Below are 144179 nucleotides of genomic sequence, written 5' to 3'. Positions count from 1 at the left end.
GCTACTACACTGCCGTAGGGCCTACACATTATTATTATTATTATTACCATTATTCTTTCCTTTCTCAGACGTTATGTCTGGATAAAAATGGAAAGTCACGCGGACCTTGATCAAGCGCGTCTTCCTTTTAAGTGTACGGTATATGTTACATTGCATTTAGGAACTTTCGGGTAATTGAACATGTATCAATAATTACAGATTTCTGCAGTTGTATATATACATTTGGATGTAGCTGTATTGCGTTGATGTACTGGTGGATATTGTGTGGCATGACTCCAGTAGTTGATAGTATAATTGGTATAATGTCAACTTTATCCTGATGCCACATGTCCTTGACTTCCTCAGCCAGTTGGATGTATTTTTCAATTTTTTCTCCTGTTTTCTTCTGTATATGTGTTGTATTGGGTATGGATATTTCGATTAGTTGTGTTATTTTCTTCTTTTTATTGGTGAGTATGATGTCAGGTTTGTTATGTGGTGTTTTTTTATCTGTTATAATGGTTCTGTTCCAGTATAGTTTGTATTCATCATTCTCCAGTACATTTTGTGGTGCATACTTGTAGGTGGAAACATGTTGTTTCATTAGTTTATGTTGTATGGCAAGTTGTTGATGTCTGCTTATTGTACATCCGCTTGTAATGTGATCTACTGTTTCTATTTGTTGTTTGCGAAGTCTGCATTTATCTGTTGTGGTATTGGGATCTTTAATAATATGCTTGCTGTAATATCTGGTGTTTATTGTTTGATCCTGTATTGCAATCATGAATCCTTCCATCTCACTGTATATATTGCCTTTTCTTAGCCATGTGTTGGATGTGTCGTGATCGATGTGTGGCTGTGTTAGATGATACGGGTGCTTGCCATGTAGTGTTTTCTTTTTCCAATTTACTTTCTTCGTATCTGTTGATGTTATGTGATCTAAAGGGTTGTAAAAGTGGTGTAGCCAAAGTATTTATATAAGTGATTGCTTTGTGTATTTTGCTACTTTCTGCTTGTTCTAGAAAGAATTTTCTTAAATTGTCTACCTGTCCATAATGTAGGATTTTTATATCGATAAATCCCCTTCCTCCTTCCTTTCTGCTTAATGTGAATCTTTTTCTTGCTGAAAGTATGTGATGTATTCTATATTTGTGGCATTGTGATCATGTAAGTGTATTGAGTGCTTCTACGTCTGTGGTACTCCATTTCACTACTCCAAATGAGTAGGTCAATATTGGTATAGCATAAGTATTTATAGCTTTTGTCTTGTTTCTTGCTGTCAATTCTGTTTTCAGTATTTTTGTTAGTCTTTGTCTATATTTTTCTTTTAGTTCTTCTTTAATATTTCTATTATCTACTCCTATTTTTTGTCTGTATCCTAGATATTTATAAGCATCTGTTTTTTCCATCGCTTCTATGGAGTCACTGTGGTTATTCAATGTGTAATCTTCTTGTTTAGTGTGTTTTCCCTTGACTATGCTATTTTTCTTACATTTGTCTGTTCCAAACACCATATTTATATCATTGATGAATACTTCTGTTATCTTTAGTAATTGGTTGAGTTGTTGATTTGTTGCTGCCAGTAGTTTTAGATCATCCATGTATAGCAAATGTGTGATTTTGTGTGGGTATGTTCCAGTAATATTATATCCATAATTTGTATTATTTAGCATGTTGGATAGTGGGTTCAGAGCAAGACAGAACCAGAGAGGACTTAATGAGTCTTCTTGGTATATTCCACGCTTAATCTGTATTGGCTGTGATGTGATATTATATGAATTTGTTTGGATATTAAGTGTGGTTTTCCAGTTTTTCATTACTAGGAACTGTATCAATTTAGGATCTACTTTGTATATTTCCAAGATCTGTAGTAACCATGAGTGGGGTACACTATCAAAAGCTTTTTGGTAATCAATGTAGCGTAGTGTAGCGACCTTTGTTTGGTTTTAGCTTGATATGTCACCTCTGTATCTATTATCAGTTGCTCTTTACATCCTCGTGCTCCTTTGCAGGTGCCTTTTTGTTCTTCATTTATAATTTTGTTCTGTGTTGTATGTGTCATTAATTTCTGTGTAATGACTGAAGTTAATATTTTGTAGATTGTTGGTAGGCATGTTATGGGGCGATATTTAGCTGGGTTTGCTGTGTCTGCTTGATCTTTAGGTTTCAGATAGGTTATTCCATGTGTAAGTGTATCAGGGAATGTGTATGGGTCTGCAATGTAACTGTTAAATAATTTAGTTAGATGTGAATGTGTTGAGGTGAACTTCTTTAGCCAGAAATTTGCTTTTTTATCATTTCCAGGGACTTTACAATTGTGCGTATGGTTAATTGCTAGGGTGACTTCATGTTGCAAAATTATCACTTCAGGCATTTGTGGTATCATCTTGTATGAGTCTGTTTCTGCTTGTATCCACCGTGCATGCCTTTTATGTTGTACCCGGTTTGACCATATGTTGCTCCAGAAGTGTTCCATGTCTGTTATGTTTGGGGGATTGTCTATTTTAATGTGTGTGTTATCTATTGTTTGGTAAAATTTCTTTTGGTTTGTGTTGAATGTTTGGTTTTGTTTCCTCCTATTTTCACTTTTTTTGTATCTTCTAAGTCGTTTGGCCAATGCTTGTAATTTCTGATTCTTTAAATCTAATTGCTCTATCGCTTCTTGTTGTGAGATTTTACCTAACCTTTTTCATTTTTTTGTCTGATATTTCATTTCTTATAAATTGTGTTAGCTGTCCGAGGTCTTTTCTAAGCTTTTCTATTCTGATCTGTAGCCTGTGTTGCCATGCTGGTTTTGTGGGTTTCTTCAGTGTGTTGGTTGGTTCTGATCTCTGCCTAGTGTGTATATTTAGTGTAGTGAGTGCTCCTACATAAACCAGTAGTTGTAACTCTTCCATCTTCTGTGTGTTGGTTGGTTCTGGGTTCTGATCTCTGCCTAGTGTGTATATTTAGTGTAGTGAGTGCTCCTACATAAACCAGTAGTTGTAACTCTTCCATAGTTGTGTTTTCATTTATTTTGTTGTGTATGATTGTGTTGATAGTTGTTATTGTTGTTTCGACTTGTGGGTTATTTGGTGGTCTATGCAAGAATGGTCTAATGTCTGTATTTGTGTCTTTGTATTCTATATATGTCAGCTGAAATTTCTCTTCTATATCTAACATGTGTGTCACTTTGTGTTCTATTTGTGCTTGTTCTGGTGGCTGTCTTAAGATTTCGTTTTCCTCTGATAGTTTAATTGATGTGTGTTGGTCTTTGTTTGTTTGCTCTGGGATGTTCGAGTCCATTACTGTATTTTCTTCTTCTTCTAATTGCACATTATTTTGTTCCAGTATTTGTTGTACTTGTTGTTTGATGTTTTCTAATTCTGACTGGGGTATCCTGTTATTTTTTATTATTACACGGATCTGATCAGCTAGTCGTTGTTCTGTTAAAAATTTTAATTCCGGGTATCTGGTAATAAATGTTGTGTATACTTGTGATCTGTATCCAGTTGTGTTGGTTCCTAAGTTTGTTGCTTGGTAATAACAGAACATGAGGTGTCGATTAACTTCATCTGACCATCTCATCCTCTGTCTTTGTTTTCCTTCTAGGGTAGTTGCAGGAAGCATATCCTGCAAAACACCTCTATTTGGATTTAAATCATTTTCCAGTTGGCTAGCAGTGTTGTTAGCATTGTGGGCGGGCATAGGGTTCGAGCGTCGTCCCCGACCATGACGGCGCTTGTCCGAGGCTCCTTTAGTTCTGTCCTGAACCAAGTAATCACACTAAAAGGGGGGTTAGCCCTATTGGTGGTTTGTTCTTTTCGCCGCCTTTTACGACTGGCAGAACATACTGGAGGCCTATTCTTTTCCCGTGCCTCCACGGGGTTAATTGTTATTATTATTATTATTATTATTATTATTACTTTTATTATTTGAGTCAGTGGTTCGACACAAAGGTTTGGCCGTCTGAATCTTGAAATTTCTGCCATTTCCGAACTAATGAGTCCAGCATTCAAATGATTAAGTACAGTGCCACACATTTTAACGGAGTCTATTTTAAAGGAGGGATCGCAGTGTGAGTGAGTAAGTGTCGCCAGGGGTAGGGGTGCTGCAAACGAAGCATCTTTTGTGACAAGTGCCTATTCTCAGTGCGGATACTTACTTTTTCTCTGAGGAGGACTTGAAGGTAGCAATTGCGATGCACTGAGAATTGTTTCATCATTCTATATCATTCGGCAAGACGGAGTGATAATTCGGCAATAGCAGGAACTAATATGGTCACGTGACTTGGTAAAGAAAATGGGAAGGTACAATCAGTCCTATTAAAGTGGTGCGCGTTGTTACATGTAAGTCACAGTGCGACCATGGAAGGTGAGCGCGGAAACTGTCCTCGAGGGCAACCGCGATTAAATTTGTTGAACAGAGGGGATTTATCAGACCGGCGGAGAAAGTGACGGAACGTACTGTCAAAATGTTAAAGTTGACCCAGAGGATGGTTTGCAAATTGCGGAGGGAGCACGATTAATATCTTTAAGAATGGAGATGAGTATACTCGTACAAACTTGAGTGCTTCCTAAACTGCCATTGCCTCCGCTGTAAAAGCTGAAGCGCTTTTAGGCAACTTGATGGCTTTGCTGACTTTGGGTGCGACGGTACAGAGAAGCACATCCAGTACACTCCTCATGAGGAGTTTTGGAGCTCTCTCCGTACATAAGAGGAAACATCCTGACTGACTGACTGGTCATCGCTCAGCCCAAACAGCTCACAACAGGAACATGAAATTTGGGGAGGGTGTTGAGCTTCTACTGTAGACACCGTTTAATGGGAGCGGTAGGTGCCTATGCTGCCCTTGTTAAAATCACTAAGTTTGATGAACATTTATGAATAAACTACCAAATAGAAAAATTTGAATTCTTTTTTACATATAGAGTGGTTTAGTATTGCAATTATGACAGAGGTATTTTGGAGTATCTTTTCTAGTTTCCTTCCAATTATTTTTTTTATTAATGACCCAAATTTTTTTACAAATAATTGCTTTATAATTAAACTGAAATGAAACTACTGAACATATTGCCAAATGGCTGTGTTACAATGTAAGTTTGACCACTAGGGGTGCTGTATAAAAATTTCATCTCTCTAGCGCGAGTGGATTTTGAGAAAATGTTCCTTATATTCGAAAAATTCTAATTTACGGGAAATGGCTATCAAAGTTTCTCAATACATTCCTGCACTATAGGATGGATTATCAACGTCTTCTTCTTCATCCTCCAAAAACTTCCTCTTCTGTCTTCTTTTCTGGCCTGTTGTTCCATCATACTTCATATGTCTTTCTCTTCTTTCTGCTCCTCTTATCCTTTCTCTGTCAATATTTCTTAGTGCTCCTACAGTCTTCACCCCAGCTGTAAATCCTAATGCCTTCAGAACTTCACACTGTTCCCTTAGTTGTAGCTTGCTATTGCATCATAAATGCCAAAGTGCAGTGTTTTTATGCTTACAAACACCCTTTTAGGAATCACTTTCCAAATCAAATTGTTTACGCTCTCATTAGGATTCTGCGTCTTTCCGTGTAGACATTTGTGTAACCATTCTGGCTGTGCTAAGTCAAGAAAAATTGGTTTTATTGTTCCCTCCTGATTCTTGTACATACTGCATATTACCCGCTTTACACAACAAGTATAATACAACCAACAACAGGCGCAACACTGAACTAATTCGAAACCGTAAACAGCAAAGAGACGATGTTCCGCACTCTTATTCATTGTAGTAGCGCAACTTGGTATTAGTGTTAATTTTCTTTTCCCTACGTTCTTCCTCTTCTTATATACACGGTTACTAAAATGTGGCATCGTAACCAGAACAACGCTTTACACAAGAAGTATAATACTACCAAAAACAGGCGCAACACTGAACTAATTCGAAATGGTAAACAGCAAAGAGACGATGTTCCGCGCTCTTAGCGCTTCATTTGTCACAGAAAACAATGTAGCCAACCCTTGCACACTCGCTGTATGCGTAACATAAGGCGCTGTATGCGTAACAGGCCGAGAAAATCCCAAGCAGTTCGCCAGGAAGTCACGAGAGGGTGTTAGATGCATTCAGCGGCCGCCCATTTCCTCTGCAGGCGTGGGGGAAAATGGTAATAACTCTACTTCTAGGGCGAGTAGAACAATAATTCAAAGTTTACATTAAAGAGGAATGTTCCAATTAATTTTCGGTAGCAAAAAAAAAAAATCGTAATTTTTTGGATTTGACCGCCTCCGGCTCCCCTTAAGTAAGGAGTTTTTAGGTATCAAGGACCAGTTACAACAGTTCTTGCCCAGCTTGGTTCAGGAGAGAATACAATGGCTTTACTACGCTTTCCAACCGAATCAGCGCATGCGTCCATTTCAAAGGGCTGCAACGTCATACTGGTAAGTGGGCTAATATTGCCAAGTTCTCTGTAAATATGACTATTTTGTAATTTCCGAGTTTGTTGCTCATTCTATTTTTGCCTCCTCGCTATGTTTTCATGATAATTTGTATTGTGTGCTTGATAATGGCGCAACGCCGGAAGTGAAATTACGGAAGAAAAACTTTCGTAGTCATAGTAGGAAATTTACACTGATCAGCCAGATCAATATGACCACTGCCCACCGCGGTGTTGGATGCCCCCTGGTTTCGTCGCGGCCACATGATGTGGTAACAAATGAATGTAAGCGAAGCAGACGCGGGTGGGGGATCACTCTAATGAAGATATAGGCTGAAAGTGGGGAAATCCATTGAGACCAGTGACGCAGCGCCTGTGAACGAGTATCTCGAAACCGGCGAAGCTGGTCGAGCGTTCAGGTACTACTGTCGTGAGCATCTAGGTAAAGAGGTGGGAAGACAGTGAAACTACCACAAGGCGCTAAATGGTTGGACGTCCACGACTCTTGACAGAACGTGGGGTTAGGAACCTTGCCTGGCCATTACACTACACTACGAGGTGCATTCAAGTTCTAAGGCCTCCGATTATTTTTCTAATTAACTACTCACCCGAAATCGATGAAACTGGCGTTACCTCTCGACGTAATCGCCCTGCAGACGTACATATTTTTCACAACGCTGATGCCATGATACCATGGCAGTGGTGGAGGCTTCTTTAGGAGTCTGTTTTGACCACTGGAAAATCGCTGAGGCAATAGCAGCACGGCTGGTGAATGTGCGGCCACGGAGAGTGTCTTTCATTGTTGGAAAAAGCTAAAAGTCACTAGGAGCCAGGTCAGGTGAGTAGGGAGAATGAGGAATCACTTCAAAGTTGTTATCACGAAGAAACTGTTGCGTAATGTTAGCTCGATGTGCAGGTGCGTTGTCTTGGTGAAACAGCACACGCGTAGCCCTTCCCAGACGTTTTTGTTGCAGTGCAGGAAGGAATTTGTTCTTCAAAACATTTTTGTAGGATGCACCTGTTACCGTAGTGCCCTTTGGAACGCAATGGGTAAGGATTACGCCCTCGCTGTCCCAGAACATGGACACCATCATTGTTTCAGCACTGGCGGTTACCCGAAATTTTTTTGGTGGCGGTGAATCTGTGTGCTTCCATTGAGCTGACTGGCACTTTGTTTCTGGATTGAAAAATGGCATCCATGTCTCATCCATTGTCACAACCGACGAAAGGAAAGTCCCATTCATGCTGTCGTTGCGCGTCAACATTGCTTGGCAACATGCCACACGGGCAGCCATGTGGTCGTCCGTCAGCATTCGTGGCACCCACCTGGATGACACTTTTCGCATTTTCAGGTCGTCATGCAGGATTGTGTGCACAGAACCCACAGAAATGCCAACTCTGGAGGCGATCTGATCAACAGTCATTCGGCGATCCCCCAAAACAATTCTCTCCACTCTCTCGATCATGTTGTCAGACCGGCTTGTGCGAGCCCGAGGTTGTTTCGGTTTGTTGTCACACGATGTTCTGCCTTCATTAAACTGTTGCACCCATGAATGCTCTTTCGACACATCCATAACTCCATCACCACATGTCTCCTTCAACTGTCAATGAATTTCAATTGGTTTCACACCACGCAAATTCAGAAAACGAATGATTGCACGCTGTTCAAGTAAGGAAAACGTCGCCATTTTAAGTATTTAAAACAGTTCTCATTCTCGCCGCTGGTGGTAAAATTTCATCTGCCGTACGGTGCTGCCATCTCTGGGACGTATTGACAATGAACGCGGCCTCATTTTAATACAATGCGCATGTTTCTATCTCTTTCCATTCCGGAGAAAAAAAATCGGAGGCGTTAGAACTTGAATGCACCTCGCACTGGCCATTAAAATTGGTACACCACGAAGATGACGTGCTATAGACCCGAAATTTAACCGACAGGAAGAAGATGCTGTGATATGCAAATGATTAGCTTTTCAGAGCATTCGCACTAAGTTGGCGCCGGTGGCGACACCTACAACGTGCTGACATGAGGAAAGTTTCCAACTGATTTCTCATACACAAACAGCAGTCGACCGACGTTGCCTGGTGAAACGTTGTTGTGATGCCTCGTGTAAGGAGGAGAAATGCTTAGCACACGTTTCCGACTTTGATAAAGGTCGGATTGTAGCCTATCGCGATTTCGGTTTATCGTATCGCGACACTGCTGGTCGCGTTGGTCGAGATCCAATGACTGTTAGCAGAATATGGAATCGGTGGGTTCAGGAGGGTAATACGGAACGGCGTGCTGGATCCCAACGGCCTCGTATCACTAGCAGTCGAGATGACAGGCATCTTATCTGCACGGCTGCAACGGATTGTGCAGCCACGTCTCGATCCCTGAGTCAACAGATGGGGACGTTTGCAAGACAACAACCATCTGCACGAACAGTTAGACGACGTTTCCAGCAGCATGGACTATCAGCTCGGAAGCCATGGCTGCGGTTACCCTCTACCCTTCATTCGATCCCAGCGAAACCCTACATTTCGGCAGGATAATGCACGACCGTATGTTGCAGGTCCTGTACGGGCCTTTCTGGATACAGAAAATGTTCGATTGCTGCCCTGGCCAGAAAATTCTCCAGATCTCTCACCAATTAAAAACGTCTGGTCAATGCTGGCCGAGCAACTGGCGCGTCACAATACGCCAGTCACTACTCTTGATGAACTGTGGTATCGTGTTGAAGCTGCATGGGCAGCTGTAACTCCACGCGCCATCCAAGCTCTGTTTGACTCAATGCCCAGGCGTATCAAGGCCGCTATTACGGCCAGAGGTGGTTGTTCTGAGTACTGATTTCTCAGGATCTATGCACCCAAATTGCGTGAAAATGTAATCACAAGTCAGTTCTAGTATAACATATTTGTCCAACGAATACCCGTTTATCATCTGCATTTCTTGTTCGTGTAGCAATTTTAATGGCAGGTAGCGTAGAACAGAAGGTGATTTGTAGCACCTCTACCGAAAGAGCACAATACTGGTGCACGCACAAATGTTTCGGGCCGTTCATCGCAAACTGAAGAACATGGAGCTCCAGAGCAGACCCTCCCCCCCACGTCTGACATTGAAATAAGTGTCCAAGGAATAGAAAAGCAACTGGTATCACTCAACAGAGGAAAGTCCACTGGACCTGACGGGATACCAATTCGATTCTACACAGAGTACGCGAAGGAACTTGCCCCCCTTCTAACAGCCGTGTACCGCAAGTCTCTAGAGGAACGGAAGGTTCCAAATGATTGGAAAAGAGCACAGGTAGTCCCAGTCTTCAAGAAGGGTCGTCGAGCAGATGCGCAGAACTATAGACCTATATCTCTGACGTCGATCTGTTGTAGAATTTTAGAACATGTTTTTTGCTCGAGTTTCATGTCGTTTTTGGAAACCCAGAATCTACTATGTAGGAATCAACATGGATTCCGGAAACAGCGATCGTGTGAGACCCAACTCGCTTTATTTGTTCATGAGACCCAGAAAATATTAGATACAGGCTTCCAGGTAGATGCTATTTTCCTTGACTTCCGGAAGGCGTTCGATACAGTTCCGCACTGTCGCCTGATAAACAAAGTAAGAGCCTACGGAATATCAGATCAGCTGTGTGGCTGGATTGAAGAGTTTTTAGCAAACAGAACACAGCATGTTGTTATCAATGGAGAGACGTCTACAGACATTAAAGTAACCTCTGGCGTGCCACAGGGGAGTGTTATGGGACCATTGCTTTTCATAATATATATAAATGACCTAGTAGATAGTGTCGGAAGTTCCATGCGACTTTTCGCAGATGATGCTGTAATATACAGATAAGTTGCAGCATTAGAAAATTGTAGCGAAATGCAGGAAGATCTGCAGCGGATAGGCACTTGGTGCAGGGAGTGGCAACTGACCCTTAACGTAGACAAATGTAATGTATTGCGAATACATAGAAAGAAGGATCCTTTATTGTATGATTATATGATAGCAGAACAAACACTGGTAGCAGTTACTTCTGTAAAATATCTGGGAGTATGCGTGCGGAACGATTTGAAGTGGAATGATCATATAAAATTAATTGTTGTTAAGGCGGGTACCAGGTTGAGATTCATTGGGAGAGTCCTTAGAAAATGTAGTCCATCAACAAATGAGGTGCTTACAAAACACTCGTTCGACCTATACTTGAGTATTGCGCATCAGTGTGGGATCCGTACCAGATCGGGTTGACAGAGGAGATAGAGAAGATCCAAAGAAGAGCGGCGCGTTTCGTCACAGGGTTATTTGGTAAGCGTGATAGCGTTACGGAGATATTTAACAAACTCAAGTGGCAGACTCTGCAAGAGAGGCGCTCTGCATTGCGGTGTAGCTTGCTCGCCAGGTTTCGAGAGGGTGCGTTTCTGGATGAGGTATCGAATATATTGCTTCCCCCTACTTATACCTCCCGAGGAGATCACGAATGTAAAATTAGAGAGATTAGAGCGCGCACGGAGGCTTTCAGACAGTCGTTCTTCCCGCGAACCATACGCGACTGGAACAGGAAAGGGAGGTAATGACAGTGGCACGTAAAGTGCCCTCCGCCACACACCGTTGGGTGGCTTGCAGAGTATAAATGTAGATGTAGATGTAGATGTCTTCACATGTTGACCCAACGACATCCTCAAATACGATTGCATTATGCATTATTCACAAGCGCCGTCATCGAGGTGGGCGGCGGCTCGAAACGTGCAGCGCGCCACCGACGCAGGCTCGTGGGAGCGGTAGTATACCACGGGAGACATTCTCCTGCGTTTGCAGGGGACCTGTGGTAGTAATCGAAGTCACGCTGACAGCTGCGAACCACCTGCATCCCTTCCTGCTTGATGTCTTCCCCGACGGCGATGTCAATTTTCAGCAGTATAAATGTCCGTGTCTCGTGGCCGGAACCTTGCTACAGTGATTTGAGGAGAATTATAGCAAACTCACGTTGATATAAGCTTTAGAGTAAACTCACGTTGATATCTCGGCGACCAAATTCGTCTAATGAAAATCCTATGGAACCCATAGGATCGGGGCGCCATCATCGTGTACGCAAACCAGCGGCCCGTTATTTACACGATTTATATGAACTGCGCGTAGCCAACTAATGCCACATACCTCCATAAACCTACCAACAAACAGTAGGATCCCTGATACGCAAAATAAGTGATGTAGCGGATGATCAAAAAGTCACTATAAATTTGAAAACTGAATAAATCACGGAATAATGTAGATAGAGAGGTGCAAATTGACACACATGCTTGGAATGTCATGGGGTTTTATTAGAACCACAAAAATACAAAAGTTCAAAAAATGTCCGACAGATGGCGCTTCATCTGATCAGAATAGCAATAATTAGCATAACAAAGTAAGACAAAGCAAAGATGATGTTCTTTACAGGTCTATCGTCTAAACAACCCGTGGCTTCGAACTTCGAAATCATCCTCACCACAACTGCATTTGTCAACGGACCTTTACACGTTCGAATCCCCTTCCTATGGTGATAGGATCGTAACTCTGAACTATCACATTCCCCATTCTGATAATACAGCTTCACTAAAAGCGCCTTTTCAGGTAACGTCAACATGCTGCGACTGCTGGCGCATCTGATTTTGTCTCTCATTACAGCTCCTTTTATACACGATTGTCATGCGCAGTCACTGACGTTTTGCTGTCCAGCGCCATCTGTTGGACATGTTGTGAACTTTGGTTTTTTTTTTTTTGTTCTAATGTCATTCCAAGCAGGTGTGTCAATTTTTACCTCTCTATCTACGTTATTGCGTGATTTATTCAGTTTTCATATTTATACTGACTTTTTGATCACCCAGTATTTCGATCCAAAGACGGACAAACAAGCTGTTAAGTGGGTGGTTATAATGTTTTGGCTCATCAGAGTATGTCTTTCAAGCAATAGGCCGCGGACCTATATCACAAGATATTAAAAACTTCATTAGTCGACTATTTTTGTGTGTAGTCCATCATTATTGGGAAAGAAAGTTATCCAACTGGTATGAAATTTCGGAATTGTGACAGGCAATAGTGCTGACCGCAAACTTATCCCATTTCTCGAGGGATTTTCATTCCCCTCCCTCCTTCCGCTCTAGGACAACGCTCTACATCCCTTTGCTCTTATTTTGAAGCCTGCATTTCTTGTTTTCAGCTCTACTGAGTGCAGTGGACTGTCGACTTGCTCACCCTGAAAGGAGTATACTGGCGCACACTTGTTTGTGCCACCGGAATAAGATAAGAATATTAATAAACTAAAATGAAACTACTGCACTACAAACAATGAATGTCTCTGATAGGCTCGATAATGTGCATCATTGACTGTGCGCGACCGCAGTGCCAAAGATACTGCACTGCTTTGTCGGATTAAGAGAGCGCTAAGCGCACAGTCGTAGGCAGCTAGCTGTCTGTGAGGGAAAGACGATGGAGTCGGCAGTTTTTGTGGCGTGCTGGGTGAAGCCACCAAGAGTTACATGAATTTAGATACACTCCTGGAAATGGAAAAAAGAACACATTGACACCGGTGTGTCAGACCCGCCATACTTGCTCCGGACACTGCGAGAGGGCTGTACAAGCAATGATCACACGCACGGCACAGCGGACACACCAGGAACCGCGGTGTTGGCCGTCGAACGGCGCTAGCTGCGCAGCATTTGTGCACCGCCGCCGTCAGTGTCAGCCAGTTTGCCGTGGCATACGGAGCTCCATCGCAGTCTTTAACACTGGTAGCATGCCGCGACAGCGTGGACGTGAACCGTATGTGCAGTTGACGGACTTTGAGCGAGGGCGTATAGTGGGCATGCGGGAGGCCGGGTGGACGTACCGCCGAATTGCTCAACACGTGGGGCGTGAGGTCTCCACAGTACATCGATGTCGTCGCCAGTGGTCGGCGGAAGGTGCACGTGCCCGTCGACCTGGGACCGGACCGCAGCGACGCACGGATGCACGCCAAGACCGTAGGATCCTACGCAGTGCCGTAGGGGACCGCACCGCCACTTCCCAGCAAATTAGGGACACTGTTGCTCCTGGGGTATCGGCGAGGACCATTCGCAACCGTCTCCATGAAGCTGGGCTACGGTCCCGCACACCGTTAGGCCGTCTTCCGCTCACGCCCCAACATCGTGCAGCCCGCCTCCAGTGGTGTCGCGACAGGCGTGAATGGAGGGACGAATGGAGACGTGTCGTCTTCAGCGATGAGAGTCGCTTCTGCCTTGGTGCCAATGATGGTCGTATGCGTGTTTGGCGCCGTGCAGGTGAGCGCCACAATCAGGACTGCATACGACCGAGGCACACAGGGCCAACACCCGGCATCATGGTGTGGGGAGCGATCTCCTACACTGGCCGTGATCGTCGAGGGGACACTGAATAGTGCACGGTACATCCAAACCGTCATCGAACCCATCGTTCTACCATTCCTAGACCGGCAAGGGAACTTGCTGTTCCAACAGGACAATGCACGTCCGCATGTATCCCGTGCCACCCAACGTGCTCTAGAAGGTGTAAGTCAACTACCCTGGCCAGCAAGATCTCCGGATCTGTCCCCCATTGAGCATGTTTGGGACTGGATGAAGCGTCGTCTCACGCGGTCTGCACGTCCAGCACGAACGCTGGTCCAACTGAGGCGCCAGGTGGAAATGGCATGGCAAGCCGTTCCACAGGACTACATCCAGCATCTCTACGATCGTCTCCATGGGAGAATAGCAGCCTGCATTGCTGCGAAAGGTGGATATACACTGTACTAGTGCCGACATTGTGCATGCTCTGTTGCCTGTGTCTATGTGCCTGTGGTTCTGTCACTATGATCATGTGATGTATCTGACACCAGGAATGTGTCAATAAAGTTTCCCCTTCCTGGGACAATGAATTCACGGTGTTCTTATTTCAATTTCCAGGAGTGTATATCAATATTTTTGACCATGGAAGCAGAAGTCTTCACGCAACCAAGGTAAAAATATTAAATAATTATGATTTCTGTTTTTGCCAGCGTGATAGTATAGATGAGTTGGCTAATAATTTGTAATTGTTGAGTAACCCCAGAATGTACGTAAACGGTTTTGACAAAAAGGCTAGTTAGGTATTTCATTTTTGTAATGCTTTTAAGATTTATTAACAGAGCTATATGTAATTTGATGATTTGGATTTATGTTGGATAAATGAAGTTAGATAATACTTGCTATTTAAATCTCATTGTTTTTGAATCAATTGTGAGTAATGTAACTTCAATTGTCAGATGTTTTTGAAAAGTCAAACTTAACTTGCAATATAATTTTGCTATAAAAAAACTGTTATTAATTCACAGTAATCAGTACCGCCTCCCAGTCCAGGTCATATATTTTTTAAAGAAGTTGAGCTTTCTTAAATGATCTCGTTTATCAGCCAAATGAAATTTATGTGCATTTCAAGTATTACGACCAGCATTGCACACTGCTAAGCCTGTAGCTAGCATTCATATTCCAGAATGAGATTTTCACTCTGCAGCGGAGTGTGCGCTGATATGAAACTTCCTGGCAGATTAAAACTGTGTGCCCGACCGAGACTCGACCTCGGGACCCTTGCCTTTCGCGGGCAAGTGCTCCACCAACTGAGCCACCGAAGCACGACTCACGCACTGGCAGAAGTAAAGCTGTGAGTGCCGGGCGTGAGTCGTGCTTCGGTGGCTCAGTTGGTGGAGCACTTGCCCGCGAAAGGCAAGGGTCCCGAGGTCGAGTCTCGGTCGGGCACACAGTTTTAATCTGCCAGGAAGTTTCAGCATTCATATCAATTGTGAGAGACCAGAATATATCGCGCTACTCCGTTGCTGCTCTAGAGGTAAGATAATTTAATTTATTTGTTATGTTCACAGGGTCCAAAGTTATCAGATTTGAACAGGGCCAGATGATTCAGTGCCTAAGGGACTGAATGTATTTTGTCGTGATTGTATTTCGTTATTGGTACTAGGAGTTGCATTGCCCAATCAATTAGTGTAAAGTTTTGCTAACAATAACACAGAGTAAGCACACCCCCTGCAGTTACAATACGCAACACGACAATTCGAGTTTTGTATCCATCCCTCAGTTCAGACTTCATTCAACATAATCGTAAAGCTTTTATTTCACTATTTTTTAAAGAACGTTACAATCCTGATGTCGCTTCGGTGTGCTTCCATGTCCTTCTAGTGGGGAGTTTGGGACCACACCTTCGGTTGGCAAACGCAACAAGATCTCTTCAGCGGTTTTCATTTTGCAACCTCTGGCGTGTTTCTTTTTGAACATTAATCTGCGCCGGCCGCAGTGGCCGAGCGGTTCTAGGCGCTTCGGTCCGGAACCGCGCGACTGATACGGTCGCAGGTTCGAATCCTGCCTCGGGCATGGATGTGTGTGATGTTCTTAGGTTAGTTAGCTTCAAGTAGTTCTAAGTCCTAGGGGACTGATGACCTCCGATGTTAAGTCCCATGGTGCTCAGAGCCATTTGAACCATTTGGGCCATTAATCTGCCCACTGCCTATGTTCGACTTTAACGTGCAATAACCACTCACAGACAGCAAATGGCAGATAGCAATGGAGGTATATAAGGCAAATTGGGGGTTAAAGGGGGGAGGGGGCGGAAAATAGTGCAGCCGCTGTCGTAATGCGGAACACGGCGATTTTTCTGACGTCCAAAAGGGCATGATCACTGGCTTTCGGGACAATGGTGGAAGCATTTCCGAAACGGCTATGTTCGTAAACCGTTCGCGTGGATCCGTGGTACAACTAAGGCGAAACGGCACTGTCCAAAACAGGCGAGGAGGCAAATGTGGTGCATCGTGGGCCATAGATGACGGGGTTGAAAGACAGCTGTGGATATGTGTGTGGGCGAATACAAGTGCACCTGTTGAGCAGCTGGTAGCTCAAGTGAACGAAGGGGCTACCAACAGTGTCTCCTCAACGAGCGTGCAGCGAACGTTGCTATGTATGGATCTCAACAGCAGGTACCTCGTTCATGCACCGAAGTTGAGTTGGGGTTGTTTGGGGGAAGAGACCAAACAGCGAGGTCATCGGTCTCATCGGATTAGGGAAGGACGGGGAAGGAAGTCAGCGGTGCCCTTTCAGAGGAACCATCCCGGCATTTGCCTGGAGCGATTTAGGGAAATCACTGAAAACCTCAATCAGGATGGCCGGACGCGTGATTGAACCGTCGTCCTCCCGAATACGAGTCCATAGTGCTAAGCACTGCGCCACCTCGCTCGGTGTACCGATGTTGACTTCTGTTCATTGGTGACAGAGGTTAGAATCTGTACGTTAGTACCGCACCTGGACGTCCATTGAATGGCGATAGGTGGTCTCTTCAGAAGATCACGCTTTATTCTCCACCGGACAGTTGGCCGTTGTCGTGTACGGCGGAAACGTCTGGAAACAAGCACCCTACAACAATCGTTGGAAGGGTCCAGGCCAGAGGTTGGGGCGGTGTGATTTGGAGAGTGTTTTCGTCATTCCGGAAGGTAAAGTGGATCAACACAAGTATCCATCTGTCTGTCCATCCCTACATACAGTTTGTTTTTCCTCGGCGCGATGGTGTCTACCAGCAGAGCAATGCAACGTGTCACGCAGTTCACAGTGTACATGCGTGGTTCGAAGAGACCTAAGAGGAGTTCACTGACCACCAAACTCCCCGGATTAAAACCCAATCGAGAATCTGCGCAACTAGTTCGATCAGGATGCTGGTTCCATGAATCCTCAGCCGAGAAACAGGCGCTGGCTACGACACTTGAGTCAGAATGGCTCCACATTGTGTGCCCCACGCGCACGTTACAAGTTGCTGACGCCCCACACCATTACAGAGCCTCCATCAGCTTGAACAGTCCCCTACCGACATGCAAGGTCCACGGATTGATGAGTTTGTCTCCACACCCGTACACGTCCATCCGCTCGATACAATTTGAAACGAGACTCGTCCCACCAGGCAACATGTTTCCAGTCATCAGCAGTCCAATGTCGGTGTCGAGGGGCCCAGGTGAAGTGTAAAGCTTTGTGTCGTGCAGTCATCGAGGGTAGACGGGTGGGTCTTCGGCTCCGAAAGCCCATATCTATGATTTTTCTTTGAATGGTTCGCATGCTGACATTTGTTGATGGCCCAGCATTGAAATCTGCAGCCATTTGCGGAAGGGTTGTACTTCTGTCACTTTGAACGATTCTGTTCAATCGCCGTTGGTCACGTTCTTGCAGGATCTTTTTCCGGCCGCAGCGATGTCGGAGATTTGATGTTTTACCTGATTCCTGATACGGTATTCTTGTGAAATGGTCGTACGGGAAAATCCCAACTTCATCGCTACCTCGGAGTTGCTTTATCCCATCGCTCGTGCGCCGACTTTCAAACGCACTTCATCATCATCATCATCATCATCATCATCATCATTTAAGACTGATTCTGCCTTTCAGCGTTCAGTCTGGAGCATAACACCTCTTATACAGTTCCTCCATGATCCCCTATTCAGTGCTAACATTGGTGCCTCTTCTGATGTTATACCTATTACTTCAAAATCATTCTTAACCGCATCCAGGTACCTTCTCCTCGGTCTGCCCCGACTCCTCCTATCCTCTACTGCTGAATCATTGAATCTCTTGGGTAACCTTGCTTCTCCCATGCGTGTAACATGACCCCACCATCTAAGCCTGTTCGCCCTGACTGCTACATCTATAGAGTTCATTCCCAGTTTTTCTTTGATTTCCTCATTGTGGACGCCCTCCTGCCATTGTTCCCATCTACTAGTACCTTCAATCATCCTAGCTACTTTCATATCCGTAACCTCAACCTCGTTGATAAGGTAACCTGAATCCACCCAGCTTTCGCTCCCATACAACAAAGTTGGTCGAAAGATTGAACGGTGCACAGATAACATAGTCTTGGTACTGACTTCCTTCTTGCAGAAGAGAGTAGATCGTAGCTGAGCGCTCACTGCATTAGCTTTGCTACACCTCGCTTCCAGTTCTTTCACTATGTTGCCATCCTGTGAGAATATGCATCCTAAGTACTTGAAACCGTCCACCTGTTCTAACTTTGTTCCTCCTATTTGGCACTCAATCCGTTTATATTTCTTTCCCACTGACATTACTTTCGTTTTGGAGATGCTAATCTTCATATCATAGTCCTTACATTTCTGATCTAGCTCTGAAATGTTACTTTGCAAACTTTCAATCGAATCTGCCATCACAACTAAGTCATCCGCATATACAAGACTGCTTATTTTGTGTTCACATATCTTAACCTCACCCAGCCAGTCTGTTGTTTTCAACATATGATCCATAAATAATATGAACAACAGTGGAGACAGGTTGCAGCGTTGTCTTACCCCTGAAACTACTCTGAACCATGAACTCAATTTACCGTCAATTCTAACTGCTGCCTGACTATCCATGTAAAGACCTTTAATTGCTTGCAAAAGTTTGCCTCCTATTCCATAATCTTGTAGAACAGACAATAACTTCCTCCTACGAACCCGGTCATATGCCTTTTCTAGATCTATAAAGCATAGATACAATTCCCTGTTCCACTCATAACACTTAGATCATGATAATCTGCCACTGTAGCAACAGTAACCGATCTAACAACTGCGCCAGACACTTGTTGTTACAGGCGTTGCTGACCGCAGCACGGTATTCTGCCTGTTTACATATCCCTGTATTTGAATAAGCATGACTATACCAGTTTCTGTGGCACTTCAGTGATTGCCGCGGAGGCATGGCTTCCTGCTCTGTATCCACGCCCAGAAGGCGCTGGAACCTGAGTTGCAGTCTCATTCCGCTCTCAGGGAAGCACCAATCTCACTAAGCTGGCAGCCACGGGGCGGCCTAGGCAGCGATTTTAATTGTTTTCTGCTGCGCCCTTAAACCTCAGTTCTCGAGCGTTCCTTACGGCTGTTTCTTCCAGCTACCCGACGAGGCCGTAGAACATGGAGTCTAGTGCGCTTCGGTGGCGCAAGAGTGCGTCGTCTTCTGCTAGCAGGTCCCTCCTGCGTAATTTACCGTCTTTAATGAAATCCTCCGTACAGCCGGCGAAGGCGCGCTGTTTTAATTAAGATAACGTTCCCCGAGTCGCTACTGACTCTCAAAAGGCGCCGGCAGCGCAGAGGTGTCCTTCGTTCGACTGTCTCTTCTTTTGTCTAATTACTTCGGATGGAAATTCGTTCGTTAGGGCGTAATGAGTACAGCCGAGGCCCGCGAAGAATACAAATCCGCTGCAAGTGTTTTATCGCTGATCAGAAGAGAGGAAGCACGCGCTGCCTTTCATCGTTTCGAATTCATTACCGCCCTCGTGTAATTGCTTGGAGATTATGAAGGTGCTCCTTCCTGTAGCAGATTAAAAGGTCCGCTTCCCGCATCTTCTCACCAGCTGCTGTTTCACGAGTCGCAAAGGTCAGATCCGCAGAGGACGGTTGGTAATAGAACAAATTTTCGACCTCGCTTCCAGAGCTCAAGTCCCCTTGTAGGAGGCAAAATCGAGCTCTCACTTACGTGTTTCATCAGCCGTACTACGCCCGTGCTGCTGTCCTCACTTACTCTGAATATCTCGCGAGGATCATTACTATTCTTTTGTTTTCTTCTTTCGTTCCAGTCATTCGCTGATCACCTCATTTCTCCCGTGTCTTTTCCTTTCCCTTAACTTGCACCCAAGTACTCTCGTATTCATTTCCTGTTACCCTTCTCTCTCTTCGTCTCGCGCGAAAGGTAGTCATAAGGTTAATTATTATGGCGCAAAAATAGTTTTTGTTGCTTTTGGCCTCTAGAGTTTTTACTCTGTTTAGCCATATGAACACATGTTTACATTGTATACTTCATTGTATGGAGAAAATACATGAATACGTTTTTAAATTCTTTACAGCTCTTTAGGTCGTTTCTTGCAACCTCGTACCGAAGCCTCTCGATCCTTGTATAAACCCAGGTTCTTATTATTTTTAAATTTCCTCTTCTCTGCTGGGCCCGCAGCACGTATGAGATCAAAATACGACATTTTTATATAAACTGAATCCCAGTTAACAGCAAAATATCTTATTTAGCTTGTGCTAGGCATATTTCTTCACTACAACCTTGGTTAGACTAGTATGCCACTGTCAAATGTACCTGCTGATGTTACAGTTAATGTAGATCACTTATGTCTATGTGTTTTTCATACAAAGTTGTTTTATAATTTTACTTACTCCTAGGTAGAATGATGTTCTTAATGCATCTTGGAGTGGATGCTTGTCTGGCGTAAAGTTGTACGGATCAAGCAATTTCGTCTGTATAGTATACTATTTTTGACGATAAAATCACAGTTCTTGCTCCTTCGATGCTCTATGTTCACAGAGTAAATCGTATCTCTGAAGGTCAGAGGTCGTGGTTACATAATAGATATTAGAATTTTGTTGTTAACTGCTCTTAAAGGTTGTCTATTGTTTTTGCGTATCATGTGGTTTTTATTAGTTTCCTTTTTCGAAAATTTCAAACCAATTTGAAACACAAAAATTATATTGAAAACTTTATTGAAATTTTAGAGACAGTGAAACGAATAAAAACCACCTATTGGGCTATGATCTGCTCTGTAACCACACAGTGATGTACGCCTGTGTGTAAGCATGGAGCATCGAGTAAGCGTCAGAAATGTTATTTTGTCAGTCAGACACAGTATTCTATACAACCAAAATACGTGATTCATACAACTTCTCACCAGACTAATATCCGCTCCAAGATGCATTATGAAGGTCGTTGCACCTAGACGTAAGTAAAATTGTAAACCAGCTATATATGAGACATACATAGATGTAACTAAGTTCTATTAATTGTAACATCAAAGCGTACAATTGATAATGGCATACTAACCGAAACAAGCTTATAGTGAAGAAATACGACAAGAACAAGCTAAATAAAAATTTTGCTGCCAACTGGGAATCAGTTTATACAAAAATGTCAAATTTCTTCGTTTCATATTCTCGTCCATTTTATTTTTCCATTCTGCACAGGATCTTCCTTTTTTTCTCTTGGACAGATGTCTAAATCGGAGCGGTGGCTATGTAGAAAAGTAGCTGGAAGATATAGCTAACTGTTACAAATAAAACATATTTGATTTTCACAGTGGTTTCCATTTTGCGACAGATCGGACCTTACTTTCCGAATAGGCCTCGTATGTTCCTCTACGGAGGAACAATTTGTCACCTTGTAGTCCTGCCAAAACGGAATTTAGCTTCTGAAATGTACAATGAGCTGACTCCTGGACATTCTTTTGTACACGTAATACCCATACGGTTACTGAGAGCCGTCTTTTCTCATTCCTTTTCGTCTGGTAAGACTTGATAATAGCTCTTCGTTAAGTTGAGGGTCGAGAAGTACTTTGCCTTTCCTAAAACGTTAAGAATTTCGTCCGTTCTTGGCAATGGCTACACTGAATTTACGGGGACCTCATTAAGTTGTTATAGTCTGCTTTCCACCGGCTTCCATCTTTTATGGAGAGAAAATCAAGGGAAAATTCCAACCACTTTTACTTGGTACTATACTTTCATCCCATAACATCTCTCCAGTTTCCTGTTGGAGCATCACCTTTTGTGTTTACGGTATTCTGTAAGGTAGCGAACATATTACCCTACCTTCTCTTTCTGGTACCAGTCTAAATTCGTGCCTGTTACTATCCGTGTAAGATAACAGGTCTCCAGGCACATGGAAAACGTCGCTGTGCATGGTGCATAACTCAACGGTTGCTGCTTCCCTTCAGCATTCAAATGGTTCGTGTAGATGTTCTCCTTTAGTACACATTCTTATTTTCAGCTCTGGCTTATCTTTACTGACACGGTTCACACTGAACGATTACTGCTAGAATGTCCACTCTGGAACTGCTTCTGCTGCCACTTGTGGGCAGTCTGCTGACACAGTTTCATCTGCAGTGCTTAGCACACTCGTTGCGCATTCTCCTGATTCTACTTTTACCAATGCCTCAGGTAAATACACTCCTGGAAATTGAAATAAGAACACCGTGAATTCATTGTCCCAGGAAGGGGAAACTTTATTGACACATTCCTGGGGTCAGATACATCACATGATCACACTGACAGAACCACAGGCACATAGACACAGGCAACAGATCATGCACAATGTCGGCACTAGTACAGTGTATATCCACCTTTCGCAGCAATGCAGGCTGCTATTCTCCCATGGAGACGATCGTAGAGATGCTGGATGTAGTCCTGTGGAACGGCTTGCCATGCCATTTCCACCTGGCGCCTCAGTTGGACCAGCGTTCGTGCTGGACGTGCAGACCGCGTGAGACGACGCTTCATCCAGTCCCAAACATGCTCAATGGGGGACAGATCCGGAGATCTTGCTGGCCAGGGTAGTTGACTTACACCTTCTAGAGCACGTTGGGTGGCACGGGATACATGCGGACGTGCATTGTCCTGTTGGAACAGCAAGTTCCCTTGCCGGTCTAGGAATGGTAGAACGATGGGTTCGATGACGGTTTGGATGTACCGTGCACTATTCAGTGTCCCCTCGACGATCACCAGTGGTGTACGGCCAGTGTAGGAGATCGCTCCCCACACCATGATGCCGGGTGTTGGCCCTGTGTGCCTCGGTCGTATGCAGTCCTGATTGTGGCGCTCACCTGCACGGCGCCAAACACGCATACGACCATCATTGGCACCAAGGCTGAAGCGACTCTCATCGCTGAAGACGACACGTCTCCATTCGTCCCTCCATTCACGCCTGTCGCGACACCACTGGAGGCGGGCTGCCCGATGTTGGGGCGTGAGCGGAAGACGGCCTAACGGTGTGGGGGACCGTAGCCCAGCTTCATGGAGACGGTTGCGAATGGTCCTCACCGATACCCCAGGAGCAACAGTGTCCCTAATTTGCTGGGAAGTGGCGGTGCGGTCCCCTACGGCACTGCGTAGGATCCTACGGTCTTGGCGTGCATCCGTGCGTCGCTGCGGTCCGGTCCCAGGTCGACGGGCACGTGCACCTTCCGCCGACCACTGGCGACGACATCGATGTACTGTGGAGACCTCACGCCCCACGTGTTGAGCAATTCGGCGGTACGTCCACCCGGCCTCCCGCATGCCCACTATACGCCCTCGCTCAAAGTCCGTCAACTGCACATACGGTTCACGTCCACGCTGTCGCGGCATGCTACCAGTGTTAAAGACTGCGATGGAGCTCCGTATGCCACGGCAAACTGGCTGACACTGACGGCGGCGGTGCACAAATGCTGCGCAGCTAGCGCCATTCGACGGCCAACACCGCGGTTCCTGGTGTGTCCGCTGTGCCGTGCGTGTGATCATTGCTTGTACAGCCCTCTCGCAGTGTCCGGAGCAAGTATGGTTGGTCTGACACACCGGTGTCAATGTGTTCTTTTTTCCATTTCCAGGAGTGTACATGTCTCTGGCGTTTTTCTGTTTCAGAATGACAGCCTCTCTCATTCCATTCGCCTCTATTTTTATTCGACGCACCCATTCTTCCGGGGTCCTGTTGTTAATGCTGAAACAATTTGTTTGCTCTCTTTTTGCCTCTCTCCGGCATTACCTCTGCACCACTGCAGTTACTGAGTTTCTGTCACTATGTGCTCACGCCTTTCCTCATGTTTCACGCTTTGCACTAGAGCATCTCTAGCAAGAGGCTTCCTGTGTTCTTTGAATGTGGTATGCGGAGCTCACCCTGAGACTCCATCCTCCTTTCGTTACACGCCTTTGACTCAGCGTCTGATGTTTCTCTGAAAGAGCCTTCTCCTTCTTGTACCTGTACAACCGTGTTGGCAAATTTCCGACTTCTGATACCAATCTGCACTGGACGGAAGTCACACTCTTGCTCTGTCTTCATTCTGTTCTATTCCCCTCGGACCCACAGGCTTCCGGTGGCATAACTATGACTCCATGTTCTTTGAAAAAGTCTCTGTCCACCAGCCCGTCAAATGAAATATCCACATCTTCGCCAATTACGTGGAAACGGTGCCTCAGTTGCATACCGTCTGTCGTTCGTAATTCGAGAGTTACAGTTTTTTCAGTCCTTGCAACGGCATTAGCTATTCCCTGAATCCTAAAACGGTCGTCTGGATTTACTCTCTACCATTTCTCAAACTATTTCTCCTAACTAGGTTATCTGCGCACTGCTGCCTGACACTCCAATTGTATAATCTTATTGATTTTTTATTTATTTATTTATTTATTGTTCCGTGGGACCAAATTAAGGAGAAGTCTCCATGGTCATGGAACGAGTCAATACATGAAATTATAAAACGATAGTAGAAACAGATAAAATGAAATATAAGAAACGTATTCAGGAGACAATTCGTAAGTTTAAATAAAGAAAATCAACAATGTAACACTGAAATTTGCTTAATTTTCCAGCTCTTCCAGGAGCTCCTCGATAGAATAGGAGTGAGCCATGAGGAAACTCTTCCGTTTAGACTTAAAAGTGTTTGGGCTACTGCTAAGATTTTTGAGTTCTTGTGGCAGCTTATTGAAAATGGATGCAGCAGAATAGTGCACTCCTTTCTGCACAAGAGTCAAGGAAGTGCATTCCACATGCAGATTTGATTTCTGCCTAGTATTAACTGAGTGAAATCTGCTAACTCTTGGGAATAAGCTAATATTGCTAACAACAAACGACATTAAAGAAAATATATACTGTGAGGGCAATGTCAGAATTCCCAGACCATTGAATAGGAGTCGACAAGAGGTTCTCGAACTTACACCACATATAGCTCGAACAGCCCGTTTTTGAGCCAAAAATATCCTTTTTGAATCAGAAGAATTACCCCAAAAATAATACCATATGACATAAGCGTATGAAAATATGCGAAGTAGACTACTTTTCGTGTTGAAGTGTCACTTATTTCAGATACTGTTCAAATGGTATATAAATCAGCATTTAGTTTCTGAACAAGATCCTGAACATGGGCTTTCCACAACCGCTTACTATCTATCTGAACGCCTAGGAACTTGAACTGTTCCGTCTCGCTTATAATGCGCCCATTCTGTCTGATCAAAATATCGGTTCTTGTTGAATTGTGAGTTAGAAACTGTAAACACTGGGTCTTACTGTGATTTAGCATCAAATTATTTTCCACAAGTCACGAACTTATTTCATGAACTACATTATTTGATAATGTTTCAATATTACACACAAGACCCTTCACTACCAAAATGGTGTCATCAGCAAACAGAAATATTTTTGATTCACCTGTAATACTAGAAGGCTTATCATTTATATAAATAAGAAACAGCAGTGGCCCCAGCACCGACCCTTGGGGAACGCCCAACATACAGCTTTCCATTGGGACTGAACATCACTACCACTCTCAATATTGCGGAGCATTACCTTCTGCTATCTGTTCTTAAAGTAAGAAGCGAACCAATTGTAAGTTACTCCCCTTACTCCATAATGGTCCAATTTCTGCAGTAATATTTTGTGGTCAACACAGTCAAAAGCCTTCGTTAAATCAAAGAAAACACCTAGCGTTCGCAACCTTTTATTTAATCCGTCCAAAACCTCACAGAGAAAAGAGAATATAGCATTTTCAGTTGTTAAACCATTTCTAAAACCAAACAGTACATTTGATAGCAAATTATGTGAATTTAAATGCTCCAGTAACCTTGTATATACAACCTTCTCGATAACTTTAGCAAACACTTTCGCAGTCGACTGTTAATATCTTTCCAGGTAAGGCGTAAAGCGACTGCTTTCTAACGCCATTACTTATTTTTTCTGGCTTTTGCTTCTCCTATGTGCGTTCTGTGCATGGCAAACATGTTCATAGCAGCCTCTCCGGTAGTGACCATCTCGCTTGCAAGTACAACACCTTACAGACTTAAGATGCATGCATGGGCGTCTATGACTTGGCGAATTACATTGTGAGCACCTCAGTACTTATGACTGATCCGTTTCCTTGCCTTTTCTTGATACATCTCGCTCCAGCTTTCTTATTCTTTTATCTACATGACACTCTCGCGCCATACGGCCTGGCTTCCCATACGTGAAATACTTGGTGGCTTTCTTCTTGGTACACGGACCTGCACCACCACCTCGGGCGATGTTCTTTTCTCAGGCTGAGGCTATCGCGCTCGCCTGTGGAAGAGCCATCTCAATAGCCTATGCTAATGTTACCTTCTCAACTCGCCATGCACTATTCCCTTTATCCTGTCATCGTATATCCCTTTGAAACGTCCCCTTAGGAAAATTATACATGACTCTGCTTAAACTGACACACAATATTTTTTAGCGCAACACAATCTGACTTTCAAAAATCTCTACAAAAGAATGGCCCTGACTAACATTAACCAATACGTTTCACAAATCACTTACCTCACAAAAATCTTGGTTATTCGTACTACTACAATACAGCGAGCGCCACTACTGCCAGCTAAATAAAAGATTCAAACTACGGAAGGCACTAATTACTAATAGGCATAGTTAGCAAACGAAAGATTTTGATAGAGAACAAACAATGTATTTACCTTACTAGTGTTCAAAAGTCATAATATATATAGCAGTTCATGACATCCAGTCTTACAAATTTCAAAACTCCGCCATTTCTCTCCCCACATCCACCACTGCTGGCGGCTCACCTCCGACTGCGGAACGCTACGCGCTGTTCACATCCAGCTGCCCAACACTATAATGGCAGACAACAATGCAAAACTAGCCACAGACTGCACACAGCACAGCCAGTGATTTTCATACAGAGCGCTACGTCACGTTGACAGTAAGAAAACATAAACAGCCTACTTACACCTTTGATAAACACTGCTTGGCTTAATTTCCAATTGTGAGCAAGGCTGCATTCTAGCTTCGATTCTCACAGAGTAGCTCTGATTGCTTCCCTGAAATGGCCCTACATGGTATACAACCTCTAGCCCCACTGAGTTATAATTTCCCCGCGTTCTTGCTGACTTGCCAACATCTGACATGCATAGAAGTCAAGTATCCTTTCACTAGGACAGTTTTCTACTAATATGGCATACACATCACGCGAAGTTGCGGTTAGATCTCTGACTAATACGAGGGTTATCCCAAAAGTAAGGTCTCCTATTTTTTTATAAGTACAGAACTCTGTTTGTGTGGCAGTTGGTCACACTGTTAAGAAGAGTGCTTCACGCGCTGTGTGTAAACACGCACGCGCATGTCGCGCCGAGACGCTCAGTCTTGGCTTGGCAGCCGTTGAGAATGGACCTCCCTTTGGATGTAACCGCCAAGTGCTAACTGCGCGCAGTTATTCGGTTTTTGAACGCAAAGGGCACTGCGCCGCCAATTGACGGAGGTGTATGGTGACTCGTGCATGGATGTCAAAAATGTTCGTAAGTGGCGTAGAGAGTTTGCAGCTGATCGGACCGAAATTCACGACCAACGAAGGAACGGGAGACCGTCAGTTTCTGAGGGGACAGTGTTGAAGGTTGAGCAAAGCATGCGTGAAGATCGGCATATCACCCTGGATGATCTCTACACGTTGGTTCCTGAGGTTTCCCGAAGCACCGCTCACAGAATTTTAACAGAAAATTGAACTACCGGAAGGTGTGCGCAAGATGGGTGCCACGCATGCTGACTGAGGACCACAAGCGGCAACGAATTGATGCTTCCCGCGCATTTCTTCACCGCCTTGCAGCAGAACAGGATAACTTTCTGGACTCAACTGCCACGGGTGACGAAACCTGGGCATACCACTTTACACCTGAGACCAAGCAACAATCACGCCGCCAGTCGTGGTGGCCGAGCGGTTCTAGGCGCTACAGTCTGGAACCGCGCGACTGCTACGGTCGCAGGTTCGAATCCTGCTTCGGGCATGGATGTTTGTGATGTCCTTAAGTTAGTTAGGTTTAAGTAGTTCTAAGTTCTAGGGGACTGATGACCTTAGAAGTTAAGTCCCATAGTGCTCAGAGCCATTTGAACCATTTTTTGAACAATCACGCCAGTTCATAAGTTTCCGAACAGCATGGCGGCGAGCTGGTATGACATGGGCATTCAAAAACTGCCACAGCGTCTACAAAAATGCATCGACAGAAATGGTGATTATGTCGAAAAATAGCTAAATGTTCAAGCTGTAAACTGATGTAAACCATTGTAGAAATAAACAGGTCTGTGCATTTATAAAAAAAAATAGGAGACTGTAATGGTACTTGAATTACATTACGGCAGCTCACCTGAACCTCTCGATACCAGCAATATTCTAATGTGTTTCTGTTATCTATTACATTTCATTTCTTTAATGTTATACCACGAGGATCAATAATCTCTATGTACTGTTTCAAAGATACTATTAGTTTATATAATGATTACTGTAACTTACTACCTTATTATCTTGCTGTTTGGGAAACCCAATCCCATGCAGCTCGTGCATGGAATTGTGTGTGTGGGGGGGGTTGTAATGGTACTTGAATTACGTAACCATTACGGCAGCTCACATGAACCTGTCGATACCAGCAATATTCTAATGTGTTTCTGTAAAGTAGTTGACATATTTCTGAGACAACATTCAGATTTGATTTAATTAATGTAGAAGTACTTTGATTGATCGATATGTTTACGTTGCAATGATATTATTCTTATGTGTATTCTTTCTTTTGTCACTATGATCTTTGACGTACTTGTAACTCTGATTTTTGGGCGCGTAAGCGATTATTAGTTAGTTAGAGGGTCGGACCTTGAGAAAGTCAAGTCTTGGACGTTATGTTGGAAAGACGCATATTGTAGTCAGCTTATAAAATGTGAACTTTAACAGTGAGGAAGATGTTTTGAAGTATGTTTTGTATTGTGAAGTGATGTTTGTGTGTTACGTGATATTGCAACAAAAGCAATAAAAGGAAGTGTAACTTAAATTCGGAGTGCTGATTATTTTTTACATCACCATTGTGCTAACTTTCAAAGGTTTAATCTTCAAGAATGGTTTGTGAAACACATCTATAAAACTTTTGAATATAGCAGAGTAAAACCTAGGCCTCTTTGCATCCGAGCTTGGAATCATCACCACCTAGATTTTCGACGATTGAGCCATGATTTTACAACGAAGCCATCGTGGGAAACACGAAAAGTTGAGTGCCTAGTTTATTTATTATTACATGAAATGACTTAATTAACTCTGCTCTAATGACACCAGCCACATAATAACTTTGTTGTTGCCCGAAAATGCAGTATTTAGCAGCGTGAGCAACACCACAATCATTATTAAATTTTGACCTTTGTTGTGGTAGGGTTGTTAGAAGACCTTACTTTCGGTATTACCCTCGCAACTTGCTGCATGCTGTGCCCACTATTTTAGTTTCAACAAATTTGAAATGGGTATCACGTTGCTCTTTGTCTATAAGTTCAAACGCAAGATCACAATTGTCACGGAACTCATTTAGCGTGTCTTAGTGTTATCAGACGATTGCAGTAGTCATTTTAGCATATCTGACAAGTAAGGAACTGCCTACTTTGTGACAGGCGCTCCAGAACCTGCGACGGACACACTACCTCAGTTTCGTGACATGCCTCCTAGTCGTCTAACTCACCGTTGGACTTCACACTGCTGCCACTGCTTTCGTGCACCGTCTGCTGTGTAGCGTTGCCGTCCATCGTCACCGCTGTCGCTGCTGCTGATGCCTGCCTCTAGACTTGGCCACTGTTTCTATGTTTCGATACAGTGTATCGATACCTGGAACTGTTTCAGTGTTTCGGAACGGCTATTGTTCACTGTTTCGAAACAGTGGTGTTTCATTCCGCCCTTGTCTCGGATCTCGAGCCAGCCACAGAAACTGTATCATTGTTTCAAAATAAGACTGTTTTAGTCCTCCTGCGCCTGGACTGGACTAATTGTATCGAAACAGTGATGTTTCATTCCGCTCTGTGTCGGACGAGATTCGGGCTCGGCACAGGTACTGAAACACAACATACCACTTCATGAAACACTTTCAAGAGTGTCGAAATCTTTTGACAAGCAATAGGATATCCGAAAATAAAGCTTCGTTTCTAGCTGACTGTCCTATTCCGAAATGGCATAACATCTGCTTTATAAACACTAACCAAACAATAAAACAACACATACTATTCGCATTCAAAATAATAAATATGTGAAAATCATTCAGTTAAATTACACTTTTTTTATAACATACGCTTCTCTGTTCATGTACAGTAATCATATTAAGAAACGCAAGTAAGACTACAACATTTTAAATAAAAAAAGGCGTAGAGTGACAGTTATTAGACATATATATAAATGTGATGTAGGTATAATTGCAAGCAATCTGCTTGACATATCACTGATAGTGTAATGGTGAACGGGAAGCATCGTAAATTCATAGTAACGGTTCGAAACACCTTGAAACACAATTTTTTTCTGTTATATTTTGTTATTTATTCGAATTATTTGGCGTTATTTGTGAGTCTATAGTCACTGTGTCTATTATCCACAATGATTCCCTTTGTGTGCATGGAAATTAGCAGGATGGGTATATTAGCCGTACTAATGGAATGTGGGAATCCCAGTAGCATATCTGTTGTTTCTGCAGTTTGCTCCCACCTCCAGTTCCGTTCGTGGTGGTTCTTCTGTCTTCAGCTAAGGCTTTCCTCAGCCAATTGAAAAGTATGAAAGTCACATGACACAAAAGCAGCGCATTTGCTGCAGGAAATACGAAACTGCCAAGACGCCTAAGTGATAGTTCATACTTTCTGCGATATGATTAGCGCTCTCGCACTTCATTTGTGTTTATATGGACATACTTATACAGTAGATATTCAAGATAATAAAATGTGTAGGTTTATTAGATTACAAAATAAACTGTTTCACTGTTTCGAAACACCGTATCCAAACATTACATTGTACTGTTTCATTTGTTTCGAAACATTTACGTGTTTCAGTTTGCCCATCTCTACCTGCCTCCCATTGTCTCACGCGCCGTCTGCAACCTTTGGCACGTGTGTGTGCTGCGGCCGCTGGTGGCTGCCCACGCGCCGTGTGTCACCCGCGCCACTGTCCGTCGCTAATGGTGCTGCTGCACCGCCTCTGCACCGTCTGCAACCCCCCCTTCACCCCCCCCCCCCCCCCCCCCGCGCGCTTTGCACCGCGGCCGCCGTCTGCGTCGTCGGCCGCCCCTGGCTGCTTTCCTCCTCGACTCTGGCTGCCGTCCGTCCGCTGCTTCTGAGGCTGCACCGCCCCTGGCCGCCTCCGGTACGACCACTCCATCCCCGTGCACCACCTGCCTGCTGGGCTCGTACCTGGTTCTTCTTCCGCCTTCTCCAGGCACTGTCCATTCCTCGGCACTGGATAGGGACCGCCTTCTTCTTCTTCTTCTTCTTCTCCTCGGGAGCTCTTTTACTCTCCTGGCTCTGTTGCTGATCTGCATATGGGTTATTCGAGTAATGAAAAAGGAGTTCTCAAAGCCGCTCCGTCGGTTTGCTTGACGGCGGGCTGAGCAGGTCCGATATTCCAAATGGAGATGATCTATTCCTATAACTTGTGCGTGATAACTGCACGCTAACCCATGACCAACCCCACACCTGGCACCAGAAAATAGTGTGGTGTCACCGCCAGACACCACACTTGCTAGGTGGTAGCATTTAAATCGGCCGCGATCCGTTAGTATACGTCGGACCCGCGTGTCGCCACTATCAGTGATTGCAGACCGAGCGCCGCCACACGGCAGGTCTAGAGAGACTTCCTAGCACTCGCCCCAGTTGTACAGCCGACTTTGCTAGCGATGGTTCAGTGACAAATTACGCTCTCATTTGCCGAGACGATAGTTAGCATAGCCTTCGGCTTCGTCATTTGCTACGACCTAGCAAGGCGCCATTACCAGTTACTATTGATGCTGTAAAACATGTACCGTCAAGAGCGATGTTCACCAATTATGGATTAAAGTTAAGTATTCCAACAGATACGTACTATTTTTGCTAGTCTCAATTCCTTATCATGTTCCAGACCTCACGCCAGCCTGCGTGAGCTTAAACGCGTGCCTTTCGGCTTCCTGTCATAGTGGATTGGCTGTCTTGCCAAGACAGCCAATCCACAACAAATAGTCCCTACATTGCGTCCACTGAGCGTGTTAGACGCTCATTGACAACGGAGCCTGGCGAAGGTCATATAGTCAGCTAACGTGGATTTGGCTAATTGGAAGTTAGAAAACGTTGAATCCTGCCTAGTTGTCGAATATGAGGTACCTAGAAACCTGCTTTCTCCGATCGCTAGACAACAATTCAAGCAAATCGTATTGATGAGTTTTATTTTGGAAAGTAAATGACAATATTTAACTTTGAGATTTATATACACTATTGGCCATAAAATTGCTACACCACGAAGATGACGTGCTACAGACGCAAAATTTAAACGACAGGAAGAAGATGCTGTGATATCCAAATGATTAGCTTTTCAGAGCATTCACACAAGGTTGGCGCCGGTGGCGACACCTACAACGTGCTGACATGAGGAAAGTTTCCAACCGATTTCTCATACACAAACAGCAGTTGACCAGCGTTGCCTGTTGAAACGTTGTTGTGATGGCTCGTGTAAGGAGGAGAAATGCGTACCATCACGTTTCCGACATTGATAAAGGTCGGATTGTAGCCTATCGCGATTGCGGTTTATCGTATCGCGACATTGCTGCTCGCGTTGGTCGAGATCCAATGACTGTTAACAGAGTATGGAATCGGTGGGTTCGGGAGGGTAATACGGAACGGCGTGCTGGATCCCAACGACTTCTATCACTAGCAGTCGAGATGACAGGCATCTTATCCGCATGGCTCTAACGGATCGTGCAGCCACGTCTCGATCCCTGAGTCAACAGATGGGGACGTTTGTAAGACAACAACCATCTGCACCAACAGTTCGACGACGTTTGCAGCAGCATGGACTATCAGCTCGGAGACCACGGCTGCGGTTACCCTTGACGCTGCATCACAGACAGGAGTGCCTGCGGTGGTGTACTCAACGACGAACCTGGGTGCACGAATGGCAAAACGTCATTTTTTCGGATTAATACAGGTTCTGTTTACAGCATCATGATGGTCGCATCCGTGTTTGGCGACATCGCGGTGAACGCACATTGGAAGCGTGTATACGTCATTGCCATAGTGTCGTATCACCCAGCGTGATGGTATGGGGTGCCATTGGTTACACGTCTCGGTCACCTCTTGTTCGCACTGACGGCACTTTGAACAGAGGACGCTACATTTCAAATGTGTTACGACCCGTGGCCCTACCATTCATTCGATCCCTGCGAAACCCTACATTTCAGCAGGATAATGCACGACCGTATGTTGCAGGTCCTGTACGGGCCTTTCTGGATACAGAAAATGTTCGACTGCTGCCCTGGCCAGCACATTCTCCAGATCTCTCACCAATTGAAAACGCCTGGTCACTGGTGGCCGAGCAACTGGCTCGTCACAATACGCCAGTCACTACTCTTGATGAACTGTGGTATCGTGTCGAAGCTGCATGGGCAGCTGTACCTGTACACGCCGTCCAAACTCTGTTTGACTCAATGTCCAGGCGTATCATGGCCGTTATTACGGCCAGAGGTGGTTGTTCTGGGTACTGATTTCTCAGGATCTATGCACGCAAACTGTGTGAAAATGTAATCACATGTCAGTTCTAGTATAACATATTTGTCCAATGAATACCCGTTTATCATCTGCATTCCTTCTTGGTGTAGCTATTTTAATGGCCAGTAGTGTAATTATGCGTCTGAGATTTTAAAATAAATTGTATCTCATTCCTGGTTTTAGAATATACAATGATATTGCGTATGAAATGTAAAACAGTATAAATGTTTCTCTTACAGGAAAAATTCACTTATATGAATTTTTGGTCATTGACAGTTGTAAAGCAAATGTGTATGTTTTCCAATTAATGGAATAAAACTTGTGAAAAACCTTGTATAAAAATTTGCAGTCGCTGGGAACATCATCAACTACAACATTTTTCGCTAAGACGGGGAGGGGGGGGGGGGGGGGCGAGTCACAAATTTAAAAAATGCAACGTCTGGAAGGCAACAGAACAGAAACAGAGTCCAAAGGAGATATCACAGGAAATGTGTCGGTTAGGGCGTTGGAAATCTTGCGTAGACTCGCGTTGTATCACGCGAGCTCACGCATCGAGCCGCGAGGGCGGCAGTGCGTTGGCGGTGACCGCGTCTGGTCATTCTCGAGACTCCATAGAGCGGTGTCTGGAAGCGCCAACGTGGGAGGGGCAGCGTGGCCTGCCGCACAGTACAAAGGCGTAGTGAGCGTAGCCCGTGGGAGGGTCCAGCACAGACAGCGGTCCAAAAGGGATGCCTGTTTAGGTCAGGCTCTGTTCGTGCTCATACTTAGCGGCGTACCTCCCTCCATGGGATTTTGCAATCAGGAGTAGTATACTTCCCGTCAAGTCATTATCCAAATCTGGCTCAGAGAAGCAATTAAAGACTGCAAGTCTCGGCTTCGTTCGATTATTTCCCGACTGAGTTTAATAACTCTTTCAAAATTCCAACTAGCCGTCTCCACGTTGCCTGACTGGACAGACCCCGCGCTGAGCGTCTGGACCGCTCGCTGGCGGCGACAACACCACAGATTGCTATCCCACTAGATTACGTGTTTCATCGTTACCTGAATTGAAACTTCTTGGCAGATTAAAAATGTGTGCCCGACCGAGACTCGAACTCGGGACCTTTGCCTTTCGCGGGCAAGGGCTCTACCGTCTGAGCTACCCAAGCACGACTCACGCCCCGTTCTCACAGCTTCACTTCTGCCAGTACCTCGTCTCCTACCTTCCAGACTTTACAGAAGCTCTCCTGCGAACCGTGCAGAGCTCGTACTCCTGAAAGAAAGGATATTGCAGAGACATGGCTTAGCCACAGCCTGGGACTTGTTTCCAGAATGATGTTTTCACTCCTCGGCGGAGTGTGCGCTGATATGAAACTTCCTGGCAGATTAAAACTGTGTGCCAGACCGAGACTCGAACTCGGGACTTTTGCCTTTCGCGGGCGGAGCTACCCAAGCACGACTCACGCCCTAAGGTTCGCAGGAGAGCTTCTGTAAAGTTTGGAAGGTAGGAGACGAGGTACTGGCAGAAGTGAAGCTGTTAGGAGGGGGCGTGAGTCGTGCTTGGGTAGCTCAGATGATAGAGCCCTTGCCCGCGAAAGGCAAAGGTCCCGAGTTCGAGTCTCGGTCCGACACACAGTTTTAATCTGCCAGGAAGTTTCATATCAGCGCACACTCCGCTGCAGAGTGAAAACATCATTTTGGTTACCTGAGTTCTTATACGCTCTCTGTTGAGCTTCCGTGCTTTACAAATGCTGCGCTGCCTGCGGTCACACAGAAAGTGCATGGATACTCCCGACATGTGTGGACGAGCTTTATCTTGATGAAAACTGGCATCACGATTCTGTTGCATGAGGGGTAACTCATAAGAACGCACCGTTGTGAAGTCGTAGTTCGCTCAACCAGTTCCAGCCCCAACCTGAAGTCATATCCTATGGCTCCCCAATACATGACGCCGGGAGTAACAGTGCTATGCGTCTCCAAAACACGAGAAGAGTGGCATCTCACAAAGTCAGCGTCATACTCACCAAGGATGGCCATTTGGGATAGCGTAGGACTGCAATTCGCCGCTGAACACAACGTGATGCAGTTCATCAGCAGTCCGTGCTCCCTGGTCATGGAAGCACTCCGAACACAGCCTCCTGTGTTGTGGTGTTCACTACAGCCTACACTCGGAATGGTAATTCCTTGGCCTGGCTGCTGACAGTCTTCGATCAGTGTCACGGGATAGCACGGTACGTTCCAGGGAAGTCCATTACTTGTTCTCGGACAGCAGGCACAGGTGTGAAGAGTTTATGGTGTGCTTGTTATACGGTATAGTGCTTCTCCCTCGAGGTGGTCACACGTGGTCGACCAGAACCTTGAGGACGAGTACGCCAGCCGTCACGTTCCCATGTTGTCCAACATGGGGCGACTGTCACATCCGAGTGCCCCCATTATTTGGATCTTACACGATTCAGCCAGATGGCCAAATGGAGACCCACAATGAGGCCTTTTTCAGACTCTGTCAAGCGGAAATAACGCTGTCTCACAGGAGTACGCGGCCTCTCCGTATCCTTCACAGTGAACACTCGGCATCTGACACATCACTTACACACCCTATCAGGCCTGGTGACAAGAGTAAACACTACCAGTATTACTGCAGTCTGGTGGACAGACTATCTGTCAAATGGCTCTGAGCACTATGGGACTCAACATCTTAGGTCATAAGTCCCCTAGAACTTAGAACTACTTAAACCTAACTAACCTAAGGACATCACACACACCCATGCCCGAGGCAGGATTCGAACCTGCGACCGTAGCAGTCCCGCGGTTCCGGACTGCAGCGCCAGAACCGCACGGCCACACCGGCCGGCAGACTATCTGTCACACAGAATTGTATCTCTAATCATTTACATAACCACTGATAGTGTGTGCAAAGCAACAGTGACATCTGACCATGTTTTCTTGCTGCTGCATTTTTTTATCTGTTAGTGTAAGTTATAACTAAAGTCATCCTTGACGGTTGTAACCCACATCATAGCGTGTTAACAAATAATAAGTGCATGCGTTACAAAAAGGTAGCAAATTAAGGCTATGGGACCTAGGTAAGCTGAAAGAACTGGGGGTTGCTGGAAGTTTCAGAGAGAGCATTAGGCAACAGTTGACCATAACAGGGGATATGGATACAGTAGAGAACGAATGCGTAGCTTTTAGAGACGAAATAGTGAAGGCAGCAGAGAATCAAATAGGTAAAAAGACAAGGCCTGGTAGAAATCCTTGGATAACACAAGAGATATTGAACTTAATGGGTGAAAGGAGAAAATATAAAAATGAAGCAGGCGAAAGTGAATGCAAACGTTTAAAAATGACATTGACAGGAAGTGCAAAATGACTAAGCTGGAATGCCTAGAGGACAAATGTAAGGAATTATAAACATATTTCACTAGGGGAAATATAGTTCCCACCTACAGGAAAATTAAAGAAGCCTTTGGAGGAATGAGAAATAGCTCTACGAATATCAAGAGCTTAAATAGGAAACCAGTCCTAAGCAAAGAGGGAAAAGCTGAAAGGAATATATAGAGGGCCTATACAGGGGAGATAAACTTGAAGGCAATATTATAGAAAGAGAAGTGGACGTAGATGAAGATGAGACGGGAGATATGATACTGAGAGAAGAAAATGACAGAGCCCTGAAAGACCTAAGTCGAAACGAGGCCACGGGAGTAGACGCTATTCTGTTAGAGCTACTGATAGCCTTGGGAAGCCAGACATGACAAAAATCTTCCATTTGGTATGCAAGATGTATGAGACAGGCGAAATAAACTCTCACTTCAAGAAGAATGTAATAATTACAACCCCAAAGCATCTGACCGATGTGAAAATTACCGAACAATCAGTATAATAAGTCACGGTAGCAAAATACTAACACGAATTCTTTACAGAAGAACGAACAAACTGGAGGAAGCCGACTTCGGGGAAGATCAGTTTGGGTTCCGGAGAAATGTAGGAATACAGAAGGCAATACCAACCCTACGACTTGTCTTAAAAGACAGGTTAAGGAAAGACAAACCTGTGTTTATAGCTTTTGTAGACTTACAAGGGGAAGGCCTCAGACACGGCCAACAGATTCGGCTGAAATTTGGCAGGCCACTTGTGTACAACCTAAAACGAAGAAATCTAAGATATTTTAGGTCAACGCCCCCGCGTTTTTGAGAAAATCACCCCTAAAGATTATGACGAGCAATCGACTCAAAATTGGAACGATCGATGGATAATTGTAAATAGAGCACTTTTCGTCACCAGGTACCGGGTCCGAAAACGCATACTTTTCTAGAAATTGAGGTAAGAAACTTTTACAACGGCCGCTTCTGTACCCACATGGTAAACGCTTTTCGCTGACAGTGCCGATAGCGCAACGGCCAAGGTAACGCCGGCACGGTAGCTCAGCGTGTTCGGTCAGAGGGGTTAGCTACCCTCCATAACAAAAAAACTGAGTGAATGAATTAACATAGAATCTAAACGGGTGCCATCGGAAGTCCGCACCAAACAAATTCTACGAACAATGTGGAACAAAATGAGATAAAAAAGGTAACTGCCTGGGAATCGGAGAACCCGGGTTCGAATCTTGAAGAAACCTATCGGATGTCCTTCTTTTCGTTTGTCTTTTTCCATATCTGAACTGATAGGGTTAATAAGGTAAGTAAATCAATAAGGAATGATAATAATAATTAACCCTCCTATCTCTATCAATTGAGATATGGAAAAATACAAACGAAAAGAATAACACCCGCTAGGTTTCTTCGAGATTCGAACCCGGCTTTTCCGATTCCCAACCAGTTACCTTGCCCGTTGCACTACCGGCGCTGTCGACGAATAGCGTTTACCATGTGGGTACAGAAGCGGCAGTTGTAAAAGTTTGTTTCCTCGATTTCTGGAAAAGTTTGCGTTTGTGGCCATCATACCTGACGATGAAAAATGCTCTATTTGCAATTATCTATCGATCCCACCAAAGTTTGAGTCGATTGCTCGTCATAACCTTTAGGGGTGGTTTTCTCAAAATTGCGGGTGTGTTGACCCAAAATATCTTAGAGTCCTTCGTTTTAGGTTGTACACAAGCGACCTGCCAAATTTGAGCCTTATCTGTTAGCCGTGTCTGAGGCCTTCCCCTTGTTAGAGGAAGCTTTGGGAAATGTTAACTGCAATACCCAGAAGGAATGATATAACATGAACATCAACAAAAAAAATGGTTCAAATGGCTCTGAGCACTATGGGACTTAACATCTGTGGTCATCAGTCCCCTAGAACTTAGAACTACTTAAACCTAACTAACCTAAGGACATCGCACACATCCATGCCCGAGGCAGGATTCGAACCTGCGACCGTAGCGGTCACGCGGTTCCAGACTGAAGCGCCTATAACCGCACGGCCACATCGGCCGGCGAACATCAATAAAAGCAAAACAAGTATAAGAAATGTAGTAGAATCAAATCAGGCGATTTTGAGGGAATTAAATTAGGAAATAGAATACTAAAAGTAATAAATGAGTTTTGATATTTGGGCAGTAAAATAACAAATGATGGCCGAAGTAGAGACAAAATGTAGACTGGCGGTGGAAATAACAGCGTTTCCGAAGAAGAAAAACATGTTTACATCGAATACAATTTTAAATTTTGGGAAATCTCTTCTGAAGCCATTTATCTGATTGTAGCCATGTGTGGAAGTGGAACGTGGACGATAAGCAGTTGAGACAAGAAAAGAACGGAAGTTTTTGCAATGTGATGTTACAGAAGAACGCTGAAGACTGGATGAGTAGATCACGTTAACTAACGAGTAAGTACTAAATATGATTGGGGAGAAAAGAAATTTGTGATATAATTTGACTAAAAGTAGGGATCGGTTGATAGAACACATTCTGAGACATGGTCAAGGAACTGGGCGAGTTTAAAGCTGCCGCAATAACCACAGTCGTGGGTGCCCCAGGCCTGTCGTGTCCCGCCATGATCCCTGTCAAAATTTTTCCTCACTTAACAAACAGTTCGGTTTCCTGCTAAAACAAGAAATTCTTAAAATTGAGAATGTTAATGGGCTGCATTCACAGTAAACTGGCTGCCAAGAGCACCTTCGTTGTTGACACTTACTTACTTACTTACTCCTCGGCCTGAAGGACCTTGGCCCGCATCACAATATCCTGCCATTCTATCCGGTCCATGGCTCTCCGTCTTCATCCTCTGACAGCCAGCTCTTCCCTGTCTTCTTTAATTCCGTCCACCCATCTCTTTCTTGGACATCCCTTCCGTCGTCCGCCTCCAGCCTTGCCATCAGAAATCCTCTTGCATATTCTGTCTTCGCCGGCCGGTGTGGCCGTGCGGTTCTAGGCGCTTCAGTCTGGAACCGCGTGACCGCTACGGTCGCAGGTTCGAATCCTGCCTCGGGCATGGATGTGTGTGATGTCCTTAGGTTAGTTAGGTTTAAGTAGTTCTAAGTTCTAGGGGGCTGATGACCACAGATGTCAAGTCCCATAGTGCTCAGAGCCATTTGAACCATTTTTCTGTCTTCCTCCATTCTGAGCATGTGTCCTGTCCGCCGCAGTCTTCTTATTTTAAGGGTGGTGACAATGTCAGGTTCTTTAAAAAGTTGTTCTAGTTCTGCATTCGTACGGTTGCGCCATTCTTCTTGATCGTCGCATATTGGGCCATATATCTTACGCACAACTTTTATCCCCCAAATGCTAAGGATCCTTTCCTCATTTGCAGTTATGGTCCGGGTCTCGGCACCATACCTAACAACCGGTCTTATAACTGTTTTGTAAATGGGGATACTACTTTTCCTTAAACCGGACAGCTTTGATGAATATGATGAATACCGTGGTAGTCGTTCTCCACGTAAACCGAGAACAATACATATATCCATTTCTCTCGCAGTCGACCGCCAGCTTGTGCAGAAGAACCAAAAACGTTTGAAGTCGCCGACCGGATCGGTGGTGCTATTGGAGCCTATGATTTGTTTCATTCAAGTGTCGAGTGGGCCATAAGTATTCGTCGAGTGACATCCTAAAAGAGAGGTTGCGGGAACAAGTATTATGTAGAGTTATTAGAGTTTCGTCAGTTGGAAATGGAAATGCCGTGTGGCTAGGGCTTCCCGGCGGGTAGACCGTTCGCCAGGTCTTTTGCGTTGACGCCAGGTCGGCGACTTGCGTGTCGGTGGGAATGAAATAATGATGAGAAGGACAAAAGAACACCCAGTCCCGGAGCGGAGAAAAGCCTCCGACACAGCCGGGAATCGAACCCGAGCCGTTAGTATGACAGTCCGTCGCGCTGATCACCAGGGGCGGACTTCATTAGTTGATACTGCTGAAGAGTAGTATGTTACGTGCAAGCAGGAACTAGTAGCTGATGAAACTGTTCCACCAGCGGAAATAGTTTGCATAGTGTTACTACGAAAGGAACAGGAGCAGGTCAACATTACCAAGAAGAAAAAATCATCTAAGAGTGGTAGCGACTTTCAAGCTGTCGATGATCTTAGCTATCGGAACCTGGCCAGGTATTATAAACGATAATTTTAAGGTAAGAGCAATGAAGACAGGTCCCCAACGCATTAGTGAAAAAATGTAAAATTTCATGTGGATAGCGAGACAATAAGGTGTTTCACTGTTTTTAACAGCTTTCTCATCTTTCAAATGACGAATAAGTTAAGCGAAAGTGGTTTGTGTATTCTCGACGAAACGATGCTCCGTGTTGCTTTTATTGCAAGTTATTCAATTCGAGTGCTGGCTCTTTCCAAAGAAATGGCTTAAGAGACTGGCAAAGCTTATCAAAAATTTTCTGTAGCCATGAATTGTACTACAACCATATTATTGAAATGAGCAAGTGGATAGAGCTTTCGCAGAGAATTAAAAACTCAAAGTTAATATGTCTGGCAACTCAAGATCAAATTGATCCGGAATAAAAGAGGTGGAGATCGGTTTCATTAACGTTATTTTCCGTCGTATGTTTCCTTGCGGAAAGAACTCTTCCGTTAAGAGACGACCGTGTATTGTTGGGAAAGCTAGGAAATGGAAACTTTTTGGGGAAAGTAGAATTATTGGCCAAGTTCGATCCTGTGTTAAATGATCATATCATTTGTGTGGCTAAACCAGGAAGAATGCTTACACAATTAAGTAAGGACATACAAAATGAAATCATTACCATAATTTCTGACGAGATTGTATCTATCGTGAAGAATAACATACGTACAAATAAATATTATTCAACAATATTGGCTAGAATTAAGTTACAAGGGGCAATTAAGCTTGGTTTTAAGAGTGATAGATCTATTTTCCATACCGGTTGCAACTGAAGAATAGCTTTAAAAAAAAAAAAGAGTGCGACACTATTGAAAAAAGCCGGCCGCGGTGGTCTCGCAGTTCTAGGCGCTCAGTCCGGAGCCGCGAGACTGCTACGGTCGCAGGTTCGAATCCTGCCTCGGGCATGGATGTGTGTGATGTCCTTAGGTTAGTTAGGTTTAAGTAGTTCTAAGTTCTAGGGGACTGATGACCACCGATGTTAAGTCTCATAGTGCTCAGAGCCATTTTGAACTATTGAAAAAGGTCTTACAGAACTGTTACTTCAGATGCTACCTAACTTGGCATATCGCTTGCAGATTGTCGGGGACAATCTTACGACAACGGAAGCAACAAGAAGGGCAAGAAGTGTTGTACTGTAGCTCGTATCACTGAAGAAACTCCAAGAGCTCATTGTATCCCTAGCTGTGATCATGGCTTGAACTTGATTGTTAGTGATGCAGTTAAATCGTCTATAATTGAGCTATATATTTTTTGGTGTAGTTCAAAGATTGTTCACATTATTTTCTGCCTCTGTGGAGCGTTGGCAAGCACCCAAGAATCACGTAAACCTGACTCAGCAGCCGCTGTGTGGTACAACATGGGAGACTAGGATTGAAAGTGTTTCAGTGGAGCATTAGTCTCTTTGAAGAAATCACAAAGTTGTCCGCCACTGGTAGCCGAGTGGTCTGGTTGGCTTCTGTAATAAAAAACCGAGTGGAAGGATCAACAAGCTAACTTGAGCGGATGTCATGTAACGTCCGCAGCGACCAAACACAACGATCAACAACGAACAAAATGAAAAAAAAAGTGGTAAGTGCGACGGAATGTCATGCCTAACGGCCCGGGGTTGATTCCCGGCTGGGTCGGAGATTTTTCTCCGCTTAGGGACCGGGTGTTGTCCTTATCATCATCATCATTTCATCCCCATCGACACGCAAGTCATCGACGTGGCGTCAACACGAAAGACTTGCACCAGGCGAACGGTCTATCTGACGTGAGGCCCTAGCCACACGGCATTTCCATTTTGCAATCACAAAATTTTTCTTTGTGTGCTGTGATATGGAGTAGCATCCTTTGCCGTGTCAACAGAGTCAATAAAGCATTTCAGCAATAAGATACGCAATTAGACACTACAGTAAAGTTAATGAAATCAGCACTTTAGTGATATTGAAGAATATAGAGCCACCAATTTTAAAAGGCTAAAAAAGAAGCAGGGGAATTGGTTGTAGCTTTAGAAAATGTTGAGTTAACAGAATCCAGATCTCCAATTGTTAAAAGGCAATTTTGTTACGAAAGTAAGGATGAACGAATTTCAGGGAAAGAGAAACGCTGAAGGGCTAACTTATGTGTTGTGGTAGACACCGCTATTATGTCTCTGAAGGAAGATTTCATCAGCTCTGTAGCTGCTGCGACGTGTTCAGTGTTATTTGTGACATTAAGAACATGGAAACAAAAAAATAAGATCTCAACAGGATGCAAAAAACTTGCAGATGCTTTGAGTGACCCTCCGTTTGGAGTCGGTGGACATTAATTCTCAGGATCTTCTAAATGAACGGGGACTGTTGTCCCCAGTGCTTCTCTTCCATGCTCAAAACGCAAGAAAAATGGAGATTTTTAAGTGACTAATTTTTAAAATTGTGTTTGTGCAATTTAGTAGACTTTTCCCCGTTTTATTTATCCTTAGAACCTGTTAAACATATGCCTAATTTTGCATAGTTATAGCGGTGTATGTAAAAGTTGTTACTACTTGGTAAGGCAAGCTTCACTCGAAATCATTGTGAACTTTTACTAACGTTTGATCAACAGTGATAAAGGAACACGAAGACAAAATTTAAGAATGCACATAAATCGAGTTTATTTTTGTGATAGCTCTCACTTGTTGCTTGTCCTAGTTGTGAAAACAGAGAAACGTATCACATAATCAGGAAACCCAGCGCTGAACCAGCCAGTTTTTGCTTCTTAAAAAATAAAAATTACAATAAAACGCTCAGACGTTACAGCCGTTGCAGTATCTGTAGTAATAAGTAGTTCCCTCAATTTATATAAAATATTGTGAGTAAATTTTTTAATGCATTACAAAATTAGCGACTTAAAGAAAAACGTTATATCAGACGTTATGACTTAATACGTACTTTTCGAGAATTATTTGCCAAGCGACTTTTCAACAATGAAGTTCTACTTCGTAACATGATGTGATAGAGAGGCGACTTTTTCAAATGTGGTAACTATTGTGACCGATGTAAGAGATGCCTTTCTGACAGATTTGGAAACGTATTTAGTAATTTACTATGAGAGGCACAAGTAAAACCAACTCAGAACTGGTACAGTGTTACTTTATTGTTAGAGTCCGCCTCCTTAGCCGAGTGCACAGTTCCGCTTGAGGCTCGGCAGCAATCGGACTTGCCGTTCTTCCGCAAGTCGTAGTGCCACAGGCCATGTTTACATAGTTTTCCTTATGACTTTGACTGTTATTTAACCACTATTGATTCAAAATAGTTTTAACACAAACTTGGTTTAACTGCTAGCGGTCTCGACTGCTTTTGTGCACAGATATGGCTAGAATGGTTCCCAGCGAAAGTACTGTGTATTTTGAGCTCGAAAAGGAATCTAGAAATGTGCAACCCAGTTCCCCGGAAATTTATGAACGCATTGATGATATCAATGTATCACGTCCGACCAGATCCACACGGCGTACTATGTCATGGCCAGTACTGTTTTTGGGTAAAGTGTCTTAACCCGCTACAGCTGGAAAAAGTCGTGCTGAAAACGAGAGGAAAAGCAGAACTCCGGAATCAGGGTCAATCAGTGAGTACAGTGGAAATGCCGATATAGGATTTAAACGGGTTCGACTTTTCAGTTGGCCATCGGAAGTTGACAGTTACTTTCTAAGAGACGTTCTTGCAAAATACGGTGATATCAAACAAATCAGAAACGAGAAATGGTCGAGCCAACGCAAATTTGCAATATTACAGCAGGGTTCGTTCATTTGACATTTAACATTCTTTCGTATATTGTGATTTGTGGATATCAGGTACACGTAATTTACAACGAACAACTAGGAACTTGCTATGTTTGTAATGAGAGTGATCACTTACGTGGTGGCTGCCGGCTGCTGCTTTAAATTATTTTTTGCACAAGAACCAACCCCAGCGCTAATCGCAAACATGGCAAGTTCAGGAGCGGAGCGAGTTTTCTGTGTGTTAGAGTTCGAATAAAACAGGTGTGCTACAGCTGTTCAACGGATGTTTAGATCCAAGTACGGTGAGAAGCCACCAACAAGGAAGGTCATTTACCACTGGCAATCACGTCATCAACACAGATTTTCTGTGATCGTTTAGGCAGGCATTGTTGGTGATGTCTTGATTGGGCCCCGTGTTCTTCCACCTACGCTCAATGGAGCAAGTTATCATGATTTCATACGGGATACTCTACCTGTGCTGCTAGAACATGTGCCTTTACAAGTACGACACAACATGTGGTTCGTGCACGATGGAGCTCCTGCACATTTCAGTCGAAGTGTTCGTACGCTTCTCAACAACAGATTCGGTGACCCATGGATTGGTAGAGGCGGACCAATTCCATGGCCTCCACGCTCTCCTGACCTCAACCCTCTTGACTTTCATTTATTGGGGCATTTGAAAGCTCTTGTCTACGCAACCCCGGTACCAAATGTAGAGACTCTTCGTGCTCGTATTGTGGACGGCTGTGATACAATACGCCATTCTCCAGGGCTGCATCAGCGCATCAGGGATTCCATGCGACGGAGGGTGGATGCATGTATCCTCGCTAACGGAGGACATTTTGAGCATTTCCTGTAACAAAGTGTTTGAAGTCACGCTGGTACGTTCTGTTGCTGCGTGTTTCCATTCCATGATTAATGTGATTTGAAGAGAAGTAATAAAATGAGCTCTAACATGGAAAGTAAGCGTTTCCGGATACATGTCCACATAACATATTTTCTTTCTTTGTGTGTGAGGCATGTTTCCTGAAAGTTTGGCCGTACCTTTTTTGTAACACGCTGTATAATCACTATTAAAGTCTTACAAAATTGTGATAATACTAATGATCTTTTGAAAATAATTTAGTTTCACGACTGAAACAGAATCGAATCGTTTACTTTTTATCCCTCAGAAAATATAAAAAGTAAATTTTGACCCTCAGGCGGTAATTACCCCCAGGTTAAGAACCACTGATCTAGATATACACACAGAGTGTAGCTGTCTATATACACAACGACTAACAACTTCCGTAATATGATTTACTTGATATTCCTGCTTGTTCCTCAATTTTTATTTGCATATCTGATCTTTCTAAACTAAACTTGGGAGCCGCAAGGGTATTATCGCTGGAGAGGCAAGTAAATGGCATATGGTCCTCGCCTTCTTTTGCTTGCTCTTTCCGCGGTCTTCGAATCTCGCTCCAATCACCACCCGGAGCAGACGTGAACAAATCGGAACCCTTCGCTCAAGTAGCACATTTGCTTCAGCATCCGTTCACCGACCTTTGAGAACCTACAACATCGCGGTTAAGTAGCAATAAGAACTCCACTGTTAAACATGAGCGAGCTATGCAGGTGACAGCAGTGTGAACGAAGTGCACTGTGTTAGCAATAGACAGTAAATTCTTAAACCGTCCTTCCTCTTTTTTATACGGTCAGTCTTCGTGCCACCCATGTTTGAAATAGACGGTTAATTCTTAGACCGTCCTTCCTCTTTCTTTTTCAGTCAGTCTTCGTGCCACCAATATGCCTGCACTCTTCGCGCAGGCTCACCTCGGCGGCACCCCAGTATGGCCTGTTAAGGCCACAAAAACAGAAACTGTAAAACGAACAGTAAAGAATAATGACTAACTTACAGCGTCCAAACCAATTCAGCATATTGCGAGAAATAACCCATCCAGAAAATCCTCCGTCTCTTTTGCGGACGACATACGTACACGTCTTGTGCGGAGTGGTTCTTAAAAAACCCGCGTAATCAATCAAATGCTAAGTACTTCGGTGTCGCCATCTGACGGCGCTTCTGTAAATCGAGTGAAGCGTTGTTGAACTTCGTTTGTCGACATTAGCTATGGCGGATGGCAGTCAGCTGCGGATAATACTTTGACATTTGAAGTTGCTCGCTATTTGTTTGCTACTGTTTATGTAATGATAGCGAAAAATGTGTGGGGAGTCGTGCCGCGAATTCTTCCAGAAATGGCGGATGTGGATAAGACCTGTCGTAGTGGTTATTTATGTTCTTGTAATAGTTGTAGTATTACCAGTACTTGTTGTAAATGCTATGAACAATGGTTTCACGAAGGAAGACCAAGGGACACTCGTTGGTGGAGTCTTTGCATTAATGGCCTTACCCATCTCGATATGGGAAATCATTCAGCATATGGTATTTTACACAAAACCGCATCTACAGAAGCACATTATCAGGTAAGTGTGTGTTTACAAACTTCTCCTGTCAACTTAAGAATGGAAGACAATAACGAACTGCAAGTAAGATTTTACACGTTTGTAATGCCAAACCTAATCCTTAGTTTCAAAATGCCAGGTGAGCAACTAGGATAGCTTATGCCATCATAAAACTGTAATAATTGAACTAGGGCTGATGATTTTTATTATTTTAAAGTAATATCTATGACCTAGACGACTGTTACTGGGTCTTTCTTGGAAGTAGGTAGTGTTAAGTAATGCAACTTAATGGTCTGTACCAGTATTGCAAACATAGCATACTTAGTGCATGTTTTTAAGACCATACAGCAGTCTCCCATTTGCTTACAAGTACTTGATTACAGTGTACTGGTACCCCACATAAACAAGCTGTGAGTGCCATTTTCAGGTAGATTATACAAAACATAAATGACAGAATACTAGTAGCTGATGTTCTATGTGACTTATCAAAATCATCTGAATGAGCAGTCCTTTGTATTTTCGTAGAGCAACTCTAGTATTGTGGTATGTGACCACTTTTGGATTACTGGATTTCATCCAGTCTAACGAAAATAATGCACTGTGTTAAATTACAAAATCCAGGGAGTGCATAGCTACTTCAGAATGGCCAATAATCACAGCTGATGTACCCAAGGATCAGTATTCAGTCTGCTACCACAGATTCAAGAATCATAAATCATTATCTTTGTTGATGATGCAAGTGTTATAATCAAGCCTAATGCAAAAACTTCAGCTCTTGAATATGTGAATAAAATGCCCATGACAGTTAAGTGGTTCTCCGCACAATGTTAGGCCTAATAAAATACAACAGGCAGAACACACAGCTCAGTATTGCACAAGGCCTGACCACACCATCAAGAGAATATTTATTCAGCTTTAAACATGTTGACATGCAGTTATTGTTGTCGTGTGAAAGCTATATACATTTAGTTATTTCATTAGACTATTCAGTTATGTTACAAAAAGGCATTAACTATAGTAATGCACATTGTTATACATGCTGACCTTTGTTCATAAATCTAATATGGTATGCCAAGTGAATCAACATGTCACATTAAGAACTTCATAAAATATTACAATTCATAATTTTATATAGGGAATGTACTCCAGAATCAAAATTCAGTCATCTATTGTACACACTTAAAATCTTTCACCTTAAAACATGCTATACTCTTATGATCTGAAATTTATTCAGATTCACCGAGTGGATATTTTTAGGTAGTTTGTTAAAATATGTAAGACAAAGGCACGTACAACTGATGGGGTCCTTTGCAAACCTGACATTGGGCATATAGATTACATATCCATTTCTTGTGTTATGGTAGTCTGTTGACATCCTAAGATCAAAGTTAACCATGCTTTCTCTAGTATATATTAGGTAGGCCTAACTACAGTATAAACATACATGCAAGAAACTGTCATAATACCAATTTCCTTGAAATAGTGTCTACATGATACCCATGGCACTAGTCCCACAATGTATATGGCGCCTCTTGTTACCATTTAAATACAGGCTTTAATCTATGTGAGTTTCCCCGTAGCAGAATTCCTTATGTCGGATGGGAATGGAAGAAAGCTGAGTAGATGTATAGTAAGAAAGTTTCATTAACATAGTCTAGAAATAATCGATGAGGAAAAATCAGTAAATGAAACAGAGTAGATGTTTTAGGTTTTTACAGAAGGCTTCATTACATTATTTAAACTCCATGGATCCAAGGGAACGTGGTCTCTGGGAAATGGAAAGAAGTCAAAGACATATATTTAATTTAATCTAAGTGCAGTACAATGAAATGGGTTTACACTGTTGTTTTACAGTGCTAATTATAATTCTAAATTAACCTGTGAAGATATTCTTCAGTAGAATAAAAGCAGTTGCCCAATAGAAGCTGTGTCATTCAGTCTTAATTTTCCCATAAATTCTCTACATCACATTTCATGTGCTCCATCGGATTGTTGTATACGTCTGTACCTGTACCCATGACTCTTTTATGTACTCTCATTGCCCCTTGACGTCTTTGTAGAGGTTGTTTTTATTCCTGCTAATCTTTTAACAGTTTTCACTATTTTTTCGTGAAAAGAGAATTACAGCTAATGACAAATGACATACTGACTATATGGATTGTATAGTACTTGTCAAAATACCCAGCGTTTTGAAGAAGTCTCTGTGGGATTGTTAAGAACTTGTTATGGTTACTCTGAAATGTCAAAACTCTGCAACTCCTCCCAATTTGCATTCAGAACCTGTCTGTTACACTTGAGAGACTGATATGAGGATAGAAGGAAGTAATTATTTCTCACTGATAACATAATGTTTCTGTTGCAATTTTCATAAAATAGAATTATATCTTAGTGCCACCATGCTCCATTTTAATCATTCAGTCAAGTTTTGGGTCTCATATTTGATGGACGCCTCTCATGGCTACCAGCATTTCAAAAACCTTAAAGTTAGATCACTCAAAACATTTTTAAAGTGTATCATTGGAGATGTCTAGGATGCAAACAGGTCTTGTCTACAACAATGCATCCGAGTCTTCATCAAGTACTATACAGGCTACATTTGTACCATCTAAGTTTCAGCGTTAATGTTATATCTAAAGAGGCTGGATGTCGTAAACCATTTAGGTCTCAGGCAGTTAAAGGAGATTTATAGCTCTGTGGGGAGTTAACTCCATGGGGTCACCCAGAACGATATCCCTGCCCTGAGGTAGCTCAGCTAACCTCTCTGGACCTGCAGTTAGTTCGCTCTGTTCGATGTTTGTGACAACATGCTTTTTATCTTGTAGGATAATAAAATATATTTCTGTGGAATCATACAACCTGTTAGTTATTATATGTAACTACAGTCCCAAATATCATACTTCCTACAGCCCTGTTCCAAGCCTCTGCATGTAACCTAGTGAACCCTCACTTTCTATCTCTTTGCAGAAATGGTGATTAAGGTTGTTGGTAATTAGGGTTGTTCTGCAGGTGCTAACACATATCATGATCAGTTTTTGTGGAAAATGCAATGACACTGTGTAAGGTCTCCTTGCAGTCAATGATATAACCTGTGTGAATGACAGCTATTGGTATATGGAAAAGAGAATTGCAGGAAGAGAATGAGAATGAACATAAATACTTAAACTGATTGCTTGACCAGGTACTGGAACAAAATAAGCTCTACTTGAAGTAAGGTATTGCCATGTGACCTGTGGCTTCATACTGCCTCATAATTGACTTGAGAAGGCTGCATAAGGAAAAACTGTTAAGACACCCAATCGTGAAACTAAGCAGCAGGTTCATAAAGAGAAAGTCAATCACCAGATACTTTGGCACCTTTTTGGACAAACGACAAATCATAGTGGACATATTGAAGATTTGTGCAAGAGAGGCAGGACAAGATGAACAGAATTATTAGTTTAGCCAGTTATGATTATAAACTACCAAGACAAATAACAAAATGAGTCATAAGGCTATCCTAACTGTGGTAGTGGGATACTGTGTGAGTGCGTGGGTACCTAGTCTTCTGCTAACAACACCAGCATAGGTGGTTAATAGGGTCCAATGCAGAATACTTCTATGGGTGATAGAAGCTTTTGTACTGTGTCAGTTGAGGCATTGTAGGTAATACTTTGGATATGCTCACTCAATCTCCAGATACAGAAAAAAAATGGTGATACATAAGCTAAAGGCACAAATCCATTACGAATTGCAGAATTTAATTGGCAGATAGAAAACAGGCAAACACCAAATCCAAAATAAGACCCTCCTCCTATGATGGAAACTATGGGGTGATACTCAAGGTTATGGGCCTTAGGCGACCTACTGGCATGGAATGGGGTGCAATCAAACCTATGTGGTTGTCCTCTATGCCAATGTTGCTGATACTAGTTGACAACAACTGAACCACCATGTAAGACTTGACATCAAGAACATACTGTGTTGCAAGACAAAATGGCAGATCTTGGACAGTACTGCCGATGCTGTTTGAGGAAAAGGCTTGGGTAGCGTGTCATCTTATCAATCGACCCCCATCTGCTGCACAGTGGGTGGCTGTAAGGAAAACCTGCTGGAGTCAACAGCTGCAGCACTCGCACGGCAATCATAATGATAGCACTGGAGTGGAAACACAGCTGTGGTTTGTATCTTTGCCACCCAAGGAACTAGAACCAGGGTGATGTGAGATGGTGTGTGGCTACACTCCTCATCAGCAACAGTGATAATCCTTCAGGAAAGGGGAGTCATGTCTTGCAACTGTGGAGCCAGCAGACAGCAGAAGAGGCAGCTTCTACCATAACAAACTCCTCAGGACTCAAGGAACCAGCAGGACACGCCTTCGACCAAGGCATGACAGAATGTGTTGTGGACAGTTGCAGACAAAAAATGGAGTCATTTGTATTCATAACCAGTTTCAGTTAGTTATAGCATATGTCAGTTGACCATGTGAAGGAAACAAGTTGTAGAACAGTAATAAGTAGATATAGTTGGGTATGGCATAATCATCATTAATTGTAAAAAACTTGCAATGTTAGGAAGAAGTATTGTTTAACTTTAATAGTCCATTTTCCATCACTGGTTGCTGATGATGTACAGAGAAAGGAATGTCTGTTGATTAGTAATAATTTGAGTCCAAATGAATACAGTTTGTACTTAAATCATAGGCAACATTCTACACTGTAATAAATACATACATCTTACTAAAGTGCCTCTAGAATGTGCCACATGTGACAACTGTGCAATAGTGTGCCATATTTTAACTGAATCTTATTTTTGTGGTGACAGAAGAGCAATAAATGGTTTGACTAGAGGTATGTCCACAGTTTTACGTGACTACTGGATTAATGTAAGACATATTTTCAATTTTTTTGAGGAATTAGGGCCCTAAAACCAGCTGCTTCAATGTCACTAAACATTGAGAGATGGTGTGTACTTGTTCTGTTGTTTGTATCCCATCTATAATTTTCCATTGTTGTATGTTTTGTGTAATTTTCTTTCACTGTATCTGTCGCTGTCTGTAAATTACATTCTGACCTTTGTGTTTCAATTTATGTAACTGACTTCTCCATTGTTTCTGGTTGCAGGATACTATGGATGGTTCCAATATATGCACTGAATGCTGTAAGTATATTTGGAATCAGTTTTGGCGACTAACTCACAAATCTCTATGTTGGGATCTGAACTAAAAAAGCCCTGGAACTTTTTGTTTCTCAGTAACAAAATAGCCATTGCAGTGGGAAACTATTTAAAAAAACAGCACCAAAAAATGTCATATTGGATAAATCTCTGTAATTTGACACTCTGGTATTTCAGTGAGGGCTTCAACAACCTCTCTCCCTGATCAATGATAATAGTGTCTTAACCACTGCTGTACCTAATTCACAAAGTAACTTTTCATTCTTAAACAATTCAGAAGATGTGCCTTATGAAAAGGAGAGAGATAAGATTTTCATCATCATGAGTGTTGGTCATATTGTTAATCATCACAGTGATGAAACGAGACGTATAATTGTCATTGTGCTTGGAAAAAAGTTGTTGCTATGTGTGTGACATGCAAGCCGCCCCCCCCCCCCCCCCCTCAACACACACACACACACACACACACACACACAGAGCCGCAACTGTTTGTGAAAATTGCAACACCTGGAGATAATCATCTTTGAATCACTTCAAAATCGGAGTATGTGCAGAACATTGGAATCATAATAAGTGATTAAGGCTGCAGAGAGATGGCATGCATGTTGGCCCAGCAGTGCCCTCTTTTGTGTGACCAGATACATCACTGTTGCAGCACACACAGTAGGTGCAAAAGTGTCAAACAAAGTGGAAACAGTGAGCAAGTGCTGGTCTCTAGGAAACGGGTTTATCTTACTGTGACACTGTAGTTCATGCAAGCCACAGGCTATGACAGTGACGTGTGTGCACATGCATGGGTTCGCGTATGCACGTGTGTGTGTGTGTGTGTGTGTGTGTGTGTGTGTGTGTGTGTGTAAACAGTGGATCAGAGAGGGTCATATACACAATTTGTGCACAGAGCTGGTTGATCGTCATCTTGTTTACATGACCGTAACCAATGGAACAGCTTTGTCAACAGTGTTTGGTTGATGTTGGATTACTGCAACACCTTTAGACATATCTGTGTTGAGAGTTTGATACCGTGTGCTGAGGGCTAGACTGGTGGCATGCGATCAGAGCATTTTATACTAGTCCCGTAGAGAGTCTTCATGCTGATGCTGGCGAATTGCCACTCACCTACCGGCGCGATATACTGCTTTGTCGGTATGCCTGTCGGCTACTGTCAATGCCCAACCATCCGTCTTATCGTTCCTTTTTTGACGACTCTCTCGACCGTCAATACGGGTTGTATGTCTCTGCCCTGCTACCCCCTGGAGTTCGCTTTCATCGCCTCCTTCAACACCTTAATTTTTCACTCCCTGCAACCTTTCGAGTGGGCGAGAGCCACACGCCACCTTGGCTCCAGGCTCAGGTCTGCGTTCACCTTGACCTCAGCTCGCTCCCAAAAGAGGTTACCCCCGGTTCGGTCTACCACTCCCGTTTTTTGGAACTTCGTTCGAAGTTCATCAACATGACTTTCATTTATACAGATGGCTCTAAGACCAATGACGGTGTCGGGTGTTCCTTTATTGTTGGGGCACAAAGTTTCAAATACCGGCTCCATGGCCATTGTTCGGTCTTCACAGCTGAGCTCTTTGCCCTCTACCAGGCTGTTCTTTACATCTGCCGCCACCGACATTCTGCTTATGTCATCTGCTCCGACTCCCTGAGCGCCATCCAGAGCCTCAGTGATCCGTACCCGGTTCACCCTTTTGTACACCGGATCCAACGCTCTCTTCAGCAGCTGGTGGACGTCGGTTCTCCGGTTAGCTTTATGTGGGTTCCTGGCCATGTCGGTATCCCTGGGAACGAAGCTGCAGATGCCGCGGCCAAGGCTGCGGTCCTCCAGCTTCGGACAGCTTCTTGTTGTGTCCCTTTGTCCGATTTTAGCAGGGTCATTTGTCGGCGCATTGTGTCGCTGTGGCATGCCGATTGGGCTGCACTTACAGACAACAAGCTTCGGGCCTTAAAACCTCTTCCCGTGGCTTGGACGTCCTCCTCACGCCCTTCTCGGCGGCAGGAGGTAGTTTTGGCCCGGTTAAGAATTGGACACTGCCGGTTCAGCCATCGCCATCTGCTGACGGCTGCGCCGGCGCCGTTTTGCCGCTGTGGGCAATTGCTGACGGTCCGCTACATTTTAATGTCGTGTCCGGATTTTACCGCACTGCGTCTCGATCTTAACCTGCCATGTTCTTTAGATGCCGTTTTAGCGGATGACCCACGAGCAGCGGCTCGTGTTCTTCGTTTTATCCATTTGACAAACCTCACTAAGGACATTTGATGCTGCTGTTTTTAATCCTATGCCTGTCAGTCTGTCTTTTATCGTGTTTTCCCTTTTAGTTGTTGTTTTAAACTTGTGCCTCGCGGTGCATACTTAACGTAGTCAGGGCGCTAATGACCATTGAAGTTGTGCGCCCTAAAACCACAAAAAAAAAAAAAAAAAAAAAAAACCTCTCTCTACCATAACCCTTTCACCGTCTTGCTAGGTCACCAGATCAGTAGCTAGTCCGTATGGTGCGGCTGTTATGTACCCATTTTTCTGAGCCCTTTGACACCACAGGGATTATGCTATTGGTACCTGCGCTGTGAATGCTTTGTGCAAGCCTGTGGTTGCCCATCTTTTTGAGGCATCGGAACTCCTGGCAACGACCGTCCTGCCAGGCGGCCATTGTTATGGCTGGGTGCAGTCACGACGTGAGCCCCTGTTCAGAATAGGTGGTACCAGGACGGACGTTTGGCACATGAGATGTGTTGAATACTCTGGCCACTCTTCTGTGGTGACATTTCTCCCTAGGAACACTTCTGTCTCAGTTCCTGTTTCTGCCTTTCCCCTCTCGGCTACCCCTGGGAGGAGGGCCAGACTTGCTGACTTGGGGGAAACCCTTTCCATGGTTCCTCGTCTGTACCAGGACTGATGGGGAGACTTTTACTGCCATGAAGCACCTTTTCTTTGTGGAACACATTGAGGAAATGTTCAGTGAAGTTGAGTCCTTAGGCAGGATGAGATACGGCTCCTTCCTTATAAAGACAACTTCTGCCAGTCAGTTGGCCTTCCTCCATGCTTGCAACCATTAGGAGACATCGCATTGAATACCACTTCTCACAAGTCTCTCAAAATGACACAGAGTGTAATTTTCCATAGGGACCTCCTTTAGGCTGATGATGAACTTGGGGTTAATCTGGAACGACATGGTGTTCATTTCATCTGGTATGTCCAGAGAGGCCCTAAGGACTATCATGTAAACACTAGCATTTGAGTGGGATACTGTGCCTGAGAAAGTAAAGATAATTGTATACATACCACCTCCCATGCATTGCTTCTGTTGGCTCAAGTTTGGCCACATGTAATCGCAGTGCGATGCCACTCCCATCTGTGGTGACCGTGCTACCCTCTTCTTGTGGGGAGCCCTTGCACCCCACCACCTAATTGTGTAAACTGCTCCAATTTCCGTGCTCCCCACTTACCGGAGTGTCCAATGTACCACCCTGGGTGCCCTAGCACATCAATTACTGACGACAATGTTGAAGAATTAAAGCAAGTGGTTCTGGAAAATCTCTGAATCACCATCAGAGAGGTTGCTGATGATGTCGGCATATCCTTTGGCTCATGCCAAGCAATTTTTTGGATGTTTTGAACATGAAAGATGTAAGCAGCAGTTTGTTCTGAAAAGTCGAATTTTGACCATAAAATGGTGTCATGTAGACATCGCTCCAGAATTGCTGAATTAAGTCAAAAACAATCCGAAACTTCTAAAGTTTAGGCTATAACAGGTGGAGAAATGTGGGTATACAGGTATGACATTGAAACCAAGGCTCAGTTGTCCCAGTGGAAACTGTCTGAAGAGCCAAGACTGAAAAAAATTCAACAAGTTTGAACACATGTAAAGCTTTTTCTCACCATTTCCTTCGATTACAATAGGACAGTGCATCACAACTCTTATGGTCATATGGTCAATAAGAAATACTAGCTGCAAGTTATGCACTGCTTGCATGAAGCAGCCTGCAGAAAATGGCCAGAATTGTGGCAAAACCACTCATGGAAACTGTATGATGATAATGCCACTACTCACACCACAATGCTTGTTCACGATTTTTTGACAAAAAATAAAACCATTATGTTACATCAGCCATTGTTCGATTCCCGGCGGGGTCAGGGATTTTCACCTACCTCGAGATGACTGGGTGTTTGTGTTGTCCTCATCGTTTCATCATCATCCAGGAAAGTGGCGAAATTGGACTGAGCAAAGGTTGGGAAATTGTACGGGCACTGATAACAACGCAGTTGAGCGCCCCACAAACCAAACATCTCTCATCAGCCATTGTATTTGCCGGACATGGCCCCCTGCGACTTCATTCTATTCCTGAGACTGAAGAGAACTACAAAAGGACATAGTTTTGTTGCAATTGATGAGATAAAAACAAAATTGCTGAAGGAGCTGGACATCATAATGAAAAGTGAGTTCCAGAAGTGCTTTCAAGATTGGAAAAAGTGCTGGCACAAGTGGGTTAATCTGTGTGGGATTACTTTGAAAGGACAAAGTTGGCATTGATGAATAAATAAAGATTCTTTAAGAAAAAGAAAAATACCCATTACATTTTGATTATACCTTGTATATAAATACTTTTTGATCATAAGGTTCTGGACACATATTAGTGGACATTACTAAAGGGTGTGTCCACCCTTTGCATTTATGACAGTTTCAACTCTGTTGGGCACACTTTCGATAAGGTATCTGAATGCCTATGGGTGAAGGGCAGCCCAGTCTTCCTCAAGAGCCGAAACCAGAGAAGTCAATAATGTTGCACACTGAGGTCGGAGTGAAGTTGGCATTCTAACTGATCCCAAAAATGTTTCATTGGGTTCAGGTCAGGACTCTGGGCAGGCCAGTCCATTTCAGCAATTTTACGAACAATTGACTCACAGATACTGCTTTATAAAAGGGTGCATCATCCTGCTGATTCAGTCGGTCATCATCTCCAAACTGTTCCTGTACTGTGCACAGTGTACAGTGTTGTAAGATGTTTTCATATCCTTCCACATTCAGCAAACACAATACAGGGTCCATGCCCTAACAACGAGAAACACCCCCATACTGTAACATCTCTGCACTTCAGTGTTGGAACTACACATGATGCCAGGTAATGTTCTCCATACATTTGCCAAACGTTAACTCTTCCATCAAATTGCCCAGGATACAGCATAATTCATTTCTCAAAATTACTCGTTGCCCATCATCCACTGTTCAGTACTGTTGCTCTTTACATCACCACAAGTGTCACTTAGCTTTCAACTGCAAAAATACATGATGTTATTGTTAAAATGAACTTGCAGTAAATAATTAACTTTATACAGGACAATAAAAGTGCGGAACTGGCTGTAGATTCATCCTTCAAGAAATTAAATACAAAAATTAGCTTAATTATTGCCTTCACAAATGGGTGGCATAAATTATGTAAGATTTCAAAGACTTGCTTGTGTAGTGCTGAAGGAACAAATGGATGAGTTTTTCTGTTCAGAACCTTACAGTTAAACTTGCTGCTTATGGCTAGAACGTCGACAGGCCTAAATTGAAGATAAGATGCAGTATATTTTTAAAACATCCTGAAGTTCCTCGTCAGAATCATGTGCTTGTGCTAGCTGCATGAAGTCAACTGTCTTCATGATACTGCTCACCTGGGACAGTTTCTGAGATATTTCTTACATTGGCGGTGAATTGTGCGATGAAATCCAGTTAACTGTATTTTCTCAGGGAACATTTATCATTATTTTTCTGAAAGGCATAATTAGGGGTTCATGATCTGTATAAACAATGAAATCTCTTGCTTCCAGCTGTGTATGAATGTAATTAATGAACTCATAAACCAACAACAACTCACGACCGTATACACTCCATTGTTGCTAAACCAGAGAGAGTTTTCATGAAAAGAATGCTAGAGGCTGCTACGCCTCATCTACATACTGTTGCAATGTAGCACTGATTGCAGTTTGGTTAGCACCTACTATGAACGAGAGAGGTGCTTCTAAAGCCAGATGTGCAAAAAGGGCTGTATCTGCTATACCTTTTTTTATCTGGTTTGAACGCAGTATCTATTGATTCTGTCCACTGCACTGGCATTTTGCCTTTAACTTTAGGACCAGCTAAAGCTGCAGTAAGAGACTCTTGGAGTTTGCCACATGAGGTAGGTGACATCAGTAAAAGTTAACAATTCCCAGGAATCTTCACACTTCTTTAGCAGTTTCTGGCTGTGCAATATTTAAAATAGCTTCAACTTTCTCCAGTAATGTCAGTGATCTGGCTGATGATATAAGATGGCCAAAAAAACACTTTGAGGTGTTCAACATTATTCTTTATTTATCAAGGCATTTAAATACCTCAATCCGGCGCTGTTTGTGTTCATCAGGGGTTGCTTAAAAATTAGTCTTCCATCAAGATATGCAAAGCAATACTGCAAGCCCTGTGAAACTGAATCTATAAATCTTTGACATGTGTGGGAAGCATTTCTCAATTGAAACATGATAAACATGCTTTCACATATATCAAACGGCATTTTAATGTCAACTTTTGGAATATCTCTATCAACTACAAGAATATGTGTGTATTCCCTTGCACAGTGTAGTAAGTTAAAACCTTTTTCCCAAATAGTGCATAATTATAATCCCTCAATAAAGTAACACGGTAGCTGTCCGGCGTTGACCTAGCATTCAGGGCACAGTAATTATCACATGGCTGCCATACACTGTTCTTTGGTACTAAATGTAGGGGTGATCACCAAGATATGCTTGACAGGCAACTGATGCCTTCCTTCAACATGGCATTAATTTCTGCCTTTGCACCTTTGCAGCAGCTTATCAATTAGGGGCAATATGTCTGGGTCTGCATGAAGTCAGTGGGTCTGTGGTAGTGTTGTAGTGTTTGGCTACATTTGCCATGGTGAAATTACATGCCAAAGCATGTTGTAGTCCCATGACGAACTCGGTGTGCTGCATTACAAACATTGCGATGGTTGAATTATTAGCTGTGGGAAGTCAAAACAAACTAGCTGGTTGGTATTTGTGTAACTGGGTCTGCGACAAAAATTTAGGTGAGAACAGTGTCCACTAAAAGCATGCATCCTGTCTTGTGATCTGTGATTAAGAGAGGCAAGGACAATCACTAACTATCTGGAGTGATTACTTCTGCCTGTTGTTTACCACTCAGCAAGGTACACAGCACAGTGCACTTCTGTACCTGGTCTCCAAACTTCTTGTGGTACCAACACAGGTCTGTCCGGGCTGAGTCATTGGCTGATGCGGAATTCGCTGCAGAACGACTTCTCCATCTTCTGCAGAACCATTCTCTAGCTTTGCGGCCACAGAAAAGTTCATCCATCTGCTTACTTAGCACATCGATCTTGTTCATGAGACTGTCATAATCCACTCATGTTACCACCAAGGTGCTATTACATACCATCATAGTACCATGGCAGGGGGATGGTATGATCACAATCTGAATCCAGTCCACCAGGTCCACTGCAGCGTCGAGCAACGTGTCCATTTTTGATGCTATAGTGGCCTTCACGTGTGCTGGCAGACGGCTGCTCCACAATGTGTGCAGTAATGCATCAGGCACCATGTATGTGTCAACCTTGCTTCTTAAGTGACGAAGGTACTGCGATGGTTTTCTGTCGCTGATACCATACTGCATGAGAATCTACCACACTCATTCTTCCTCTAAAGTGGACACCCTTGGAATTAACTTAGCCTTTAGCTTCACGAGAGTCCATATTCAGAGGTGAAACTGTAATGTCTTGAACCTTGGCTGTGTAGTGGTGGTCCAGTTGACTAGACACCAGTGCAAATTTTGTGGAATTGGTTTCACGTCATCATGGAGGAAACTTGCTTCTACCTACATGAACCATAGTGCCAAGCTGTGTGGCCAAACAGGGGTAGCCGAACTGCAAGTCTAGATATTGTTGGTGTGTCCATCATTTCACTAATTTATGATTCACGAAGGAAGTTCGCTGCAATACTTCCATGTCGCTGGTTTATTTTTTCTAGCTGTGATCACATCAGGATCAGCTCTGTCACATATCTGTGGGCTTGCAAACTCGATATTGTGTTCTGGTCATAGCAAGAATGAGATATGAATCAATGTGTCGTTTAGAATACCACTTTATTCTGATAAATCACTTTCCTTCACATTCAACATATGAACAATAAAATGTGATGTAATCACTAACACAGTGTACACAAACACAAGTTTTGGTGGGTAACCAAGCGAACAAATACACAAGGAAAAGCATAAAGCACCAACAGAATTAAGGTCATGGAACTCTGCATTACAGCAAGGAGAAGGCATTTAAGAGGCCAGCATGTGAATCCTGTTAACATTTGCCAAATAATTAGCTGCTCTTCTGACGTCTGCTGTGGCTGTCACTTGTCATCACTACAGGATATTAAAATATTGAAACAGTTGTGTTCTGTTTGTGGTAAACCCTTTCTTAGTAAGATGGTACAATACATGAAATACCAAACAGGCTTTCAGAAGGAAGAAGTAGGGCATAAATAACAATCAGGCATCCAGATTTAGATATTTTGTAGTTTCTCTAAAGTAGGTTAAGCAGACACAAGAATGTTTTCTTCAAAAATTGTTGTAAAATCCATACTTGCATTCATGCTTCTAACGATCCTAATGCTGATGAAACGTTAACTCCTGACTTTCTTCCTTTCGTTTGCTGTTCACTGTGCACATGTGACAGAAAAGCGTAAAAATACAATAATTAAGTTGTTGAAATAAATACATTTCTTGATAAAATATCTGTTGTTGTTGTTGTTGTTGGTGGTGGTGGTGGTGGTGGTGGTGGTGGTGGTGTTGTAGTCTTCAGTCCAGAGACTGGTTTGATGCAGCTCTCCATGCTACTCTGTCCTGTACAAGCCTCTTCATCTCCAAATAACAGCTGCAACCTACATCCTTCTGAATCTGCTTAGTGTATCTCATCTCTTGGTGATCCCTTGATGCCTCAGAACGTGTCCTACAAGACTATCCCCCCCTCCTAGTCAAGTTGTCCCAAAAATTCCTCTTCTCCCCAATTCTATTCAGTACCACGTCATTAGTTATGTGATCTACCCATATAATCTTCAGCATACTTCTGTAGCACCACATTTCAAAAGCTGCTATTCTCCTCTTGTCAATACTGTTTATTGTCCATGTTTAACTTCCACACAGGGCTACAATCCATACAAATACTTAAAACTTCCTGACACTTAAATCTATACTTGATGTTAACAAATTTCTCTTTTTCAGAAACGCTTTGCTTGCCATACCCAGTCTACATTTTGTATCGTGTCTACTTTGACCATCATCAGTTGTTTTGTTCCCAAAATACCAAAACTCATTTACTACTTAAAGTGTGCTGTTTCCTAATCTAATCCATCAGCATCACCTGATTTAATTTGACTACATTCCATTATCCTCACTTTGCTTTTGTTGATGTTCATCTTATATTCTCCTTTCAAGACACCATCCATTCCATTCAGCTGCTCTTCCAAGTCTTTTGCTCTGTCTGACAGAATTACAATGTCATCGGCAAACCTCAAAGTTTTTATTTCTTCTCCATAGATTTCAATTCATACTCCACTGCTTGCTCAATATACAGATTGAATAACATTGGGGATATTACACAACCCTGTCTCACTCCCTTCTCAACTACTACTTCCCTTTCATGCCCCTCGACTCTTATAACTGTCATCTGACACTTATAAACTGTCATCTGGTTTCTGTACAAATTGTAAATAGTCTTTCACTCCCTGTATTTTACACCTGCCACCTTCAGAATTTGAAAGAGAATATTCCAGTCAACATTGTCAAAAGCTTTTCTTAAGTCTACAAATGCTAGAAACATAGGTTTGCCTTTCCTTAACCTATGTTCTAAGATAAGTTGTAGGTCAATATTGCCTCGTGTTCCAGCATTTCAACAGAATCCACACTGATCTTCCCCGAGGTTGGCTTCTATGAGTTTTTCCATTTGTTTGTAATTAATTCATGTTAGTATTTTGCAGCCATGACTTATTAAACTGATAGTTTGCTAATTCTCACACCTATCAACACCTGCTTTCTTTGGGATTGGGATTATTATATTCTTCTTAAAGTCTGAAGGTATTTCACCTGTTTGATACATCTTGCTTACCAGATGGAAGAGTTTTGTCATGGCTGGCTCTCCCAAGACTATCGGTAGTTCTAATGAAATGTTGTCTACTGCCGGGGCCTTGTTTTGACTCAGTTCTTTCAGTGCTGTATATCTGTACATTCACTTATTTGGTACTGTTGTATTCATCTTTTAATCTAGTTTTCGTATGTCTTTTGTCTGTTGCAGTGGATAGGTCTTCTCTGTCCACAGCAGTCAATTTATTATGATAGTCTCAGAGAATGTTATGAAGCATATGTTATATACAATTTTATGACATATCTTTTAAATTATCTGAATGCTGAGATGGATCTGGAGGCCAATCTAGAACTGAAGCCACAAGTGCACCACATCTTCCCCCTGTGCTGTCTTGGTCCATGGGAAATGGGATGGTAAGCAAAAATATATTATTCTAAGATTATTTTATTCTCTGTTGTAATGTGATAATCATAATTGTCACCACCATCATGCATTGTCTTTGAAGTCCTCAATATTGTATAATTGTGAGCTAATTTAATATTTCTCAAAAAAGTTTGTAAAGTGATAATTATTAATATCAGTTCACTCCTTTATTTTATAAAAGAGTCAAAGAAAAACATTTTTATGTTGGATATTTGCACATAATATATTGTAGTAGTTCAAAAATACAAGCGGGTCATGCTTTAAAAGCTTTCAGGATGAAATTTCAATAAATCTGCAATCTCAGGCGACATGACGCACCTCAGTTGCATAAGACCTTCCCCGTCAAGAGAGCTCAGACTGGATAAATATTTCCATGGCTCTTCATGAGACTTCTTTGGAGCTCACTAGTCTTATTAAAACATCCCCCGCCACCTTTGGATCAAATGGACGCGTGGTGAGCAATTATGTCCACTTGAGCACTTGTGAACAAAAATAATATGGTAGTACAACAACAAAATGCAATTCCAGTACCAGAAAGTGTTTATAATTGTAAAGAGACAACAGGGAAGTTGTGAAGCTCTATCACATCTTTTTATTCAGAAAATATACCATATTTGCTTTTAACTCTTTCAGTTGTTTCTCTACAACTGCAATGGTTATTGCTATATCCTCCATATGGGAGTCTGTGGGGTGGTCAAACAGTGGTATGTTTGCACGAACACTTTCTTGAACGTGAAATTTAAAACTTCAGCTTTGCTTTTTCTGTCTGCTACTGCAGCACCAGACCAGTCGGTGGGGACTGGATAGAAGCCTTGGACCCACTTATCAGTTTTATGTAGTACCAGAATTTTCTTGAGTTCTTGGCAAGATTTATTGCTAAAGTATGACAGTGGCAGTTGTATGTTTCACGTGTCGGTCTTTTTTACAGATGCACGAATTTCTATTAATATTTGTCTATCATCATTTGCACATTCTCATTTGAATGGAGATTGCAATAGCCTTTGCTTTCTTAGCATATTCAAATTTTGTTGCTGAACCACAGTGGGTCTTTTCTGCCCTTAATCCACTTACTTGCAATTACTTCTCCAGACTATGGTTTACAGTCCGTTTAAACTTTGCCCATAATTCCTCTATGCTTATAGTACTGAAACTAAATGATTCAAATTCATTGTCTAAGAGGGATGCTAACAACTGTCTATCTGCTCTCTCTAGCAGAAATACTCTCCTAGCCTCCTTGATTGATTTATTAACTTCAGTGACCAAAGTTGTTATGATGAAATGGTGTTCACTGATCCCTGTCTCTATACTGATGCCTGTTTGTAGCTGTGAGATCTAAAATATTTCCATTATGGGGGGGCTGTTGAACTAGTTGCTCAAGACAGTTTTCAAAAAAGTGTTCAAAAGAACTTCACAACACTGTCTGTCTGTATCGCCTGCAATGAATCCATTGATGTCCCAGTCTATACTCAGTAGGTTCAAGTTGTCTCCAACTAATATTGCACAGTCTGAGTATTTCCAAACTACCGACCATAAACTTTCTGGCAACGACTCCAAAACCGTCACAGCAGAACCAGGTGGCCAGTGAAAAATCCAACAGTTAACTTGACTTCATCTAGACCTGTTATACGTGATCAGATAACTTCACTGTCACAGACAAATTTGACCTCAGTAGAGACAATATTTTTGTCAACTGCAATGAACATTCCCCCGCCTACAGTGTCTAATCTGTGCTTTCGATATACATTCCATGAATTGCTAAATAACTCGGAGCTTCATACTTCAGATTTCAGCCAGCTCTTGGTCCCAAGAAGAATTTGATAACAATATCAACCATCATTTTGAAGAAAATAGTCATATTTTAATTAATCATATGCCCAGGGTCTGTGATGGAAAATTATAATCTCTTATCATTTTCTCAATAATGGCATAAGTATCATCAAAGTCCTGACGCTAGCTGAAAGGGGAGGAGGGGCGCATTAATGTGTGTGGGGAGGGGGGGGGCAGGGTGTAGGTGGGTGGGTGATGATTTGAGACAAATGAATAGAATAGTTTCTGGTAAGATAATATTACTGTATGCAGCATTAGCTTTTTCTTTTTTTCCCAGTTAAGATGAAATGTCTGACATTCTCTAATTGTTTTCTGTAAGGGTACTGATGAACCTACAGTTTAGCATCTTAAATCATTATCATCATCTTCAACTGTCCCATGCAGTACCATATTTAAAAGGCTTCTTATCATTTCATTTCTATCCTACAAGCATAGCTTTTCTTGTAGTCCAAATCAAACAATGGAAAGTCAAGGACGGAATAATGACAGTATTAAAAGGACAGATCACTAGCCACCATATAGAAGAGATGCTGATTCGCAAACGGTACAACAAAAGGCTGCCAAACATGTGAGTCTTTGGCCAAAACGCCTTCATCTAAAATAGACCGCCCCCCCCCCCCCCCCCCCACACACACACACACACACACACACACAGAGAGAGAGAGAGAGAGAGAGAGAGAGAGAGAGAGAGAGAGATATTCACATTCACACAAGTACAACTTACGCACACATGACCACTATCTCTGGTTGGCCTGGTGGCTAGAGACAGTGGTTGTGCATGTGTGTGTTATGCTTGCATGAACGTGTGCGTGCATTGTCTACTCTTGGCCAAAAGCTCACATTTGACAGTCTTTTTGTTGAGCCTGTCTGTGATTAGGCATTTTATCTAGTCTGGGGAGGTGGAAATTTTGGCCAATAGTAATTTCATATCAAACAGGTTCTAACTTTTTCACTATACAGACAACTGATAGTATTCTCTAAAATCATTATGGTTACGTAAATTCCTAGCATGAAATAGTGAACAAAACCAAAAGCTCATGAGTGCAAGAGGGAGAGTATTGGACTTTTTTTTTTTTTCATAATAGCTGCTTTTTTTACTAATACAGACAATACTCTGATTTATAAAATGGTAAAAAATATAATCTAGAAGTAAATCCCATATGTCACAATGTTGAGTAGATTAGCATTAGTTGTAATGGGTTGTTAGTATACGTCATAGAAGCAGCCTGCAATGGTGGGTTCTATGTGTTGTTACACAATTTGACTCTTTGCACGCACCAGAAGGCTCTTGTCTATGATGGAATTTATGAGAGAAAATATGTGAAGGGGTGTATGAATTATGTGTGTTGATACAATTTCATAAGTCAACTTAGATATTTCAAAATTTAATTTAATATTTTTATGTTGGTTCATGTTCATTTGCTAATGTTAAAGTGTTCTTATTTTTGCAGGGAGTTCATTCACATGTGTAAACATGGAATCTTACAGTATACTGTGGTACGGCCTTTAACAACATTCATCTCTTTGTAAGTATATACAAATCCAAATATGTTATTACATAACTTCCTTGAACTGAGAAAATGACTCTATCAGCAATCATGGAGTTATGTCGTGACTGACAACAGTGTGAATATTTTGAAATAAAATTTACTTTTGTGACCAAAATGAAACAGTGACCTGACTCGAGATTCTGATTTGCACCCAGATCTAACATGTCAAATGTAAAATAATATGTTTTTCATTTATTTGGAATGTTTCAAAGTAGTGTATAAGATTAGTTGTTAAGAGTAACATTCTAGTTGCTGCATTCTTAAAGCACAGAAGCACTGTAGCAAATATGTCTGAAAAGGCAGCACATAGAATTGTGGTCCTCAGTTCCTATTTGAGCTATGAACATAGGGTAAAAAAAATGTTGGTTTACCCCAGACTGGTGGTCATTTGTATAGCCATTTGAACTTTGTCTCACTGTTGCTGTTACAGTATATTAAGCAAGGTTTGAAGGATGAACTGGAGCTGGTGTCCAGGCCAATTGTGCAAATCAATTAATTCATTTTGCAAAATATTTTAATTGGACTGAAATTAATGCTCAGTAATGGCACCATTGGGATGTTATGTGCAGAAACACTTTTCTCTGGGAGGTTTTTGAAGCACGACACTTCTATACTATAAGCTTGTATGAATTGGTTCAAATTTTGCACAAAGGTAGATGAATAGATAAAGTCAAAAAGATTTTTTTATGCAATGATCATTATCCATCATTGGGATGCAATGGATGAAAGTTGAAATAAATGTAATATGTGAAATTCATTCTTACATGTGAACTGAATGTATGGGAATGTTTTAAATTGAATCAAATAAATACAAATGAATTCTTGTGATAAAATTGAAATGTTTCTTTCAAAATGTAGCTTCATTCAGATTGTACATTCAAAATACACATTTTTTGTGAATTTCGTGCTTGTGTGAATTGGTTCAGATTTTGTAAGAAAGTTTACAAATACATTTTATTAATGGTTGTGCTGTTGTTTTGTGAGGGCTTTAACCATTGCCACTCATAAGCAATGTGGTTCAAAAGACAATGAAAAGCCTATATCTGATTAGTCATTGCCCAAGTTAACAAAAATCTACTGGCCTATAGTGATCTAATGTCACAATTATGGTAGAGAAAAATATGGGAACCCCAATGAAAACTGCTCTTATCGTAACACAAAAAAGTGAATATGTCTTGGGCAGAGTTAAGAATGTAAAAGAAGGGAACTTGTTTTTTTGACTTATCTGGCAGCTTCAGAGACATTTAAATCAAAACATCTTGTCATATTTCCACTTTTTTATGAGTTAACCTGACTTATGCAATGCAGTGTGCTCTCTTCGCTGCAAGGTGTTGCCACACCTGCATCTTGCAATTTATAAGCTAAAGTCCCTGATCCTGTGCCCAAAATGCAGAAGATTTGCCAGCAATAGTAAACAGTATATATAATCATGTGGCTTAAGAGCATACATATAATTGTTAAAATATCTTCTGGGGAGATGAGATTTGGGATGGATTTGTTCCTGGGAGGATGTTAAACAATTTTTTAATTTCTGGGTGGAGAAGGGGTTGATTTTTTTCCGGAAGGTACCATTTCTGACACCAAACCTACCGGTATCTCCTGTTACATGTGCGGTGAGGGGTGTAAGAGCAAGTAGACACATATCTATGTGACTCTAGAGAGTTGGATGAATGTACAGTAGGAAGTATCCAGAGTGGGGGAGCATCTATAATAGGAAGTATCTCAGAGTGGGAATGCATGCATCCTAAACTTTATACATGTTGTGTCATACTGCACGTCATGACAAATGCCATGTTGTATGATGTGATGGCACATGACACCAGGTATTGTGTTACTTTACTTGACACATTGCATTATATTACTTGGTATTATTACTAATAACAACAAGTAAAAGATCACAAATGTGTCAAGGTATTTGATTTAAGTGTCTTTGAAGTTGCCAGAAGAGCTAGTTCCCATCTTTACATCCCTAACTCTGCCCAGGACATAGTCACCATTTTTGTGGTTTGATAGGAGCATTGTTCATTCTGGTTATACAGTAAACAGTTGTGGATTAGAAATTTTATTAGTGGTGTTAGAAATATGTGTCAGAAATTAAAAAAAAAAATGTAGATGATGGAGCTCCTTTGTCTATAACAGGTGGCATTACACATTTTGATTGTTAATGTACAACTTGGCTCTTTTCACATTTGTAAACTTCTTCCTTCATGATGGGGTCTACAGAACATAATGATGAATAAATTGATGATTGGTTCTGCTCTTAATCAATTAGTTTTGCTGTTTATGGACTGTTATTCTCTTCTCAAATTTGTCCCCAGTACCTCCCATACATGGTTTCTTTTTTGAGTAATTGTGCACTGTCACTATTTCTGTACAAATATTTCTATTGAAAATACTGTCCATGTTATAGATGATATAGCACTAGTAGGAGAAACTCAGAGCAATGGACACAATTCTTTTCAATACAGTAGTTTTTAGGGCAGTGGGTAACACTGCTAATTTTTGAAATTAGGCAATTTGGTGACATAGCTCTGGATTCATACTTGAGTGGAGAAATGCTAAAATTACCTCCAGTGTGGCATTTTAGGTTTCTTCTGGTGTCCCCAAGACCACTTTTGGTAAATAGCGAGATGGTTTCTTCAGCAAGTCATTGACAAATACTTATCCTACCTTCTTAAACTGAGCTACACTTCACCTTTAATGAGATGACACTCAACCATTCATTTAGATAATAAATAATCATACTAACACAATAATGCAAAACTGTGTTGGCAGATAAAAAATTGTTAGGATAAACATCTACCAAGGTTGTGCCTTTTATCAAAATGTGAGACAGCGCTTGCGCGCGCGCGCACACACACACGCACACACTCTCACTATTTGTGTTAAATATTTTGGGCATAATTCTTGTTTCAATTAATATAGTCCCACCCAAAGTGATTGACTGTTCTATGTGTTAAGATGGAATACTTCATTTCCTATTTTTCATTTTTATACAAACATAAGAAATGTATATCTCTAAACTATCATACCACAAGCTTTGTTGTTATGAATTTTAGTTTTATTGTGCAGTACAATATGATACTTACAGACTGTATTACATGTCTGTGCAGTATTTGTGAGCTGAATGGTGTATACAACGAGGGTGAATTTCGAGCGGATGCTGCATTTCCCTACATGATAGCTATCAACAACTTTTCACAGTTCATTGCTATGTACTGTTTGGTGCTATTCTACCGTGCTAACCGAGAGGAGCTCAACCCTATGCACCCTATTGGAAAGTTCCTGTGCATTAAAGCTGTAGTGTTTTTCTCATTCTTGTAAGTATAGTTTTTTCTGCATACTCAATAGAAATTTTATTGTTAAGTTAATGAAAATATTCATAAAATGTGAATGATTTAAACATGTTTAAGTACTGTAATACAAGAATGTTATACTTTGTGACAGCAAAGTGAGCTAGTCCAGGTTTAGTACCCCACACTGAATTAATGTTTGTTTTTCTCTGACACTAGCCGGTCTGCATTTGCTATACCAGTTATAGGTGATTTCCATCATTTGTTTTGTGAATGCCAAGGTGACCTCTCATCTGTACCTCAGAAATACAAAGAATTTAAAAAGAAGTAACTCCACAATCAGGCCTAAAGGATCACACAGTATTGGTCAATTATTGTGTTAGCCTCTGTCAGATGTTGACATTTGGACATAGTATGTACCAACGACGCAAGAAGAAAGCGCGATTGATGTCCTCTCTCGCCTTCCTTTCGTGGTGCAGAGATGAAAATGCTACACCAATGTTCTTGAAATGTAAGCACCTATTCATCACCGCCAAAGCACATCGTATGTATGAGAGAATGGAACAAGCTTTTCTTCTTGAGTGAATTCATTCAACATGGAGAGTCTTGGCAAGAACGGATCAGGAACTTTTGGACGTATTCTATCAACTAAGTAGCAGAATGCATTGAGACGACTGGGACAAGATCGACAGCATCACTCACAGGAGCATGCAGAACGAAGTCAAGACATGCACTGAGCGACAGAAGAAAAAGTTAGGAAAATGCTGGAAGCAGACTGACAAGGCGATTCCTGACATGTCACGCACTGTGGTCAACCTCACTGAACGACAGTTGAGCAAAGAGAAAGTGTATGTTCTTCAAAAAGGAGGGAATTTCGCTATCATCCCAAGAACTATACGTATGGAGGCCATCATTGCTAACACCGAAGCGGCCATTCGGACCCTTCCTTGTGAAAAGACAGAGGAAATACACACTGAAACAGCCAGGATACTGTGCCGAGGTAAACCACCAGATTGCAATATGAAGAAAGAAGAGGTACAAGCTATTAAGAGTCTTAACGCCGACAAGAGTATATTGGTACTGCCTGCCGATAAGGCGAATGCAACCGTGATAATGAAGACCAAAGATTATGAGCAAAAGATCCAAGAACTATTAGATCCAACGACGTACCGAAAACTAAACACAGATCCGACACAGCGTATCACACAGAATACGAATCGGTTAATCAAGGCATCTTCTCTGCCCGCGGATGAACAGAGAAACCTGCGCAACACAGAAGCCCTACAACCCCAGCTGTATGGATTATCTAAGATCCGTAAGAACAACATTCCACTAAGACCAATTGTTAGTACTCCTGGCTCACCAACGTATAAACTGGCAAAACACTTGGCCCCTCTGCTCCACCCGCACATGGGGAAGACCGACACATACATAAAGAACTCAGGACATTTCATTGAGAAGCTGAAGAAACTAAAACTTGCACCAAACGACATCCTCATCAGCTTTGATATTCAGAATGAGATTTTCACTCTGCAGTGGAGTGTGCTCTGATATGAAACTTCCTGGCAGATTAAAACTGTGTGCTGGACTGAGACTTGAACTCGGGACCTTTGCCTTCCGCGGGCAAGTGCTGTACCATCAGAGCTACCCAAGCACGACTCACACCCCACCATCACAGCTTCACTTCTACCAGTACCTTGTCTCCTACCTTCCAAACTTTAGAAAGTCTCCTGCGAACCCTGCAGAGCTAGCACTCCTGAAAGAAAGGATATTGCGGAGACATGGCTTAGCCACAGCCTGGGGGAAGTTTCCAGAATGAGATTTTCACTCTGCAGCAGAGTGCGCACTGATATGAAACTTCCTGGCAGATTAAAACAGTGTGCTGGACTGAGACTCGAACTCAGGACCTGCAGGAGAGCTTCTGTGAGGTTTGGAAGGTAGGAGACGAGGTACTAGCAGAAGTGAAGCTGAGAGGACGGAGCGTGAATCGTGCTTGGGTAGCTCAGATGGTAGAGCACTTGCCCACAAAAGGCAAAGGTCCCGAGTTCAAGTCTCAGTCCAGCACACAGTTTTAATCTGCCAGGAAGTTTTATATCAGCATACACTCCACTGCAGAGTGAAAATCTCATTCTGGAAACATCCCCCAGGCTGTGGCTAAGCCATTTCTCTGCAATATCCTTTCTTTCAGGAGTGCTAGTTCTGCAAGGTTCGCAGGAGAGCTTCTGTAAAGTTTGGGCAGTAGGAGACAAGGTACTGGCAGATGTGAAGCTGTAAGGACAGGGCATGAGTCGTGTTTGGGTAGCTCAGATGGTAGAGCTCTTGCCCCCGAAAATCAAAGTTCCCGAGTTCGAGTCTCGGTCCGGCACACAGTTTTAATCAGCCAGGAAGTGTCATATCAGCTTTGATATTGGTGCTTTGTATACGAAGCTACAACTCAGTGACGCTCTGAGCACATCGGTTCCATTTTCCCACAAGACATTACAAAGCTCTTCCATGCATGTCTCACAACGAGCCATTTCACGTGGAATGCCAATTTCTACAAACCGCTGGAAGGCGTTACCAGGGGTAGACCTCTTAGTCCCGTGGTGGCCAACTTCTTCATGGAACATTCCGAAGCACAGGCACTGGACTTGGCAACCTGTAAACCTAAAGTGTGGTGCAGATACATCAATGTTACTTTCATTGTGTGGAGCCATGGTGAAGAACTGCTAGGTGACTTCCTAAGACACTTGAACAGCCTCCGTGCCAACATAAAATCTACCATGGTAATAGAAAAGGACAAAAGACTACCATTTCTAGATGTGCTGGTAGCAAGGGATGGCGAAAACCGGGGACATAGTGTGTACCAAAAACCGACACACATGGACCAATATCTGCACAAACTATCAAACCTCCACCCGAGCCAGAAAAGAGGATGGTTCATACATTCGTAACGTGAGCAGGACGAATATGTGAGTCGCAGCACCTCAAACGTGAAATGCAACACCTGGAAAGTGTTCTGAAGAGCAATAGGTACTCCACAAATGATCTTAGAAGTGTAACAGAGCCAAACACGTGGCAAAGTAAGAAATCAGAAAAATAAATGAAACTTCCTGGCAGATTAAAACTGTGTGCCGGACCGAGACTCGAACTTGGGACCTTTGCCTTTTGCGGGCAAGTGCTCTACCAACTGAGCTACCCAAGCCTGACTCACACCCTGTCCCCACAGCTTTACTTCTGCCAGTACCTATTGTCCTACCTTCCAAACTTTACAGAAGCTTTCCTGCGAACCTTGTAAAACTAGCACTCCTGAAAGAAAGGATATTGTGGAGACATGGCTTAGCCACAGCCTGGGGAATGTTTCCAGAATGAGATTTTCACTATGCAGCGGAGTGTGCACTGATATGAAACTTCCTGGCAGATTAAAACTGTGTGCCGGACCGAGACTTGAACTCGGGACCTTTGCCTTTCATGGGCAAGTGCTCTACCAACAGAGCTACTGAAGCACGACAATCGCCCCGTCCTCACAGCTTTACTTCTGCCAGTACCTCGTCTCCTACCTTCCAAACTTTAGAGAACCTCTTCTGCGAACCTTGCAGAAGTAGCACTCCTTAATCTGCTGGGAAGTTTCATATCAGTGCACATTCCGCTGCAGAGTGAAAATCTCATTCTGGAAATATCCCCCAGGCTGTGGCTAAGCCATCTCTCCACAATACCCTTTCTTTCAGGAGTGCTAGTTCTGCAATGTTCGCAGGAGAGCTTCTGTAAAGTTTGGAAGGTAGGAGACAAGGTACTGGCAGAAGTAAAGCTGTGAGGATGGGGCGTTTGTCGTGCTTGGGTAGCTCAGTTGGTAGAGCACTTGCCTGCGATAGGCTAAGGTCATGAATTCGAGTCTCGGTCTGGCACACAGTTTTAATCTGCCAAGAAGTTTCATATCAGTCCACACTCCACTGCAGAGAGGAAATCTCAAAGGAGAAAAGGGACCCACCTGCAATGTTGGGAATATACTGGTTACCATGCACATGCAGAAAAGTTTATGTTGAAATGACTGGATGATCAATCAACAACAAGATCAAAGATCGTAAGTGACATTGTAGGTTGGGGCAGGAGGAGAAATCGGCCGTGGCAGAGCACGCACTGAGTGAGACTGACCATGTAATAAAATTCATTGACATGAAAGTTCTGGCTGTAGAGGAGCACTATCACACCCACTTGTTCATAGAAGCTGTAGAAATACACAAACTCAGGAATAGCTTTAACAAGAAAGAAGAAAGCCCTAAGGTAAATGGATCCTGGCTTCGGATACCGCAGCAAGCGACTGTTGCAGGTAGCGAAAGAACCGCACTGGAAATGACCGCAGAGAAGCCCTTTGACTTTGGCGCGCCACGTACATATAGCCTGTGGCTGCAAGCTCGGCTCCAGTTCACCACCGGCAATGGAGTGTGAAGCTTCGACAATACCAGCCACTCTTGCTGACGAAACAACAGTAAAATCATCAGACTAACATTGTCAACAAGTGGCCATGAAAGCCTTAACAATTTTGTATAGTATGGAGAGGCGTGAGGCTGGCACATCACAATCGCAGTCATTGACAGCTTTACAGACCTTGAAGCCAATGCTTCTGATTCTGGTAGCCCCTCTGTTGGCCACAGTGAGGCTGAGTGCACACCAATCCAGTCTTTCAACCAAGGTAGAAAATCTCTGGCAGTTGTTGTTGTTGTGGTCTTCAGTCCTGGGACTGGTTTGATGCAGCTCTCCATGCTACTCTATCCTGTGCAAGCTTCTTCATCTCCCAGTACTTACTGCAACCTACATCCTTCTGAATCTGCTTAGTGTATTCATCTCTTGGTCTCCCTCTGATTTTTACCCTCCACGCTGCCCTGCAATGCTAAATTTGTGATCCCCTGATGCCTCAGAACATGTCCTACCAACCGATCCCTTCTTCTAGTCAAGTTGTGCCACCAACTCCTCTTCTCCCCAATTCTATTCAATACCTCCTCATTAGTTATGTGATCTACCCATCTAATCTTCAGCATTCTTCTGTAGCACCACATTTCGAAAGCTTCTATTCTCTTCTTGTCCAAACTATTTATCGTCCATGTTTCACTTCCATACATGGCTACACTCCATACAAATACTTTCAGAAACTACTTCCTGACACTTAAATCTATACTCAATGTTAACAAATTGCTCTTCTTCAGAAACGCTTTCCTTGCCATTGCCAGTCTACATTTTATATCCTCTCTACTTCGACCATCATCAGTTATTTTGCTCCCCAAATAGCAAAACTCATTTACTACTTTAAGTGTCTCATTTCCTAATCTAATTCCCTCAGCATCACCAGACTTAATTCGACTACATTCCATTATTCTCGTTTTGCTTTTGTTGATGTTCATCTTATATCCTCCTTTCAAGACACTGTCCATTCTGTTCAACTGCTCTTGCAAGTCCTTTGCTGTCTCTGACAGAATTACAATGTCATCGGCGAACCTCAAAGTTTTTATTTCTTCTCCATGTATTTTAATGCCTACTTCAAACATTTCTTTTGTTTCCTTTACTGCTTGCTCTGACAGTATCCGGCATTAAACCTGAGTCCTCCACATAGCAGTTCAGTGCACTTACCTTCGTTTTACAACTCTGCTATGGAGGCTGGCTTCAAAAGGCAACTCTCAAACAATTAAACTTGATCAAAGTTTGTGCAATTTTGCAAGCAAATGATATACAAGAATTACCTTCTCTTAAGTCATGGTAACCTTGTGAAGTTAGGAAGGTCCTGGATTTGCGGAATCGAATGCTAGTTCCATGTTGAGGGGGAAAAAAAAAAAAAAAAAAAACTTACTGGCAATCACATATACGAGGTGTGTTCAAGAAGTAAGATGACTTTATATTTTTATGAAAAAATATTTATTTATTCATCAGTATTCATGTTTCCCCTTCAAAGTAATCCCCCTGAGATACAATACACTTGTGCCAACGTTTCTTCCTATCGTGAAGCACTTCTCATAAGCAGTTTTTGGTACAGCCTTGAGTACTTCCAGCGATGCAGTTTTTATTTCCTCAGTCACTAAAAATCTTCATCCTTTCATAGGTCTCTTCAGTTTTTGGGAGCAGGAAAAAGTTATAGAAGGCCAAATACGGAGAATATTTTGGCCAAAAAATCTCTCACAAGCAACAATGAATGAGCAGGTGCATTGTCGTGATGCAAATGCCATGAATTGTTTTTCCACAATTCCAGAAAATTTTTGTGTATTGCTTCTCACAAACAGTGCGTAATGTCAAGGTAATACTCCTTACTGGACCATATGACCTTGAGGCAAAAGTTCATGATGCAATACGCCGCGGTAATTGAAAAAAAACAGTGAGTAAAACTTTGACATTTGATTGAACTTGACATGCTTTTTTCAATCTTGGCTCTCTGGGATGCACCCATTGGGGCAATTGGGCTTTGGTTTCAACGTCATAGCCATAAACTCATGTTTTGTCACCAGTTATGACCCTTTTGAGCAAATCAGGATTATCACTGACGTCATTCAAGAGCTCCTGAGTGATGCTCACGCGACAGTTCTTCTGATGAGAACTGAGAAATTCTGGAACAAACTTCGTATGCCCAAAACATTCGAAAAAATTGCATGACACGAGCTGACTGAAATGCCAACATCGTCAGCAACTTCTCTTATGGTAATTTGACAATTTTCCAAAACGATTTTCTTCATAGCTTCGACATTATCGTCTGTTTTGATGTGCTGGGTCGTCCAAAGCGAGGTTTGTCATTGGCATCTTCTCAGCCATCTTGGATGAGCTTGTACCACTTGTAAACATTATTTTTACTTAAAGCAGACCCATCATATGCCACTGTCAACATTTCAAGTATTTTAGGGCACTTGATTCCATTTTTCACACAAAATTCGATGCCAAATTCTTTTCTCCATTTTTTATAATAATTTAAAATCAGTGAGCACATTAAAACATGTATAACCTTTCTATCTGTCAAAAACAAAGAAAGTATGCTGCACACTTGAAACTGTGAATGTATGTTTGGGACACATGTACCAGCATAACAAAAAAAAAGATCGATAATCAAATGTACGTTGCCTGTGCAATTTGAAAAGTCACCTCACTTTTTGAACAGCCCTCATATGACATATATAACTTCATAGAAGTTCTGTTGTGTTCAGAATGAAATCATTCACTGTGAATAATTATTAACTTTAGTGGTTGCTGCAAAATAGTCGTCAGATTCGGTTAGCTTTACTTTAAGTGTACTAATTTTATCTTATTTTTATTCCTTTCTTTTATAGCCAAGGAGTAATTATAGCAATACTTGTGTACACTGGAGTTATATCATCTGTATTTGATGCCTCAGATCATGATACAATTAAGGACATCTCATCAAAATTGCAGGTGAGCTAAAGTATAATTAACACTGAAGAAAATCATTTGTAGTGGATGCATTATTTAGTTATCAAAGGATAGTTTTGCTCCTCAGTCTTTTTTGTGTGAGGGTCACTCATATAAAGTTTAAGCTCAAACTACTTATATTCTTGTTGTATACTGGCAGTTAGTGTGTTCAGCTGGCTACAATCTCTTGTTGTACTCTACATCAATTATTTAAACTAACACCACCCATCCAACCTAGTGGCAGCTGCCAGCATTAATTGCTGCCCTCTGCATATTATTATGTGTGCAAGTAGAGTCAATGCATGTTACATGAAACAAAATATTAACACTCCAAAGAGAGAGACCAAACTGATTTTTTTCATTTCAGAAATCTGAAATTTGTAAAAGAAGATGGTCTAATCTGGGACACTATGGCTGTGGGATTGTCATGCCCCTAAACATTCTCTCTTTAAAACTGATAGACATGTTGAAAACCTAGACAGTCGTAACCTGCTATCCTTTAGAAATTATTTTACTGCTTGAATGAAAAGCTGTATAATTACATGAACAAATACATCTTTAGCTTGTTTATTAAGAGCCATGCAGTTAATTTTTACAGTTGATCTTTGGGTTCAGTAAAACTTTTCCTGTTAGCCACCACGAGAGACTAGTGTGTAGTGTGTATCTTTACACTGGCTTGTTCCTCATTGTAATAAACAAAGATAGGCTATACAAAATTCTCTTCTACCAACAATATGAAACTTATCATGAAGCCATTATGAAACACCATGGAAATTACCAATTCAGATCCATAAAATTATACTTTCAAAGCCATTTATGCATACTTACAGTACTTTTATTTGATGTGTTTCGAGAACTGTGTCAATATACTAACTGAACATCTTCCCCTACTGTAAATCCAAACTACAGCCTCATGCTTCACCACCAGACAGATAGAAAATACATCATTCTTTGTAGCCACTCTCCAAAAAGCTGATCATGATCATCTGTCCTTTGCATAGTAGCCAAATTTGCCTCAGTTGATGCTCAACTTTCTTTTTCATTCATTTATTCATTCATTCACTTGCACAACATGTTCCATTAACCCCATCATGAAGAAGACGATTCAAGTATGTGAAACTAACTCAGTTATACATTAATAGGTCACTGCAGGCTATTTCTGTGCAGTATGATAACAACAAAAGATGACTCATTCTAATGTACTCACACTGATTGTTGTGGGAATTACTAGTTGATTGGTTTATATTTATATGTATGTTTGTTATGTGAAAAACCTTTACTTTGGTGAAGACCATTGCTCTTCCTCTTAAGCTACTCAGCTGCAGTTTTTATTTAATATGTCAAGCAAAGCATTCATGTAACTGTGCACAAAACATTATCAGTTGTTTCTATATTCGCAAAGTCAAGATCTGGTTAATACAAAAGTAATTAAGTGGATTTATGTCCCTGAGTCCAAATATTTTGATAAGTCATGGGAATAGTGGATAATAAGGTATTTTTAATTTGGTTTTTTCAGTATGTGGGGTATTTTCCATTTTCTGCCTGTTGTCCACGATCTACATACAGCCTTTTCCACCAAAATATGAAACTCCAGTTTGAACCCTAAATAATTATGCATAGTCCATATGGAGATTATTTTTCTTCTAGCACTGTGACTGTGAATTTTGCAGTTTATACTAAATTCATTCTTGTTAATGTAAATAGTGTTATGGAGTAAATGTACTGGTGTATGAGAGTAAGAATACTTAGTTTCCTGAAGAGACCTATGCAAAATGCTTGGTTACCAACTTTATGCAGTATTTTTGTATACAGAGATGTAGAATAAATACTTTTCTTACCTTCAGTGCATTTCCTTAGTTGATTAACCTGTAGTACAATATAGAATGCGAAGTATTCTCTCATGTGCATTTCAACAGAATGAGATAGATTTCCAAGATCATGGAAAGGAGGAAGATGGATCAATAATTAAGGTCACTTGCTTAAGTCCACTGTGATAAATGGGTGTCACCATTAAACATTTTAGTCTCTCAAGAAGTAAACCTTGACTCAGCAAGTCACAAAGATAACTCAAGGAGATCAGCATAAGATTATAGTGCTAAGGTTGACATGCCATCGTAGGCAAAAGAGTTACTGCTTTTCAGCAACCTAATTATTTTTGTGATCTCTTTTTACAATTTATTTGGCAACACTGATGTCTGATGGTGGACTATGCAATACCTATCTAAATAAATCTAATGGCTCTGTTTGTAGTGGTCTATTTCTTCTTTTCAGCTATCATCACAATAATATATATAAATTAATTACCAGTCACTTTTCTTCTATTCTTGTTGGGACTATTAGTAAAGCTGGACATCAGTAGCTCTAGATCCTTCAATCAGTACTATCCAACAGGAATCAAAATTGAAATTGCACATATTATCACTTTGCAGATATTTCTACAATGTCTTATCAGTATACTCTCTAATTGCCTAGTCGACTTTTTGGAGGCCTGATTACTTCCAGATTCATTGTGTTTTATGTTCCTAAGCCTATTAGTAAATGCTGTGCTCAAGGAGCTGATCAGCACATTAGTCATATAACCACTCCCTATTCTGTATAGTATGCCTATAGTAATGTGATAGCAACTTGTGCAAAAGTACACCTGGTCAAATTCTGTTATTTCAGACTATTTTGTGTTGCTATAGGTCATCTGTAGAAATTCCTTTATTTTTTTCAGTTTCTTGCAGTGGTAGAAGAAATTCATCTTTCTTGCTCATTAAATGTCAGGTATGCAGCACATAAATTCCATTTCTTCTTATAATATTTCAGCTGTATATCATTCAGCTGTCTTCAGAGTAAGCGAAAACATGAAGATGTTCACCTTTCTTATTCTACCATCTTTTAAGTTTTGATGGAAAAAGTGTTATGATTGACTCTCTTTGTGTTGTCCAAGTTGGTGTCTTTTGTTTCTTCACTGATTCTTGCAGTTAAGTTTTATCTATTAAGCAGTTCTATTTCTGGAAACATTTAGTATGAAAAGGACCCAGACATAATACTGGAAACCTCAGGGACATGATAGACAGTGCCCTAATTACATTGAATGCTTCTGGAAATTAATAACCTCTTAATGGAAACTATATGATGTGATAATCAATGTGCAATGTTCGTCACCAAGGTCTTTTCCCAGAGAGCCTAAATCATCAAAATTCTCCACTAAGCTTTAAAATACAAGTTGCCTGATATCCACTACTCAGAGATTTCTATACTACTTAGACATTTCCTTCCTATGACAAGGCCCTAGCTGGGCCTTTTCTTATCAGTGCTTTCCTGAACTCCTTGAGTTCTCTACACACGTACAAAAATATTCACGGAATGAACAACTGTGGAAACTGCCATAGAGTAGCAAGAAACGGTCAACTACGTGAATCTGCCTACAATTGTGGAGCAACAAGGCCATTTGGGATCAATGTGCAGCATGTGCTGGAGTCACTTGGCACAGGACAAGTACAACCCCAAGTCCAGGTTTTAACTGCCTGCCACCCTGGTTACTGTAGAGGCTCAGAGATTAATTTTAATTTAGTGTAGTAAGAAAGACAAGGTTACATTCCCACATATGTTTTTAATACGGTATAACCCCATTTGTATATTCCCGGAATTAACGTTTCCCCGCTGTTCATGACATTTTTTATCGCTCCCATCAAATTTCCTATGTCCATACCCAATTTTGCGTCAACATATTTATAATTTTCCCACAATTTATGCATTATGAAAGAATGTTTGTGGAGAAAAAAATGACGCTGGCTGTTCAGTAGTGTTTACAAATATTATGTGGTTAAGTTTCTTGACACCAGAGCACTCTACTCAACGGCTTTGAACCGGTAAACATGTAAAAGTTGGAACAATTCATGCAGTATCTCCCGCCACTGCCAAGCTCTCCTTGGCATGGTGGCTGATGGGAGTAACTAGATTCGTTCGAATAAAGATATCATGATAAATCACAACAATTTTCAAACTGTCTCTACTGCACAAATGCAGTTTTGTGATTGTTGTGATAATTGTCAAACCATATTTACCGTGCTTCGGCATTTGGCCACTTGTAGTGCTAGTTGACATCGTCATGCACTTTGCATTGCTCAAATGTTTTTAGTTTAAACATAGCACTGGTTACCTTTTTTTTCATGCTGAGCAAAACATGTTTCAAGAATTTATTCTCATTGTCAAGTGCAGTATTTACGTATGTATTTTTCTTGATATTACACAAATAGTGAGTGATTGTTTGCATGTTTGTGGTTTTCTACATAACTGAGGAGGCACAGTACTTGATAAACTTAGAAAGATGACTACAGTGCAAAGAGATGCGGAATAACACACATTCAAACAACGCACAAAAAATTCTCGAAATGTCACATGCCAAGCATGAAAAAATATGTAACTAGTGCAGAATTTCATTCTTTAAATAATGAATGGTGGCTGCAGGCTTTCAAAAACATTGTGTATGACGTATGAAATTGAGTCAAACTTTCCTACTTCCTAGACAGTTATCAGTTCCAGTTACATCAGCGGTTTTATTAGATAATAAACCTTTATTAGATAATAAATAAGTCCCTGACAAGTTGTTGCGGAACACCACATATATTTATTTAAGAAAAGTGGTTTTGTATTCTGATGAATAATTCGTCATGTGAGGCTAGAACTGTTAAAGTGCGACATGTTTTGTGCAATGAATATTAACATTTGGAAGAAAAAGAAATTATTTCTAGAGAACTAAAGATAATGATATTGAACCTCCTTTATTTTATCTGTGTTCGTCAATGAAAAAGACCAGAGGCATTGTATCATGTTACTCACTCTCTTGTCTTCGATTCTTTTATGGATGATAGACGCCATTGTACACCGGATATAATTGTGTGTAAGTTCTGTAAAACTGTTCAGTATATAAATAATATTTCCATATAATAACATTTACTTTTTGTACAGCTCGCACCTCTCATATTAGTAAATCAATATTTTGTGTAAATTTGTTGTTTTGGCATGTGCTCCGGTGGGGACCAACATTTCTCTTGCAGCATAGGTCAGTCATTATGCCGGCAAAACAATTATTCTTATTAAATCATTTATTAAATGTAAGTCTAAATGTAGGAGACTTGTCTGTTTTTCCCATTCAATATTCTAAAGCCAGTAAAATTAAATTAAAGCTTTAATCATTAATATTTTTGTTGCATGGAGTTCCGTAAATTTTCGATGGACCGCTTAATGACAGATGACAAGAATCTCCTTAGCTTTGCCTTCCTAGTGAAAAATAATCAAAGCAATTTATTACTTATCATGAAAACAGAAATATCTCAGGTATTAATTGTCGCTTTAAAATTGGTACATAATTAAACCAGTTGCCATCAAGCCCCCTGAGAACTAATTTTTATTACAACATTCCACATAATATACACAGATTTTTATTAATAATACGAGCCACACACGCAAACTTAACCATAGAAGGTGGTGAGTGGCACAGTGGCATGCAGTGTTTCAAAAATTGTTACGTACGCACTGTGAAAAATGCTTCTGGTGGTTTTGAGTTTGTTGAACAGTTTCATACTAGCCAAGATCAGAAGCCAATGCTAATGATGACCATTTCTCTTTAAATCAAGTACCACAACAGAAACAGGAAATTACAATTTTATGTCATGTTATCACCCAACAAATAAAAATATTATTTTTTATACAAGTGGCGCCCCACATTGGGCACCCCAAACCCACAAATGCTCATACACACACACACACACACACACACACACACACACACACACACACACACAAGGAGCCATTGAATCTTGTAGTAGGCATACCCGTGTATCTATGAATCACAGTCTTCTTTACATTCAGAGACACAGAGAAGAGTTTCCACGCAGTAGCGTTTTGTCTACAAATCTTCGAAGAATGTATTGTGTTCTACAGATGCTGCATCATCACAAGTGAATAAGAGGTTGCTTAGAAGTAAGTCCCCACTAAAGCAATTGGTCTGAGCAGCAATATGTGAAGCTTCTTGTCAACCATGGAATGTAGACAGATGACCAGGTTTGTTCCACCAAAACCCACTTTGAGAAGTAGCAAGAAGAATATACTAAACAAGGTAAGGGCCAGCACACAGCCTTGATGAACTCATTGTTGCACAGAAAATGAATCAAACGTTCCTCTGCCAAATATCAAACCATCCTCCATATCTTTGTGAGAAACTCTGATCATCCTCAGGAGTTTTGGAGGACATTCTACTTCAGTAGTGAAGTATACAGTCCCTCCATGCTGGCTGTGTCAAGAGCCTTGTGTAGGTTGATGAAAGCTATGAAAATGAGGTCTTCTGTTCATACCCCATTTCCAGAATTTGCTGCAGTGTCAACAGTTGATAACTGAGCTCAAAACCCTTGCTGAGATTTGAGGGTTCACATGCTCAGCAAGCTTCTCCAGTCTGCCTAGCACTACATGGGCAAACATTTTTCCAATGACACTCAGCAGTGAAATTCAGTGGTAGCGGTTCCAATCACCATCATCACCCTTACCTTTGTGTGGTGTGATGGTGTTGGCATTGCATTGAGCATTTTCTGTGATGCAGTACCCTCATCCCAAAATTTCAATAGGATGTTGTAGTGCACTTGGAGGAGTAGTGTCAGCTTGAGAAGTTCAGTGTGGCTATCTTCTTTACCAGGGCGTGTCCCACATATAAGACATGCAACAGTTCTTTGAAGCTCCTCCTTAATAGGTATGGTTTACAGCTCTTGGAAAGTTGATGTTTGAGAAATCACACCTTTTTTGCGCTGATGTGGTTGGACATGAATAGATGATGAAGTACTGATCCACCTGTCATTGCAGTTGTCGATTACAATCTGTGATGGCTGTTCCATTGAACGACTTAAGTGGGGCGGTCTTCTCAGGATGAGTCCAAGAACCCTATTGATACCTGAGTGTACTCTATTGGTGTTTCCGGTGTTGCCACATGCCTGTACCAGTTGCTAAGCTACTGCTGGCATGGCCCTCCATGTCATGTGACATAAACCCTCTCACCCTCATGAACATTGCTGCATTAAGGAGGTATCTCCTAAAAGCATATTGAACATAAAAAATAAATAGCATGCATTTTAACTTCAAGATGAAGAATAACAATATTATGTTATATATAGCTGATAATTCCTTAAATTAAATCACCACCATCATCATTATTTTTCTGCTGTATTAGGAGGTCCATTGCAAATCTATTTCTGCAATCCATTGCTTCCATCTTAATTTTGCTGTATGTTCTGTCATCCATCACATCATCCAAAATCTGAAATCTCCTCATGATGTAAGTTCTCTGATTGCCTGGTTGTCAGATCATTTTGTTTGGTGCCCTCAGGGGTTCAGCATTGGTTTGCTCGGTACCAGCTTGGCGACCCCAGAATTCCAGAGCTGGGGACTGGTAAGCGCCACCAATCCCCTGTCACTGTAAGTACTGGGTATGCTTCAGCGACATATGCGCAGCGCGGCGGTGGAACGTTGTGTCTCTTAGGGAACACTCAATCTTGGCTTGACCGCCAGGATCGTGATGAGGGAATAAACCTCTATAAAAATAAACCTCAATCTGAAGGTGTGCTGCACGCTGATGGGAGGCATGGCTGTTGAGGTGGAACAGTCATTAGCGGGCAACCTCTGGGGAACCTGTTGCACTTCAGCGGTATAAGGCTAACTCAGGTACGAGGTGCTCTGTTGAGTGGACCCTTATTTCCCTAGCTGCTCGTGGGACTGAGATGGAACCCTCGAAATTATCTTCTTCTCCTCCCAGTGGGAAGTGTGTACCGCCTGGGAGTATTCACACTCGTGCATCCCAAAGAATGAGAGAGACTAGTCCTGATAATAAGAATACTTTGGACTGCAATAACAGGGCCCATGGAGTCGTGAATAACCATGTGTTTCTTGTGATAAAGAGGAATGTGGGGACATTTGAAAAAGTGTCCCCCTTTTATATCCATAACAGTTTCGAGAGCCTTGATGGAATATTAAAATCTATAAAACGATTATGTAATGGCTCATTGTTGGTCAAAACTAAAAGGTCAAAGTAGGTAGACCTTCTTAAGAAATAGCAGAAACTGAGTGACTGTGATATCATTGTTGAGATGCACACCCCTCTCAACTCCTGTAAGGGCGTCGTGGACATGAACATAGCAGAACTGAAGCAAGAATGGGCATCCCAGGGAATAGTCGATGTGGAGCAATGAATGCACAGGAATAGTGGATCAACTGAAAAGACTTCCACTTTCATTGTCACATTCAATTCTCTGACACTGCCTAAACATCTTATATGGCAGGGTTCCTTTCATGTTCCATTTCAACCATACAACCACGAGTTCTGGAAATTAAGTGATCTGTGGGACTGACTGCCCGTCTCCGGCGATCTGCACCAATTGCTCTGGGAACCACCCAGTCTGGAGCCAAGACCACCATGTTTTTAATGTTATTGTTGTCCTCAGTCCTAAAACTGGTTTGCTGCAGCTCTCCATGCTACTCTATCCTGTGCAAGCTTCTTCATCTCCCATTACTTACTGCAACCTACATCCTTCTGTATCTGCTTAGTGTATTCATCTCTTTGTCTCCCTCTACGATTTTTACCCTCCACGCTGCCATCCAATGCTAAATTTGTGATCCCTTGATGCCTCAGAACATGTCCTACCAACCGGTCCCTTCTTCTTGTCAAGTTGTGCCACAAACTCCTCTTCTCCCCAATTCTATTCAGTACCTCCTCTTAAGTTATGTGATCTACCCACCTAACCTTCAGCATTCTTCTGTAGCACCACATTTTGAAAGCTTCTATTCTCTTCTTGTCTAAACTATTAATCGTCCACGTTTCACTTCCATACATGGCTACACTCCATACAAATACTTTCAGAAACGACTTCCTGACACTTAAATCTATACTCGATGTTAACAAATTTCTCTTCTTCAGAAACGCTTTCCTTGCCATTGCCAGTCTACATTTTATATCCTCTCTACTTTGACCATCATCAGTTATTTTGCTCCCCAAATAGCAAAACTTCTTTACTACTTTAAGTGTCTCATTTCCTAATCTAATTCCCTCAGCATCACCTGACTTAATTTGACTACATTCCATTATTCTGGTTTTGCTTTTGTTGATGTTCATCTTATATCCTCCTTTCAAGACACTGTCCATTCTGTTCAACTGCTCTTGCAAGTTCTTTGCTGTCTCTGACAGAATTACAATGTCATCGGCGAACCTCAACGTTTTTATTTCTTCTCCATGCACTTTAATACCTACTCTAAATTTTTCTTTTGTTTCCTTTACTGCTTGCTCAATATACAGATTGAATAACATTGAGGACAGGCTGTCTCACTCCCTTCCCAATCGCTGCTTCCCTTTCATGTCCCTCGACTCTTATAACTGCCATCTGGTTTCTGTACAAATTGCAAATAGCCTTTCGCTCCCTGTATTTTACCCCTGCCACCTTCAGAATTTGAAAGAGAGTATTCCGCTCAACATTGTCAAAAGCTTTCTCTAAGTCTACAAATGCTAGATGTGTGGGTTTGCCTTTCCTTAATGTTTCTTCTAAGATAAGTCGTAGGGTCAGTATTACCTCATGTGTTCCAACATTTCTACAGAATCCAAACTGATCTTCTCCGTGGTCGGCTTCTACCAGTTTTTCCATTCGTCTGCAAAGAATTTGCATTAGTATTTTGCAGCTGTGACTTATTAAACTGATAGTTAGCTAATTTTCGCATCTGTCAACACCTGCTTTCTTCGGGATTGGAATTATTATATTCTTCTTGAAGTCTGAGGGAATTTCGCCTGTCTCATATATCTTGCTCACCAGATGGTAGAGTTTTGTCAGGACTGGCTCTCCCAAGGCCGTCAGTAGTTCCAATGGAATGTTGTCTACTCCTGGGGCCTTGTTTCGACTCAGGTCTTTCAGTGCTCTGTCAAACTCTTCACGCAGTATTGTATCTCCCATTTCATCTTCATCTACATCCTCTTCCATTTGCATAATATTGTCCTCAAGTACATCGCCCTTGTATAGACCCTCTATATACTCCTTCCACCTTTCTGCTTTCCCTTCTTTGCTTAGAACTGGGTTTCCATCTGAGCTCTTGATATTCATACAAGTGGTTCTCTTTTCTCCCAAGGTCTCTTTAATTTTCCTGTAGGCAGTATCTATCTTACCCCTAGTGAGATAAGCCTCTACATCCTTACATTTGTCCTCTAGCCATCCGTGCTTAGCCATTTTGCACTTCCAGTCGATCTCAGTTTTGAGACGTTTGTATTCCCTTTTGCCTGCTTCATTTACTGCATTTTTATATTTTCTCCTTTCATCAATTAAATTCAATATTTCTTCTGTTACCCAAGGACTTCTACTAACCCTCGTCTTTTTACCTACTTGATCCTCTGCTGCCTTGACTACTTCATCCCTCAGAGCTACCCATTCTTCTTCTACTGTATTTCTTTCCCCCATTCCTGTCAATTGTTCCCTTATGCTCTCCCTGAAACTCTCTACAACCTCTGGTTTAGTCAGTTTCTCCAGGTCCCATCTCCTTAAATTCCCACCTTTTTGCAGTTTCTTCAGTTTTAATCTACAGTTCATAACCAATAGATTGTGATCAGAGTCCACATCTGCCCCTGGAAATATCTTACAATTTATGGTTCCTAAATCTCTGTCTTACCATTATATAATCTATCTGATACCTTCTAGTATCTCCAGGATTCTTCCATGTATACAACCTTCTTTTATGGTTCTTGAACCAAGTGTTAGCTATGATTAAGTTATGCTCTGTGCAAAATTCTACCAGACGGCTTCCTCTTTCATTTCTCTCCCCCAATCCATATTCACCCACTATGTTTCCTTCTCTCCCTTTTCCTACTCTCGAATTCCAGTCACCCATGACTTAAATTTTCGTCTCCCTTCACTATCTGAATAATTTCTTTTATCTCATCATACATTTCATCAATTTCTTCATCATCTGCAGAGCTAGTTGGCATATAAACTTGTACTACTGTAGTAGGCATGGGCTTCGTGTCTATCTTGGCCACAATAATGCGTTCACTATGCTGTTGGTAGTAGCTTACCCGCACTCCTATTTTTTTATTCATTATTAAACCTACTCCTGCATTACCCCTATTTGATTTTGTATTTATAACCCCGTATTCACCTGACCAAAAGTCTTGTTCCTCCTGCCACCGAACTTCACTAATTCTCACTATATCTAACTTCAACCTATCCATTTCCCTTTTTAAATTTTCTAACCTACCTGCCTGATTATGGGATCTGACATTCCACGCTCCGATCCTTAGAACTCCAGTTTTCTTTCTCCTGATAATGACGTCCTCTTGAGTAGTCCCCGCCCGGAGATCCAAATGGGGGCTATTTTACCTCCGGAATATTTTATCCAAGAGGACGCCATCATCATTTAACCATACAGTAAAGCTGCATGCCCTCGGGAAAAATTACGGCCGTAGTTTCCCCTTGCTTTCAGCCGTTCGCAGTACCAGCACAGCAAGGCCGTTTTGGTTAGTGTTGCAAGGCCAGATCAGTCAATCATCCAGACTGTTGCCCCTGCAACTACTGGAAAGGCTGCTGCCCCTCTTCAGGAACCACATGTTTGTCTGGCCTCTCAACAGATACCCCTCCATTGTGGTTGCACCTACGGTACGGCCATCTGTATCGCTGAGGCACGCAAGGTCCATGGTTCATGGGGGTAGGGTTTTTAATGAAGAACGCAAATACAGGAGATAAGTGACCAGGCAGATCCACTATGCCTAGGTCAAAAAAGAATATAATGCAACAAATCCCCGTCTTTGCCACTTCACAGTTTCCATGGTGCAGAAACCTATTCCCAAGGCAGACACTTTGACACAGACAACGCCTAGTGTGCGTATATCCACCACAAGCACCTGTACTAACACATGTACATATCAAGGGAAAAAGAGCTAGGACAAAGCAATCCAGGCAGCTGTGCCAGGAAAGACCAACAACAGTTCTGCAGTGAGCATCCAGAAGGTACAAGAAAAGCAGAGTTCCTCTCAACGCCCCCTTTCCCCCTCATCCTCGAAGGACAGGGTGAGGGAAAGGCTCATGTAGTTCAGGTCAAAACCTGTCCCGAGCACCATTAGACATCATTCTTTCCTATCTGACTGATGAGGAGAATATCATGGACTTAGATAACTTGGATCCAGGCAGCCCCTCCACTCACCCTCACTCTTCAAGTGCTTCACCTCCCCAGTAGTGCAAAGATAGGGGTAAATTAAAACCACACGGATGACATGGCTTCCATACTACAGTGGAACATGAATGTGTTCGGGTCTAATGTGGAGGAACTGAAACTCGTAGCACAGGCACATACCTTGTGGTTTTGTTTACAAGAAATGCATTTTAAAGATACAGATGTCCCTGTGCTACAGGGATATACGGTATGCAGCAATGATGACTTATCGGGGAAAAGGGCCAAGGGAGGTGTCGCAGTGTTTGTCACTAATGCGCACCACTCCTCTGCCCTCCCCTTGGCTACTGACCTGCAAGCAGTTGCAGTTCAGATTCATGTGTGTCGAAGAATCACTGTTTGCTCAATGTATTTACCTCCACAAGATGCACTAGACTCTGAGGATCTCAGGGATTGTATCACACATCTCCCGTGACCATTCCTCCTGCTGGGAGACTTCAATGCCCATCATGTTCTGTGGGGCTCGTCCAATACTTGCCCTTGGGTTCAGGTTTCGGAGGGCCTCATGATGTCTCACGGGCTGTGCATCCTCAACACAGGTACTCGCACACATTTCTCTGCTGCTGCTGCGTCATTCTCAGCCATCGACCTCTTTTTCTATTCTCTCACCGTCACTCACTCTGTTCAATGGGAGGTCACTGACGATCTTCATTCCAGTGACCACTTCCCTATCCACCTTACTGGCTTACCATCTGTAGTTAAGCCCCCAAAATTGATGGTCAGCAGGGCTAACTGGACAAGTTTCAGCCAGCTGGCTGTGTTCTAACACTGCGACAGCATCCAAGAATGGGTGGACCACATCACATGAGTGATCCATTGTCCCACTGACCTCTCTATCCCACAGTCCTCAGGTCATATTATGAGGCGACCAGTACCTTGGTAGATAGGTGACTGCCATTCTGCAATCTGGGAAAGGCATGCGACTCTTCAACATTTTAAATGCCGACCAATAGCAGATAACCTTAGGGCCTTTTGAGTCGTGAGGGCCAAGGCTCAACGCTTCATTAGGGAAAGTAATAAAAGGTCATGGCGAGTGTCCTGCACTCCATCAATCATTCCGCTTCTTTTATAAAAGCAGCTGTTTACCAATAGCAGCAGTGCCGAAACAGGGATGCCTCCAAACAACACCCAGAGACATCACTTAGACATTGGGTGAACATTTTGCACAAACTACTGTCAATGCAAGCCAGGATCCGGCATTTCGTTGCTATCATGCAACTGTGAAGAGCGAGAAGTTGAACTTCAGGTCCAACAGTTGTGAGGCCTACAGCTCCACTTTCTCCATGTGGGAGCTCAAATCTGTACTGACTGAGATTCGTGACACGGCACCCAGTCGTGACCAAATCCAGTACTGCATGCTTCAACCCCAAATGTTTTAATCTAGTACAGCAGACAGGCAACTTCCTCAACTTGTGGAGGGAGGTAATTCTGATCCCTCTTCTCAAACCAGGATGAGACTGGATGGCCCAGTAGGTATCAGAATATCACCTTAATGAGGTGTGTAGGAAAGACCCTGGAGCGAATGGTTAACCATCGTCTGGTCTGGTTTTTAGAGACAAGGCAACTGCTTAGCTGTTCTCAGTGTGGATTCCGAAGATTTCGGTCCACTGTTGACAATCTGACCTTCCTAGAGGTGGCTATTCAGCAGGCTTTCCTCTGTAAGCATCATTGTATCGACATATTCTTCAATATAAGTAAGGCATACGGTGCTACTTGAATACACTGTACTCTCACACAACTGCATCAATGGGGTTTTCATGGCCAGCTCCCCATCTTCATATGGTCTTTCCTTTCTCAGCAGTTTTTTAGGACCTGAGTTGGTGACACACTGTCTGATCGATTTGAACAGGAGAATGGTGTTCCTCAGGGCAGTGTTTCAAGTGTTACCCTCTTTACCATAGCCATCAACAGTATCACATCTATGGTAAGGAGTCCTGTACAGTGCGCCATATTTGTAGATGATTTTGCTGTTTTCTGTTCCTCCTCCAGTGTTGCAACAGCGAGCCATCAGTTGCAACTTACAGTGCGGAGGTTAGAGAAGTGGGCTGCAAAGATGGGTTTCCAGTTTTCCACAGATATGTGTGTGTGTGTTCATTTTAATCATTCTCGTCATCTTTTTAATTTGCCTGCCTTGAATATGGGGGACACCGTCCTACATTTTAGGGACACAGTGCGGTTTCTGGGCCTCATTTGTTACTCCCAATTGCTGTGGTTACCACACCTGCGAAACCTGGAAGTCAGAACCCTGAAGGCGCTGATCACATCATCAAGTGCCTTAGCCACAGGTCTTGGGGAGCGGACAAGGTGCATCTCCTTCAGTTTTATCAGGCTTTCGTGCATATGCAGCTGGACTATGGTTGCACAGTGTTTGGGTCAACAAGGCCTTCGTACTTGCAGATCATTGATGCTGTCCATCATGGGGGGCGGGCCATGGGTGCTTATCGGACCAGTCCCATACCTAGCATCTGTGCTGAGTTGGGGGAACCACCTCTTACCATCTGGCACCAGCTCCTCATGGTGCGTCTGGCATGTAAGTTCCTTGCAGCTCCAACTTCACCTGCACACCATACTGGTGCTCGTCCACCTCTGGAATGCCTTTTTTCCAACCATCCATGAGCCACAAAGCCATTTGGGATGTGCGTACAGCGTGTGCTGGAGTCACTCGGTGTGGAGCCAGTACAACCCCAAATCCAGGGTTTTAACTGTCTGTCAGCCTGGTTACTGGAGAGGCCCAGAGTAATTTTAGATTTGGTGCAGTACAGGAGAGATTGCACTCCTGCTTCCATTTTATAGTGATATTCTTTGATATTTTATCTGAGTACCACGACCATGTTGCTGGTTGTACGGATGGGTCTAAGCAGGGGGACTCTGTTGGTTGTTCTGTCATTTTCCCATATTGTGTCCTCAAGATCAGACTGCCTCCAGAATTCACCACCTCTGATGCAGAATTACATGTGATCTGGTGAGCACTGGAGCAGATGAGACATTCTCCCAGTGTTAGATTTCTTGTCTGCTCAGATTCTCTGAGTGAGTGCCCTTTACTCTCTCCAACGTTTGTACCCAGTAGATACAGTAACCCAGAATATCCATGATGCTCTCCTACAACTACAGTGAGGGGGAAGGAGGTGTCTTTCTGTGGAGTGCCTAGGCACATCAGAATTTTGGGGACTGGAAAGGCGGATTGAGCAGCCAAGGAGGCGTGTCATGATCCTTTGGTATTTCAGTGTGCTATGCCTCTGCATGCTAACACTTCACTGTTGAGGTACAAAGTCATGTGTCAATGGGAAGACGATTGGGTGGCAGTGACCGATAACAAGCTCCATGTCATCAAACCCACAACTTGGCCATGGAGTACTTACTTCCAGCCACGTCATCGAGACGAGGTCCCTCTTACTCGTCTTCACATAGGCCACAGCACTATGACACATGGATTCTTACTCTGGCGAGAGGACCCTCCAATGTGTGGTGCTTGTGGCGTGCAGATCACGATGCGCGACATTTTATTGGACTGCATTTTATTTGCCGACCAGTGGACAGTGCCAGCGAATCTGCCATCTATTTTATGTAATGCTCAAACGAATGTGGTTAGGGTTTTAAAGTTTTGTGAATTGTCCAACGTTTATAACAAGATTTTAGGGAAATGTTCTTAATGTGTCAATGCGTGGCTGGTGGTTTTTTTTTAAGTGGTCAGCCAGTCTCATGTCCCCGTGTTTTTCTTTTAGTTCGTCTTTGTTTTGTTTTCTCTGCATTTTAATTTCTTGATTAGCTCTCTTCCCTCCTAATTGGTTTTAGTGCATGTGAGACAGAATGACTGTGTGGTCATTTTGAGTGCATGCGTGTACAACACTTTTAGTTCATCTCCACATTCGTTTGTTTTCATAAGTGTAAGAGCACTGATGACCTCACCATTGGGTGCCTATCAGATCCACACACACACACACACACACACACACACACACACACACACACACACACACACACAGCCTTGCTAAAATTATAGCCTCATTCTCAGTTGATGAGGTCATCCCTGGTAAGAATTTCTGTGGAATCTCTAACAACACTGTCCCAGTATTTGGAAGTCTGTGCCAAGATCCTGGTATGTTTGTACTCCATTGTGTGATTCTCGGACAAACAGTGCTTTGCGACCACTGATTTGTTGATATACATCTACCGAGTGTGCCTCTTGTGTTCTTGACAACAATCTTTGACAGTGCATACTGCCTGTTCAATACACGTTTTCCCACATTAACATGGAATCTGGCATATGCTGGCCTTCCATAAACTGAGATCATCTTTGACACTTCCCAATAATGCTTGTGTTTATAGGATAGGCAAAAGATGGTTTTTACTTGGTGTTTCTTCAATATGCATCCAATTTTTCATGATGGTGCATCAGTTTGCGGTATAAAGACAGTGGCTGCCTCTTCCTCTGTGGCTTCTTCTACATCCCACAGATTGTACTGTTGTGGTGGGTTGGAGAGCGCACCGAATCTGCCATTCTGGGTACTCGGTTTTTTCAGAATTCAGTTCTGAGGTGTTCCATCTCCTGAGGCAGACTCTCTGCATGTGAAATGGTGCACACCCTGTGAACTATTGTTTTTTAGTACCCTATTTCACAAGGTGGTCACAGCTCTCTGTATGCAAATACAGTTCAGAGTGCATTTTCTTCAGATACACATTGTGGCCCAGGATGCCATCAGCTCTCCTCTTGATCATGATGTTCAGGAATGGTAAGCTTCCTTCTGCTTTGGTCTCCATAGTAATTTTGATGTTGGGATGTATGGAGTTCAAATTTGTAAGGAAGTCAAGAAGTTTGTCCATTCCATGGGGCCAGATGATGAACGTGTCATCCACATAACAAAAAAAAATGTGGGTTTCCTTTTGAAAGTCACCAGGGCTTCCTCCTCAAAGTACACCATACACAGATTTGTGACCACAGGTGAGAGTGGGCTGCCCATAACAACTCATTCCATTTGTTCATAATATTCGCCATTAAACAGGAAATATGTTGAGGTCAAGACAAGCCTGGAAAGGTTGGTGGTCTTCTCATCAAATTTCTGACCAAGAACCTCTAGTGACTCTCATAGAAGTACCCTGCTGAATAACGAAATGATGTCCAACCTACCATGTTAATTGAGTCTTTCGTCCTGAAGTTTTCAAGGTGTTTTACAAAATCCACAGAATTGCGAAAATGATGAGTGCATTTACCCACATAAAGGCTTAGTATTTCCTTCAGGTGTTTTGCCAGCAGGTGCCCTAATGTAGCTGACAATGGGATGCAATAGTGTCTTGGTGGGCACAGCTCCTTGAGATAACAGTTTCTTGCCCCCCCCCCCCCCCCCCCCCCCCCTCTATGGTCAATCTGTCTCCTTGAGAAGAGCCCTAGTCTTGTTCTCCACTTTCTTTGTGGCATCAACGTTGACCTTCCTGTAGGAGTCAACATGTAGCAGGCTCTGCATCTTCAAAATGTAGTCCTTGTGGGAAAGAACAACAGTAGCATTGCCTTTGTCAACAGGTAAGACAACAATCTCAGGGCATTCTGTCAGGTCCCAAATAGCCACCCACTCTCTGCTGGTAATGTTTGACTTTGTACGCTTAGTTATCATCAGAGCATGGCAGGTTTCACGACGTACTTCTTCTGCTGCTTCAGGTGGAAGTCATGCCCCAACTTGTTCAACTGCGCTGATGTCCACAACGGGTGTGTACTTAGGGGTTGGAGCAAAGTTAAGTCCTTCCTCTAGAACTGAAATCGCGTTGTCACTCAGCTCCATGTCAGTCACATTGGTGACCGTCTTGCACGGGTCCTCCAGTGACAGTTTGTCAGACATGTGAGAAATTTGATATTTGATGTCCTGTAGTCTTTCTATGGGCAGAATCAGCTGCTGTGCAGGTAACACCATCAATCCAAGCCCAGATCCAGGAATTAAAATGATTGGCCAGTTGTGAATGTAGTCTAAATAATTCCCGGAAATTGTACTCAAGGCTTCAGTGGGTAAAGTGCACTCTCTCAGGTACCAAAGCAAGTCTGGCCCGTCTCTTAAATCTCCTGGCTGCTGCAGAATTGATGTGATATGTGACCTTAGCAAAGTTTGGCACAATGTGCTTGGCACGACATCTGTTCAAAAGTGCAAGAGCACTCAGCAAACAGCATCTTCGCTGACACAGCTTGTAGAATTTCTTCATGTTGCGATACATCTCCTCCCTGTAAAGGTACATAATGTGAAATCTCTTCATTCCTTGCCACCTCATTCCTTCGACGTACCCCTCTAAGACTGTGTTTATAAGACCCTCATTCTTTCATAATATATGCCAAGATCAGTTTTGTTTCCTTTTTATTACTTTCACTATTGTCTTTTCTCTTTTACTCTTCTCAGTGTCTCTTCATATTTCACTCTATCCATCCAACTTATTGGTTCCATCATCTGCAATAATTGGATTCATTGCAGTGATCTTAAAAGTAGAACATTGTGACGTTCCGTGTATATATTCTCAGATTTGGGGTATTCGACTTCTCATAATTATGAAGTTCTGCACCTGAAATTTCTGTTCCAATCATGGCCGTGCAGATCCATTGGACTTTGTTGCTGCTGCAGTCTTGAGTAATACATGAATTGACATTCTCAGAGCTGTATGGAGCTTTTAAAATGATCTCCATACAGTGTTGCATAAAATACAACAGCTTCTAGACACAGCTTTACAACATAGGGAACATGACATTAGAGTGCGTATGTCAGTTTGACAGCTTGTTACAACAATGAATGTGGTGTAAGCTTCTTCTGTGTCTGCATTGATCTCCCACAGTTTTGTTATGCTGCTGGCATTCACTCTGGGCTTGCCACACCATTCAACCTGTGACAATGGTGCTTAAAACATACACGTACACTGAAAGGTACTTCATCTTGTGGAGTTACTGCAATCACCATGATTCCTGGAAAAAATTATTAAACGAAACCCCCAGCTAGTTTCAGTCTCATAACTATTAAACTGCTATATCTCTTAAAGGTCATGACCGTCATTCATTGGGAAGGTAGACATAGGCTTACACATCACTCTACCTGCGTGATATGGAACACTACAGTGCTGCAACTTGTGAATACCCCCACCAAGAAGTCGTGTAGGTTTTTATTATTATCATAAGTATCAATTGCAACAAGTCTAATTTACATTCGAACAAAAAAAATACCTTTTTGCAACTATTTACACTATATAAATGTTAAATGTACCAAACTTCACACAAATTTCATTAGATTCAACCAGTGGATTGATGCCACTAGGGAAATGTGGACACTCATTTACAATGTGGTTCATTGTCTGAATGTCACCAAGCTCTTATGTACTGTCAATGCAGAAATCCCACTTTTGCATGTTGTATTTGCACATACTTCCTTCAGTCTCGTATGTGTTAAGCTGTACTCTCACCTCCTTGGATGATGAAAGCCTGGAACTATAACATTTGGGTTGTCAATAAGTTTCTTCAGAATGAGATTTTCACTCCGCAGCGGAACTTCCTGGCAGATTAAAACTGTGTGCCCGACCGAGACTCGAACTCGGACCTTTGCCTTTTGCGGGCACACAGTTTTAATATGCCAGAAAGTTTCATATCAGCGCACACTCTGCGACAGAGTGAAAATCTCATTCTGGAAACATCACCGAGGCTGTGGCTAAGCCATGTCTCTGCAATATCCTTTCTTTCAGGGGTACTTGTTCTGCAAGGTTCGCAGAACAGCTTCTGTAAAGTTTGGAAGGTAGGAGACGAGATACTGGCAGAAGTAAAGCTTTGAGGACCGGGTGTGAGTTGTGCTTCGGTAGCTCAGATGGTAGAGCACTTGCCTGCGAAAGGCAAGGGTCCCGAGTTCGGGTCTCAGTCGGGCACACAGTTTTAATCTGCCAGGAAGTTTCATATCAGCGCACACTCCGCGACAGAGTGAAAATCTCATTCTGGAAACATCACCGAGGCTGTGGCTAAGCCATGTCTCCACAATATCCTTTCTTTCAGGAGTGCTAGTTCTGCAAGGTTCGCAGAAGAGCTTCTGTAAACTTTGGAATGTAGGAGACGAGATACTGGCAGAAGTAAAGCTGTGAGGACCAGGCGTGAGTTGTGCTTCGGTAGCTCAGATGGTAGAGCACTTGCCCGCGAAAGGCAAAGGTCCCGAGTTCGAGTCTCAGTCAGGCACACAGTTTTAATCTGCCAGGAAGTTTCAGTAAGTTTCTTGTTCCAGATTTTTGTGGCTTGTCACTCAAATTTCCGCTCATCATCTTGGTTGAACCCACTGGAGACCATTTGGACTTTGAACCCACTGGAGAGCATTTGGACTCCTGGTCTTCAGGATTTGAGATGTTTCCTAGAATCGTGCTGGCAAAAATTGTTGAGTGGCAACTTTCAATGAAGATGAGCTGGACAGATGTTTGATAGTATTGGCAGTTATCATGTAGGTGTAGATCCGAATGTACCACTAATGGTTCTCGTAGCTGCATTCAAATGAACATCAACTTTATTCACATGAGCATTGCAGAGCCAAACTGGTATGCAGTATTGTGGCCCAGAATATACCAGTGCAGAGGAAGCTCCATGGAGAACTGAAGAATTTGCTTCCCACATTTGTAAGTTGTAATAACACAACATGTGAAACATGCTTGTGAAAGTGATCTACAGGCGAGTAAAAGTACAGGGTGGTTTTAATTAAACTTTCGCAATTTTAACCAGTGAAGATGGAAAACTATTTATGATATGGGTTCCAACTTTATAGGAATGATGTTCAGACTTTGCACTGCATGATTTGTGTTGTTAGTAATGTTAGTTTCACCATTAGTTGCTGTATGGTTGAAACACAAACATCAGTGCACATTACAGTCACAGACAGTCAATATTGGTTCAAACAAGATGAGCTGGGCTTTACTTGTAAAGTTGTTTTCTCAAAACAACAGCAATATTGCTGCTGCTATTCACAAGTATTGATGCATTGAAGGAATACAGAGGGGTTCTCTTTCTGCATCTGGGTTGAAGAACAGGATTTGAAAGTTTGAATTAACTGGCAATTTGGGAATTTCTCCTGGGATAGGCTGATAGCCTGTTGTGCCACAAATTATTTAGGAAGTTGCTGTTTCCATGGCTGAGTGGCAGACACAGTGTGCACGATCTGTGTCATGACATCTGAACATTCCATGACCCACTGTTCGAAAAGTGCTGCAAATAGTCGTGAAATGGTATCTCTTGTATGGTTCTAGGCCATGGTGGATGCAGATGGACATCACATTGAGCAATGTTTGTCAGGTGGAACGTAAAAATATTAGGCAATAAACAAATGTTACCCTCTCATGTGGAAATTAAGAAGTCAAACAGTGGAAACCCCAGGATGGAATATAACAATACCAGAGAAGAAAAGTTGCTACTCACCATGTAACGGAGATGCTGAGTCATGATTGGCACAACAAAAAGATTCACTCAAATATAGCTTTCGGCCATTAAGACCTTTGTCAGCAATAGACACACACACACACACACACACACACACTCTCTCTCTCTCTATCTCTCTCTCTCTCTCTCTCTCTCACGCAAATGCAACTTGCGCACACGTCTGCAGTCTCAGAGAGCTGAAACCACACTGCAAGCAGCAGCACCAGTGCATGATGGGAGTGGCGACTGGGTGGGGGTAAGGAGGAGGCTGGGGCGGGGAGGGTGAGGGATAGTATGGTGGGAGTGATGGACAGTGAAGTGTTGCAGTTTAGACGGAGGGCAGGAGAGAAGGTGTGGAGGGGGGAGGGTGTAAGTAGCGGAAAGGAGAGAAATAAAAAGAAATTAAAAGACTGGGTGTGGTGGTGAATTGACGGCTGTGTAGTGCTGGAATGAAAACAGGGAGGGGGCTGGATGGGTGAGGACAGTGACTAACAAAGGTTGAGGCCAGGAGGGTTACGGGAATGTAGGGTGTATTGCAGGGAAAGTTCCCATCTGCGCAATTCAGAAAAGTTGGCGTTGGTGGGAAGACCCATATGGCACAGGCTGTGAAGCAGTCACTGAGATGAGGGATAAATTGTTTGGCAGCGTGTTCAGCAACAGGGTGGTCCAATTGTTTTTTGACCACAGTTTGTCGGTGGCCGTTCATGCGGACAGACAGCTTGTTGGTTGTCATGCCTATATAGAATGCAGCACAGAGGTTGCAGCTTAGCTTGTAAATCGCATGACTGTTTTCACAAGTAGCCCTGACTTTGATGGGATAGGTGATGTTAGTGACCGGACTGGAGTAGGTGGTGGTGGTAGGAGCATGTATGGGACAGGTCTTGCATCTAGTTCTATTACAGTGGTATGAACCATGAGGTAAAGGATTGGGAGCAGGTGTTGTATAAGGATGGACGAGTATATTGTGTAGGTTCAATGGACAGCGAAATACCATGGTAGGAGGGGTGGGAAGGATAGTGAGCAGGGCATTTCTCATTTCAGGGCACGACGAGAGATAATCGAAACCCTGGCAGAGAATATAATTCAGTTGCTCCCGTCCCAAATGGTACTGAGTTATGAGGGGAATGCTCTTCTGTGGCTGTACTGTGGGACTTTTGGAGATGGTGAGGGACTGGAAATATAAGGCACGGCAGATTTGTTTTTGTACAATGATAGGAGGATAATTACAGTCAGTGAAGGCTACAGTGAGACCTTCGGTATATTTTGAGAGGGACTGTTCGTCACTGCAGATGTGACCACCATGGGTGGCTAGGCTGTACGGAACGGACTTCTTGGTATGGAATGGGTGGCAGCTGTCGAAGTGGAGGTATTGCTGGTGGTTAGTAGTTTTGATATGGACAGAGGTACTGTTGTAGCCATCTCTGAGGTGAAGGTCAACATTTAGGAAGGTGGCTTGTTGTGTTGAGTAGGACCAGGTGAAGCAAATGGGGGAGAAGTTGTTGAAGTTCTGGAGGAATGTGAATAAGGTGTCCTCACCTTCAATCCAGATAGCAAAGATGTCATGAATTAATCTGAACCAGGTGAGGGATTTAGGATTCTGGGTTGTTAGGAAGGATTCCTCTTGATGGCCCATGAATAGGTCCTCATAGGATGGTGCCATGTGGGTGCCCATAGCCATACCGTAGATTTGTTTGTAGGTAATGCCTTCAGAGGAGAAGTAATTGTGGGTGAGGATATAGTTGGTCATGGAGACCAGGAAGGAGGTTGTTGGTTTGGAATCCATAGGACGTCTGGAAAGGTAGTGTTCGATAGCAGTAAGGCCATGGGTGTTAGGAATGTTAGTGTACAGGGAGGTGGCACCGATAGTGATGAGCAGGGAATCATGTGGTAAAGGGACAGGAACTGTGGAGAGTCGGTCGAGGAAATGGTTGGTATATTTTATAGAGGAGGATAGGTTCCGGGTGATAGGTTGAAGGTGTTGGTCTATGAGAGCAGAGATTCTCTCAGTGAGGGCACAGTAACCGGCCACAATGGGGCATACTGGGTGTTGGGTTTATGGACTTTAGGAAGCATGTAGAAGGTGGGAGTGCGGGGAGTGGTAGGGGTAAGTAGAGAGATGGACTCTGGGGAGAGGTTCTGGGATGGGCCTAAGGATTTGAGTAGTGACTGAAGATCCTGCTGGATTACTGGAATGGGATCACTGTGGCATGGTTTGTAGGTGGAAGTATCTGACAGCTGATGGAGTCCTTCTGCCACGTAATGCTTGCGGTTCAAAACAATGGTGGTTTTGTCAGCAATTAGTATTATAAGGTCGCGATCAGTTTTTAGATGGTGGACTGTTGTTCTTTCTGAGAATGTAAGGTTATTTTGCATGTTGAGGGATTTGGGGAATGATGTTAAGGCAAGGTTCAAGGTTAAGAAATTCTGGAAAGTTAACATGGGGTGGTTTGGAGGCAGTGGGGGTGGATCACGGTTGGGTGGAGGAGTGAACTGAGTTAGGCAAGGTTCAATTGAAACTGTGCCATATGGGTCCTTCCCACCAACACCAGCTTTTCTTAATTGCAACTTTCTCTGCAATACATCCTAAGTTCCCATAACCCTCCTGGCCTCAACCTTCGTTGGTCACAGTCCTCACCCATTCAGCCTCCTCCCTGTTCTCATTCCAGCACTACAGAGCCATCATTTCACCGCCACTCCCAGTCTTTTAATTTCTTTTTATTTCTCTCCTTTCTGCTACTTTCACTCTCCCCCCTCCACACCTTCTCTCCTGCCCTCCGTCTAAACTGCAACACTTCACTGTCCGCCACTCCCACCATACTATCCCTCACCCTCCCTGCCCCAGCCTCCTCCTTACCCCCACCCAGTTGCCGCTCCCATCATGCACTGGTGCTGCTGCTCGCAGTGTGGTTTCAGCTCTCTGAGACTGCAGACACTTGTGCAAGTTGTGTTTGCATATGTGTGTGTGTGTGTGTGTGTGTGTGTGTGTGTGTGTGTGTGTGTGTGTGTGTGTGTGTGTGTACTGCTGACAAAGGCCTTAATGGCCGAAAGCTATAATTGTGTGAATTTTTGTGTTGTGCCTATCGCGATTCAGAATCTCCGCTATATGGCAAGTAACAACTTTCCTTCTCTGGTATTGGAAATTAAGAAGTGTTTCTTTTGGTGATTTATTCATTATTTCTCTTCTGCACGTTCTAATAAATATTTCCACAAATTATCATTGTGCTAGAATCACTTGATTTTCATGGGGGCCTTCAGTAGTGAAAGTTTAATTACAGCCTCCCTGTATCACCACCACCACCACCACAACCACCACCACCACCACCACCACCACACTGACAGTTCACTTCACGATGGCAGAGAGAGGGAGATTTTACTTAAATTTGTAAAGAAAAATGAAATTAATAACTCTCAACAGCATTTTGTGTAATGAAATAAAATTGTAAAAAAAACTGCTGAACACAGTTAAAGAGACAACTAAACAAAACAGCTAGATAAAACAGACCTTCTAGGAAATACATACTTATTACAAGGATTAGTAAGAGAGCACCAAAAAAGGGGTGGTAAGAAAATAAAATGATAATAATACACCTTTGTCATTATATGATTATCCATTTTATTAGAAAAATCTTATAATGCTTGAGGTATAATAGTAATCTTCTTTAAAACTTTCTTTTAAAAGATTCCACTGACTTATTAGATATGCTGACTGTTATTCAGAAGGACAAATGTAAAAGTGTGAAGAATCTGATGGAAATATAGCAGTATTACTATGGTCCAAGACGTAAGCAATGCACTTGGATAGGGTGGGTACGGGAGAAGGGGAGGGGGGGGGGGGGGGTTCATGCGTCAGTCACTTTGAGTATCAACTTAAATTTATTATTGTGTCATCTCTTTTGATGAATTTAGTATTGTAAGCTAAGCATTTAAATAAGGTGCCTCTAACAAGGTTATTATTTTTAGGATTTCCTGATCTGTATTGAGATGTTCTTGGCTGCCATTGCACATCATTATTGCTTCTCGTACAAGGATTATGTCAATCCTAACTCTGAACAGCTGTCATGCTGCACAGCTTTCCTTGCAATGTGGGATGTATCTGATGTTCGACGAGACATAAAAGAACATCTAGAGGTAGTAGGTAAGTGACTTTGATTTTGTCTGTCATATTCACAATGCAAAAAAGAGTAGTCATTTGTATCACCACTTACCAGAAAAGGAGAAGGAAGAGTAAGACAAGGCACAAAAGAAATTGATACTAAAAGTTGTTGGATATGTGACTTGTATCATACAGTGCATGCAGAAAAAAAAGACTAAAGCCAAGCATAAGAGTAATAACAATACTGAAAATAATGGAATGTGAGACATGTATCATGTAGTGCATTCTATATCAAAGGCTGTGTATTGCCAAAAGGAAATACCGCTGACAAATGAGAAATTTGGAGACCATATAAACAGAATCAAGACTTGCAGTGTAGTTTGTATAAAACATAAGAGATGAATGGCAATTTACTTTTAAGATCTTCTCTGACTCAATTGAAAATTCAATGCAAATAACTATGACAATCCCTTGCCCCACAGCAAACCTCATGATCATCAGCAAAGCTCACACAAAGTCACTGTAAGGAACATGCGAAATGGAGGCACTATCTAGTGAGATGTTTTGTATACTAGTCATATACTCATGTGTAGGGTCATCTGTTGTTTTCCTTTAACGCTGCAAGTATTGATTCTGTGTATATGGTCTCCTAATTTCTCATTTGTCACTGCTGTTTGCTTCTCACTGTGTAAAGCCAAATCACCATTTCAGTGTAGGATACGTGTCTCACATTCTGTGACTCAGTATTACTATTTCTCTTATGCCTTGCCTTACTCTCCCTTCCATTAGATACATTGAATACATGTCATACATCCTGATGACCTTTACAATTAATTTCTTTTGTGTCTTACCTTACTGTATCTCCTTCCTCCCCCCCCCCCCCCCATTTATTGACATATGTGCCATGACTTTGAATTGGTGCAATTGGTGTTAACTTGTGTTTTATATTAGGGTTGCAGAGAATTGTACATTATGGTAATTGGTGATTTCTTTTCATGGTCTGATACTGCATCCACATACGATTTTATGTCGATTGACATTAGGCCATGGTATCAGGAATGGCCATTAGTTTATATTGTGCTTTATGTGTGTTGTCATGAACACACACCTCCTATCATTCATCATTTCAAGATTCACATACTTTCAGCTTCTGTTTTTACACTATATCATGACCGCTCATCAGTACTATTGTGATAAGTTTTTATTTTATGATTTAAGTGCTCTTACAGATCACTCTTTCTTTTCATTAAAAAAAAAAGGGGGGGGGGGAGGAAGGAAAGAGTGGAGCCCCTCCACACCCACACCAACGTGGTGACTGTCTCAAAAGATTTACTGTCACCTCCATGTTTGTTAGTTAATAATCAATGTCCGTATGGCATGTGGGACCATGATGTTATCCATGCATCTGGGTAGGATTACTCACCAACACAGTCGCGTCTAGGAGATAGATAGTAGATGAAAAGCAAATGAAGGACAGCATTTCAAGGGCAGAGGAAGAAAAGTGCCAAGGCAAGTACTGCTGGGCTGGGCATCTGCGAAGTCTCCTGGGCCAGCTGCAGCATCTTGTACCTGTAACTGCCAAGATTGTTATATAAGTGGTTCACTGGTCATAAATCTATCACTGTATAAGAGTTTTGGACGGGTTTGGTTGCGTTTAGTGTGCAATATTGCTTCCCCGTGTTGCCGATTGGTCAGCTAGCTTACATATGGCGGTGCCAGTTAATTTTGCTGTGCTGTTGGGGTTCACCAGTGTTTCTCATGTTTGTGTGTTGGTGTTATCCATAGGTGGTTAATTGTCCCTAAGTAGTAGTGTTTTTGGGCGATAATATTTCCACTTATGGTTTTGTTCATTGTTACCCAGGATAAGGATGAAAGGATTGCCCGATTGTCTCATTTTCTTGTACAGTCAAGTCGTAAGCTTTTTGAATACCTCCGAGAGAGTCTCAAGGTGGTATTCTCTGTGAAGGTCCTTGGTGTGCGTGCATCATGGAGCATTATTTATGGTACATAGCATGTTGTTCTGTATGATCTGCAGGCTGCACAGACATGTTATAGCTGTGAATTCCCAAACTGAAGCTGCATATGTCATCAGTAGCCCAATTAGTGTTGTGTACATGGACTTCGACACCCTCCTATTCAGTGTGCTTGGGGTAAAGCTGTTGAAGCCTTGTGTTTGCTCAGTTGGCTACGTATTTGATGTGGTCCTCCCATGTAAGTTTCTGTTCCAGCCAGATACTGAGGTACGAGGGTGGTTTGAAAAGTTCTCGGAATCACCACAAGAGGTCAGCACTAGTGCAACGAGTTGTTCACATGATATTCATTGGACTGTTGCCTGTAAGCACATGCCACATCAGTGCTCTTGGAAGAGAGCTGTGGCGGTGATGTGGCTCTGTTGGTGTTCCCACGAAGTGATTTGCAAAGATGGAAAAAAATTGAGATTCAAGCAGCGATTAAGTACTATGTAAAGAAAGGTATGAAAGCAAAGGACATACATGCCGATTTGCAGAATATACCAGGGGACTCTGCTCCCTCATATTCAACTGTTACCAAGTGGACAAATGAATTTAAATTTTGTCGGAAGAGCTTAAATGATGATCTGCACAGTGGTTGCCCAAGATGTGTCACTACTCGAGAAATCATTGCAAAAGTGCACAAAATGCTCATGGAGGATTGCCACTTGAAAGTGCGTGAAATTGCTCATGCTTGCCAGATGTCATCTGAAAAGGTATATCACATTTTAACTGAAGAATTAGAAATGAAAAAAATTATATTCAAGATGGGTGCCATGATTCTTGACGCTGGGTCAAAAACATGTGCCATTGCCATGGCAAAATTACATGAACTAAGGTATGAACTGTTGCCACATGTGCTTATTCAACTGATATGTCTCCGCCAGACTTCCATCTCTTCCCAAAACAAAATTTTTCTTGGTGGACGAAGATTCACTTCAAACAAAGAATTGATAGCCGGAGTTGATAACTATTTTGCAGGCCTGGAGGAAACTCATTTTCAAGATGGGATCAAGACACTGGAACATCGTTGGACCAAGTGCATTAATCTACAAGGAGACTACAGTTCCGAGAACTTTTCAAACCTTCCTCGTATCTGACTTTCTTACAGAAACGTATTGGGCGTGTGTGTAGTGTTGTTTGTCTGCAGTTTTGGTGTTTGTGCAGGTGTTTTGGTTTGCGTGTGAACAGTACAGCCTCGCACTTGTCGATGTTTACTTTAACATGCCATTTTTCTAATCAAGGCTTGACAGTCCTGAGTGTTGGCTGTAAGAGTGAATTACTGTGTCATTCGCATAGATGGCTATTGATGTGTTTTGTGTAGCTGGGAAGCCATTGATGTAGAATATAAACAAGAGGGGCCCCAGTATGCATCCATGGGTTACTCCCGCTTGTATACTGTTTTGTGTTGACTGTGTACCCTGAATGTCAGTGTGCAAGCATCTGTTGGTGAGATTAGCATACAGGAGATGTATGAATCCATTAGCGAAACCAGCATCAGTGAGCTTGCAAATGAGACCTTTGTGCCATAGATGATCAAAGGCCTTTTCTGTGTTCAGGAGCAGAGCTTCTGTTGCTTTGTTGGTGTTGTGGCCATGTATGATATCTTCAACTACACTAAGGTGGTGGTGTGCTGTTGAATGGTGATCCCTGAATCTGAATTGCTCCAGCCTTAGAGTGTTATTAGTGATGCAGTGCCTAGTGAGCTGTTTAAGAATTACCTACTCAACAACTTTGCTGAGCAAGCACAGCAGGCTGATCGGTCAGTAATTTTGTGGGAGGGAGTGTTCTTTCCCTGGCTTCCTGACCATCAGGACCTTGGGTGCGTTCCAATAGTCAGGGAAGTGTTGGTGTCACAGAATGGTATTCGCAGTGTGTGTTAAGTAGTCAATAGCTTTATCTGAGAACTCCTGGAGGACACGATTTTGAATGCCATCAGGACCAGCAGCTTTTCTAGATATGGTATGTCTGATGACCCATGAGATCTCACATGTGCTAGTTCATCTCGTTTCATTGCGCATGGTCTGTGAACAAGTCATGTGGTCTCCCGGTATGTTTCAAGTGTGAAAGCTGGGCCAGAGCGAACCAAATTCAGTACTAAATTTCTGGCCATCATTTCAGCTTGCTCCACTGCATTTATGCTGGTCTGTCAGGTCCTTGTAGAGTTGGTATGTAGTGTTTCTCCTTGGTGAAGTGACGTGCTAGTTTGCACACACCAGGTTGTGTGGGATCTATCCTTGTGAGTGTGTTGTCCCACTACGGGGTTTACATGTTGATATCTTTCCCTGTATGATACCCTGGAGCCCGTTAATGTGCTGTTCATACAGCATGTGCTTGGTATGCTGCCAATATCTCCTGAGATGGTTTCTCAGTGAGATCATCTCCTGGAAGATTGCCCCTAGATTTCCTAGGGCAGTGCCGCTGAGTGTTGTTGTGGCACGATTGCTGGAATGGCATCAGCTACTGTGCCCTGAACCATGATGGTGGGCGCTTTGACAGCTTGATCAGTCTGTGTGGTTTGCATAATTTCGTGAGTCACTGGGATAAGACTATGAAGCATGAAGCATGTCCTTGAACAGTGCCCAGTTCGCGCCCTTGTAGTTCAGTATCCTGCATGGTTCATTGTAATGCAGTGTCTCTTCCATGTGAAGAATAACAGGGGTGCAGTTTGAGGCCAGCGTGTTTACAATTTCAGCATTGAGTGTGACTGTGATGCCTTTAATGAGGGCCACATCTATCACATCTGGCCTGTGATCACTCTGATGGGGTATGAGCGTCAGCTTGGCCGGTGCTAGTGTAATGTAGTTTCGGCTTATTGCATGTTCGTATAGTTTTCTGCCATTGGCATTTCATATGTGAGAGTTCCAGTCAGTGTGTTTAGCATTGAGATCATCAGCATCTATTACTCATGGTGCTGTGTTGAGTATTGTGCTGGTATCGTGTGTTATAATGTTTGCTCCATTGAACTTGACGCTGACAGCTGTGGCCTCTAATCTTTCAAGTGCAGAGAGCTCGCTGTTTGTGTGTTCTGTGTCTTGGTGTATGATGATTGCTGATCCACTTACAGCTGCGCTGTTTGGTCAGTCTGTATGATATATGCAATAGCCTGGAAAATGTAGTTGTCTGTGTGGCTGGAGCTTAGCTTCGTTCACAGAGGAATCTGGATTCCCTTCTCCTCCATAAACATGGCTAGTTCAGCCCTTTTATTGGTGATCCTGTCTGCATTCCAGAACAGGATCTGTGTCAGTGTTTCACTGTTTGTGTGTTGGGGTGGTTGTGATGTATTAGACATGGGAAAGTGTAAGTAGTGCAGTGAAAGCTGTTTATGTAGCAGCCATGCACTGGCGGGGAGGGGCCATTACAAGCTGTGTGCCATATGTGATGACGAAGCCAATATCCTTCTGGAGGATATCTGCCATGTATGCATGGGGGCTAGTGTGTGCTTTGCACCTTTGATTGTTGTAAAGATGTGTGTTATGTTGGCTGACGTGTTGATTGTTGTGTTTGAGGTCGTTGGTTTTGTGTTAGCCTGGTGGTTGGGCTGGCTTGTGTGTCAGTGTTTCATTTGAGGTCGCCTGTGTTGCCAGTTTGGTGAGGATGGGGGGGGGGGGGGCAGTAATGTGAGTTGTGGTTTGACTGTCTTGTTGACTGTGTACCTGTGTTTGTACATTTCATTATGTTTGTTTCAGTGTGGGAGCGTTCACCTTCTTGTTCTTCATGTTCCTTTGCTTTGTTCCCTGGGAATTTTGTTGCCCCTGTGTGCCACAATCAGAGTTGATTCGGTATTGCTTGGGAAGCATCTCACTGGATGAGGAGGGGGGGGGGGGGGGAGAGACATCTTAGAGCTGTTCTGGTAATCACTAGGTTTTCCTCAGCATTTTTACACCTCAGAGCATCTTTGCATGTGTTGCACCCTCTATAATACGCCACATGTGCTCCAACACAGTTGGCGCATTTAGTGGTTGTGCACGGGCCTGGTTTGCAGTGTTGTACTGTGTGGTTGCCAGCACGTTTGCTACATTGTGTGACCACATGGCCAAACCGCTGGCATTGTTGGTGGGACTCACGGTGGTGTGTATATTTCGAACACTATTAGCGTATAAAGCGGGAGTGTCTGCTTCAAAAAGCTGCGGGAGTGAGCCATGTTGGACAGCTCCACAAGGTAATTTGGTTGTGGTCTGTGTGTGAAGAAACTGTGCATCCAGCTCATGCTCATGCAGCACCAGCCGAGTGCAGCAATTTCTCCCTGTATGATGTCATTTGGGATTGTTAAGTCAACTCTTTTCAGGACATACATTTGTGTTTATTTGTCCTGGGTTCTGTACATGTGATGTTCTACTCCTTAAGCTTTGAGGAAGCTGAAGAGGTTTGTGTAATCTGTTTTGTTTCCCATGTACAGTGATGCATAGTCCCTGGAACGTTTTGTGTGGTATGTGGTGGGGGGAGTGTTTCCTATTGGCTTAGCTTGCTGATACAAGCATAGTTTCATATTATAGCCAGTGGAAAGCTGGTCAGTGTTGTTGTGGTGTTCTGTGTGGTGGCATGTGAAGAGCTGCGTGTATTAGCTGCTGCAGATTGTTTGTGGTGTCCTTTGTGTTGCTTGTGTTTGGAACCAGTGTTGGTAGTGTCATCAAAAGCAGTCAGCAGTTGCCTTGTCAGCTTGTGGGCTCACATATTTGTGCATGTTATTTCTCTTTGCAATGTGAACCTGCCAGCTGCCAGGGTTCATTGTTATCCGTTGAGGGACTGGGTGTCATGTCGTCTTCATCAACATTTCATCCCCATACGGCGCGCAGGTCGCCCAATGTGGCGTTGAATGTAATAAGACCTGCACCGAGGTGGCCGGACCTGCCCCGCAAGGGGCCTCCTCACAATTATATTTGGCATTGATACACAATGCTTCTCTTACAATGGGTTTAGCGTAGATTTCATTTTTAACTTTTTATCACAGTCTGTTTGTAAGTTTTAATGATTTGTATTATCAAGTTATTGTCTGTCATTTTATGTTTTAATGTTATCTACATACACGTAGATATTTAACTTCTTTTTTATTACTATATCCCCTGGGGTAAAAAAATGTTATGTTATCCTAACCTAAACTGTAAAATGTTTGTGAAACAGTCATATTTCATGTCTTTATTAAAATTGTTTATGTCAAAATGTTTCTTTATTTATATATTGTAATTTTTTTTAAATTCCTCTGTGTTTTATAATTTTAAAAGCTAACGTTTTGCATGAAAATGTAAACTGAAGGAAGATGACTGCTATCAGCTGCAGTGGGACATGAAGCGGAATCAGTGGTGACGAGCGAAAATGTGTACCGCTCAGGGATTCAAACCCCAGAACTCCGGCTTATTAGGCAGGTGTGGTAACCACTGCGCCATCCGGGACACAGCGTTATGGCAACTGCACGGACTCAGCTGCACAGACTATCTCGGTATGCCTCACAGTTGATCCGCACTCTCACCGAGTGCCATCTACCCGCAGTCCTGTATTGATATAGTCTGTGCAGGTGCAGTAATGTTGTGTCCCGGATGGCGCTGTGGTTACCACACCTGCCTAGTAAGCAGGAGTTCCTGAGTTCGAATCCCGGTCCGGTACACATTTTCGCTCATCACCGCTGAATGTCCCACTGCAGGTGATAGCAGTCATCCCTATTCAATTTACATATGGTGTTTTACAGCTGCGGGATCTGCATGGTGTCTGTTCTTCCAAAGTAACAGACACCATGCATTCAAAAACTTTTTGCATTAAGTCTGTATATTTTGTTACATTTACTTTTTAATATGTACATTACATAATTCACATTTTTAAAAATATTGTGCCTGTATGGCTTCCTCCACGGTTTCCATACTCGCACAGTACATAATCGATATATTCATCATATCCTTCCCCATTGGTTATGTTCTCTGAGAGCGAGCTATTGTCTGTATTGTTGCTAACACTATGTGTTGACGGCAACTGTTTTCCTTACGACTACATTTCTCAGTGTACAATCAGTTTGGCACCTGGCTCCACATATATGAGAGCTGTAATTTCAGTATCTTATGTGCCCAGTTTAACATGGTTTGTTTATGTACTTTATTGTCAGTATTGATGGAAACTGTGGCGCACTGTTGCACATATCTTTCCTTAGGCATCATTTATGTTGTATTTGTTTTTTCTTACTACAGCTATGTCTGATGATGTGTATCAAAATGCATCAATAAATTAATTTGCAGCAAAGACCTCCCACAATACATTGTATCTGTACCTTCATTTCTGTATCAGCTGTAACACATCAGTTTTACATATTACAAGTGCCAAAATGGAAAAAAAATACATAGAACATTCCATTTAAAGTGCCAAAAAGGAAAAAAATGCATAGAACATTCCATTTAAAGAGAAAAAAGTTATTTTTGGACCTCATAATTATGCACTATTAAAACAGTGGAAAAATTGGAATGAGATAAATATACTTTGGATAGATAGGCCCTAACCACATAGAAGAGTGTTAAAGGGCAGTCAGGTACATTGGGAAGCAGACTGTTGGAAAATATCAACTTTCAAACAAAGTCCTTCATCTGATGAAAGACAAACATAGCCACATTTATACATGTACAACTCATGCACACACATGGTCATTGCTTTCTCTGGGTGCTGTGGTGTATTGCTGCGGTTAGTAGTGATCTTGGCTGGTGTGGGTAGTGGGGGTACAGAAGAGGTGTGGAGCAGAGAGTAGGAGGAGGAGGGGGGGGGGAGATGCTTAGGGAACTCAAATTGAAATCTTTGGAGGAAAGATGATGTTCTTTTAGAGGAGCACTATTGAGGAAATTTAGAGAACCAGGATTTGAGGCTGATAGCAGAATGATTCTACTGCTTCCAACATACATTTCATGTAAAGACCATGAACATAAGATTAGAGAGATTAGGGCTCCCCCCTCCCCAAAGAAAAAGTACATATTTTATGTTCCAAGAAGGTCCTTTTGCGGGACTGCAGTTTTCCGGGTTTTACCAAGACCTTCTTCAGCTTTCTTATCTGACAGTAATGATCAGAAATACTTTACAATTTCCCTGTCAATATCTGTAAGTACATGGTCTAAAGCTGATACTGAAATTTTTGATATCTTCATAGCAGTGTTTACCATTTGTGCCATGCTAAAAATGAAACTTCCTGGCAGATTAAAACTGTGTGCCGGACCGAGACTCGAACTCGGGACCTTTGCCTTTCGTGGGTAAGTGCTCTACCATCTGAGCTACCCAAGCACGACTCACGCCCCGTCCTCACAGCTTTACTTCTGCCAGTATCTCGTCTCCTACCTTCCAGACTTCACAGAAGCTCTCCTGTGAACCTTGCAGAACTAGCACTCCTGGAAGAAAGGATATTGTGGAGACATGGCTTAGTCACAGCCTGGGGAATGTTTCCAGGATGAGATTTTCACTCTGGAATGAGATTTTCACTCTGCAGCGGAGTGTGCACTCTGCAATATCCTTTCTTCCAGGAGTGCTAGTTCTGCAAGGTTCGCAGGAGAGCTTCTGTGAAGTTTGGAAGGTAGGAGATGAGATACTGGCAGAAGTAAAGCTGTGAGGACAGGGCGTGAGTCATGCTTGGGTATCTTAGATGGTAGAGCACTTACCCACAAAAGGCAAAGGTCCCGAGTTCTAGTCTCGGTCCAGCACACAGTTTTAATGTGCCAGGAAGTTTCATATCAGCGCACTCTCTGGTGCAGAGTGAAAATCTCATTCCAGTGCTAAAAAGTTTAGGATTCTTGCTAAATTCGCCCTCAACACCTGTGTTAATATTCATGTCCACATATTATTATACTAGTTTTTTTGGGGGGGAGGGGCGGTTCAGACTCTTCCAGGACTTTGATTAGTTTTTTAAAGATCGTGTCCGCATTGCACCAGGAGAGTGGCGTGCAAGCATACGCGCGCGCACACTCACACACAAACGCGCGCGTGCGCGCGCGCGCACACACACACACACACACACACACACACACACACACACACACACACACACACGAATAATAACTTCTCATAGATATCTAGCTTTGTTAGTTCAGTGGCTGCCAGTTCAAAATGTATGTCTACACCAATATTAGGGAAAGGATAGATTGCTACACTCACCATAAAGATGACCCACTGAGTTGCAGACAGGCACAACAAAAAGACTGTTACACATCTAGCTTTTGCCCACAGCCATTTTAAATTCACTACATTTTATTAAGGATGGACAGAGATATTGTGGAAAATGGGTGAGTGGACGTTGAAACACCACTATAGATGGGGTGGAAGGATCTTGGGTAAGATGTCCCTCATACCAGGGCATGACAATAGGTATTACCTATCATCATGCCCTGAAATGTGGGACATCCTACCCAAGATTCTTCCCACCCCTCCTAAAAGTAATGTTCTGTTGCCCACCCACCCTACACAACATCCTAGTCCATCCCTTTGCCACTCCCAATCCCAACCCCTTGCTGCAGTGATAATATCCCTGTGGAAGACCCAGGTGCAAAACCTGCCCAATCCACCCACCCAGCACTTCCTCTTCCAGTCCTGTCACAGGCTTCTCCTACCCCATCATAGGCAGGGCCACCTGTGAAAGCAGCCATTTCATATACCAGCTCTGCTGCAATCATTGCGCAGCTGTTTATATTGGTGTGACTACAAACCAACTGTCCACCAGGAAGAACAGCCACTGCCAAACTGTGGCTAAGATCATGGTAGACCACCCTGTGGCACATCATGCAGCCGAACATAACCTGCTTGATTTCAATGGCTGCTTCTGAAACTGGGACCTCTGGATACTCCCCTCCTCCACTACCTTTTTTGAATTGCAGTGATGGTAGTTATTCTTACAGCACATTCTTTGCTCCCAAAATTATCCCATCCTGAACTTACGGTAACTTATTGTCCCCACACCCTCCATCCAACAGTCTGGCAGTGCACCCACCCACCTTTCCTCTTCCCTGTTCCTCTCCTTTTCTTCTCCTGTCCCCTTCCCCACTCTGTGCCCTACAGCCTCCCAACACTGTGTCTGTCCGTCTTTGTCATGCATCCATCTAGTCCCTGCATGCTCTGCCAGATAGCGCTCTTCTCTCCCCCTACCTGTACCCTGTTATCCCTACCCATTCCCTACCCCACTCCAGATTGATGCTGAACTTGACAATGCATTCCGGTCTGAGTTGTTGTCTGGAACTCAACGTGTCATCTATATGATGTTGATATTCCAACTTACATTTTCCATTGTCTAATTGTGATCAGATCATCTGTAGTTTTAAAATGTGTGTCATCTCTGATGTGAATACAACATCCTCCACCTACTGCAGTAGTTTTACAGTAGCAACTTGCACATTCTTATGACAATAGCTCTATATGCTACAATTCATTATCTCTACACCATTGTTCTGTAATGCATACCAACTTCAAGTTGGTGTACTTTATTTTTAATGGACTGCACATTTTGATGAATAATAGATAATCTTGAACAAGTATCTGTGGTGTCTATGTTCCATGCTCATGATCAAGAAAAAAATAAACTTTTAATGGAGGATAGTCAGTTTTCATGGTTTACCAAAAAAAAGTCCTAGTCCTCATATCCATGACAGCAGATATAATTTGACCATTCGTGCCCCATACCAACTTTCTATACTCTCACTAATTAACTTCACCAACCTCACTTTTCCATTGATGTTGGAGTCCAGGCTGTACCTCAGATGAAAACTGCTTTGACAGTCATAACCTTAATTCAACATAATAAAACTTGGTTCTGGCATGACATAACAGACACTTTTGGATATAAAATTGTTTGAAATTTCCATCCCCTTTTTAACAATCTCGTTAGTTATTTTTATTTTATCAGCTTTCTTCATGTGGTTAAAGTTTTCATATTTTGTATCTCTTTGAGGAATTACCTGCAGTTTCTCTGACATATCTTGGAAGTTGGAACCACCTCCTCAGTGGCATAACAGAATGGGTTCCAGCATGTTCTACAATTTTGCAAACACATAAGAAAAAGAACATTTGTAAACACAGAGATTATTACTTTAAAATATGCTGTTCCTAAGTCATGATTGTGCTATCTTTTATTCCAGGAAGTTCACTCAGTCGACGTATAAGAGGGCGTGGTGCGTACCGGTATGCTGCAGGCAGTGCGTCGGAAAGTTCGCGCTTGTTGGTTCCAGCACCTGAGGCTTCACCAGCTGCCGACACCAGTAGGAGCGCTCCTGCACGCCTGATTGAACAACGCACAAGCTATGAGAGTATTTCATCTCCAGATGCTACCTCTCCTAAACAAAGTGCCCAGCCTGTGGATGAACAAGATCCACTTATTGATTTTAGTCCAGATGAAGCACAGCCTGCTTCAAAGTTCCCTCAGTCCTAGTCATCAGATTTCACTTTCCAGAGAGAGGGAAGTATAGTGAAAAAAGACATTTAAGTAAGAATCCAGAAATTATACATAGAAGAGCAGGATATATAGTGGTAATTTTTAATGTAATTGAGTTTACTGCTGAATTTTTTTATTGCATGTGCTCAACTTTTAGATGGGTCTTGTTTAATATGCAATTTCTTTATTCTATACTAAACAAAATAACTCTGCCAAGTAGTGCACTATTGCCATTGTTAATCGTCTGGAATGGCATAATACACAAAATGCAAATACTTGTTACGTGGTTGAGCATTAACCATTGTATTCATCTGCTGATTGCAATTTGTTTACAATATGACTGATGTATAGTACATATTTAGCCATCGTCACCCAAGCCAGTTAGTAATGTTATCAAATCAATGATTTTGCAATGATGGAAAAAGTCAAAATATCCCAACAAAGTCAGTTCTCTTTATTAATGATGACACAACATTCATACAGTTTTATGTACAATTTACTGCAGTTTCTTTTCTAATAATTAATCTGTCATTATCCTTGAGCAATATGACAGTAGAAACTCTGTGCTGAGGAATAGGAACCTTTAATAGACACTAAATCGATGAGGTAAATAATACCATCCAAAGCACTTAGAAGTTTGGATAGCTCTGGGAAATATGGTTTGTATTTTCACTCATTGTCAGTAACAAAGTTACTTGTGTCACACACAAAATTGATCAGTGGCAGTAAGAAGTGCCACTGTTGGTTGTTATGAAAACAGTAAGTCACTGAGACAAGTTATAATGGAGCTGAGTAAGTGGCAAACTGCATGAGAACAAAGGGCAGGCAGATAAGCCGCTCCATTGCAGCAACATTAAGAGGATGAAACAAGTGACAAGTGGGTCAAACTAATAGTTTCCGTATACATGTTCACAAGTTTCTTGGATCACATCCTTTCCATTATTGTTGCAGACCGGTATATGTCAGTAGCAGGATCAGGAGGTAGCACTGGTGTGTGTGTGTGTGTGTGTGTGTGTGTGTGTGTGTGTGTGTGTGTGTGTAAGCAAGCTCTCGCACCATCACATGCTGCACTTGCTGCAGAGGTAGATGTGAATGGTAGAGTGATGTCAGCACTAGGGAGTGGGAGATACATCTGGAGAATAAAAGAAGAATATGGTGATACACACAGCTCAAATAGGTGCGGAAAGAGAGGGGAGTGAGGGTAGGTTGGAGACTTTTCAGTTCTCAGTAAAAGGTAATTTTTTCTATTCACTGTCACCCTGCCAACCTCACTACTTGGCATCAGACTTTCCACTAAACAGTTATTTTTAAGGTATTTTATAGACTTGACATAATAATTGATATTTAAGATCCATCATCTGGCAACTTTTTTTGAAAATAAAGTGTAATGTTAACGTCATTACACAAAATACAGATTTGGACTAAAAACACTTTCTGCAGATCAATACTAGTATTACAGGACTGTTACTGTTTTAACATTGGATTTTGTCGCCTGTGATATAAATAGTTCTGTAATAATTTGTTACTTTTACACAAGTGTCTGCAGTACTTCAATATTTCTGGTTTTATAATCAGATGTTTCAATGAAACCCATCATCAGATAACATGGCAGTGTTGCTAGACTGACACAGTGTGTAAGTATAGTATTAAACAATAATGCATTGTATAAATTATACAGTGAGACTGGTTTCTTCCCCTGTACTTTGGTAGTGGAGAAAAACTGAACACGTTTCCACAGCTTTTATTTTGATGATGTGTTTGTCATTTTGGTAGTGAAGATCAGTGAAATGTTTCAGAATTCCTGAAGTCACTACATTGGTGAAACTTAGAAAATTAACTGTAATTTAGCATTGATTTGATGCTAAGTAATTTTATTTTACAATTTGTCTTAACACTAGCAGGTAGTGCTATGAAGAAGAGTATTTTGATGAATGTATTAGCTGTACTTCGTCCAAGTTTTATATATTAAGAGTTGCTTTGTGCAGCTGTGAGATGTTAAAATATTTCCATTGATCATGTTGCAATAATGGAAATTACTGGATGGAGCAGTATGTAAAATAAGGGAAAAGCAACCCCTCACCTGTAGTGGATCGATGCATGAAGCACAGTTACACGTAACAGAAAACAGCCTTCACACTAGCTCTTTTGTCAGCACTAATACACTTATTCACACACAGAGACCCAACCGCACACTCATGTGGCCATGGCAAATCTTGCCATCTTTGGGTATCTTTGCTGGAAAAAGAGCTAGTGCTCTAAAGCTAGTGTGAATGCTATTCTCTGTTATGTGTTACTTTGCTCCAAGCATCAGCCTGCTGCATGTGACTGGTTGCCTTTTTCTCATTTTAGACAATGTTTATGCTGGTTATTTGAAATCCAAAGTGTTTCACTTCTCCACATAACGCCATTAGAACAACAGTAAATTGGAATTGAAAGCCTATGGTCGCATATATTAGAGAATAGTTGAACACCGACAGAGGTTGACTGATTGTTCAGTCAGATTTGTTTTTTTATAAAGTGATAAGTCAGCTGTTGAACTACAACAGTCAGCTATATGCATTATTAGTACTTAAAACTGCATTTTTTATATGCAGGAAATGGAATTTCTCCTTGCTTTTATGTCTGCATTTCTGTTGCAGCTGTATCAGCATACAATGTATTTTATACTGTGATATTTTTCAAAGAGAACACTTGTTGTAATCATGTAACAAAAATAAATATTTTTCGGAAATTATTTTATTGGGCTGTCTGCAGTTATACACTCTTTTGCACAAACACCCAACACATTAAGAGCAGTCTGGCTCCAGCTGCCAGAGACTGTGATCATGTGTGTGTGAATTGTAATTTTTTGTGTGTGTGTGTGTGTGTGTGTGTGTGTGTGTGTGTGTGTGTGTGTGTACTGTCTATTTTTGACAAAGACCTTGTTGGGCAAAAGCTACTTTCCAACAGTCTTTTTGATGTGCCTTTCTGCAACTCGGCATCTGCGCAATGTGTGAGTTGCAACTATCCTTTCCATTGTGTTATAACAGCATCATACACATTCACAAATGCAGGGCAAATGTTAATACCCTCACACATGTGCCATTTTAAATACAATAGTAGATAGATGTTGCTTATGTTTCTTTGACCGGGTAAGTTTTTTATTTATTTATTCGTATGGTGATTTTATACAATATACAGTTGATATAAGGCAAATGATTTTATACAATATACATATGATATAAGACAATATTAAACCTTAAAGTCCGTGTTTTTCAACCAGTTAATTAAGCTGGGTGTGAGAGCGAACAAGTCATTGGGAATTCCAGGGTATGAATGAAATGGACAGCTTTGGACTAGATGTTCAATTGTCTGCTCTTCTTGATTACATTCACAAATTGGTGAACAGATCTAGCCCAATTTGTACCAGAAGTAGCTACAACAACCATGTCCAGTCCTTAACCTGTTGAGGCGGCACCAAAGTTTCCTCGGTAGGTCAAAACCTTTTGGCTTCTTTGTGGGATCAAGGTGATGGGCTATTGTTCCCAATGTTTTTGTTGACCATTCATGCTTCCAGCTTTCATTTAGATCAAAACTATCCACAATGAGTTGTCCTGCAGTAACACTTGCTGGTCGTCTTGATCGCAATCTTTCTTGTGGCAGATGACAGAATTCCTGGTGCACTGGTAGAGAAGGTGATGCAGAGATTTTCTTGGCCTCCCTCAGTAGAGCTTGTTTCCGCCTTAAGTGAGGCGGAGTGATGTGACTCAGTACAGGTAACCAGTGGCATGGGTTTGATTTGATGGAACCAGTAAAGCAGTGCATTGTGTTATTAAGTTTTGTGTCTACCTTCTTCACATGTACACTTTCCAACCAGACAGGTGCACAATACTCAGCAGCAGAGTACACAAGACTGATGCAGTTAAATGCCGACAGTCAGCAGAGGTTCCCCAGGTGGTACCACTGAGCTTATGAAGTACGTTGTTCCTTGCAGCAACTTCATGAGAAAGCTTGGTGATATGCTCTTCGTAATTCAGGGTTCTATCTAGAGTGATTCCGAGATATTTTGGGAAAGGATTGTACCTCAACATTTGTCCATTGAGCAGAACTCTTTGGTTTGTAGTTCGCACCATTATTCACTAGGTGGAAAGAAGAGACTTCAGTTTTTGATGTGCTTGGGATCAATCTCCAGGTCTTAAAGAAAGTTGACATCATCTCCAGATTCATTCACCATCTTCGAAATTACTGCTCTGTGCTACCAGTGCGATGTCATCAGCATAGATGAATTTAGTTGATATTGTGGTTGGTAAATCATTAATGTTCTGATTTGATCCATTATAAATGACTGGTAGCAGAAGATTTATTTATTTATAAACAAACCTAAATCATTAATGTATAAATTGAATAGTGATGGGGCTAAAACAAATCCCTGTGGTAGTCCATTATTTAGCTTCCATTTGTGGCTTTGAGAGCTGCCTAGAAACACTTCAAATTGCCTTTCACTAAGCATGCTGGATATTAGATTGACAATTTCTCGACTTGGTACAACTTGCAGTAGCTTGTAGATCAGTCCCTGTTGCCAGACAGTGTCATACGCAGCTGTCAGGTCGATGAAGACAGCTGTTGATTTCAGATGGCCTTGGAAACCTGCTTCAATATGGGTAGTTAGGGCAAGAACTTGATCGGTGCAGCTGTGTCCTTGTCTGAAGCCAACTTGTTCAGGAGGGGTGGCAGCCTCGATGAACGGTGCTATTCTGGTTAGGAGGACTCGTTCCAAAAGTCTGAATGTACAACTGAGCAGTGCTATAGGGCGGCAGCTTTCAGGGCTGTCGTCAGGCTTGCCAGGTTTGAGAGTGGCTATAACGTTCGACAGTTTAACTTGTCTGGAAAGTTTGTTCTCTTTGTGTATGTAAGTAAAGAGTGAAGTGAGCCAGCGTATGCAGTGTGGGCCCATGTTCTTAATAAATTCATTATAGATGTTGTCGGGGCCAGCAGCCTTACCGACTGTCAGTTGTTTGACAGCACTTCCTGCTTCCGCTATGGGAAGGGCCTGGAAAGTGGCTCGTTTCTTGAGGTTAGAGAGTTTACATTTTACTGCTCTGGTATGATTCTTGTCTCTCTTTGCCCTTGTGAGGTCTGCGATCCGGTTGGCAATGAGATCGGGACTCAATTTAGGATACAGCTTTTTTAGGTGAGGTGTTGCTTCCCAGTTAGCCCATTCAAGACTCTCCATGCTTTCCTACTTGACTTGACAAAGTTCATTTCTTTGAGTGTTGCTTCCCATTTCTCTGGTCTGTTCTTGTTTAAAGAGTGGAGTAGCTGTGAGCCCACTGTTTGGTTTCTAGAACTTTGGTATTCTTGATTTGCTCTATAAATTATTTTATTACTATAAACCATATTTGTCCAAAACAAACCAATTATTTTACATCAGAATTCACTCAGATCGTTTAAAGATTTCTTTTCCCACTTTGCCTTGACTTTCAGGTGGGTATCTCTCTCTCTCTCTCTCTCTCTCTCTCTCTCTCTCTCTCTCTCTCTCTCCCCCTCCCCCTCCACCCCCCCCTTCCGTTTGCTCGTAGAATTGACCCCCATATAGGAAGTACGTCGAAGTCAGTATGTGTCTGAATAAGTCCAGGAGAGCACCATCGCACTTTTCTCCAGTCAGCTCAAGTGAATCATTCAGTGGTACGCAAGTGAACAGGAAGGCCACATCAAAACTGACCATAATGTCAGAGTTAAATATCTGTAGATGCCTGAGGCGTTGTAGGAAATCCTCTGAGTTGCGAATGTGATAGGTACACTTCCCCACATATGGTGAGAGCATTTTATTAAGGTGTTGAGCAGTGAGGTAGGCGGCTGCACCAATATTGCTGACTGTTGGATATAAAGGAACCCCTTCCTTGTGCACCTTAGGCAGGCCATAAAATCTGGGTGCTACTGTCGCTTTAGCTCTTAGTTGATCTTTTCTGGAAGGCTGGTTTCCTTTAGAAGAGCCCGGGTCTTCTTATCCACCTAGTCTGTGGGGTCCCTTTCTATTGGTCTGCACCTTACTGTCGTAATCTGCCTTCTGTAGGATGACAGTCGCGTTCCCCTTATCTGCTGGTAGCACCACAAGGCTGTCATCTTCCCAGAGTTGTTTGAGGGCCAACCTCTCATCATTGGAGATGTTTGATTTTGGCAGCTTGGTTTTAGTGAGCACCCTACACATCTCTCATCGGACTTCTTCAGCCTCACAGCAGGAAGTTTCATGATCACCTGCTCCATTGCACTGACGAAGGCCGCAACCTTTGTCATATGGCCCCATGGGAGGGTAAAGCTCAATGTTTTCTTGGACCACCTAAACTCACGCCACCTTAATATTAAATTCACCAAAGAACTGGAGAAGGATGGGGTACTCCCTTTCCTAGATGTACTAGTTAAGAGGAAGGGAAATGGTACCTTAGTCACAGTGTGTATGGCAAACCCACTCACACTGACTTATATCTGCAAGCCAGCAGTTGCCACCACCCAGCACAGAAAAACAGTGTACTCAGAACACTGGTTCACCAGGCATGAACTCTGTCAGATCAGGATAATTTGGTGACTGAGATAGAACATCTACAATCTGTGTTCTACAAAAGTGAATACTCTTCTCAAGATGTTCAAAAGACACTGCGCCCTGTTTCCCCACTAGTGGTTCCTGAAGGGATATAAGAAGAAATGCAAAATGTTGCACATTTGCCGTATGTTGCGCCAATATGTGCCAAATTCAGTAGAATCCTCCTCAAACATAACATTAAAAGCATGTTCCATCCACCTACCAAGATTAAGGCTCTGTTAGGGAGTGTGAAGGATGACCTTTGTCTACAGAAACTGGGCATTTAGCACGTACCATGTGAATGTGGTATGGCATACATCGGCCAGACGACCAGGACTGTGGACATCAGGTGCAAAGAGCACCAAAGGCACACCAGACTGAGAGAGGCAACCAAGTCCGCAATTGCCGAGCATTGTTTAGAACTGAATCATTTTTATGAAGTACAATGAAGCCAAGATTTTAACACTAACATCAAGATACTGTGACAGCATCATCAAAGACTGTATTGAGATTAAGATCATGGAGAATCTCATTTACCAGGAGACCGGTTTGCAGCTGAGCTCAGCTTGGAACTCAGCACTGGATCTTCTGAAGACGCAACGTATGAAACATCCACATCCCAAGGTACACAAGTATAATGATGGAATTAGAGATAACAGCCCAGTACATGTAACAAAGGACATACGTGAAATGGTACCTCACACAACAGACACAATACCTGAGAACGTTCTTCTGAGTCTTGAGCAACAATTTGAACACAATCAGCCTGAAAATAACACTGCAGCCGCTCCTGGGAGGGGGGGGGGGGGCAAGAACTTTGGACAGAACATCTAACACGGCACACCACAGTAACAATGTCCTAATTCACAAAAGACTCAAATGACGACAGTCAGAAGATAAAATGTTTATCATAGCTTGAACACCATTCAGAACTTAATTCAGCTATATTGACAATGGATAATAAGCAGAAAGTATATGCACAGCATTCGGAACAGGCATGGATAGAAGAAAACGCTAGAGCCATTGCAATTGGATAGCGCACACCGTGGACATAGCACCAGATGTGATGCAGACTGCAGAGAGAATGCCTAGCACAATGTAGGCGTAAACACTGGACTCTTTCCACACTGGAATCAGTATCAGACAGCACCTGAAGAAGACTGCAAAAGACGCAGTTGAAATATCATGCAGGAAAGATGCGAATAACCGGCAGAAACCCGAGTAATCAACACAACACTTTCCAGATTGTTCTGATCCAGTTCTGGCATTTCCTCCTGCCAATAAGATGTTCTTGGTCTTCTTAAAACTTTAGTTCCTACAGTTAGCTTGCACTGTATGCTCTGTGGTGTGAGGCTGCTTCAGAACTTCTTGGATTGTCTGTCTCAGCCACCAAACTACTGATGCAATCAGATTTGCAATGTCTCTGTGATCTTTCCACTGATTTGGAAGGATTGACTGTAATATGGTCTTCTTGTCTTGGCCTTATATTTCTACTGCAAACTGAAACTCACAAAACTGCTAACTCCTCTTGTGTCATTGCCAAATCAGCTCAAAGTTCCAAGTTACGCTGCCCCCTTTTCTAATTTCGTGTAGCAGTAGTGACAATCATTGTGTTTCTAATAATGTCCAGCTTCAAAGTTTCAAGTTAAGCCACCCATTTTCTAATTTTGTGTAGCAGAAGCGACAATCATTGTATATCCCATAAAGTCCAGCATCACTCCTCAAGTAGGTCATATTACAAGGTCCAAAATGAAAATAGTGCAAACATACCTCACAGTGGTTGCCATTCCTGATGATTCTGCAGCAGTTTGCACTCTTGTCCACTGTGACAGTCAGGGTATTTGATTAAAATGCTTTGCTCAAAGAAAGATCACATATAAAATTGTTTAAAAATGAGAATTAGTAACAGTTGCATTACATAATTTAAATATACTGTATCTTTTAATCTTAAAAACTTCACCAAAATAAAATTTCCTTGTGAAAGAAAATTACTCATGAGAGACAATTTAATTCATGCAAGATTATGTTCACATGATTTTTAAGACTACCTTATTTTATCTCAGGTGTTGATTGGTGAAGATTGGTGAAGATTTTGCAATATGTAGTGGTGTAGGCTCAAGCCACAGTCTGATGCCGAAATCCAGGAGCTTGCTGATATCCGTTAATGCAGCATTAATACCATGCCAGTGGCTCTGCAATCACAAGCCAGACATTGGGCCAATAACCAGCGTTCTGAAAATTTTCATCAGCACTTGGCAGGCTGCATATGCATTGTCAGCCACAGCTAGATCTACATTCAAAATGAAAGGTCTGCTCTGCAGTGGTGCATGCACTGATATGAAACTTCGTGGCGGATTAAAACTGTGCGCCAGTCTGAGACTCAAACTTGGGACCTTTGCCTTTCACGGGCAAGTGCTCTTCCAACTGAGCTACCCAAGCACGACTCACAACCCATCCTCACGGCTTTAATTCCACCAGTATCCCATCTCCTACCTTCCAAACATCATAGAAGTTCTCCTGTGAAACTTGCAAGACTAGCACTCCTGGAAGAAAGGATGTTGCCGGCTGAGCTACCCAAGCACGATTCATGACCCATCCTCACAGCTTTAATTCTGCCTGTACATCTCCTACCTTCCAAACTTCACAGGAGTTCTCCTGCAAAACTTGCACGACTAGCACTCCTGGAAGAAAAGATAACCACAATATCCTTCCTTCCAAGAGTGCTAGTCTTGCAAGATTTGCAGGGGAACATCTGCGAAGTTTGGAAGGTTGGGAACAAGGTACTGATGGAATTAAAGCTATGAGGGTGGGGTCATGAATTGTGCTTGGGTAGCACCTCGGTAGAGTACTTGCCTGTGAAAGGCAAAGGTCCCAAATTTGAGTCTCGGTTCAGCACACTATTTTAATCTGCCAGGAAGTTTCAAGTTCTACACTGTCATGTATAAAATCTAGGCAGGCTGGGCATTTTGCAACATTTGGGCTTCAAATTGGCATTCCGTGTGTGTTTACTGTCACCACGAAGCCACTAACTTCTTCTGCCATCTCCCATCCTGACGGGACAACCAGCCAGGGTCCAACTGAAGCCTGGATGAGCTGGGAGTTGAGCTAAAGTACTCCCAGCTCTGAGCCACTGGTGTCTGACAGTGCAGTCACAACCCTCTGGCCAAAAGTCACGGGTCCTGAACTTGGGCCATCCACTGTCTCCCACTGGGGCCACACGCTGACTCCTTCTGACTGCAGTTACAAGAACAGATGTGCTGCAACTTGACACTGCACTAAGGCGGAACAACGTGCAACTAGTGTGGTCATCACCAAACTGAAACACTCCGCTGTAGAGTGAAAATTTCATTCTAGAATCACCAAACTGTATTGACAAAAAGCGCCGACATCAGCGCACCATTGCCAGTCTGCCACAGCTGCATTCACTGCCCACTGTGAACACCACATGCATCCTGTGGTAGTATGTGTGCACCTTAACTTAGAAATCAATAAATTATTTGTCACCATTATTTGTCGCCTTCATCTTCTGTAACTACTCACCACCTCCACGAGACAACCACTCACCCATACCCCTGCACATCCTTTACAAGGCATATCAGAGGATGTATTGGAGGTTGGAATGACAACAATTACAGTTGCAGTACACCAGTGGTAGTCAACAGAATGTACAAATAAATGCTGACTGTAAGTTTTTTTTCTATATGGGTCTGTATAGTTGTTTTCTGCCCATCCCTCCCCCCCCCCCCCCCTTTCTGATGTATATTGTATGCTTCTGGTAGTAATAGACAGTTTCTGTTATTGCATCGGTGCTGAAGTTAAGTGTCTCACCTTCGGTGGCAATCCAGCACTCACTTAACACTTAGCATGCAGCTGATGTGATATTACAATGCTTGTGGGAAATGCAAATATGCTGTAGACATAATATGACGTCGTACCAGTTATGATGGTTTTCCACAGTGTCAAATGTAAATTTATGACTCCTCAGACTTCTGTCAGGTCTGCAGGCTTTGTAGTTTTTATAAAATTAGTAGTAGCGTTATTACTGGGAAAATTTGTTGCTTTTGGAACCCTTGTTATCATCTCTTGTTTTGTAGGTGTTAGCCGACATTCAAGTTCTCCTCCCTGTTTTGTGTGCTTTCATATTCAAAACAGGCAGTGTAGAGCAGAAATGTTTGGAGCAAATGATTTACAAAGGCACTGATGAGTCAGCAGCTGATGGAATGAAATGTTTGATGACGATTCAGGTTACACCTTTATCATACTATTTTCACACATTGTGTTGTTATGAATAATTTTCCTGCAGGTTAGTCAGGAAATCAATGCGAGCATATGATTCTAGAGAGTGTAACGTCGGTCTATGCATCTCTCCGTATTTGATTTGTATCCCATTGTACTCCACTATGAATGCTAAACTTTGCTTTGTTCTTGGGTTTTGTGTGTTTGTTTAGATTTAAATTTAAACAGAAAGATCACTTGTTTCTTACAAGGGCATGTACTCAAATATCAGAACTCGTTTTCCATCTTTTCTGTAACAATAATAATAATATTGTGAATTGAAGTTTCATCTGTGAATTCAGATTTAACACTAGCAGTGCCAAAACATATATATTTAAAGCAGAAAGTCCAATAAACCTAAAAATGTTTTGAAATTCCAACTATATATTTGTACATACAAGTTATAACTTCCAAAATATCACTTATTTTAACCAGTCGACAGGTAGTGGCCGTTATGTGCTAGACCAGCACTGTAAATGTTAATAAAGTTTCTCACAAGTTAAATTAACAAGAAGATAATGTGATATTAGGTTAGGATTTTCTAAGTCTAAGGGAAGAAAGAAGGGAACAGTCAATTCCTAACATATCCCCACCTGTTCTGGATGCAAACACCATCTCATTAGTGACTTTGTTCCTGGGTAAATCTGGGAAGGATTTTATATATGTGCTGACATGTTCAAATTTTTAAACTAAACGGTTATTTTTTATACTCTTTAAGTTTTCTGGTGCAAAAATAGGAGAGAAAAGTGTAATAATTGATTTGTTTAACAATGAATACAGTTTTGTGTAGGGAAAATGCCACAGATATTCACACATGCAGAGTGTGCTGACATGGTGTTTGTCTACGGTTTGTCCAAAGTGAATTCCAGAGCTGCTGTCCGAGAATACCAACACTGATTTCGGAATCGCAGAGTGCCAGATAGCAGGGTGCATAGCAGGGTGTTTCACTGATTGCGTGAGCATGGTATGCTTCCCAGCATAAATGTTGTGTCTGAACGTCCCATACAACAAACTCTTAGTGAAGCTGAGAACATTCTTCAAGTAGTGGAACGCTACCATACTACTAGCTCTAGAAGAATTGCTGCCCACTTGGTATTCCACAAACAAGAGTGATATGCACAGTATATGAGCATGGTCTGTATTCCTTTCATCGGCAGAGTATACAACATGAAGAAGATGCTGCCATGCAGCAAGAATTCTGTCAGTGGATCATTGCCAGTGATTGATTAATTCCACATATTCTGTTCACTAATGAGTCAATATTTATCCGCAACGGAATCAACAACATGCGCAGCTCTCATATATGGGCAAATGAAAATGTGCACACTACTGTGGAAACGAATTTTCAGTGACGTTTCTCAGTCAACGTGTGTGGTGCGGTATTATTGATGGCCAACTCATCGGTCCAGTTATTTTAGATAACCGTCTTACTAGGACACAGTATCTTGAGTTTCTTCAAAATGTGTTACCAGGATATGTGCAGGATATCCCTTTGGCAACACGAGCTCGTATGTACTTTCAGCATGATGGAGCTCCTACACGTTCTGTATGGCCAGTGACGCAGTATCTCAACACAGCGAATGCTGGTCATTGGATCAGTCACCGTGGAGTCATTGCTTGGCCATCAAGATCACCTGAACTTATCCTGTTGGATTACTGTTTATGGGGGTGCCTGAAGAGTGATGTATACAAGCGCAGAGTGGACACAAGAGAGGAACTTCTTGCTTGTATTTTACGTGCTTGTGCCAGGTAAAGTAATGCAAAACTGAGCTCCAATTGGCGACACAACTCCTGTCTACAAGAGCAGCAACACGCATTGAAGTTGACGGTGGATTGTTTGAATTTCATCTGTGAGGAAATGTACACAATTAAACAAACCATATCATAACAGTATCTTGATTTACGTCACCTGCACCTTTCCCATTCTTAGCTGTTTTCATTGGCTTAATTGGAGACCGTTAAGAAAAGGGCATATGTTTATTAGAAGTTTTTTATTCAGAATCACCAATAGTATCACCCGTCAAAGCATGTACCTTTCCTCCTGACTCACCCTGTATACTGTAGCTTGTGAACTTGCGTGCTTTTAGCTATAGGAACAAATCATGGTGTTTCCAAAGAAAGTGAGGTTATGGGGAAGACAAAAGATCTTTGACCTCAGAAAGTTTCAGCTACGGTAGCACTTGCCAGCCTCTGGTGGCCGAGCGGTTCTAGGCGCTTCAGTCTGGAACTGCGTAACTGCTACGGTCGCAGGTTCCAATCCTGCCTCGGGCATGGATGTGTGTGATGTCCTTAGGTTAGTTGGGTTTAAGTAGTTCTAAGTCCCATAGTGCTCAGAGCCATTTTTTTGTGGTAGCACTTCTTGCTGAAAATCATTATACACAGCAATAAATTGCTGACAGAATGAGAATATCACTGAAAACTGTCAGCAGAATCAAACTTTCAGCACAGGAAGGTGGTGAATACAAGCCAAACAGGAAAGGAAAATGTGGACGTAAAAGAAAAATCAGTCCTAGAACAATGAGAAGACTTACGAACATTGCAACAATAAACTGTAAACTTACTTCTATATATGTGAGCCATCATATGAAAGGTTTGGGTGTTGAAGTATCACCTGTGACAATCAGGAGGAGGCTGTTTGAATGTGTTTTTAAGGCATGAAGACCAAGAAAAAAACATAAAATCACACCTGGCATGAAAACCAAAAGATTGCAGTGGGCTAAACAACTTTTGGAGTGGACAAGTGAGGATTGGGCTAAGGTATGCGCAATGATATGGTAAATTAAGTGGGTCTGATGTATAAAGTGAGGAGTTTTGGCTTGAAATTCTGATGTTTTATTGATACGGAAGAAATGCACATTTGAATTTTGGGACTGTTGTGGTCTCCTATGCTACTATTCCCAACTTTTCTAACTTGCAATTTTGTACACATGCTTCAGGTGCACTTCAGTGATGAACCTGTATTCACTGTGTTGGAAGGAAGAAGCCAGTATGTTCATCACAGACCTGGAGAACAGTTCAAAGCTGAGTGTGTGCAGCAATGTGTGAAGCATCCAACTTCTGTTGTGATCTGGAGAGTGATGTCCGTGAAAGACCCTGGCAGATTACACATTGTTGAAGGGACAATGAGGCAAGAATATGATAAATAAATCCTTGAAAAGGAACTTTTCCCCCAAATTAAAGAGTGTTTTCCTAATAAAGATGCCATTTTATGCATGTTGGGGCACCTTGCCACAACGCCAAATGTTTTTCCAAGTACTTAGAAGAAAAGCAACTGAAAGTGTTGCCCTGGCCAGGTGGTAGCCCTGACATGAACCCAATTGAGAATTTATGAGCTATTGTGAAACAGAGGATAAGGAAATTTACAATAACCACCAAACAAGATCACAAGGAGAAACTAGAGGAAGTTTGGTACCATAACAATGATATTAAAATGTCATGTGAAAAGTTAGTAACAACTATGCCAAACAGAATAAAAATGTGGATTAAGAACAAAGGCATGCAGACAAAGTATTCAATGTACAAATATATGTCCCCTTTTTATAACGCTCATAGTTTTTCTACGACATCCCCTCTGACGCACATTGTCAATGAGGTGTGTACATTACCGTGTATGGAAAACTCACAAGGCACTTGTGTCACTGTCACGAGCTGCTATACAGGGCCTTGGTCACACACTGGCTGACCAGAGGCTGTTTCCATGTGTACATAGCCTGTGCACTGACCATCACCAGTCTGTTGCTCTTTGAATACCCGACTGCATCAACAATTCCGTCGTCTTCCCAAGCGGCCCCTCGCTTACAACTTTGAATTTAATGCCGCATTTCATCCCTTAATAGTGGATTTTGCGACAAATTATTTGGAATGGTCTGCTGGCCTCAGTTAATCTTTATAACGGAATCTGTTAACAACTGAGCTGAGATCTTTGCATACACAATATTCCATGAGAAGATTCCGTCGCAATGAAAAATGCCTTTCTTTTAATGACGTCCAGCCCGAATCCTGTATCATTCCTGTGACACTCTCTCCCATATTTCATGATAATACAAAATGTGCTGCCCTTCTTTGAACTTTTTTGATGTACTCCATCAGTCCTATCTGGTAAGGATCCCACACTGCGCAGCAGCATTCTAAAAGAGGACGGACAAGCATAGTGTAGGCAGTCACCTGTTACATTTTCTAAGTGTCCTGCCAATAAACGCAGTCTTTGGTTAGCCTTCCCCACAACATTTTCTGTGTGTTCTTTCCAATTTACGTTGTTTGTAATTGTAATACCTAGGTATTTAGTTGAATTTACGGCTTTTTGATTAGACTGATTTATCGTGTAACCAAAGTTTAACGAATTCCTTTTAGCATTCATGTGGATGACCTCACACTTTTCATTACTTAGGGTCAACTGCCAATTTTCACACCATTCAGATATCTTTTCTAAATCGTTTTGCAATTTGTTTTGATCTTCTTATGACTTTATTAGTCAATAAACAACAGCGTCCTCTGCAAACAAACGAAGACGGCTGCTCAGTTGTCTCCCAAATCATTTATATAGATAAGGAACAGCAAAGAGCCTATAACACTAACTTGGGGAACGCAAGAAATCACTTCTATTTTACTCGATGACTTTCCATCAATTACTACGAACTGTGACCTCTCTGACAGGAAAACACAAATCCAGTCACATAACTGAGACGGTATTCCATAAGCACGCAATTTCACTACAAGCCGCTTGTGTGGTACAGCGTCAAAAGCCTTCCAGAAATCCAGAAATATGGAATCGATCTGAAATCCCTTGTCAATAGCACTCAACACTTCATGAATAAAGAGCTAGTTGTGTTTCACAGGAACGATGTTTTCTAAACCTATGTTGACTGTGTGTCAATAGACAGTTTTCTTCTAGGTAATTCATAATGTTTGAACACAATATATGTTCCAAAATCCTGCTGCATATCAACGTGAACAATATGTACCTGTAATTTAGTGGATTACTCCTACTACCTTTCTTGAATATTGGTGTGACCTGTGCAATTTTCTAGTCTTTGGGTATGGATCATTCGTCAAGTGATCAGTTGTATATGATTTTTAAGTATGGAGCTAATGCATCAGCATACTCAGAAAGGAACCTAATTGGTTATACAGTCTGGACTTGCTTTTATTAAGTGATTTAAGTTGCTTCACTACTCTGAGGATATTTACTTCTACGTTACTCATGTCGGCAGCTGTTGTCGATTCGAATTCTGGAATATTTACTTCATCTTCTTTTGTGAAGGCATTTTGGAAGGCTGTGTTTAGTAACTCTGCTTTGGCAGCACTGTCTTCGATAGTATCTCCATTGCTATCATGCAGAGAAGGCATTGATTCTTTCTTGCCGCTAACATACTTCACATACGACTAGAATATCTTTGGATTTTCTGCCAGGTTTCGAGACAAAGTTTCGTTGTGGAAACTGTTATAAGCATCACGCATTGAAGCCCGTACTAAATTTTGAGTTTCTGTAAGAGATCGCCAATCTTGAGGATTTTGCATCTGTTTAAATTTGGCATGTTTGTTTCATTGTTTCTGCAACAGTGTTCTAACCCGTTTTGTGTACCAAGGAGGATCAGCTCCATCATTTGTTAATTTATTTGGTATAAATCTCTCAATTGCTGCTGATACTATTTCTTTGAATTCAAGCCACATCTGGTCTACACTTATATTATTAATTTGGAATGAGTGGAGATTGTCTCTCTGGAAGGTGTCAAGTGAATTTTTATCTGCTTTTTTGAATAGGTATATTTTTTGCTTATTTTTGGAGGATTTAGGGATTACAGTATTCAGTCTCACTATGACAATCCTGTATTCACTAATCCCTGTATTGATTTTGATGCTCATTATTAACTCAGGATTATTTGTTGCTTAAGAGGTCAAGTGTGTTTTCACAACCATTTACTACTGGTGTGGGCTCATGAACTAACTGCTCAAAATAATTTTCAGAGAATGCATTTAGCACAATTTCAGATGATATTTTATGCTTACCTCCAGAATTAAACATGTAGTTCCATCAACATATTGAGGGTATGTTAAAGTCGCCACCAGCTATTATCATATGAGTCAGGTACGTGTTTGAAATCAAACTCAAGTTTTCTTTGAACCTTTCAGCAACTGTATCATCTGAATTGGGAGGTCAGTAAAAGGATCCTATTATTATTTTATTCTGGTTGCCAACAATGACCTCTGCCCATACTAACTCACAGGAAGAATCTACTTCAATTTTGCAACAAGTAAAATTACTTCTAACAGCAACAAACATGCCACCACCAACTGTGTTTAGGTTATCCTTTCAGAACACCGTTAGGTTCTTCACAAAAATTTCAGCTGTGCTTTCCGGCTTTAGCCAGCTTTCAGTGCCTATAACGATTTGAGCATCAGTGCTTTCTATTGGCGCTTGGAGCTCTGGTACTTTCCAACACAGCTACGACAATTTACAACTGTTATACCAATGGTCCCTGTATCTACTTTCTTCCTGTGTTTGGCCAGCACCCTTTGTGACTGAAGCCCTTCTTGTGTTTCCCGAGATCCTCTAACCTAAAAAACCGCCCAGTCCATGCCACACAGTCCCTGCTACCAGTGTAGCTTCCTCCTGCATATAGTGGACACCTGACCTATTCAGCGGAACCCAAAACCCAACCACCCTTTGGCGCAAGTCGAGGAATCTGCAGCCTACACACTCGCAGAACAGTCCGAGCCTCTGATTCAGACCTTCCACTTGGCTCTGTACCAGAGGTCTGCAATTGGTCCTGTCCACTATGCTGCAAATGGTCAGTTCTGCTTTCATCTTGCAAGCACGACTGGCAGCCTTTACCACTTCTGTTAGCCGCTCGAAACCAGAGAGAATCTCTTCTGATCCAAAGTGACACACATCATTGGTACTGATGTAAGCAACCACCTGCAGTTGGCTGCACCCTGTGCTCTTCATGGCATCTGGGAGGACCCTTTCCACATTTGGAATGACACCACCCAGTATGGTTTTATTTCCCTTCTTTTCAGCCAAGTCCCTAAGGGGTCCCATAACGTGCCTAATGTTGGAGCTCCCAACTACCAATAATCCCAACCCTCTGCCAGGGCTTTGCTTACCTCTCATCCAACTGAAGATCCTTCTCACCTCCTGTAAAGTGATGTTCTGTCACCCACCCAACCAAAAAGCATCCTAGTCCATTTCTATGCGACTCCCACTCCCAGCCCCTTGCCACAGGGATCATATCCCTGTGGCAGACCAAGGTTCAAGGCCTACCAAACCCATCCACCCAGCACTTCCTACTCCAGTCCTGTCTCAGGCTTATCCTATCCCATCAGAGGCTAGGTCATTTGTGAAAGCAGCCATCATACACCAACTTCGCTGCAAATACTGCGCAGCCTTTTATGTTAGTATGACTACCAGTCAGCTGTCTGCAAGGATGAATGGCCACCACCAAACTGTTGTCAAGAACAAAGCTAACCATCCTTTGACACAACATGCAGCTGAGCTCAACATGCTTACAAGGGAACATCCCCATCGCACCCCCTTCAGATTTAGTTATAAGTTGGCACAGTGGATAGGCCTTGAAAAACTGAACACAGATCAATCGAGGAAACAGGAAGAAGTTGTGTGGAACTAAGAAAAAAATAAGCAAAATATACAAACTGGGTCGTCTATGCGTAAGATAGGCAATATTAAGGATAATGTGAGGCGAAGAGCTCCGTGGTCCCGTGGTTAGCATGAACAGCTGCGGAACGAGAGGTCCTTGGTTCAAATCTTCCCTCGACCGAAAATTTTAACTTTTTATATTCAGTTTATGTGAAAAACTCTTATGTTTTCATCACTTTTTTTGGAGTGATTATTACATCCACAAGAAAACCTAAATCGTGCAAGGTAGAAGAAACTTTTCACCCATTCGCCAAGTGTACTAGTTAGGTGGGTCGACAACATATTCCTGTCATGTGACGCACATGCTGTCACCAGTGTCGTATACAAAATATCAGACGTGTTTTCCTGTGGAGGAATCGGTTGACCTATAACCTTGCGATCAAATGTTTTCGGTTCCCATTGGAGAGGCACGTCCTTTCGTCAACTAATCACACGGTTTTGCGGTGCGGTCGCAAAACACAGACACTAAACTTATTACAGTGAACAGAGACGTCAATGAACGAACGGACAGATCATAACTTTGCGAAAATAAAGAAAGCAAAATTTTCAGTGGAGGGCAGATTTGAACCAAGGACCTCTCATTCCGCGGCTGTTCACGCTAACCACGGGACCACGGCGCTCCTCACCTCACATTGCCCTTAATATTGCCTATCTTACGCATGGACGACCCAGTTTGTATATTTTGCTTATTTTTTCATAGTTCCACACAACTTCTTCCTGTTTTCTTGATTGATCTGTGTTCAGTTTTTCAAGGCCTATCCATTGTGCCAACTTATAACTAAATCTGAGGGGGGTGCGATGGGGATGTTCCCTTGTTAGTTTCAATGGCTGCTTCACAACTCAAGCCATGTGGATGCTTCCCTTCCCTGACAATTTCTCTGAACTATGCGAGAGGGAGTTAACCTCAATCTGAGGTAACTCACTGTTTCCGCACCCTCCATCCAGCACTTTCTCCATCCCTAGTCCTGTCAGTCCCTCCCAATTCACATCTCAAAAACACTTTCACTATGTGCCACCTCCCGCAGGTTGCTACTGTCATGCCAACCCATATACCTGCCACCCTACCTGTTAAATTTACTAGCAAGTAGTATGGTTTGTCTTTGATAATTTTCAATATTTCTTTGATACTGTTCCTGGAATTTGCTACCTGTTTGTCATTTTTTTCCTTTCTTTGATTGTGGTATCACTTCTGTGAGTCTTCAAATATAGTGTTTAAAACAGTTAATAAAAACAAGATTTGTAGTTTGCTTTGAGTATTCATGTAATCTCCTTTTATCCTGGCACGATACTTTTATTCCTGCTGTGATCCACTTGTCTGAACAGTGTACACAGTGTATTACTGATGTTTGCTTGAGAAAAGCTGTTCCAAAAAAAATGTTTGTATGTCGCCATAAATTTATCAGACTTGTCATCTGTATTGTCCGAACTGTAAACAGCAGTCCAGTTTGCTCTTCTCAAGAGAATATGTTTCTACAAGAGTGACTTATCATTTGACACTGCCAACCTCCTCCCCTTTTTTAACTTGTACACTTTCACTCGTATAAGTTTTCACTGCTAGTATATTGTGAGAAGTGTTGTATACAAATATTGCACCTCTGGTTCCCACCTCAACTTGGAAACCAAAGTGGCTGCTTCTAATTGTGATATGTCCTGTATAGAAATCTCAAAACAAACAAACACACACACACACACACACACACACACACACACACACACCATATATATGTTAATTGGATATATTAATTTGATAGGTAAAAAATCTACTCACCAAGCAGTAGCAGAACACACACATAAAAGAAGGTTATAATTAGGCAAGCTTTCAGAGTCAGTGGCTCCTCCTTTAGGCAGAGGGGTTGAAGGGGAAGAAAGAGGGGTGAAGAAAAAGGACTGGAGATATCTAGGAGAAGGGGTACAATTTGGGGAAGTCACCGTGAACTATGGGTCAGGGGAGACTTAACAGACAGGATGAGAAGGAAAGACTGATTGTTGGGAACTGCATCAGATGGGATTTGAAAACCTGAGCACTTATTACCCTATCTTCCACCTTTAAGCTCTCAGGCTTTCAAATCATGTCCGATGCAGTTCTCAACAGTCAGTCTTCCCTTGACCTGCAATTCTGGGTGACTTTCCCAAAATTTACTCCTTTCCCTAGACTTCTTCAGTCCTTTTCCTTCACCCCTCTTCCTTCCCCTTCTGCCTGAAGAAGGAGCCACTGGTTCTAAAAGCTTGCCTAATTATAATCTTCTTTTATGTGTAAATTTCTTGGCAAGTAAATTTTTTATGCACCCAATTAATTTATTTTTAAAAAATTGATTGTTTTCATTGTGTGTGTGTAGGGGGGGGGGGGGAGGGGGGGGGGCTACGTGCATACGTTATTTGTATAAGAACTACGTAAGATAAGAATAATGGGGGAAAAAAAGATATAAACAACAAATTCATGATGCAGACAGATATGTGCTGTTTATCACTGAATTATGTAAAGCAAGATTAAAGAAACAGAAAGAAGCTGGTTCAATTTAGAGAGATGAATCACATGACTTCTCTAATAATACACATCAGTTTTTAATTATATGGAACAATTTACAAACTAGACATGTACTGCGATGCTTACATACTCCATCCTCTTTGGCTGTTTTGTTATTGGTCAAACTGATTATGTTTTTGTAATAATTTTTGTTGCCTGATCTCACTGAGCAAAAACTATTTTTAGTGAATATACTTTAAGACATGTTTTAAATTTAAACAGATCCTTTATATTTTTTATCTCTTTTGGTTGTTCCTTATGTAGCTTGACACCTTGGTAAAACATACTTATTTGCATTTTAACTTCAGTCTTTCTGTCAAGGTACAAGTAAACACTCTATCTGGTTTGCTGATCATGGGGCTGTTTTGCTATACATTGCTCAACGTGTTTCCATATGAAAACTGTAATTTGAAAGATGTATTTACTTGTAACTATTAAAATATCTATGCCATAATTGATGACAGAATGCATTTTTGCAAAGTATGTTGTTATAGGCACGGGCCACTACACACTGTTGTTGATATTTGTAGGATATAGCAGACTGTGGTAATTCTTTTTCTAACTACTCCAATATGTTCATTCCATTTTAATTACTGATGAAAGTATGTAACTGAAATGTTTTACTAGCTACACACACTATTGTCTCATTATGGCGTCACATTTTTGTTTACATAGAAGTTCATGTTATTACCTTTTTCATATTATGAGTTACCTTATTGTGATTGCCATGATCATTGTTCAGCTTTGATTCCTAATATTTGTGGAGTGCTGTTTGTAACCTCCTCCCATGAACCATGAACATTGCCATTGGTGTGTGTGTGTGTGTGTGTTGGGGGAGGGGGGGGGGAGGGGGGCACTTGCATAGCTCAGTAATACAGACAGCCGTACAGCAGGTGCAACCACAGTGGAGGCGAGACAAACATATGCGTATGGCCCCTGATAAGGGGCAGTAGCCTTATCAATGGATGCAGGGGAAACAGCTGCTACTGAAAATGGCTGAAAGCAAGGGGAAGCTACAGCCATAATTTTTCCCGAGGGCATGCAGCTCTACTATATGGTTAAATAGTGATGGAATCCTCCTGGGTAAACAATTCTGGTGGTAAAATAGTCACCCATTCAGATCTCCTTGCGCGGACTACGCAGGAGGATGTCATAATTAGGAGAAGCAAAACTGTCGTTCTACGCATTGGAGGTGTGGAATGCTAAATCACTTAATCAGACAGGAAGGTTAGAAAATTTACAGACAGAAATGGATAAGCTACAGTTAGAAATTGTAGGAATTAGTGAAGTTTGGTGGCAGGTGGAACAGACCTTCTGGTCAGGTGAATACAGGATTATAAATACTAAATCTAATAGGGGTAATGCTGGAGTAGGTTTAATAGTGATTAGGAAAACAGGAATGTGGGTACACTGCTATGAACAGCATAGTGAATGCTTTATTGTAGCCAAGATAGACATGTAAACCACAGTAGTAAAAGTTTACAAGCCAATTATCCCCACTGACATTGAAGATATTGAAGAAATGTATGATGAGATAAAAGAAATCATTCACATAGTTAACGGAGATGAAAACTTATTATTGATAGATAACTGAAATTCGATAGTAGGAAAAGGAAGAGAAGGAAAAATTGTAGGTGAATATGGACTGGGGGAAAGGAATGAAAGAGGCAACCACCTGGTAGAATTTTACTCAGAGCACAGTTTAATTATCGCTAACAACCTTGTTTAAAAATCTTGAAAAGAGGCTGTACATGTGGAAGAACCCTGGAAACACTGGAAGGTTTCAGCCTGATTATATAATGGTTAGATATGGACTCTCACCACAATTTATTGTTTATGAACTATAGATTATAACTGAAGAAATTGAAAAAGATAGGAAATTGAGGAGATAGAACCTGCATAAGTTGAAAGAACCAGATGTTGAGAATTTCAGAGGGAGCATGAGGCAATGATTGACTAGAACAGGGAAAGGAATACAGCGGAAGACAAATGGGTAACTTTGAGAAATGAAATAGTGAAGGCAGTTAAGGGTCAAATAGGTAGGACGACAAGGCAAAATAGAAATCCTTTGATGGCACTGGAGATATTGAAATTAATTGATGAAAGTGGAAAATATAAAAATGCAGTAAATGAAGCAGGCAAAAGGGAATACAAACATCTAAAAAATCTGATTGACAGGAATTGCAAAATGGCTAAGCTGGAATGGCTAGAGGACAAATGTAAGGATTTAAAAGCATATATTGATAGGGGAAAGATAGATACTACCTACTGGAGAATTAAAGAGGCCTTTGGAGAAAAGAGAAGCAGTTGTATGAACATCAAGAGCTCAGATGGAAAACATGTCCTAAGCAAAGAAGGAAAGGCGGACAGATGGAAGGAGTATATAGAGGATCTACACAAGGGAGATGAACTTACAGCAATATTATTGAAAGGGAAGAAGATGTAGATGAAGATGAGGTGGGAGACATGATGCTGCATGAAGAATTTGATTGAACACTGAAAAATCAAAGTTGCAACAAGGCACTGGGAGTAGACAACATTATGTCATAACTATTGATAGCTGTGGGAGAAACAGCCATGACAAAACTCTTCCATCTGGTGTGCAAGATGTATGAGAGAGGTGAAATACCCTCAGACTTCAAGAAGAATATATAATTCCTATGTGAAAAAAGCAGGTGCTGATAGTTGTGAATATTACTGAATGGTGGGATTAATAAATCATCACTGCAAAATGCTAACATGAAAACTGATAGAAGCCAACCTCAGAAAAGAGCAGTTTGGGTTCTGGAGAAATGTAGGAACACATTAAGCAATACTATCCCTACGACTTCTCTTAGAAGGTAAGTTAAGGAAAGGCAAAACTATGTTTATAGGATTTGTAGACTTAGAGAAAGCTTTTGCAAGTATTGACTGGGATACACTTTCAGAAATTCTGAAGGTAGCAGGATAAAATACAGGAAGCAAAAGCATATTTACAACTTGTACAGAAACCAGATGGAAGTAATAATAGTCAAGGGGTATGAAAGAGAAGTGGTTGAGAAGGCAGTGCATCAGGGCTGTACGCTGTCTTAGATGTTGTTCAATCTGTACATTGTGCAAGCAATGAAGGAAGCTAAAGAAAAATCCAGGGAGAAGAAATAGAAACTTTGAGGTTTGATGATGATATGGTAATTCTGTCGAAGACAGCAAATGGCTTAGAAGAACAGTTGAACAGAATGGGTAGTGTCTTGAAAGGAGGATTTAAGTTGAATATCAAAAGCAAAACAAGGATAATGGAATGTAGTCTAATTAAATCAGGTGATGCTAAGGGAATTAGATTAGGAAATGTGACACTTAAAGTAACAGAAGAGTTTTGCTATTTGGGCAGCAAAACAATTTATGCCAGCTGAAGTAGAAGAGTACAAAATGTACACTGACAATGGCAAGAAAAGTGTTTCTGAATAATAGAAATTTGTTAACAGTAAATATAGATTTCAGTGTCAGGAAGTCTTTTCTCAATGTATTTTTATGGAGTGTAGCGATGTATGGAAGTGAAACATGGACAATGATACAGCCACCAGAAGAGAATGATTTATTGGGTGCATCATGGAGTTTTGTATGGAGAAGTATTGTAAAATACAGCGGATGGGGGGTGGGGTGGAGGGGAGGGTGAAAGAATGATATCCATCAGTTTAGATAACTTTAGCACTAATGGGGTGAAGCTAACCAAAGAATTGTTGGTAGTGAGTTTAGACCTTTTGGACAAAAATGATTTGGGCACATCACACGTGGGCCATAATCATACACAAGGTGCCACTAGAACCACTTTATGTGAAAAGGCAGAGCATTTGATGGGAACAGAGAGAGTAGAGATGGAACAACTATTACTGGAATTCAAGGAACTATTTAATCCTCAGAGCCCACTGCCAGTGTAGCCCACGTATCGGCAACCATAATGTATGTCTTGGAATCTATAGCCAATAATGGAGGACTTAATTAATTGACAACTGAATGATGGCTTATTAGAGGAGAGCACTAGCCTTTGGGGGGCAGCAGTTGTCATGACACTGAAAACACCAGTGGATGGACAAAATATATATTTAACTGTGATAATTGACATCTGACCAGTGAAATAGTAACAGATGCATACCCAATAACTAACTATGGATACATTTGACAACTTGCAGTAGTGCCAGTGCTTCTCTATGATAAATTTGAGTAGCTAGTATCATCAATTGAGGTTCATCAATTGAGGCAGTTTCAGGGAGTGGACAAAAGCTTTGTTTTAGTCGACTTGGGCCATTACCAGTATCGACAAATACCATTTGGGTTGAAAAATACATTGGCCGTGTTTCAGTGGTTGATGGACAGGTTACTGAGGGGTTTGGAACCACAGCAATATATGATGTACATTGATAATATAATTGTGTTTTCAAGGGATATGAATGAACAGATATGGCAGTTGAGGGAAGTGTGTAAGAGATTATATGCTGCATGCCATACATAAGTATGGAAAAGTGTCATTTTACTCAGGAAGAAGTGAGATATTTAGGACGTGTGATTAGTCACAAAGGGATAATGACTGACCTGAAATTAGTACATGTGGTGCGGGATTTTCCATCTCACTGCACAACTAACAAATTACAGACATTCTTAGGCATAGTCAATTACTATAGAAAATTCGTGAAGGGCTTTGCAGACATTACACATTATGGGAATGGGATCAGTAATTGGTATATAGAAACCTTAATCCCCTTATATGTTGTAGATTGTATGTATTTACACTTGACGCTGCGTCCATACAGAATGCAGTATAACAAAGAACTTTCTAAAGTAAAGTTAAGATGGAGGCTCAACAGAGTGCTTAGAGTTCACAGATATTAAGTTTCGTGATCAATACGAACTATCAACACCACACATTCCTCCCCCCCCCCCCCCCCCCCCCACCTCCCCACCTCCCCACCTCCCCGTAGCACAGAGTATTACAGGTGTCCAAGGTTGAGAGTGCACGGGTGTCAACGTCGGTGGAAATCGTGTGCATACGCAGGCACATCACAGGTACTTCCATCTCGAATGAGGTGGGTTGTGCAGGTGGAGCGGCAAGAGGCAGATCCATTTCATAGTCAGTCAGCAACCGTGGCCGGATGGGGCGAGGCCAGGAAACTGGCGTACAGTCTTTGGCAGAAGAGGTGTGCGGTGAGGTTGATGGGACCACATCTTCTTTCTTGATCAAGGATGGATCATCGGCAGAGTCCTACTGCGGCAGTGTGAGACCATCAGGGTTGATGAAAGCTGGTTTCAGGCGATGCAGAGAAACTGTCTGTGAGCGGTCTTTAATCATGATATCAAAAGTCGTGTCCCCCCACCTCAGGACCTTGTAAGGGCTAAGATAAGGAGGTTGAAGAGGCTGCCTAACCACATCATCATGCAGCATGACATGGGAGCAGTCGGAGAATGCAGTGGGAACATAAGTCTCGGGTGGTGAGTGACTGATGGGCGAGTGCAAATGCGTTTGTTGAAAATGAAAATGCATGCGCATCCGGCTAATGAAATCTGGCAAGGGGGGAAGATCCTTGCTAACCTGGGGAAGAATAAGATCCCCTGGTAGGACCAGATTCTCGCCAAAAACAAATTCGGATATAGTCCCCTGTAGGTCAGGTTTATATGTTGAGGCGTAGACCAAGTAGCACCCACGTGAGAGCTTCCGACCAGAGACAATCAAGGCATTGAAGAGCCATCTTGAGGGTGCGGTGCCATCTCTCCACCAACCCATTGTTTTGTGGGTGATAGGTGGTAGTGTGTATTTTTTTAATATCACAAATGTTGCTGAGGATGGTGAAAAGGGAGGATTCGAACTGTCTACCCTGATCGGTAGTGATTGTGGTCAGGCACCCGAAATGAGCGATCCACAAGCCAATGAAAGCCTTGGCTACTGTCTTGGCAGTAATGTTAGGGAGAGGGACAGGCTCGACCCAGTGAGACAAATGGTCGATAGTTGATAAGATATATCTACGGCCCTCCGAAGGAGGAAGAGGCCCGATCAGATCAATATGTACTTGATGGAATTGTCCTGCGGGAATGTCGAACTTGCCCAGAGGTGGGGAAGTGTTGTGGCTGATCATGAGCTGGCAAGCGACAGCTGCGTGCCCATGTTTGACAGTCCTGTTTGATATTCTTCCAAAAAAAAAATTCTGACATGAGACATGTGGTGGCTCCAACACCTGGGTGGGCTAGGTTATGCTGAGCATTGAAAACCTGTTGGCACAGCCCGGGTGGGAGCAAAGGGCATAGGGTGCCAATCGAAGAATCACACCACACCTCATCGGAAATGCCGGGAAATTTAGCCTTTGTGAAAACAAGTAATGTTTGTGGGTCTCGTAGGAGAGCCTAGGAATCTTTGTCAGAAGCTTGGAGGGAGACCAGATCAGAAAGGTCAACAATGTGGGAAACAGCACTGATCCGCGAGAACTGATCCACAAGAAGAAATCCACAGCAACGTTATCTGCACCCTTGATGTAACAGACATCTGCTGTGAATTGAGAAACCAGGTCAAAGTGGCGGTATAGTAGAGGGGGTGGGTCCTTAGGTGGGCAACAAAATTCTTCTGCCAGTGGTTTGAGATCGGTGAGGACAAAAAACGATCATCCCTCAATGTCAGGGTGGAAATGTTAGATTGCCTTGTAAACAGCAAGGAGCTCTCTATCAAATGCAGACTATTTTCTCTGCACCATAGACAGTTTCTTGGGGAAGAAATGAAGGGTAGAAACCGTGTTGCCCTTGCGTTTTTGCAACACTTCACCCACCGCGATGTTGCTGGCGTCAGTAGCGATGAATAACTCGGCAGAGGGGTCAGGGTGGGCGAGTGTCACAGCGTGAGCTAAAGAAGTCTTCAGAACCTTGAAGGCCTCTAGCATCGGAGCAGTCCAAGAGATGGGTTTGATACCGGAAGTTTGTCTGCCTGATAGCGCATCCGTCAGGGGTGCCCGAACAGCGGTGGCGGAAGGCAGATAGCGACGATAGTAATTGATGGTGCTGAGGAAATGGCATAGCTCTTTGTAAGTAGCCGGGGGCAGCAGAGATGTGATAGCCTGCACACGAGATTTGGGAGGCTGTATTCCGTCAGCGGAGACGGCATAACCTAGGAAGGAGACTGATGCCTGGCGCAACTGAAACTTGTCTTTGTTGACCTCGACACCGTTGGAGTTCAAGGTCTGGAGGACCGTAGACAGATGATTTTCATGTTCCTCCGCTGAGTTGCTGTAAACAAGAATGTTGTCCAGATAAGCAAAGCAAAACTCGAACTGTCGCAAGATAGATTCAATGAAATGTTGCCCCATTTGCACCACGTTCTTAGGCCGAACGTCATAAAGTGGTATTGGAATAAACCGAGCGACGTGATAATAGCCATCTTAGGAATGTCTTCCAGTGCCACGGGAATCTGGTAGTAGGTGCATTTACAGTCAATAACACTGAAAATTGTGGCGCCCAATAACATATGAGTGAAGTCATTGATGTTCGGCATTGGGTAATTGTCCATGACGGCCGGCCGCAGTGGCCGAGCCGTTCTAGGTGATTCAGTCCAGAACCACGCAACTGCTATGGTCGCAGGTTCGAATCCACCCTCAGGCGTGGATGTGTGTGATGTCCTTAGGTTAGTTAGATTTAAGTAGTTCTAAGTTCTAGGGGACTGATGACCTCAGATGTTAAGTCCCATAGTGCTCAGAGCCATTTGAACCATTTGTCCATGACGGTATGAGCATTTAAGCATCTGTAATCACCGCACATTCGAAAAGATCCATCGCATTTGGGGACGA

General features: G+C 42.3%; 1 protein-coding gene across 1 annotated transcript; it reads left to right on the top strand.

Annotated features, from left to right (window-relative positions):
- The first annotated feature begins 47186 nt into the window (after positions 1-47186).
- Positions 47187-118095, top strand: LOC126094679 (transmembrane protein 184C). Its single transcript, XM_049909196.1, has 8 exons — positions 47187-47562; positions 52641-52677; positions 63025-63227; positions 66516-66590; positions 69728-69934; positions 77185-77287; positions 102864-103038; positions 115085-118095. Exons 1-8 carry the CDS (start codon positions 47300-47302, stop codon positions 115372-115374), a joined length of 1353 nt encoding a protein of 450 aa, XP_049765153.1. The 5' UTR covers positions 47187-47299; the 3' UTR covers positions 115375-118095.
- The last annotated feature ends 26084 nt before the right edge of the window (positions 118096-144179 follow it).

The sequence above is a fragment of the Schistocerca cancellata genome, chromosome 8, assembly GCF_023864275.1.
Source record: "Schistocerca cancellata isolate TAMUIC-IGC-003103 chromosome 8, iqSchCanc2.1, whole genome shotgun sequence".
NCBI classification, from domain to species: domain Eukaryota; kingdom Metazoa; phylum Arthropoda; class Insecta; order Orthoptera; family Acrididae; genus Schistocerca; species Schistocerca cancellata.
This window is presented reverse-complemented; position numbering and strand designations above follow the sequence as displayed.

What these genes read in the sequence shown, in the direction of transcription:
- LOC126094679 (XM_049909196.1), top strand. Translation starts at nt 47,300, where the DNA reads ATGTGTGGGGAGTCGTGCCGCGAATTCTTCCAGAAATGGCGGATGTGG. An exon ending in CAATATATGCACTGAATGCT is followed by an intron (nt 52,678 to 63,024) that starts GTAAGTATATTT and finishes TGTCTGTTGCAG; the next exon opens with TGGATAGGTCTTCTCTGTCC. An exon ending in GGTCCATGGGAAATGGGATG is followed by an intron (nt 63,228 to 66,515) that starts GTAAGCAAAAAT and finishes TTATTTTTGCAG; the next exon opens with GGAGTTCATTCACATGTGTA.